Source organism: Protopterus annectens, chromosome 6.part0 (genome assembly GCF_019279795.1).
Source record: "Protopterus annectens isolate FY-2018-M chromosome 6.part0, PAN1.0, whole genome shotgun sequence".
NCBI classification, from domain to species: Eukaryota; Metazoa; Chordata; order Ceratodontiformes; family Protopteridae; genus Protopterus; species Protopterus annectens.
The window spans coordinates 1,252,792,365-1,252,936,543 of NC_056737.1; positions in this window are offsets into that span (position 1 = coordinate 1,252,792,365).

Consider the following 144,179-nt stretch of genomic DNA (forward strand, 5'->3'; position numbering starts at 1 on the left):
ATTACCAAGGTTAAAAACTTTATAAAAGGTCATTAGTTGTAGTAATTTTGCAAATTAAAGTATATCAAACATTGACTATAAATTAGTATTTTAGGTAAAATAGTAGTAGACCAGTAGAGTTTAACAGGGATAAAAAATGACCAATCAACTCTGACTGGTTAAGTTTCCAATATTAAAAAGGTTTGAGTTTCACATTAGTTAATGCAGATTTTAATAAATGGACCTTCCAATTAAGATGCTCAGTTTGTGATTTCAGGATTTCACGATATTTGAAACTCAGCAGTCAAAACTTAGAAATATAAGGATCTCAAAATTTGTACTAAATGAATATCTACAGTTAAGATTCATACTAATATCAAAATCCTTGAGACTGCAACTGAATGCACTGCACAAAACTGTTTATTATAAAGAATGCAGATATCAGCTGTGTTTACAAAAAAATTTGAAAGGAACACAGATTTGTCCATAACAACAGGAAAATATGCTGAAAATGTAAAACGAATAGTCTACTGACAGAGTAACACATGGTTAAGGATACTTTGGATTATGAAACTGTTTTTGGAGAATAAACTAGTAACAAGTGAGCATATGATTTTGTTAGACCATCAGAAGAATTATCTTATTGTATCTAATTTTAGTGCACTATACAAGAAAATAAAATTAGACCATAAGCATGCTCTGTTTGCATTGCAGTGTTTACCTTTCGGTTCTGTTTTGAGTGTGTTGCACCATCTTCATGCCCTCATTATTCATAATAGCTATGAAATGGTTTATTTATGAACTGTATTATGTTAATAGATTCCTGCTTTTATTTTGTCTACAAGTATCAATGAGACATGATACTCATTATTTTATTGCAAGTACATAAATCCTTGATTACCTTTGACGATAGCATGGACTATAAAAATAGAACCACACTAAAGTAATTACATAATCAGCATGCATCTAGCAGACAGATTGTGAAAGGACAATAAAGCTCTGACTATGGCCCAGATGACATGGATTTGACAAGTGGCCTCAGTGTTAGTGTAGCTGGAAAGGGGGAGCAGTGAGGTAATATTTGCTCACATCATTCTGTAGGAGGGACAGGCATACATGTACAGGATGCCTTTTCCTTGATAAAATCTCTGATGGAGACTGGAAGCCTCACAGGACAGCAGTTCTAGGAAATCATAGACTTCTGATGTATTATATAATTCAAAGAAATTGATGATGTGACGACATTGCTAAGACCCATTGTTAATTGACCTCTGAGTACGTCATTGGGCATGCACACTCAGGACAGTTACATCTTATAAATAAAACTCCCATTTCTCCACAGAATGGGTGATGACACTGTCTCTACCACTTGGCCATCACTTCATGGAGGAATGAATGGGACAATGGGCTCTCACCTATCAGAGAATGAATGGGATGACTGAGCAGGGAGCAGAAAGGCTTGATGGCTGCTAGGGAACCAAAAACAGACACAGAGGCAACATAAAAATTAAGGATACAACAGTGATACCAAAGTGGAAGTATTGACTGCAGACTGAATTTTTGACTTTATTTCATTGACTCACAATCTGGTAGTTTACCAAAAGCTAAATGACTTGTAGTTGGTTGCATAGCTCTCAATATTCTTTCTGCAAGATTCTGGGCCAACGCAAACAATAATGGGAGGGAGGACAAAAGCCCAAAATCAGGGATAATATTTAACTATTACTTTAATTTACCAAGAAACAACAGGTTTTCCATTAGCATGCATTTTTTGAAGACTACATATGATACTCTGATGTTTGACATTATTGGCTGAGTATAATCCTCAGTGATTTACTAAAAAATCAAAAATATGATGAACATGGTAAAAAGATTAAGCAAAATCAGGGGTATTCTGCAATATTTAAGGATAACTAAGTTTGTTTCCCACAATGACTACTTTTGCAAGCTAAATCTTGGAAAATTCACTGTTAAGCTTGGTTATCTCTATTAAATTTTGCTGAAACAAAGTAAAACTATTAAACTGTCTTTCGGCTTTTCCAGGTGAGGGGTCGCCACAGTGGAACTCCGGTCCGCTAATGATTGGCAGTAGATTTTTATGTGCTGGCTTGCCGGGCCTAAAGCACAACCTTCAAAGAAGGAGGGCCCATTCATGCATGTCGACACACAGAAGACGCTCTAACTGAGAATCGAACGTGCAATGTCTAACTGTGAGGCGACAACGCTACCGCAGCACCACCACCGCAGTAACAAAGTAAAACTATTAATATTTCCTTATTCTAGGTACTACCCTATTTAGAATTGTTTTATAGGGAACTATTAATATGTTGGGGATGTGGCCTTGGACATCAAACATAATTTGACAGCATTGATTTGTTATGTTTAAGCATTTCTTTCCGTTAGGTAGGTGTTTATTAAGATTTGGTGGCTTTCAGTATTATGAAGGCTAATAACTTCTCTTACTATTAAGAAAATGGCATCTGTAAAAATGAAAAGGTGCAATGGCTGCAAACTTAATGTAACTACAGTGAACAGTTGCGTGGAAAGCAAACTCATAATTCCAGCCAAGGTTATTTGCAAATTCAAGCAAAAACACTACTAGTGACTTATGCACAGATTATGTATATTATATTTTCCTCACACTGGCTAGCTATGCAGACCTCTTCCTTGTTAAGGATATTCTCTTTGCTATTGTATATTAGCCCATGTTAGCTGCCCCAAAACCTGTATTTCTGGTAGAGTTACAGTTGGTCACCATAGGTTTGTTACAATGGCTGATGACTTAGATGTGTGGTGTTGTTTGAAGATGTTTCACCTTTTACCTAAATAATCTGTACTGTATGGAATTGGCTATTTCTTTTTATATTTTTTTTTTATAATTTGAAGATTCTATGCTCATCTTTGTTTTCCTTGCACATATGGATGTCAGTGGACTACAGCCCTCTTTCTCTGCCACATAGACTTATGCACATGTTCCCAAAACAATGGAGTGACGTGTACCTGTGCACTTGTTTGACAGGGTCTTATGCTTTAGGTGGTTCATTGAAGTCTGAAAATCTCATCAAAAGTATACTGTCTCTACTAGAGCAATTCCCAAAATATGTAAACTGAATGGCTAAAAACCGAACTTACATATATTAAGTCCAAGATGGCCATTTCTTCAATACTCCTTTTTCTACAAAGTATGATGATCTCAGAATTGGTATATATAAGTTTGCCCTCTGCAAAAAAATCTTTGAGATTCACTCTTCTACTAGGTTTTTGGTCTTTTATTTTTCAATGAGTGTCAACATTTCAATAGGGAGCCATATCCCACTCAGATATTATATTAAAGTCTATTAGCTCACTTAACTGTAATTTCACTAAAATGAGTAGTTAGTGGCAAAAGATGCCAACTTCTGTGAAATGAATGACAGGAATGGAAAGTAAAAAGGAAGACTTGACAGCTGAAGAGGACCCCTCATTCTGAGTATGTGTCAGATAATGTTAGACTACAGCATGCACTGAAAAATATTTTATATTAATGTTTAAAAAATTAAAAATTAGTCCACTTATAATCAATAAATGATAGTAGCAAATAAGTTACTATTTTTCTGTGCTATGCTGGTCAAATAAAAATATGCTTTTTGTAAAGAAGGGAGGATGGAATATATTTACATAATCATATACTCTATATGATAGATAATTCTGGAACAGGAACTAGCCTAAACATGAATATATGTGAAAAAAATGGTATTACTTCAATTCCTTGAATTGTTAAATCACACAATTTTCTCTTAGACATAACTGAAAAGTAACATGGCTATTTTAAATATTAAATTCAATTTCTTTTTACATCACTGATTTAGTGAACAATGATATCCTGCCATAGGAATCTCATTTAAGGCACTTTAAGGGTCTATTGGTATAAACTCCGTCACTAGCTGAATAACATACAACAGGAGATGTAAAATGTATGTTCCGTCATGCAACATAAGAAAACATTTAAATAGAAAGGAATAAAATGGAGTCTTATAGAAATTCCACACACATATATATATATATATATATATATATATATATATATATATATATATGGATTCCATACATATATGGATTCCATACATTTGGTCGAATTACACTTAGTCGAAAATGATCCAGGCAGCTCACTTCACTGAAAGCTCACTTGACTGAAAGCTCACTTGGTCGAAGTTCATTTGGTCGAAAATGGAATATAGCCCCTGCCCCACTGCAGTGCAACCCTGGAATGAGAATATTAAATAAGGAGGGGTGTTGGGATGCACAGCCCCCCACATTGGGGGGTGTGGGAGGCGTAGCCCCCCACATATTGCCAATAGTTTTTACTAAAGATATATATATTAATGCATTTCTAATGGATATACCTTCTTATAACAGTGCCCCTCACACCCCCCCCTTATTTAATATTCTCATTCCAGGGTGGCACTGCAGTGGGGCAGAGGCTATATTCCATTTTCGACAAAATGAACTTCGGCCAAGTGAGCTTTCAGTCAAGTGAGCTTTCAGTGAAGTGCAATGCCTGGTATCATTTTCGACTACGTGTAATTCGACCAAATGTATGGAATCCATATATATATATATATATATATATATATATATATATATATAGAGTGACTTTATTTGTCTTTATTTAATTTTATTTGGCTTTGTTTAGCTTTATTTACCTTTATTAACTAGATGAGTGGGTTGGTCCAGGGATCCTTTTCAGACAAGGCTGAAGACATAAGGCAAGACTCATTGACACAGCAACGTTTATATTTGAGTTTGCAGACATTTTAAATAAGGAGAATAAAGAATCTTACACTGCACATAATATTTATAACAAAGATAAAAAAGTGTACATTTGCAGACAGGTTTCTGCACATAAAGAGTAATCACCAGTGTTGTTTCAACACATAAACAAGATATAATCGCATACTAATAGTCATAGCAGCATAAATATAAGTTCAGGCATATGTAGGCTTTACATTTTGCAATATAATTCTGGTTTGTAAAAGCACCATCCTTTGAAGACAGAAAGACCAGCATGGAGTTTCCTTTCAAATGCCATAAAAAGTCTTTTTGGAGCCACAGTATCAAAAGCCTGTGTTAAACTTAACCATATTGCTAGTGGAAAATATCCCTTATCACATTGCCGTGTGATACCTTCCAAAACAGTTTTAATATCAGTCTCTAGCCCTGACATGTCATACAGACACATGGATGGGGGTGGGGTAAAAGTGAATTAGATAAAAATAATCTATACATTTGACTGCAAGGAGGTATAGCAAAATATATAATTCAAGTAAAAGTACAAGTGGTCTGCAATTATATTGCAAAGTTATATAAACTTCTATTCCCTACAGGCAATTATACTGCTTGTTTCCACTGGCTAGGGCAATGTTTCCAGGTGATTTCACTAGGAATACAGTACTAAGTCTTAAATAAAGTAAAGTAAAAATCATTAAAGCCAGTTTTAAGCTTTAGAGAATATGACAGCAATATATTATAAACAGCAAGTAGGTTAAAGAGCAGAAACTCAAACAACCACTTCTCATTAAATCAGACACGTCTGAAAAGCCATTTGAATAAACAAACAACTCATTAAATGCTGTGATGTTACCCATGCCCAGTCATACCATGTCCATCTTAGATTTCAGTATGCTCTGGACAAAATTTCATGACTTAGTTTGTTTAAATTACAAGAAAATCATAGCTTCATTACTGGTCACATATGTAAAACGGGGTTGTCAGTGGCATTCTTTTTCTTTACAAATGATCTTTTGTTTTACAATATTTCATTATATTTGGCAAGTAATTAAATTATCAAATAGGCCATACTTCATGTGTTGCTGATATAAATTATGTTCAAATTTTAATTAATTTTACATGTATATTAAACAAGACCTTGGTGCAGTGGTTAGCATTGCCGCCTCACAGCAAGAGGTTCTTCGGTTCGATTCTCAGCTGGGGTGCTTTCTGTGCGGAGACTGCATGTCTTCCCTGTGGTCGCATGGGTTTCCTCCGGGTGCTCTGGTTTCCTCCCACATCCCAAAGACATGCTGTAGATGGATTGGACACTATAAATTGGCCCTAGGTGTGAGTGTGTGCATGTGTGTGCCTTCTGTGGAAGGTTGGGCACCAGGTTGGCACCTCGACACTGTAAAACTCCACTGCCAATCATGAGCGGACAGTGATCCGCTGTGGTGACCCCTAACCGGGAAAAGCCAGAAGAAGATTAAACAAGACTTTGGTATTTTGATTTTCCTTTTCTTTATGATATAAACGCTCTTTGCGACAGAAATATAAAGAGAACTTACTGAGTAAACAAACTTTATCAAGTATAAAGTAAACAATGTTCAAGTTTCAACTAAATAACAAACTAGGTAAAGAAATGCAGTTATAGGTATTGATTACTACAGATATTAAATACAGTGGTATACCTTTACAAAGTAAATGTCTGAGATTCTCAGACATGTTCTTTATGACTGTATGACACAAAATATCAAGGATCCTGAACCGTGATGCAAATTGTATCAGCTTAAGTATAAATCAGGACTCGGACACTGCTGTTAGGAGGTGAAAACGGGGTCTATAATTAATTAGTAGGCCAGGGTCACCGGATCCCAGCTAAGCAGTAGGCAATCAGTCTGCAGAACATTACAAGATTAGCCAAACACCCAAGTTCTCTCCAGCATCAAAAAACACAAGAAAATTAAGATAGGGGAGGATTTGAATCTGTCCATCTAATTGTCTGTGTTTACTTTGAAAGTAACAAGGGTGCTACTCTGTTTGATATGAAGTGAAAGTTTTTTACAGACGTGAAGGGTGTATTGGGACTTGAATAAATCATAACAATTACTTATTTATTTGTTGAAGGTTAAGTTCCTTTAACTGGGTATTTGAGGTACCATTTGTTCTACAAAAGAATATGAGGTCAAAGAGCATTGGATCTTTCATGGATAAAAGGAATAGACACAGATCTGGATGGGAGAGTGTATAAGAGACAGTAAAGAGAGAGGCCTGCCAGTCTATCCTGATAACTTATGTTTCAAGGTCACTCATCATTTTTTGTTATAAATTTCTGAGGACTGCCAGTCTGACTGATATGTTAATGTGGATTTTTATCAGAAGATTGACTTTTCAGAAAGTTGAACTTCATATGACTGAGACCATATGATTGACTTTCCAAAAGTCAAAGTAATTGTACTCAGATTGCAGTACAGTGGGGATCAGGGAATGTTTCCCTCTTCCTGACTGTAGCTTAATTTTGGAGTTGAAATACACATAATTTGCAGGAGGTATGGAGAAAGAGGGAGCTTACCCCCTGTAAAAAATATAGACGTTTATTTTTTGTACTATTTCACTTTTCTAAAGTTGATCATATGATTTCACCCATATGAAGTTCTATTAGGTCAATCTTCTCATAACCCATTAAGACAAATATGTGTCAAAAGGTGCATTATATTCAAAATTGGTCTGATAAGATATATACAAAGGAGAATTAAGAATTCTTTGGAGCTAGTGAAGATGCCTTTGGAAATTAGATGAGCCAGACAAAGTTATTGAACAGAAGTGATAATAAGCAGTTATCAACCAAAGTGCCTAGATCCGGGTCTATATTATAAGCACAAAATACCTTTTCAGCAAATACGAAAACAGCGATACATATTGCGTGAACTGCGAAAACACCGAATGCCCTAAACATTGAAATTCGAAATCTCGAATCATCATAGTTGGCCAACCCCGCCGCCCGCTACATACTACCTACCCAAACAAAATAAATAAACCACATACATGCACTAAACAAAACCCTACTTCTAACCCTACACTAAACCTTGCATACATTACTATTTATGCACTTACCTTAACCCTCACCCTAACCCTAAGGCCCGTAACTATCGCACACTTACCTTAAGAAGCTATACCGCAGAAGGGCCAACTATGATGATTCGACATTTCGAATTTCGTGCTTCAGGACAATCAGTGTTTTCGCTGTTCACTGAATACATGTTGAGATTTTCATATTCACGTAAGTGGACCTTCGCGGTTCTAACAGGGAACCCCTATATCCTTTACAACAGTGGCTAGTTGGATAGATATGTCTCCCTCATCGTATGTGAAAATGCTTTGTTTACCAAATGAACTATTCTACATTTTTTTCACATTTAACTTCAAACCATTGTTGTTGCATCAGTTGTCAACCTGGTCTAACCCATACTAGAGTAATTGCAATTGCCGTGGCAAGGCCTCCTCTAAGGTGCTGATGGGATGTCTCAGGCAGGGGTGGATCCAGGTTTCTTATCATCGTAATCATCATCATCACTGTCTTCTTTGGATGATTCAGGCTGCAGCCTCACATACATTGTGCTGTTGTCTTCAGACTGGTGAATGTCCTCAGATACCAAGCTTTGTAAAGATTAATTGCAAAACACAACAGAAAAGGAAACAAAATGTCGATCACATAGAACACTCCCATAAAAATCAGAGCACAACATGATTTTGTTATGATGACAATGTACATAGGGACTGAGACGTACATTATACGTTGTACTCCTAAAAAGGACAACGATATTCTTTCCTACACAATTCTATATTCTTAGCACACACACACACACACACACACACACACACACACACACACACACACACACACATGCCATTAGCTTTGTAAAATGTTCAACAAACATATTTTACTGTCTGCATTCAATGATGTGTATGAGCGGACACAACATGCCATTGTATAAATGAAGAGAAAGTGATCAGACACCACTGTGGACAATAAGGCACACCATAAGACAACCTTCTGAGCCAGGTGGTATAATATTTGGCTGAGCACACATCACTATAATGAGTGCAACACTAAAAGCAATATGACATGTTCAACCAAAGCAACTGTAGACACATCAGATTCTAATATATCTGTTAATAATAGTACGGCATGTGTACAACTGCATGCATTCTCTTCAGAAACAATATGGGATCATAAGGTTTAGAAAATAAATATTTTGAAACATGCTTGCTGATTATGAACTGCTGCTATAATATGGGTACCCGCTCAAGTGACAGTCAACTCAGTCTATAACAAACAACCAAGAGGCTGATGACAGAAACAAAACTAATGTTAACCTGTAAGGTGTACAGTTATGAACTGCTAGTATCAAATAGGTGCCTGGTCAAGTTTCAGTCAAACTAGACTATAACAGTGTTTTTACAAACACACCCATGGTGTGTGCAGCAAGTGCAACACCAGTGTTGAACTGAGGGCCATGCCACACAGTCTGCAAACAGCAGTGCTAACACTGTCACACCAGACTCCCATTCATACCTCTCAACTGTCCAAATTTTTGCAGAATGTCCAGATTTTTGTGTCATATTTTTGGTCGTTTCTCATACAATTTGTAGTTTTCTGGCAAATCACTGTAGAATAAAATCACCAAATGATGTCATACATTTGCGTTTCAGACAGCAAATCCTTTAGAAAATGCAAAACACAAATCCTGTTATTCTAGCAACTTTCTAACTTTGTAAGAGCAATATTTAGACTCTGTCCCTATTTTGGGACTGCACCCCCCCCCCATTATTTTAAGCTTTGTCAAGATTTCTTGATCTAAGAGATTGAGTGATATGTTCCCATTCATATACACAGATACACAAAGCAAACTGTTATTTAAGTTGTGGATGTACTGCTAAAATAATGTGTGCTGACAAAATGGATCAAAAATACAAAATATATTAACCAACACTGTAAGTTTCATACACAGTTGTAATGCCAGCAACTGTTTGCTGATTTCATTTATCTTACTGATACATGATGGTCATTTCTGCATGCAAGTTTGAAAAATACAGGCCTGAAACAGTGGAATATGTACCTCAGTTCATGATATATGTACAATAATCATAGGTTCATAGGTTTGTACTAGGCTATCGGCCCTAGGGCCTATAAAAGCCTGGCCATAACACTTCCCTAGCTATTTCTTCCCACAGTATTTACTTCCCTGGACCCCTGTCTGGCAGCCAGGGCAACTGATACGATCCCTGGGGTGAATTTTCTATCTCCCATCCAATCATCAAGGTTCCTTTTGAAGAGGGCCAAAGAGGCACTCTGCTTGACATGTATGGGCAGTCTATTCCAGAGTCTGGGAGTCTCTGGATCAGGAACCTATCCCTCCAGCATGTTTTGTTCATTGTGATGACAAGATTTAGATCCCTGGAGCGTGTGTCTCTGAGGGATTGGGATTTCTTTAAGTGTAGCATGTCCAATAGCTCTGGGTTTGACATGGCCTTGTATGTTAAGCAGAGATTGCCTCGGTCTATATTATATATTTGAAATTTCAAAACTTCGAACCTCATATGTTCGACAACATTTGAGTGAAGTTTGAAACATCAAAAATATAATAAAAAAAAAAAAAAAAAAGACTTACCTCAACGCTCTGCACAATACTCAGTTGGCAGTGCAACATTCAGAAACATTTTTGAGCACAGACTGAAGAACATAAGATTCAAACCTGCAGATGTAACCTACATCCAACTTTGAGACCTATCTGCCTACTTAATCCATGTTAATGCTAAAGGAATGTTTTTCAGGCAGTGAAAAGTGTTAATGTTATGACACCATCCTGATGGGGGATGGTCTTCTAAGAATGATCCTGGCTTAAGACTGAAAACAATAAACGTGGTTCTCGTGTAGCTAAATTGCTATTAAATTACTTTCATCTCATTACAGTTTTCTGAAAAATTAACAGTAATTGAGATAATCCATTCCTCAGACAGGGTAACGGTGTCATGTAACACCCAGCTTCTAGGAAAAGAACCATATCTATTGCTGTACATCATGGATACAGAAAGGTATGTGTGAGGACCATTATTCCTTGTGAAATTGCTTGTCACTAGTTAAATACATACATCTTCTCTGCCCTTCATTGCAACTGTTAGTCTGCTCATCACAGTCCCTCAAAACTTAGAGGGTGATTCTGTTCTACTATTGACTTCAGTATTTCATGACAAAACAGTCCTTCATAGCATTTTAAAAAGTATCAAATATTAACCTAAAAATTGCTCAGACATGTAACAGGATTTATCAAGATGTACTGGCCCCATTGTTAAATGACTGATGTTAATGGAATTTTACAGATTACAGACATAACAGTAGGAATTGGGTCTATATCGAATGCTTGAACATTCAAAATTCTGAATCTCATATGGTCGACACCATATGATCGGATTTTTGAATGTTCGAACGGTGTAACGGAGATCTGTGTAAAGGAAGATTTCCTTTTTCTGCACCGTAGTGTAGTCTCAGAGTTGGTATATTTAATGAGCGGGGAGTGTTCGGGGTGCAGCCCCCACATGGGGGGGTGAAAGGGGGGCTTGCCCCCCTGCTTAAAAGCTTAAGGTAGGTGTTTTGTGTAGTTTATTTATTTTTATTAGATATTCAGACTTTTGAAAGTTCGATTATATGGTGTTGACCATATGAGAGTCGAACTTTTAAATGTTCAAATATCTAATATAGACCGTAGGAATTCGATGAATAATCAAGTTATTCACAACAATGCTCAAAATATGCATTAATATAAATAAGTGTAAAATGCTTTGGTGAAAAAATGCTATGGGTATATGAAATCAGTAAAATACTTTAAGATACATGTGCCCCCTTTAAAGACTTGAACACAAAGCACACATGCTGGCCTAAATCCGTACAAGCTGAGCTAACATTCAGCACATGTAACTCATAAACAAACAGGTAATACTCTTCAAACAATTGTTCAACAACTGATGTCCTCAGGCCATTAGGAATCATTGGCATTATTCATAAAAGGGTAGATCAGTGAGTTGTCACCATGCACAACATAAACCTTAATATAAACTAGTGCAATTTGGATTTTAAAAAATTATATGGGTGAAAATAACCAATGTAACAGGTTTCCCTGTGTGGTTTGGAACCAACAACGCTCCAAAATGTACACTTTCTGGCCAGGTGCTTTACAGGTCGAGCTAACATTCAACTAGGCTGTCATTGTCAACAGCAAGTACTGCAGGTGTTTCTTAGAAATCCGGCGATGAATGGCAGAGTGCAGGAAATACATACAATTTTAATACCTCTCACAGTGAAGACATAACAGCTATCAACACATACATAACATAATATATTTAACCAATGGTAAGGGCATTTATTTTTACATTAAATAAATAAGTCTGTGTACTTGTATAGGAAGACTGATGTGAGTAAGTTATATACGTGTTTGCCTTCCACCTTGTAATGGTTCAATAGGTGATATAGTTGGAACATAATGGAAAACTATGAAATTCGCAGTCATCGGTGGCCTACGTGTTATAGGCATTGTGACAGACAAGGACAGTGGCTATGTGCAATTATGTAGTTAGATGTTGAAAAACATATGTACATCTTCAAAGGTTATAGTTATCTTTAGTATTCAATTATTAAATAAAATAACAACATGGGTATTGAGCCAATAGTCAAGAGGGCAGTAAGTAAAAAGTCCACTGAATTATGCCCATGAACTAATTCCCACAGCATCTACAATATGCTTATAAAAACATTTATATGATATAAGTGGATCAAATAGTGGGACTATAATAGAAAACTATAAAATCTATAGTAATTTGCGGCCTAGTGGCTATAGGAGTCAGTAATGCACGAGGACAGTGGCTATGTGAAATTATGTAATAAGATGCTGTAAAACATATGTATATCTTCGAAGGACACAGTTAAGGTTATTATTCAATTATTAAATAAAATAACAACATGAGTATAGAACCCATAGTCAAGAGGACAATCAGTGCAAAGTTCACTGAGTTATCCCCACAAGCTAATTCTCACAGCAGTTAAAACATAATTATAAAAATGTATATGATATATATGGGTCACATAAATACCTGTAAAATCTGTAGGAATACTAAAGAATACGTAGAATATCGGTACTTACTGTAAGGATCGACAGGTTGTCTCTGTACCTCATCAAGCCTCCTTTGAATATTGTCTGCATCCTTCAGATCCAGGTAATTAAGGCAATGAGGAACCTGCACCACAGTGTGGTAGATCCCTGAACTTCTATTTTTATTAGAAATATAATTTATGTGCTCATGCATTTGTTTGTTTGTGTCTTTCGGCTTTTCCCGGTTAGGGGTTGCCACAGCGGAACTCCGGTCTGCTAATGATTGGTAGTTGATTTTTACATGCCGAGTTACCAGCCCTGATGCACAACCTTCAATGAAGGTACGCCCATTCATGCATGTCTCCACGCAGAAGACGCTCTAGCTGAGAATTGAACCGGACAGCGTCTTACTGTGAGGCGACAACGCTACTGCAGCACCACCATGTATACCTTCCTTTAATTGTAGATTTGTTTTTCTTCAGTAAAATGAAGTACACCATTAGCCAGATATCTAACATGTCTTTTTCTGTAATCTGCGTAAAACATACAGTTATAGTATTAGTTTGTTTTCAGATGTTTAAAATTTTACTACCATACTGGACTTTATTTGTCATTCCATTTTCACTTTGGATATTAGTTATCCCCCCTTCCCACCCTGGCAAGCCTCTATTATTCCCAAAAATCTGACCTTCAGTTTCTGTCATTGGCAACAGATAGTCTTAAGCAATTGAATTCTGAGAGTGATTCATTGGGGGATACATATGGCAATGGGATACTCTCCCTCCTTTTCAGGGGATTCCTCCACATTAGCCAGATCAAATTTCTTTTCTTCCCATCCTCTCATTCAACATCTACTAACTCAAGAGGTAATAGAGGCTACCCCTTCTTCTCAGAAAGGAGAACATTTTTATTCAAGAATGTTTTTGGTACCAGAAAAAGAACCTTCAATGAGACCAGTCCTAGATCTTTCTTTAATTAACCTGTTCGTGAAACTCCCAAAGTTGAGAATGTTTTTCCTTTATGACCTATTACCTCTCATTCCTTATTATTTAAGCTTTTTGTTATCTTAGATTTAAAAGATGCTTATTGCTATAGCACAAGATTTCAAATGTTTATTAAGGTTTTCTGTGTTTGGATTACACTTTCATTTCTATGCATTACAATATCGGTCATCCTCTGTGCCAAGGTTATTCACAAAGCATCTATCTCCAGTAATGGCTTACTGCAGACTGCAAAGTATTCAGATGTTTTCCTTATTTAGATAATGTCATTATCTTTGCAGAATATTTTTCCAAAGTGCCAGGAATCTTTCGACTGGGTGAGAGATCTCTTACACAAGATGGGGTTTAGGAGAGCATCCAAACATCTTCCTTGACTCCTCACAAGATTGTTTTCCTAGGGTGTCCCCTAGATACTTCTGTTAAAGAGTTTTTCCTCCACAAGAAAAACAGATCTATATCTATATGCATTCCAGAGTTTCTCCAATCAAACCAAGGCCAAGGGAATTTCTCAGGATACTAGGATTCACGGCATCCATAATGGTCTTGATTCCTTTAGGTAGATTTTGCATGAGAAAAATCAGTATGATCCTACCATCATTCCTGCTTTGGGGATTGTAAAAATGGAAAATCTTTAGAAACAACAGTTTTTATCAGAATAAGTACGATGAAAAACATCCAGATTCACATAAACCGTTTAACAAATTAGCTTCTAATTTGAACACTTTCATGCCAAAGATAAGGACATCTTCAGAAATACATCACAGAAAAAGACACAAGTAAATAGTAAGTGCCCCTCAAATAACAGTGGAGATAAAAAGCTAATGAGACAGCTTATTGCCTTTTATCCTTAAAATAGAAGCTACACTAATTTGATCATTAAGACCTGGTGAAGTATCACTACTTAAAGTGAACAATTTCCTGCATGGCAGAAGAGTCACTCAGTCAACATCCCAAAATCGCTCACAGTCCTTTCTAAAATAAAAAAGTCCATTGCTTAAATTGTGCAACATATGGAATGCTTAAATAATGCATTTTCATGTGCCTCTTATGCATCCTTGAATAATGTTCATAAATTCTTTTCCAGAGGGGACATTCAGGTTTTCCTACATAATAGGAGAGGCAGGTATTGCAGATGGCAAAATAAACAACACCAGATGTTTTACAGTTGTACTTCCCAGAACTTGAAATAACCTTCATTTAATTATTCGGAACAAGGTTTGGACCATCAAACTGGTCATCATCTCAGGCATCCTGATAATTTGTCCCTTCACTGTACCCCTTTCTGTTTCAAAGCATGGGCACTGTCAAAATGTAAAAACTAATATGAGAATGTAGGCTTCCAGTAAATGTTTGAACAAAAATTGGCCATAACATAATATACCAAAATGTCCAAATACAAAATATTCTGAGTACACCTGAGAGGGAGAAAAATATCATTAAGGGTACCCTGATCCCCCTTCCATATGAAAAAATGGCATGCAAACATTAGGCGTAAATTTTGAGATTATGCTAATAAGGAAAAAAAAACATGGAAACTTTCTTCTCCCAGTAGCACAGGTTGATGTTGAAGATAGTGGAACACTTTTCCTTCATAGCCTCACTGGACACGTGCCTAAAATATTCATACTCAAAGTCAAAGTCAAAGGAAACTTTTTTGTTGTTCAGAAATCAGACAAGTGCAAAAACTGAACGAAATTCCATGCCTCCAGACTCAACATGCAGACAACATATAGACTACATTCACAGACATTTACACATATAACTTACATCATGGACATGCAGGTAGACAGACTAATACTACGCATACTTAGAAACACATTTTAATACTTTTCACAGTGAACACTTACTTGCATGAGACTTTGGCATTGAACAGGTACTTGATTAAGACATTACACTGATCATTGTACAGAAAGAGACATTTGAGTATTGCACTGTGAACATTAGAGTTTTGCACTATGGACCTTAGAATATTGCACTATGGTTAATTTACGAATTCACAACATGTATTGCACTGAAGGAAGAGATATTTTACTGCATTAATACTGCCCTAGATGGACTATAAGTTAACAGCACTAAGTATTAGATGAGACTGGTAACCAGATTAATGCACAATTTGAGACAAGCTACTACAGTTTCTACTGACCCATATGTCCACCATGGAAAGTAGTTGTTACTAGACTTCAACAGTCTGATGACATTAGGGAAGAAGCTGTTCCTGATTTTTACAGATCATCAACGTTTGATTCAGAAGCACTTTCTGGATGATAGATGCAAGAACAGTCTGTAAGCAGGGTGACTGCAGTCTTTATTCCTCTGGCCCTGCCAAGTCATCTAGATAAGTACAAGTCATGGGTAGGTGGTATGGTGGTCTTCATGATCCTCTCGGCTGTCTTCACCACTCTCTGGAAGGATTTTGGCTCAGAGGTAGAGTAGCTTCCATACCATACTACGAGGTTGTCAGGATTCTTTCTATAGTACCTCTGTAGAAGGTAGTGAGAAGTATCGATGCAAGATTCGCTCTCCTCAGCCTTCTCAAAAACTGCAATCTCTGGTGCACTTTCTTGACTATGGCATTTGTATTGGTGTTCCAAGACAAGTCCTCATCAATGTGCCCTCTCAGAAACTTCATGCTTCTCACTCTTTCCACTGTTTCCTGATTGATGGTGAGGGGAGAATGGTCCTTGTGATTTTTTCTGTAGTTGACAATTATCTGTCTTGTCTTGCTTATGTTTAGTGCTAAGTTGTTATTTCCACACCAAGTAATCAGTTGTTCCACCTCATCTCTATACGCTGTTTCATCATCATTACTGATGGGGCCCACCACCATTGTGTCATCAGCAAACTTGATGATGTGGTTTGCATTGTGCCTGGCTGTACAATCATGTGTTAATTGGGTGAATAGCAAGAGACTTAGTACACATCCTTCTGGGACTCCAGTGCTAGGAGTAATGCTATCTGAGGAGTTATTTCCTGTGTACACTTTCTGAGGTCTACCTGTGAGAAAGTCAAACATCCAGTTACAAAGTGAAGTGTTGACACCTATTTGGAGTAACTTCATTACTGGATGACTAGGAATGACCATGTTAAAAGCAGGGCTGAAGTTGATGAATAGTACCCTTGCATAGGAGTTTTTATTCTCAAGGTGTTCTAGCAATAGATGGAGTGCTAAAGAGATGGCATCTGTCATAGAACAGTTTGCTCAGTAAGCAAACTGCAAGGATCAAGATCAACAGGTAGCCCAGTTGTTATGGCATCCTGGACCAGCCTTTCAAAGCACTTCATCACTGTGGAGGTGAGAGCTACAGGGCAGTAGTCATTTAGGCAAGATAGTGGAGACATCTTTGGTAATGGAATGATTGTTGTGTCCTTGAAGCATTTCAGAGTTATTTGCTGGCTCAGACAGTTACTGAAGATATCCATGAAGACATTTGTTAGTTGGACTGCACAGTCTCTGAGCACTCGCCTTAGGATGTTGTCAAGCTTAAGTGCTTTTCTCGGGTTAATTCTGTGCAGTGTCCTCTAGACATCAGCTGAATTAAGGGTAAGCATCTTCTCATTATGACCAATGGCCATTTAGTTCTCTGTCGTTCTGTTCCCTTCCTCCAATCTGCTGAAGTAGGCATTCAGCTTATTTAGGAATTCCTTGTTGTCGTCACGTTACGAAGATAGGGGTCTGTATTCAGTTATGGACTGGATATCATGCCATAGGCACCTGGGGTCTTTTTGATCAGAGAAATAGCTCTGGGATTTTTCTGCCATAGGTACATTTTGCTTCCCTCACTCCCTTGTTCAGATTTGCTCTGGCTGTTCTGAGGGCTTCACTATCTCCAGACCTGAAAGCTGTGTTCCTTGCTTTCAGTAGCTCGTACATCTCTCTCATCAACTTTCATTCACCATCAACAGTGAAAAAATGGATTTTAGAGCAATTCCCATAAGTCAATGTTCATAGTAGATAAAAGCTGTGGATGCGACAAGCATATCTCTAAACCAATCCATGCCAAGTTCTTAAGGGAAGACAGTAAAAAATGTGCTTCACTTCCCCAGTGACATACAAGTCATTTGAATCATAACTCACACATCTCATAAATCTCAGTTTATTCAGGAAGTCCCATAATAAGAATCTTGTCACTCAGCATATTCCCCTTTTGGACATTTGGTATGTAAGGATATAGACCATTATTGCTCAAATATTTACAGGAAGCCAACATACTCAAATCGTTTTTTGCATTTTGACAGTGGCCATAATTTGAAACAGAAAAGGGACACTGTCAAGGGACAGTTTATCAGGATGAGAAATATCTCAGAAGACAACCTCTTTATACAACAATTTTTTGTTCTACAATCTATATTTGTTGGTAGCAACTACCCTGATCCTTTGACTGATGACATCTTGAATTTCATGAACCTAATACAACATTCAAACTATGTACCTATTTTAGTTAAAATACTTGTTAAGACCCCCAGAGTAACTGTTCAATGTTTTATGTTTTGAATGACTTTGCATTACTCGTTTTAAACATGTGATCTATAAGACATCATAATCAAGAACTGGAAATCTATGCAGGAGATCCCACCTGAATTTCAAAAATGTGGTCCTTTAACCCAGTTTGTTTTAAAATCCATCAATAGCATTGTGGGTAATTTTGAAGAGTCATGGGGTGTTGTAAATGGATCTATGCAGTGGTAGCCCCACTTGTCATTTTATTTCTGAAGGTCTGAATATTGTTTTAAATAATCATCTAATGGTCATTCCCTGTACCTGGAAGTATAACCACAAAACTACAGCTGTTGTTTATGCTGCCATTTGCAGCACCTGCCCATCATTTTATGAAGAAAAAAATGAACATCCGTACACAAAAAAGAAACTGCAAACATTATTCATACACTCATGGGAGGGGGGGCATGAAAATGCATTATTTAAACTTCTATATGTTTCATCAATTTTTAGAAATTCACTTTTCTAATTATAGAAAAGGTAATGAAAAATGTTTAGGGATGGTGACTTTGTAACTGTGCAAGGAATTGTTTTGGCAGAGCATTAATAATATCGTGTCTGTATCTAAAGGTAACATGTACCTAAGAAATTACATCTGCTCTCTAGCATGAAACATAATTGTAAATTGTTCTTCTTTTCTATATTGTATTGGTATCTAAACTTTGTAACATGGAGCTTTTCTCCCCGGACCTCCACTGAAAATGGGCTCCCTGAGCCCAGTGGACATCCCCGGTCATCAAACTGGAAATAAATAAATGTCTTTAAATAATGATACCCCAAGTCTTAATGACCAAATATGCATAGCTATTATTTTAAGGATGAGAGCCAATAAGCTAGCTCATTAGCTTTTTGCCTCCACCCTAATTAAGTTACACTTACTGTTTATTAGTGTATTTTTCCTGATAGATATTACTGAAGAACTTGTTATCTTTGGAGCAGAGTGCTCAAATAGAAAGGTACTTTGTGACACAATTGATGAGAATTTGTCTGCTCTATTTTGCTTGTAATTATTTTTTCGAATACCTGCTTTTGCCGTTTTCTACAATTTACTTTTACTCAGTTTTATCTGAATCTAAGTCTCCTATTTTCCCTCACAGCTCTGGCATACTATGTAACTACAAATGCCTTATACTTTGATTGGGAAGTAATGTCTATGGGAGTAAAACTGCAGGGTATTGAAACAAAAAAGGCAGACCAAAATATGGAAACATAAAGGAGACATAGACAGTGAAAAAGTATCTCAACTGTTTCTATCATCTATGGGTCCCAGAACAATTTCAAGTGGTTATAGATAACATCACAGTAATGTATACATAAAAAATTGGGGGATCCAAATCTTACCATCTGTACAAACTAGCCATGGTAGGCTGAAATATAGCTTTTCAGCACAATATCACTCTGCAAGCATCTTACAACCCTTCAGAGCAAAATTTTCTGGCAGACAAGCTGAGCAGGGCAAAGACAGACCCTCACAAACCCTCACAAATCGAAATTAATTAAGGGGGTTTTCCAGAAATTGATCCTACTCTGGTGAACACATCAGATAGATCAATTTGCCTTGATTCACAACAATCTGTTGGCAAAATTTTACTCCAAGACTGCATGCAAGAAGGCGTGGACAACAGATGCATTCTGTTTCCCTTGGACAGGAATGCTCCTCTATGATGTTTCAACCTTTCGGCTGATATCAGATATCCTTCTGAAGATTCAGAAGGCCTGTCCAAAAATTACGGTAGTGACACCTTTCTTGCACAGGTAACAATGACTCTCCTGTCATTTGGAAATGGCCAAGGGCATTTATTACAATCTTTCTTACAGACTAGACCTGCTCACACAGGAGAGAGAGAGTGCTTAATATATTTACAAGTCAAAACAACTTCAACTAACTGTTTGATACAGTCTTAATACTGTTTATGCACCAATTTTCTGAGTACAAGCAGCAGTCATTAAAGAAGGCAAGAAAACCTGCCACAAAGAAATCATATTTTTATTTTTATTTATTTATTTTACATTTGTTGACCGGGCTAGTCTAACTGGATATATGTCCATTTTCAGTAGAGGCCCGGGGAGAAAAGCTCCAGGACAATAACAAATAAAAAGTAAAATAGTGTAGAATAAAATAAAGTTTACATAGAAAAAAAATACTGATATACATTTAGGTACACACTGGTTAGTAATTATTTACAAAAATATCAAACACACTGGTAAGTAAGTAATTACAATACATCAAAGACAATGGTTTAAAAAAAAAAAAAGAGTACTATTTACAGAATTATAGGATACGACATTTATAAAGAGTCAATCATAGTAGCTTACAAGTAAACAGTTCTACTTACAAATGAAATAAGAACAAAAGTGTCAAGAGGGAAAGTAGAGGGAAAATTAGTAGAGTTAATCAGCTAGTCAGGGTTGTTGCAAGGGCATAGCCATTTTGTTCTGAGGAATATTTTCAGTTTTTGTTTGAAGAGGGGTAGAGAAGGAAGAGAAGTTAGGACAGTAGGTAGAAGATTACAGTTTTTCCCAGTAGTGTTTGAGAACAGAGTCACCTGCCAAGTTGTTTGACTTACTAATGTTAACTAACAATTTATTTGATGAACGTAAATTAGTAAGATTTTTATAGGGGGTAATGATGTTTGAAAGTATTGGAGTATTATTTGGGTGGTAGAGGATCTTATGTGCAATGATAAGTTGACTATATTGAAGCTGATTTTGTAGCTCAAGCCATCCTAGTTGTTTTAGATTCTGACAGTGATGGGTTCTATAGGGATTACCAGTGGCAAATCTTGCAATATTGTTATAGGATGTAGCTAGTTTGAAACAATTATGTTTTGACAGATTAGTATAGATTGGAGAGGCATAAAGTAGTGTTGAGATTAGATGGGAGTGGGCAATAGTAGATCCTGCTATAGGAGTGAAGAAGGATTTGACTCTATATAGGGAGCCCATTTTTCTGTTGACTGTTTTTATAGTGTTATTAATATGGGAGTCGAAGTTGAGGTTGTTGTCTATAGTAATTCCTAGGAGCTTGGTGGTAGCATCAGGGGTTATGACGGTACCATTGTTAGAAGTAACAGAGAAATCTAAAGGTATATGCTTCCGGGTAGGGGTAAAAAGTAGGAGCTTAGTTTTTTTTGGATTCAGGAGGAGGCATCGTTTTAAGAACCATGATTCTACTGTGTTAAACATTTCCTGAGTTAAGGACTGTAGTTCTGATGAAGATTTGGCTGTGCAGATTATTGTTGAATCATCTGCATATTGTATATAGGTTGCATGAGGAGTAGCTTTACAGAGATCATTAATAAAAATGGAGAATAATAGAGGACCAAGAATAGAGCCCTGGGGAACACCTAGTGTAACTGGCAGGTGGGATGATAGATTATTTTCCCACATAACAGCTTGCTGTCGGTTGCTTAGGTAGGAGCTGAACCATTGTACAGCTAGAGTATCGAGTGAAAGTGATTTAAGAATGTTTATAAGCAATGTGTGGTTAACCATATCAAAAGCTTTTGATAGATCAATAAATAGAGCTGAAGAGAACATTATTATTGCGATTTCTGTTAATGGTGTCAGTGAAGGATAAGAGGGCTGTAGTGGTACTATGGTATGGTCTGAAGCCATGTTGGCTTTGTGCTAGTAAGTTGTGTTGTAGTAGGTGGTCCAGAAGCTGATGATGAATACATTTTTCCATTATTTTTGCTAAAGGGGATAGTAGGGCTATAGGTCGATAGTTGGAATATTCATTGGAGTTACCACCTTTATGTAGGGGGATAATGTGTGAGATTTTCCAGATGATTGGGATGGTTCCCTCATTAATGGTTCTGTTTATTAGGATTGATATTGGATAAGCTACTGCTTTAGCTGCTTTTGCAGATATTGTGCTGGAATCTGGTCAGCAGAAGGTGTACAAGGCTTAAGTTTTAGAATTAGTTTGTAGATAAAATGAGTAGAGATGGGTTGAAATATGAAGGTAGGAAGAGAGCTAGAAATGGGGTTAGGGAGGCTAGAGCTGTCAGGGTTTAGCTGGCTGGCTAGAGATTGGATGGCTTCAGTAAAAAAGTTATTAAAGGCATTAGCAGTTTGGTTGGGAGTTTCTTGATTAGCACCAGTTGGGGATGGTGTGCTGCAGTGACCTGGGTGTAACAGACTATTGATACTTGCCCAGAATTTCTGAGGATTGTTTAGGTGTGTTTGTTGCATTTTACAGTAAAAGTTTTTTTTGTCTGAAAGTATAGCTTTTTTGTCATATTTCTCATTTGTTTAAATATTTGTTGATCTGTTAAGTTTTTTGTAGTCCTCCACCTAGTCCAGGCTTTATTTCTAAGTAACATTTTTTGCCTGGTGTCTTTAGTGAGCCATGGGGCTGGTTTTGACCTAGTTCTGATAGTACGCTTTGGTGCATATTGGTCAAGGGTATTTAAGAAGGTAGAGTTAAAGTGTTTAACAGCCTCTTGAAGAGGGAGGGTTTTTAGTGGATACCAATCACAGGAGCTAAGTTCAGTTTGGAATAACCTTTGGTTAAACTGTTTGTTTGACCGTATTGTCCTATATGATGCTTGGTGTGGGATATCATTCTTTTGCCTGATTATGTAGGTCAAAGAGTGGTCACTTACATCATCAGGGAAGACACCTACTTTGTAGGGTTGGTGGTAGTGATTAATAAGGATCCAGTCCAAGGTGCTCTCTTTATTGGTAGGGTTATTAATTCTAGTTGAGGAGGTGATGGTCTGTGAGAAACCATGAAGGTTAATGTGAGAAATAGGATGGTCAGTACCAATGCATCTCCAGTCAATATTGAAATCACCAAGGATTATAGTTTCTTGTGGGAAGGTTGATGATACCCCATTAAGTATATCTTCAAGTTTAGATACATTGTTTCCAGGAGGTAGGTAGATGCAACAGATGTACAAGGATTTATTAGAATTAAGTTGTACTTTAGAAATAAGAACTTCAGCATTACTGTCTTTTGGTGGGTTATAAGGTAGAGAAGTGACTTGTAATCCATCCTTGAAAAGAATTGCTACTCCCCCTCCCTTTCTCTTTGAACGGTCTAGTAGTAGTATATTATATCCTGATGAGAGGATTTGATTATCTTGGGTTGCTGGTTTTAGCCAAGTCTCTGTTAAACATAGAATGTCAAAGGAGTGTACATCCAAGAGAGCATGGAGATGGGCAACTTTGTTATTAACACTCTGTATATTGAGGTGTGCTATAAGGAGTGAATTTGGGTGTTTGTTTTGGGTGTGTGGGATAGAGGGTTTAATGGTTATAGATTCAGTAGAAAGGATATTGGCTGGGCCTGGATTGGGATGGATGTCTCCATCTTGTAAGGAATTCTTTTTTAGTTTAAGCAAAATATAATGTAAGTTATTAGGTTGATACTGAGCTTTCTTAGGTAAAAGGCTATTATATTTAATGTGTGCCAGTCTGTGGTACTTTACTGGTAAGTATGTAGGTGTGGATAAGATATTTAAATTATAATGGTTGAAAGTGTGGCTATGTGTAGCTGTTTGTTTGGTGGGATAATGATATTGAAAATAAGTTTGGTGTTCAAAAGAGGTTAAGACATAGGCTGAGGTTAAAACAGATAAGAATATGGTGGTAAGTAGTAGCTTAGTTGGTGTGGAGCTAGAAGTGGTAGACATGAGTGTATAAGTAAGGGAATTTTAAGCAAGGTGAGAAAAGGTTAGAGTATAAGAGAGGTTAAAGTGGAAGGAGTGGGCTAGTGATATGATGTGGGCTGTGTGGGTGTGGTGTAGTTATAAGGGCGGAGAGAGTATTCTATTTGTTGGATTGTGGAGGAGGGTGTGGTCTGGTATTATAAGTCTAGGACACCTGGGGGTGGGATTTGGGGGTAGGGTAGGGGAGCGGAGTGAGCCCGCAGGGCGAACGGAGCGGGAAGAGACAAGAGAAGGAGGACAAGTTCAGATCAAAACAATCAGCAGAGCACTGACTATTGAAGGTAGGTATAGTTGAGGGATAGAGTAGAGATGAGGGAAGTAGAGATAGAGAAATACTTTGTAACAAAGGGGTACAACTAGGAATCTAAAGCAGGTAATATTGTTAGCAAGATTGCCACCTCAGCAGTAAGATAAGCTAGACTGTAAGTCAGAGAGATAGACCTATGGAGGTAGGATTGGGTATGGGTGCCACCTGGTGGACAAATTATGTACTACAACAGATGTTTAGTAAGTGTAAAGTCTGGTCTAGCATATGGTAGGAAATAGGTTATGTGATAGGGAAGGGATAAGGCTGCTGGCTATCCTGGCTTGGAAGCGTACTGTAAAACCACCTGAAAAACTAGATACAGACAGACTAATTGTCAGGTGTAAGCAAGCACATACTTTCTTGCTTCCTCTTAGAGAAGGTATCTGGTTGGGAGGCAGTGAGAAGATGCAGCTGGAAACCTGGAAATGAAAAGGAATTTCTAATTGGTGCCAAGCCAGGAACAAGGACCCTTTTAAAGCTAGTATTTCACTAGTTCTAAATATTCACATGAGCTATTATCCACTGAACTTTCCTGCTCCCCTATCAAGGTTCATTTTTGGCCATTTCAACACGTCTACCCATGAAACCTCCTCTTTTAATGTATTTCCATGTGAAAATGTTTTTGCAAGGAGCTTTACATACGAAGCCTGCTAAAAAACAGGTGCCCCCTCCTTGGGATGTTAACTCTGTGTTAGAGAAATTTACTTATCCTTGATATGAACCAGCTCATGAGCTGATTTGAGGTTTTTAACATGAAAAACAGTTTTGTTGATTGTTCTGACTTCTGGAAGAAAGGTATCTGAGTAGCAAGCTCTTATAGTGGGTTAAACATCTCATCTTCCATAAGGAAACTGTTTTTTAGGAGCTAACCCTTCCATTATGCCTGAACGGGTATCCAGGTGTACTTTGAGCTAAGCTATCCATCTCCCTGTCTTCGTTCCAAAGCCTAAAATGAAAGAGAAAAGAGCCTCCATACTCTGGATATCCACAGATTATAACAGAACTAAAACTTACAGAATCTCTGATCAGTTATTCATTTTTAAAAAGGTAAGAAAAAGGAACAACCTGTGTCAAAGCTGACTCTTTCCAGATGGTTAGCTCATGTCAGTAATTTTTGTTATACTCAACACAAGGTAATTCCAGATAGGGTCAATTCTTACTCTAGCAGGGCCTTGATTTCATATATGGCATTTCAGAAAGAGTTGGATTCAAGAAGTCATCTAGAAGCAGCAACTTGGCCCTCTGTATCCTTGTTTATAAAGCATTTAAAACTAGATTTATTTTCCAGGCCTAGGCCAGACTTTGCTAGGACCGTTCTTCAGGAGTTCCTAAATCCTCATCTTTCCTCCTCCCAGTCAGTTTAAGCTATGTTAATCTACCCATATAGCTAAGGTTACGGCAGTGATCAAATGATGAACGTAGTATGGCTGCATAAATAAATATGCCATAACAGCAAATGTTCAAACGTTGGCTGCTGCATTAGCCACTCATTCCCTCCATCACCTTCTTTTTGTATGTTTTTGTTGCCATGGTGAGCACTTTCATTTTTAGTTTCCAAGAATTTACCTTTTTAGGATCCTAGCCTCCTTCTCTCAGTTGAAATGAATGTTCTGAAGGGCTTAGCACCCAAACCACCTTTTTCTTTCCACTCTTCTCAAGCTGGGTAATGGTTTGGGCTATTGGAAAGTGCCCTTAAGTTTACAAAACTGTATGGCTTTTGCAATCTTTACTGTATGTAACCCGAAGAAGAAGAAGACGACTGTATGTAACCCATACATCTAAGGCTACTGCAATGATCATTCAAAGAATGGTAAGTTCACTTACACAAATGTACATTCCTTGAAAATATTCAGTTAGGCATTATAGCTGATGAACTGTACTCTGATTGCAAGGCAGTATGCATTACTTGAGGAAAACATAATGATGGCTACAGCACAGGATACGTAACATGAATTACCACCTGTTATACCATGTATCTGCTACTGCAGATTATGCAAATGCATTAACCTACGAAAGTGTTTGTGAAGGAAGAGCTTTGGTCTTTTGAGTCTGACTTAGTGCTACAGCCAGCCCAGTGTAGCTGCGGGCCTCAGTTTATGGTCCTGATAACAAACGTTATTGCTTTCAGACATACTAATAGTGTTTGCGTTCACCAAAGAATTCCAGAGAACTGAGCAATATTATGTTATACAGCACATTTATTCTGCTTCTTAGAAAACTAATTTTGAAATAAGGATTCTTGCTCATACAAAATTGTTTTTGATTAAATATGACAACTAGTCAGTTTCTGCGTGTATCATTATTGTTATGATATTTTAGAAAAAAACAACAAGACATACACAAGAGGAAAGTGCAAGCTTTATCTTAACAGAATAAGCTTTTCTTACATTTAGCAGACACAATCAACAGATGGAGCAAGGTAATCCTTTAAAATGTCATAAGAACAGGTTAGTTTATTATCAGATGTGTACAAGTTAAATTGTCAATGTGCTTGACAGTTTTTTCTGCTATTACAAAATGCAAGTTATTTAAAAATGACTTTTCTTTAACTGCTTTCATTTGTGATGTCGACAAATACCTCAAATTCTAAATTCTGTGCAGAATAATGTGTTAAAATTTGGACCTATTTGGTTTTGTTTCAGTGTATCAAAGTATAATTAGATGCTTTGACTTAGATTGTTTCCATTTTACAGGCCTGTGCTATAGTAAACTCATGGTGCAATGCAGCGACTAAATGGCAGTAATATAATTTTCCTATAAGTCTTATGAGATGGAATCCAGGGGTTCCCATTCAGTGCTTCAACAGCCCATCTTTCTCTATCACTCATTGTAGCTGAAGTAGCTTAGAACGGGAAATTTTATTATTATAATATTACAAATATAAATATTGTGTAGAAAAATATATAGACATTACAGAATTGTAAATAAATGTAAACCAATTATAACATGCTAAATCTGTCAGAAAGTGTAAAAGGAAACCTTGGTTATATAATAACAGCAACTTTAACTTATAACACTCAAAATAAAATAATAATAAAGTAAGATATGTCATTGTATTGTCATCTTCACAGAATACTGTTCTATGAGATTTGACATTAAATTGTGTTGCGGGGTCAATAATATGAAGGAAAGGTTTACTTAAAATAGGTTTTAAAGATTATTCAGCTGTGGTATATTTTTTCCAGAATTTTCCACACAGATATCTGTATATCAATAAAGATTAAAATAGTGAATTGAAGGAAAGAGAAAATCAAAAACCAATGCTAAAACCCCCAAACTATTCAAAACTCAGTGGGGTGCTGTCTTTGATGGATCCTTTGGGAAAATCACCAAGCAGGTGGTTATATCTTTAGTGTTGATATGTGCTTTTTTCAGCTGAGGCTTGTGCATTACATACCAATGACAACAACAGTGGGAGGTCTGCTGTCATTTGTCAAGCCTTTTGAGGACTTAAGACTCATAGCCTTTTCCCAGTCATTGTAGTTTTCTAGCGAAATACATATATGACTAAACAACATAACAGAAGAAGTCTCAATATAGTAAAAAGAAAGAAACATATTTATTTTAGCAGTTAAGGAAATATTAACTATGAGAATAATTTTCAAAACATTGAAAAATGTTATATGCCTACACAAGATGCACATAAATAAAACAATACCTTGTAAAATGCATGCAGTGTTAACCTCTGTTGCAAACAGCAACTAATCTGTGATATTTAATGTTGTTTATACAAGAACCCCTAGAGATGTTTGCTTTAACAGTGTTCAAAAGCAGTTTCATTTCTTTTACTTATTGTCAGATTTTTAGTACACAATTTTCTAAGCGGCACCTCACTGAAAATATTGCTGGGTGTCTATAAAACCTGTTTCTCACCTGATTGCATTGTAATAAAGAGTGCATCATGCTTTATACGCTGAAATCTAGTGATCTCTTGCATCTGTCTTATGCAGTATATAATTTAATGTCTATACAAACCCATTTGTATTTCTGGCCTTATTCATTATGACAGTTGTATTCTACTTATATGGTGATCATGTAGGCCTGCCACTGGTATGCTATACAGACAATTTAATGAACAGATGATATAGTATACTTCTCAGCACCATATGCTATACAGACAATGTAATGAACAGATGATATAGTATACTTCTCAGCACCATATGCTATACAGACAATGTAATGAACAGATGATATAGTATACTTCTCAGCACCTTATGCTATACAGACAATGTAATGAACAGATGATATAGTATACTTCTCAGCATCATATGCTATACAGACAATGTAATGAACAGATGATATAGTATACTTCTCAGCACCCTATGCTATACAGACAGTTTAATGAACAGATGATATAGTATACTTCTCAGCACCATATGCTATACAGACAATGTAATGAACAGATGATATAGTATACTTCTCAGCACCATATGCTATACAGACAATGTAATGAACAGATGATATAGTATACTTCTCAGCACCATATGCTATACAGACAATGTAATGAACAGATGGTATAATATACTTCTCAGCACCGTATGCTATACAGACAATGTAATGAACAGATGATATAGTATACTTCTCAGCACCATATGCTATACAGACAATGTAATGAACAGATAATATAGTATACTTCTCAGCACCATATGCTATACAGACAATGTAATGAACAGATGATATAGTATACTTCTCAGTACCGTATACTATACAGACAATGTAATGAACAGATGATATAGTATACTTCTCAGCACCATATGCTATACAGACAATGTAATGAACAGATGATATAGTATACTTCTCAGCATCATATGCTATACAGACAATGTAATGAACAGATGATATAGTATACTTCTCAGCACCATATGCTATACATACAATGTAATGAACAGATGATATAGTATACTTCTCAGCACCATATGCTATACAGACAATGTAATGAACAGATGATATAGTATACTTCTCAGCACCATGCAGAGCAATAAGTAATTCATTTGCTTACCATGGAAAGAGCCTTGATCACAAAGGACCATTTTCAGGCTCAGCTAGAGAATGAGTGCTTTATAAGCACATATGGCCTAGAATATACACGGTGCGATAGACGCCTTCAGTAAGAAACTGAGCATAAAGCATACAGTATGCTGTTCAATACTTAGCACTTCTAATCATGTGTGTGAATAACTTGACAGTCATTGACTCGGTTGATATTATAGAATATGTTAATGTTACTCACTTATTCTGCCGGGTATCTCATATATTCTCATTACAGGCATCTAAACAATGGCAATTTATTTGATACAAAGGAATACTGTGCTATAGTTTTAATAAGCAAGAATCCTGAGGGTCACTACATCTACTTTTTGAGGAAAAGTTTAACCTACCATTTGACACAGTAAGAAATGTAGTCTAAGAGGAAGGCATTAAAATGGGACTGTGATTTTTTTATACATTCCGATACATATGAGTCAGTTCCTAAAGGCCATTTACCAGACGCACAAAATACTGTAGTAGATTTAGCTGCAAAACAGCTGAACATCAATTTAAATGAAGTATGTATTTTAAACAGAATATTTAAATGAAAATGGACTTCTCTAAACAGAAAAATAATTAAAATATTAGTTTTGTACAGCAGACCTGGACATCCCCTGCATCTGTTGCACCCCTCCCCCAAAATATTACAGCAACTCTGAGGTTACTACACATTACAGAGGACACATCTCCTCTGTTCCAGCAACCACCCTTATATCATCAAATATTAACTAATATTGCTAGCAGCAAGACACTGTTTGTTTATTAATGTGCACTTTGCTGACCAGATTACCCCCAATAGGCCAATGGCCTCTTTTTCTGTGAAGACCCCAGATGTCATTCATACTGACTTGGGGAAATTTGCCCAGGTACCAGGGAATTTCCCCTGCCTAAACAAAGAACAGTAAAAATTGTAGTATTTACTCAAAATGTAGTCTACATAGTTTTATGAATAAAATATACTGCAATAAAGTGCAACACAAAGTAAAGTTTTGCCTCTGGTGTGGCTTATCTTGATTTGCTTGAGACTGCCTTATTCATTTTGCCTTTTATTAAGCATGATTTTCTAGCATTACATGATAGGGTTGGCATGGTCTTTCATGACAGTATGTGCTCTTTGTTTGTACTCTCTGCAATACTTCATGTTGATCAAATAGGTTAGGCTGGAATACACTGTAACTCACCAGAGTAGGGATACCTACCCCCCCCCCATACAACCATGTGAGTTATTCTGGAAGAAGTGGACCTGAGAGTTACTATTATTGCTCTCAATGGCTGAATTGGGTTAGGCCCTACAACTTGCATGCTGGCATCAACTTACTAAGGCTGAGACAGTAATGAATCATGGCTTCTGGAGTCCAACAGTGGACAAATCTGTATTCTCATCCAGTTTACTATCAAATGATTGAAAATCAAAAGATTGAATCCCAAAAAGATTGAAAATTCAAAATACTGAATGATGGAATTTGCCCCTTCTACACTGTTGTGCAATCTTGGAGTTGGTATATAAATTTAGCAGAGGGTGTGGGGGCGAAGCCTCCCACATGAGGGGAGCAGGAGAGCTTGCCCTTGCATTAAAAATGTAGTCAATGTTTTGAATTTTCAGTCTTTTTGGGATTCAGCCTTTTGATTTCTAGTCATTTGATAGTAAACCTTCCCATCCACCTAATAAATGCATCAGCCATTTCTCCGCTCAGTGCCCTGATCTGCACTGGAGATGAATGAACAGGCCACCAACGTGTGATCTACTTCCCTTCCCCACCTGGAAAAAGTGGGCAGGCAATGCATCATCATACCTTTCCCATGCCCTGCCAGCTCTGGTAGGTACTAGAACAGCTATTTAAACTTAAGTCACCTGGGTCATAGTTATGGCTTTATCTATCTATACCTCATGTTACAATTTGGTCCTGTCAGTCCTATTCAGTACTTCTTGTAACAATGTATTTTGGCTTGCAATGTAACTCTGGAATCACAGGCTGCCTGAGAAGAGCAGTCATTTTCTTTACATTCATAGATTTTTTAACACATGTTTAAGAATGATAATTCTTTATCCAAGTTGGAGTGAACTGGCAAAAAGAATATATAAGTATGAGGTGAATCCCCCATGTCAGGAGTACATGATGGTATGCCCTCACTGAAAAAAAATGTTTCAAAACTATTTTAATGTTTTCATTATTTGCATAAATACCTATGTTCCTTGACTACATATATTGTAGAGCTTTTTTATACTCAAAGTTATGTTTTTTCAATTGAGATCCAACCACTACCTTTCTTTCCACTCCAATAACTACCTTGATTATAGCAAGCTCAGATGTTCATAAGCCTAGTACTTATTATACAGCAGGAACTCCTCATTGTAACATTTGTTAATGTCTCTTATGTACTTCACAGATAAAGATTCTAGTTATCTACTGATGTACTATGTTCTTCATCTGCAAATATGTTGTGAGTAATTGCTATGTTAAATTGTTAATTGCTATGTAATCCAATGTAACTACTGTCTGTTTATTTTAACTGTGGAGCTTTTCTCCCCGGGCCTCCACTGAAAATGGACCTATGTCCAGTCGGACACTCCCGGTCAACAAATTTAAATAAATAAATAAATAAATAAATAAATATTTAGAGTTATCCACGGTAGAAAAAATCCAAATGAATATGGCTAAAGTGTTAGTTACAATATTAGTAAACCAGTAACCAAGAAGAAAAAACAAACAATTATAGACAAAAAATTGCCCAAACAGAGTGTTACTGAATCCACACGAAAATAAAACCACGTAATATTGGTTGATTTCCTTTTATTCATAAAGCGCTTTTCATCCTGCTTAATTGCGGAACTTCTTCAGGTAAAACCCATTCAGAAAATAAGAACATATATATTACAACATACTTAGTCAGCTGCTCACATCCACCAATGCTAAAACCAAATCAATAAATAACCACACCCATCAGCTAATTCACGGACTATGTGTAAATATAAACAATATTTAGCACTGTATCTAAATGTTGTTACACATATATGTGCATTTAACAGGAAATATTACTATAATTTAAAAATATTTCTATTCCTGTAAATGAGATACCTGCACGTAACCATATATGTATGTTAAATAAATGTGCATGCAGTTACAGGAATTATCTGTAGTTACTCGTAGTTTTACTTAAATGATAGGTTGAAATTGAAACAACTACCCAATGTTTGTGAATATAGTTTCCCTTACATACACTGCATTAAGTGAAACCATTCAAATATAAAAATATTGAAGGAAAAAAAAAAAAAAAAAAAAAATATATATATATATATATATATATATATATATATATATAAAAAACCACAAATAACAATAGATATAAAAATGCAAAAATGTACAAGCATATAAAAGGATATATAACAAATATCGCAAATAGCACCTACACATTTATAAATTATCTCATTAAACTTTTTAACTTTAAAATACAAATTATAGAGTAAACTTAATTTAAACCAGGGAACTGACAAGCTTTCATCCGTAACTGCCATAACAGTTCCAGTCTTTCTAGTAATAGTGATTCAGAGCCCCCTCTCCCATCAGGGACAACAGTGTCAATTGCCCTGAATTGAAAATGTGGTCTGTACAATCTGGAATATGCCTAGCCAAAGCATTCTCTAGTTTTGATCTCCTTATCTGATATAGCTGTTCATAAACTCATTCTCTTAACTTCCTGTCAGTTTTATCTATATAGAATGCCAGGCATTGTTGGCATTGAGCCACATACACAGCAGACTTAGATTGGCAATCTAATATATATATATATATATATATATATATATATATATATATATATATATATATCACTGTATCTAAATGTTGTTACACATATATGTACATTTAACAGGAAATTCTACTATAATTTAAAAATATTTCTATTCCTGTAAATGAGATACCTGCACATAACCATATATGTATGTGAAATAAATGTGCATGTAGTTACAGGAATTACCTGTAGTTACTCGTAGTTTTACTTAAATGATATTTAGATAAAGTGATAAATATTGTTTATATCTGAAAATAGTTCGTGAATTAGTTGATGGGTGTGGTTATTAATTGATTTGGTTTTAGCATTGGTGGATGCGAGTAGTTGACTGAGTGTGTTGTACTATATATTTTCTAATTTTCTGAATGGGTTTTACCTGAAGAAGTTCCATAATTAAGTGGGACAAAAAGCGCTTTGTGAATAAAAGGAAATCAACCAATGTTATGTGGTTTTATTTTTGTGTGGATCCAGTAACTCTCTATTTGGGCAATGTTTTGTTTATAATCGTTTAGTTACAATATTACTTAGAATTTTTACTAATCCAATTTCTGCCAAGCTGGGATACAGACCTTGGAGGTAGAGCTGTTAAGAGGTGATAAGTCCTACATGGCATTCATTTCTTCATGTGTCATGAATCATGTCTGCACTGCAGCTTGTGACAGACATACTTGTGACATACTTGTGATACTTGCAGAATCACTTTGAATTTGGTGCATTGTTTTTGGCACTGCAAGTTGTGATACACTTGTGACATTGTGATACTTGCAGAATCACTTTGAATTTGGTGCATGGTCTAAAGCACTCTAAGCTATGGATCTGATTCTCAGACACCCTAACCTAGTATCACATTAAATGTGTTATCTCTTTCATATCAGCAATCATATTTTTAATGATATTGAAATGAATTTGAGATCCACGCCCTCACACCCTTTCAATTGACTATGGACAAATTCTAAGGCTGTGTAACACTTAAAATTCTATTGCCTTAAACTTCTTTGCTTAAAATTCTGGACAAATCCAAAAATAATGGTGTGGGCATTTTTTAAATATTACTATAATTTGCTTAAAAAGTTAATAGAACAATGGGTCTTGCGTTATCACACATTTGCTGATCAATAAGAAGCATGAAACTCCAAGGCCTGGAATTATTGACTGACTGTAATCCTCAGTGACTCACCAGAAAGTCAAAAGTTTTAGAAGAGACAAGGCAAAGAATTGAATCAAAATCAGGGACATTCTGCAAATCAAGGACAGTTGAGAAATATGCACTGGATACATCTTTTGAAGATACATTGTTTTCTATGCTATATTCTGATTTTATGCATTGTTTATTTTCCCTATTAATATCAGCAGTTCGGTCCTCACAGGAAGCACTGTGCTATAGTGTAATGAAAACCAAGTTTCTCTCATATAGTTTTCTCTAAGAATCAAGTTAGTCTTCACACCTGAATAGTTGTACTCCTCTACTCATGGTTGAGATTTATTTATTTATTTCCAGTTTGATTACCAGGGAAGTCCACTGGGTCCAAAGGACCCGTTTTCAGTGGAGGCCCAGGGAGAAAAGCTCCAAGATACATAAACAGTACAGCTGCAGACGTATAAAATATACATTATATAGAACATATATATATATATATAGAAGATAAAATTGCTCAAGCAACAGTAGCTTGAATGGCATAAAGCTGAGTGCTATTTCTCACAGGAAATCATCATTGCCTGTATGGATTCTTAACTTGCACTGGCAATGTGTCACTTATTTTGGGAGACTGATCCCCTCTTTAAGTTAGTGCAACCGTGTAGTTGGTATATATAAGTTTATGTGGTATGGTGGGCTTGTACCCACATTGGGGGGGGGGCAAGGTGGGTTCATCCTCTTGCAAAAAACAAGTAAAAATGACATTTCCACCAATTTTGGGCATTTTGTTTGTCCTTTTGGCACATTGACTTTCAAGAAGTCAATGTATCATAGCAGAAGTAAATAGTTGACCAATTCTTCTAGGCTTCAATCTTTGCATCCCAATTTTTCTCTTGATATGGAAGTTGACAGCTTAGAATTGCTGGTTATATACCACTACCATTCACAAAAAGGTGCAAACCTACTGCTTTGCCATTCATTTCTAGCTTCTTTCTTATCAGCATACAGCAACTGTTTTGCATGAACAGAGCTCTCTAAAACTTAGAGTTGACACATTATGGAATATGTACTGCAGTGTGCTATTATTTATTATTTATTTTTTTGCATTTGTTTACTGGAGAGGTCCACTGGACTGTAGTGAGCCCATTTTAAGTGGAGGCCTGGGGAGAAAAGCTCCACACTACGATGCACAATACATACAGTATACAACATAATACATTCAATACAATAGGTCAACATGCTCGGTACATAATACATTCAATATGATAGGTCAGCATTATCAGTACATAATACATTAAATTCGATAGGTCAGCATGATCAGTACATAATACATTCAATTCGATAGGGCAACATGATCAGTACATAATACATTCAATACAATAGGTCAACATGATCAGTACATAATACATTCAATACGATAGGTCAACATGATCAGTACATAATACATTCAATATGATAGGTTAGCATGATCAGTAGATAATACATTCAATACAATTGGTCAACATGATCAGTACATAATACATTCAATACGATAGATCAACATAATCAGTACATAATACATTCAATTCGATAGGTCAACATGTTCAGTACATAATACATTCAATATGATAGGTCAACATGATCAGTACATAATACATTCAATTCGATAGGTTAACATGATCAGTACATAATACATTCAATACGATAGGTCACCATGATCAGTACATAATACATTCAATATGATAGGTCAACATGATCAGTACATAATACATTCAATACAATAGGTCAACAGGATCAGTACATAATACATTCAATACGATAGGTCAACATGATCAGTACATAATACATTCAATACGATAGGTCAACATGATCAGGACATAATACATTCAATATGATAGGTCAACATGATCAGTACATACAATGCTTATGCCAAAGTTGATAATAGAATGACTATGGTGAAATCTGAGTACAAGGATAGATTACAATATCGAGGATAAACTGGTTTATACAATTGGAGTATCGCAAGTTAGGAATAACAAGTTAGGAAAATTAAGTTACCCCTGTGAGTAGCTTGGGTTCTTGCTACACAGTCTGAATAATTAACACTGTAGGTGAGCAAATATAGGAAATAGTACCAGCACTGTAGTAAAGTAAGTGTTTTGAGATACAGAGTTTGAGAAAGTCGTTTATGGATGAAAACACTTACTGGTTTCTTTATTAAATTTGTTTTTGGTTTGCTCTTTTTTACACCTTTTATTTTGTACTTTTTAGTCTGTAGTGTGTTTTTTACCTTTGAGTATTGTGATATAAAGAGTAATAACAGAGTGGCAGTTAGATAAGGTATAGGGAAGTAGTAGAAGGGAGTCAAGTTACAGGAATTGCAGTTTTGGCACATGTACACTGACATAGAAAGGAAAGGTGCTCACTCGGGATCTCTTAAAGAGAGCTGCATTGCTGGTAGACTTGATTGATGGTGGATGAGTGTTCCACAGTTCTGCAATAGTAAAGGAGTACAGCATCTGACCGGCTGAAAGGTTTCTTTTTTCTATGCTCAGGAGTAGTTAATAATTGGATCAGAGAGGTCTATTTGGATGATACTTACTAAGTAGAGAAGAAAGGCAGGGCAGTTTGATGGCTTAAATATAAACTTGTGTGCACTGGTTAATTGTATATATGTAAGATAATGTGGGAGTTCCAACCAATTTAGTAGGCATACTACCCCTACCCCAACACTACTTTCTTCCTTATCTCTCTCCTTTACTCTTCCCTACCCCCTCCTTTTATTCAAATTTAAATTCAAGTAGCCCCAACATGACTTTTACTTTTTCTTTCTTCCTTTCCCTACTGTTACCTGTTATCCTCTCTCTCTCTCTCTCTGTCCCTTTCTTCTTATTTTTAATAACAAGGAATATTTTTACTAATACTTTTGTAGTATTCTGTAGTCTGCCAAATGCTTGTCATGTACATTACTTTTTCATGTTACTCTTCTTCTTCTTCTAATGTGGAGCTTTTCTCCATGGGCCTCCAAAGAAAAAAGACCTTTGCCTAGTTGGACCATCCCAGTCAACAAATGTCAAATAAATAAATAAATAAATAAATAATGAGGAAAAATGGTAAGATGAATATTCAGCATTGGTTACAAATTTAGCAATTTTGTCGCACAAGTCAAGTTTTAATTTCATAGACGACTGAATATTAGTAAGGAGAGGGGCACCATAATGAAGAGATGGAAGAAGAAAGGAAGAGGCTAGGGATGGTTTCACAGAGTGGTTGAGGAAGTATTTGTGTCTATAGAGGATGCCCAGTTTTTTATGTGTTTTTTTGATATTGGTATGAATATGCACTATGCAGGTCAAATGTCAGGTTTTCATCCATGATAGCATCTAGTAGTTTTCTATTTGGTACAACCTCAATGATAGTGTTGTTTTGAGCATGAATAGTGAATTCTTCCTTGTATAAGGAAGTGTTTTTTTTGGGGGGGGGCAAAAAGCACAAGTTTAGTTTTATTGGGGTTTAGGGTGAGATGATTAATTGTCATCCATATTTCGGTAAAAGTGAGGACACTTTGGGTGAGTTGTAGTTCAGAAGAGGAATTGGTAGCACAGATGATGGTTGAGTCATCTGCATATTGGATGATAGTAACTTCACTAAGAGTGGTGTGGAAGTTGTTGATAAAAATGGCAAACAAAAGCAGCCCTAGTATGCATCATTAGGGAACACCTGTAATTGTGTTAAGGAATGGAGAGAAAGAATGTTGCCACTTGGTTGATTGTTGGCTATTTGTGAGGTAGTTTGTGAACCAGTCAAGGGTTTGAAATGGGATGTCTATGTTAGAGAGTTTAGTGAGAAGAAGAGAGTGGGAGACTGTATTAAAAGCCTTAGAAAGGTCAAGAAAAAGAGAAGAAACAAATTTTCCAACATCTTGGGCATGGTTAACTGTGTCCATGAAGGATATAAGAGCTGTAGTAGTGTTGTGACCTGGCCTAAAACTATGTTGAGTGGCAGAAAGGATTTGGTAGTGAAGCAGATAATGAAGACGTTGAGTGTGAATGCATTTCTCCAGAAGCTTTGAGATGGGAGAGAGGATAGCAATAGATTGAAGGTTGGAAATATCTGTGTTGTTGCCTCCTTTATGAAGACACAGATATATATGTTTTTTTTCCAAACTGCGGGTACATGGGACTCCTGAATAGATCTGTTAAGAAGTATGCTGATGGGATAGAAATTCAGGAGATAGGTTTTCAGGTGCATTGGTGCCAGGTTTGACTTTAAGAAGCAGTTTTTTTATAGTGGCAATAGATATAAGTTGCCAGTAAGATTGGCTATAGTATTGATGAACTATGAGTTACAGAGTGAAGCTATTTTAGTGGGTGTGTTGTCTGGATTTGGACAAGGATTATTATTTGACCCTGGGTTTAGTAAAGAATTGATGCAGCACCAGAATTATTTGGGGTTTTGCTTATGGTGGTTTTGTAGACTAATGCAGTGTTCCTTTTTATTTTTAATGATTAGGCACTTTACTTTATTACAAAGTTGTTTATATTGTGTCAGGTCAGAGGGATTTTTCTTTTCTTGCCATAATTTCCATGCTTTGCCCCTGGCAGTCAAGAATTGCTTAGAGGGTCTAGTAAGCCAACTGGCATGATTAGTTTTTACTCTCTTTTTAGCGGGACTAGTAAGGCAACTGGCATGATTAGTTTTTACTCTCTTTTGTCAGAGTAGAACTAGATTGCTTAGGACCTAGAGAAATGTTGAGTTGAAGAATTCATCAGCCTCATCTAGGGAAAGGAATTTTAATGAATTCCAGTTGATACTTTGTGAAGTTTCATTAAGTTTGGTTGGGCAGAAATGGGATAAGTCTCTAGTTTGCTTATACTGGTGCTTACTGAGAGTTTGGTTAGTTTTCCGTAGTATGAAGACAGGTAGGTGGTCACTTATACTATAAGAGACACTGTGGAGGCAATTTTATTTGGGTTGGAAAACATAGTTCTGTCCAAGATTGAGCCACTATCATTGTTTTTGTTGCATCTAGTTATATTGTGAATTAGCTGGGTGAAGTTATAAAGGTTGATATTAGAGGCAGAATGATGGTGGGAGATATCTATCCAGTTAATATTTACATCGCCCAGAATGATAATTTCATTTTTATATTGTTTGATGTCCAGGCAAGGATTTCTTCTAATATAGGAATGTTGTTGCCTGGAGAGATATATAGGACTATAATACAGAGACTCTTGAAATTATTCATTTTTAGGAAGGAAATTAATATTTTAGCTGTGTAAAAATGTGGGATAGACTTAGTATATGAGACTATAGTTAAGGTATTAGGGTATATCAGGGCGACACCTCAACTTTTTTATGGTGTCTATCTGATCTAAGACAAGCAAAGCCTGGGGGTATGAATTTGGCATCTTTAATGTGGGGTTTTAACCATGTCTCAGTAGTGGCTATAATATTAAGTTTGTTGTGAGCTATCCAGGCATGTAATTCTGGGATTTTGTTTCTGATACTTTGAAGGTTAATGATTGTAAACTTTTGTGATTTATAGGAGTTAGGGGGGTTAAGAGGGGAGGGGATAGGATGTGGGTTGGAATGTATGTCTCTGCATTGGGGTAGGTTAGAATATGTATGTGGGACAGTATTGGTTTGCTGTTTCCTTTTTGCTTTGCATTGATCATTTAAAGCAAAGTTAGTTTTGTTGTTGTCCTGTAGGGGAAGGATTTTTACTTTGATGCATAACATTACGTCTGTTGCATATAGGCTAGAGGATATTTCAGAGAAGCTGTTAAAAGATTGTGAGTCTGCAGATATATAGATGTGGGTTTGTATTAAATATAGGTTTTTTGGAGTGAAGTTAGGTGTAGTAGGAGGTAAAAGGAAAGTGAGAGGGTTAGGAGTATTATATTAGAGATAAGTGACATAATAGAAAAAGAGGGGAATGATTGTGCTAAGGAATTTGAAGTTGGCATTGTAAAATATGAGTAGTGTTTGATAGAAAACTCCTGGAGTAAAATGGGTGAGTTTAAAGAGGAGATAGGTTGGCTAATTACTATGCAGTTAGTGGGTCTAAAGTGATGTTGATGAATGAGTTAAATTGGGAGTGGTTTGTAGATGAATATGATTGGATGAGTTGCATTGATTGGAGGAGCTATGGTGAGAATAAATGTAATTGAAATGGGGTGAGTGTGAATGGGGCTATGGTAGGGGAGCATAGTGAGCCCGAGCACAGTGAGGGCAAATAGAGAGAGCTGGCCTCTGGTCTAGTGCAGAGCTAAAAAAAAACAATCTGGTAGATTTCAATAAAGGTTGTTAGGAAAATACTGCAGGGAAAGGTCTAATAGTAATTGAAGGCTAGGTAGCAGTATCTGTTGTAGGATGTGGTGTTTAGGATATACAGGGAGAAAACTGAGTAAGGCTAGGGTAGGAAAAGAAGAAAAATAAGTAACAGATAGGTCTACACTACAAGGACTGTATGGAGATGGGGGTCTATATGAAGGGCACAGAAGTTAAAGAGGATTCAGAAAAGAAAAGCCTGTTTCATAAGCAGAATAGTTAGAGGCAGAAATGTCCATAGTAAAAGGAAAGGAGAAGAGGGATTAGAGCTCGAAGTGGTGATGTATGCAGTGTTAGACTTAAACAGAAATGTAAATATTACATCTAGCTATAAGCTATACATGCATTAACAGTAAGGACAGTTTTCCATAAGGCAAATCAGGAATCCAGTGTCTGAAGTGTATTCTTATTGCATGCACCAGGACAGATGCCCACAGCTCAATGCAGGTTGGATGGTCAGAAAAGGGTTCAAAGAGGAGTTACAAAACCTAATAAAAAGTGGAGAAGGGCGAAGTTAACCAAGGGTAGGACTGAAGGTATTATGAAGAAGCAATGAAGGTAGAACAGTGATGTCTGAGTTGTCCAACAAATCAGGCCAAAAAATATTCAAAGCTTCCAAAGAGAAACATGAAATATGTAAGACTGACAGGCATACACAGTTTATTAAACGGCTGGGGCAACGCTGAGATCAAACTAAAATACTGGGCTAGATTCCAAATGAAAGTTGTAGAGAGTGCAGAACTCCAAAGGAAGATGTCAGCCCATCAGTGGCAGATGTGATTGCATTACATGCACTAAAACAAGACCAAGTAATTATCTGTTCCGAACATGGTAATTATTTGTTTTTTTTTTAGATATGAAGTTATTAGGTCTTAGTAATGGGAAGATTCAAACTACTATTCATAGAAAGCTTATCAATGTTTGTTGATGGGGACAATATTTACATGGTGGGAGCTGTCATCCATCCCACCTTATTTTCTCTTTACCCTATGGAGAATTTTTTTCATATTGGCAAGCCTTGCAATGATGAGCCTATTTTTTTTTCAAGGAAAAAAAACTGCTGATATATTTATAACTAGAGGATATGATAAGGAGGTTGTTGTGGAATCCCTTCGGACAGTGGTAGAAAAATGTAATAAAACTGATGTTAATTGTATTTATAATATCACAGAAAATATCCTGCATGTGAGGGTATTGAATAAATAGAAGAAACTGAGAGTAATAAAAGAAATATTTATTTTGTTACTACTTATAATGTTCCTATTGAACAGTTCATTAGTTTATTGAACTATTATTGGCCATTCTTGATGAAAAATTGGGACCTTTCTAGATTACTGTATCAGATTCCGCATGGCTGACATGTTTTTACATAATAATTTTGTTCCCTCTTTTTCTCACATTCTTACAAATATTTCTTTGAGAATGAGTACTTTTCAATGTGGAAAATGTTCTGTTTCTAATACAATTGTTAATTGTTTTTCTAAAAATAACAATATTAAATTTGATGTAATTAATAGGTTTACATGTACCAGAGTTATCTATGTTTTGAAATGCAACTGTAATTTATTTTATGTGGGTGAAAGCCAGAGGGATTTCAAACTAAGATTTCAAGAATACATTAGGATTTTAGAAAAGAACATTTAAAAAGTCCAGTAGCAATGCATTTCAAACAATAGCATCAAATGGACTTTACTTTATTGTGGGGTTGCATTTTAGATCAAGTGTCTGTAAAATTGGAGGTAAATATTACACTTAAAGACAAGTTAAAGAAGCTACGTATATTTTAATGTATAACACTTTAGTACCTGGGGGCTAAATAGTGAGTGTAATTGGAGATATTTAATTAATTGATTGGCTTTCTAACTGATCAGTTATTCAATGAGATGTTTTATATTTTGTTTATATACTGCTCTTATTTTGGAAGCCGCGGTGGTGCAGCGGTAGCGCTGTCTCCTCACAGCAATAGGTTCTCCTGTTCGATTCTCGGCTGGAGCACCTTCTGTGTGGAGTCTGCATGTCCTCCCCGTGGTCGAGTGGCATTCAAAAACATCCGTGAATGGGCATGCCTTCATTGAAGGTTGGGCATCGAGCTGGCACTTTGGCACCATAAAAATCTACTGCCAATCATTAGTTGACCGGAGTTCTGCTGTGGCAACCTCTAACTGGGAAAAGCCGAAAGAAGAACAACAAGTGTTCTTATTTTGATTAGTATATTACTTCTTGAAGGCATTAATCTGACACAAAGAGGTGAATATGTGTTTTCATCCAGTGGCCTGCAGTTTTCTTTTAAGATAATTATGGACTCTGCACATGCCCACCAGGTTCTGAAACACAATGGGTGCTTCCAACACAAATAATTGTACAAAGAACTTCAACAACAACTTTCTGAAAGCACTTGGAGGAGGCCTTATGTGCTTTATCTTACCACCACTATATTCCAAATGTTCTTAAGGAATCTTGTGGAGTCCGCAAACAAAACTTAAAAAAAAATGCAACCAGCATTTAATGCACTACAGTAGGCTGCAGTGCTGCAAGCCATACTAGTGATGATCTGCAAATGTATCTCAGAAAGCAGCCAGCTAGGCGCTGACCAAACTACAGTTAAGCCAGGTCTCTGACCATGAAATAATAGATAGACACAGTGTGTGGCATAACTCACTGCCAATAAAACCAAAAGTGTTCCTGAGTCAAGGTCTACTTACCTCTGGGACATTTCAGATGAATATGGGAGATGCTGTACAGGTGTCCCAGGCAGTCATCAGTTGCATTCTCTCACATTTCCTGACATCAGTATGCACCAAGGTTGATAAATATATCCATTTCCCAGCAACACTCATGGAGTGCACAACAGCCATGCAACAATTCTATGCCATATCCAACAATCCCATGTCCTCAGTGAACTAGATTTCACCTACATCCTGTTTAAATGACTGGTACATTAATGCAAAGGGGTGGCCATTCCTTAATTGTCACATGGTGTGGTCAGCAGATGGCCTCATTATTAATAGCATAGCAACATATCCCAGTAGTCTAGTCAAAGTCAAAGTAAACTTTATTGTTGTTATTTAGCTGACACAAGTGCAGTCTAAATGAAATTGCATGCATCAGCCTTGAATTGTGAAGACATATACATGCATACAATAACATATACGATGGACATATGTTCATCATTTCACATTACATATGTTATTCTACTACATATTACCACAGTTTACTTTATCTACAATTTCAGCAGTTTAATGATTTCTTATTGCACAAGTTCCTATTGCACTGTGTGATTCTCACATGCATAAGAGGATTTAGTTAATATAATATTGCAACATTCATTGCCATCTATGTATTGTTTATGTTTAGAATCCAAACTCTCTCCCATTTATTTGCGCCAAAAGAGTTGGCAGTCCCATATCTTGTCAGTGTCCAGCTTCCCTGAGATTATTGCCAGAGTTCAAAAGTCTCACCACCTGAGGGAAGAAGTTGTTTCTGAACCTGGATGTTTTACAGTGCATGCTGCGGTATCTTCTGCCAGACAACAAGCATGTGAACAGTTCATTAGCAGGGTGTGAAGGATCCTTGATTATTTTCTTAGCTCTGTTGTGAAATTGAGCTGTGAATAACTCCTATAGTGCTGGATATTTGGAGCCTGTTATCTTCTCTGACACTTTCACTACCCTTTGTAGGTTTTTTGGTCTGCAACTGAGCAGCTCCCGTACCACACTGAAGTTACATGTTAGGATACTTTCTATGATATCCCTATAGAAGGTGGAGAGGATTGGGGGTGGTAGACTCACTTTCCTCAGTTTCCTCAGGAAATGCAGACATTGATGAGCCTTCTTTACTATATGACTGGTGTTTATTGACTAATATAGATCCTCTGCAATGTTGACCCCCAGGAATGTTGTGCTCTTTACTCTTTCCACCATCTCAATATAGATCCTCTGCAATGTTGAATAGATCCTCTGCAATGAATGTTGTGCTCTTTACTCTTTCCACCATCTCAATATAGATCCTCTGCAATGTTTTCCACCATCTCAATATAGATAATGTTGTGCTCTTTACTCTTTCCACCATCTCAATATAGATCCTCTGCAATGTTGACCCCCAGGAATGTTGTGCTCTTTACTCTTTCCACCATCTCACCATTCATCATGAGAGGACAATGAGCTGCTTGTGTTTTCCTGAAGGCCATTATGATCTCCTTTGTTTTGTTGACATTAAGGTCATGGTTGTACTTGGCACACCAGCCAATCAGTGAGCTCAATTCCTCCCTATAGTCTTTTTCATCTTCTTTACTGATGAGGCACATGACTGCAATGTCATCTGAAAACTTGATGATGTGGTTGGTGTTGAATGTAGCTTTACAATCATGGGTTAGTACAGTAAACAACAGTGGACACAACTCATAGCCTTGAGGTACTCCTGTGTTGATTGTGATGCTTTTTGAAGAGTTATTCCCCACACATACACTTTGAGGTCTTTCAGTCAAAAAGTCCAGGATCCACTTGCACATATGGGTGTTGATACCTACATGAACAAGTTTATGGATAGTTGTTGTGGGATGACAGTATTGAATGCTGAATTGAAATCAATAAACAGCATTCTAACATAGCTGTCCTTGTTCTCAAAGTGTGCCAATGAGAGATGCAGTGCAACTGAAATGGCATCCATCATAGAGTGATTGGCACAATATGCAAACTGGAGAGTTTCTAGTGCCACTGGATGGCTTCTGTCAGGTGGTTTTTAACTAGCCTTTTGAAGCTCTTCATAACAGTGGACATAAGGGCTACTGGTCTGTAGTCACTGAGGCTTGAGGGAGATGATTTCTTTGGCAGTGGAATACTATTTGTATTTTTGGATACAGTCGCTTGACTGAGGGAGATGTCAAATATATCTGTGAGTACAGTGTCTAGTTTTTCAGCAAAGTCCTTTAACACCTTTCTCATGATGATGTTGTCTGGTCCTGCAGCCTTCCTAGGGTTCACCTGTGGTAGGGTCCTTTTCACCTCTATTGAGTTTAAGCTGAGTACTTTGTCTCCTGGGTCTGTATCGAAATGCACTGCCTTGGAGCTGTTCCTGTCCTCAAACTTGCAGAAAAAGGTGTTCAGCCTATCCAGGAGTCCTGTGTTGTCCTCACATTTGGCTGACAGAGGTTTGTATTCAGTTATGGATTTTATGCCCTGCCACATGCGGCTGGGGTCTGTCACATCAGTGAAGTGGTTCTGGACTTTCTTTACATAGGCCCTTTTGGCTTCATTTATCCCTCTCTTCAGGTTTGCCCTTGCCACATTGAGAGCTTCCTTGTCTTTTGATTTGAATGCTAATGACGTTCCTTCAAGCTTCATAGAAGCTTGTATACTTTGCTGGTAAGGCAAGATTTTTGGTTGGCTCTTATGATGATGTTTCTGTTGATGGTCATGTCATCTATGCAATTAGATATATATGCCATCACAGTTTCTGTGTATTCATTCACATTAACATGTAGATCAGCTGCTGCAGCCTTTTAGAATATGCTCCAGTTTGTATTGTCGAAGCAATCTTGGAGTGCTGTGCTTGATCTATTTGGCTAAACCCTGATTTGCTTCACAGTGGGTTTTCCCTGATCAATGCAGGTTTTTATGCTGGCATTAGCATGATGGTGAGGTATTCTGAGCTGCCCAGGTGTGAGTATTGCACTGCTTTATATGCCATCTTGATATTTGTGTATACCTTGTCTAAGGTGTTGCTACCCCTTGTTGCAAATTCCACATGCTGGTAGTAGTTGGGTAATTCTGACCTCAGATCTGCCTGGTTGAAATCCCCTCCAATAACGTATGCAAAATTTGGGTAGTAGTGTGCATGATGCTGCATTATGGAAGGAGAGCAGTCTGAGGGCTGCATTCCAACCGGGTGAAATTACTGAGGGACTACTGCTCAGTAAGTAAAGGACCACAGCTATGATGCAATCAGAATCCAGACCTGTCAATACTAAGCAGGAGGACTAAATATTTTTTATCTCTTTCCTATAAATAGGTGATGGAGGATTCAGCTGTATGGTCTTACTTAAGCAGTATGGCTGCATCTGACCTACACCTTTAAATCATGTCAGCCCACACATACAAATGTACACAGACTAAACAGTGATGTTCAAGTGTTGCCCCACAACAGCAGCTGCACAGAGCAGAACGAATGAAAAGTAACCAGTAGTTGTCCCCACTTGATATCATGCATGACAGAAGCATAAGGTATACGAGTAAGAATATATACATTACATGACAAGGTATACATCAGCATGTATACAGAGCAAACATCAACACATGATTGTCTGCAAGGTATGTCACCAGAGGAACACACAACCAAATATATGGGATGCAAGAGATGCGTACAACACAAGGTGTCATTGGACAGGTAAGATATCATCAGTCAGATAACTATCAAAGGAAGATAGCCATAAAATAGCCAGTACCACAAGAAATTTTGGCCCATGCCATGTATGAGAATGTATCAGCACAAACATAACCAAAAAGTAGGGATGGTATACTAACACTGAGGCATTACACCTAGCATTGTATGATGTATAACAGTGTTACAATATTGTAAATAGCATACAACCACATGAGTAATTGCAAACATCCCAAGGACCAGCCAAAAATAAATAAACATAAACAAGTCTCACATCCCATACCTTTCATGGAATGTCACACAAAAGGAAATGCTTCAAAGTGCAGATTATTGCTGTAAGATGAGTCAGAATACAAAATACATTCAAACAAACAAAGCATCACCGACAGAGACTACAGACATGAAACATGCATCAATGTTGGGAATACTGCAACACAGGTAAATACGTGTGTGTGTGTGTGTGTGTGTGTGTGTGTGTGTGTGTGTGTGTGTGTAATCAATGAGATATACAAAAGCAGACATAGGAGCTACATGTCAGCATGGGGATGCAAAATAGAAACAGGTCCACAGAAGTGCAGTGAATGCTGAGAGTGAGGGTGTGCAGCACTATATTAAAATGCCATAAGTAGCACAGGTATGCATGCAGAGGCATACTTGTGCATGCAGGAATGGCAGACAACAAGGAAATGTGCAATGTAGCAATCAATGCTGGATGAGAAAGATAACATGTTGTTAACAATGTAAATACATGCTATATATGTTAACTAGCAAGAGATGCAAACATACAAGTATGAAGTCACATACAGCAGTATTGTTATCAGTATCTGTACTAACAGATACATTGATGTCTGACGGCTATGTATGGGTCCAATGAGAGGGGCCTGCCTCTTCCCACTGGAGGTAATTTGCTTAGTACAGTTACGGCACATAATAGCTGATTTGTACTATGGCACTGCTGTAACAAGGCGTTTAACAGAGTGTGCAACAGACAACAAATTATAGTGCTGCACAGCTAATGCTGCTATGACCAATCCATGGTGGGCACTCTTGACCTACATGTAACACATGCAGCTTGTGTGCTATACAATCAGTGGCATGGACAAGTCTAAGCAGGTCAGAGCCATGATGCCGCTATGATTGTTCATGTGCCTGTAATAGTAAGTAGACACCCTCTAACACATGTCCATGCACATCAGCTGCATTGTCATGTGTAGTCTAGGCAGTACTCCTCTATCATGATGAAGAGTTACCATCATTACCAAACTGTACATGGGACAGTGGGTCATGGTCTTCATCATGCCCATCATCTGATGCCCCCACATCATCAGAATGGCCAGCCACATTATCCTCCCTATAGGAGGCTACTCCATGAACCACATGGCTGTTCCATTCTGGGCCTGTCAATGAACCCAGTGCAGTGGTCTGTGTGCCATGGACCACACTATCACAGTCAGGTACATCATATCCCACCTCAGGATCAGTGAACAGACTACTGGAGGAGGCAGGTAGTGAACATGCTATAAAAAGAGACACATAACACTTGTCACATAACATTCACAGAACTCATATAATGCAGCATAGTACTGAGATAGCTCTGGAACAACTATATAACTACAGTGCTAATGATGACATGGTCTTACCAGGTTGTCATTGCTGAGGGTGGTTCAGGGACACTATATAACAGAGATATGACATGTCAGTTACATATGAAACAGATATGGAAGATAATGTCAACACAACTACTAAAACCTTCTTGACATGTCCTTGTTTGGCTCCACTGCTGGTTGCGAGGTTTGAAATGCCACAGTTATGTGAAAAGACAGACAAACATAAATCATTACTAAGCACATACTGGACATTGTGCAGCATGCACCTGAGGTATAAGAAAATAAGGGAGACAGATACCTGATAGGTGAGGATGATGTGCAGACTGCAGGTGTCCTAGGCAGGTGAACAAGACCACTGTAGTCATTAAGGGCACAGATATTATTATCAATAGTGAAATATAGAAAACAGATACACTGCCTTACCAGGCACATCCTCCTTGATTGTTGAGTGTATAATTTGTTGTAATGCACATCCTGTAGTATAACAAGGTACACAACAACAACAGGTGAGTATGCACCACATTCATGACTGGAAGCAGAGGCACAGAACAAAGATGGACTACACTAACAGGATATGGAGAAACTTATGGGACAAATGGTGCACATGTCAGCCAGATGGACTTGTGTAGGGAACATGGCAACAGTAACATCCTAGATTACAAGTGTGCTAAACAGTGTTGCACAATATGAAATATATGAGCTACCTTACCAGGTCTGTCTGTACATGCAGTTTCCTGACCCATGTCTTGTGATGATGTATCTGTAGATTAAAATGGCACACAAATAACAACATGTGAGTATACTCCATAGTCATAATAGGTGATAGAGGCAAACAACAGCTATGGATCACACTAAAAGGATATGGAGACACTTATGTGACAAGTGCTGCTGCTGTCAGATATTGAGGGACCTATGCAACTGAAAAACACAGCATCACACATGTTTCTAAGAGTATATACTGTGTTGGTAAGTTAACAGGCTATAACACTTACATTGTACAGCCACTGTGCTTTCATGTCCATGGCATAGTTCTGCTGATGTAATACAAATATAACATAACAGTAAGAAATGTGAATTAATGTCGTTCAGTGAGAATTGGTGTATGCTGCAATATTTGTGAATGTCAGACATACCTGCATATCCTGGAGCACCTGCCTCAATACTTCCCCTGGGTATCCAACAATCCTGGCTCGTGGTATGATGTGAGGCCAGGAACACTGTTATCTCATCCAAGGGGAGGCAATGGTGGCCCGCCTCCAGTGACATTCCTTGTCCTCTCATAGCAGCACAGTCTGTCAGCTGCATGAAGGATCATGTCTGAGCAACATTGCTGTCAGGCCTCCCTGGATCTATTATGACCACCCACAGCATTGATCTTGTGTGTCATATCCATCCACACTTGATTCATCCACCCAGTATTACCATCCATCCAAGAAGGTTGTGGCCATGCTGAAGCAGAGCCTCAATTATTATTTTATTTTCTCTTGGTAAAAAATTGTCTCTCCTATTTCTGTTCAACGTCTGGAAGACAGGGTGATATGCACATCTTACAGTTTATATAGGAGCTCACATATTAACTTGACAATGTTAAAAGCATACGTCAAAAGAATGGCTTGCCTCTCATTAACAGTGCATAGCTATGCAAAACAATCTGTGTCACATATACCGCTGTTGTGTACAGATGATCTGAATGAACATGAAAAACATACCTGACTAACAATGTTGGCACATCTATCGATCCATTTAGCAAGTCTGCACAAGTGAGATGTGAAGCCATGTCAGTGAAGGCACATAACCAATATGCCACAACTGCAGTACTATGCAAATGGTGCTACCGCAGTTACATGTGCATCTGAAGTGAAGTATAAATTCTACCTCATGAATGTAGGATACATCACAGATATTATCACAGTCAGTGACAGACACCATAAGAAATGTGAATGTCACTATATGGTATGCAACACACCTACTGAAATTTATACAGAAACAGGGCAGTAAAACATCACCATACTAAAATGACCTATTATGCAGTTATGGCTCCATATCACAAAAAACAACATAAATGCTAAACCATCCTAATGTGGCCTGTATCGCACTGAATATATTCACAAACACTAGTATATGAGTAATCATTAGAGAGTATCAGTAAATCGCCACTGAACATACGACTTGCAGAAATTCCAATAAGTTGTTGGTCTCTGTAAATATATGCCAGACATTACAGATTATTCTGCAATAAGTATGGATATATTTTAATTCTTTCTGTATCAGCAGTTCCCTGGGGCTGGTTTCATTTTATCTATACAACTGCATATGGGGAAAAGCTCTGTGTCACTGATGAACATGTACCCATATATAAGCATATTGTTGAAGTCTACCATCCTCTTTCATGTGACAGACAGATTCTAATACAGTGAATTTTAAATAACATATGCATGAAAACATGCTTCAGTTGATTTCTACACCAGAATAATAACACAGGTGTGTGATAACAGTAATGCTTTGTACCAAGCCAGCAGGTGACAGCTTACTTTTGGAAGCTAGCTGTTAAGTCAGCTATACACCAAAATGAAGTTAACGATGTGAACACATCTTTTAAGTACAATTTGCACCATAGATAATTAATTAAGTTCATTAGCATTCAAAGTTTTGGAATCCCATTAGCAAACATCTGTGCAATATCTTGACTCTTGCATATTAACCAATAGCTCAGTGTAAGTGTACAGTGGTCAACGCAACTGCCCAACACATACATAGGAATATCTGTAACACATGCCTGATGCCCTCAGAAAGTCTATTCCCATCCTATATGGGCCACCTTGTAATACTGACACATTTACCTGTCATATCTTTGCTACCTATGAAGTGAGTGGGACCTCAGCAATTTTTGAAGGATGTTTTCCTATAACTTTCAAGTGCAGTAGTGAGGATGTCAATTGAGATGAAGTGCAGTAGTGAGGATGTCAATTGAGATGAAGTGCAGTAGTGAGGATGTCAATTGAGATGAAGTGCAGTAGTGAGGATGTCAATTGAGATGAAGTGCAGTAGTGAGGATGTCAATTGAGATGACGTGCAGTAGTGAGGATGTCAATTGAGATGAGGCTTCAGCATCTCCAGACACCAAACTAGATAGAGGAAATGACCACCCACATGCTCACTGTCTATGCTGGACATGAGCAGAGGATGCAAGCACACCCCAAGAACTTCATTATAATCGACAACTGGTACTGGATTGTAAGGTAGCAACATAGATGGATTAGGATTTACCTGACTGGTGTGCAGGTCTGAAACTGCTATGGTGATTTACATCAGAGGGATGCAGGGAATGTTTGTTGGAGGGTTGCAGAGGTCCAATGCCAGCCAGCAGATGCCTACAGTAAGTCAGATGGCCAACACCTTAACACCTACATTATCATATCTGTGAGTCAGTGTTTCAGGTGTATTCCACAGATATCTGTGTTGATAATAGTAATTATATGGAGGAAATTTGGTTCTACCCATTAAAGTTAACATTCATATAACAATTCTTTCTGAGGTTATCTGCAAGTTTACTGCACTAGTGTATACATTATGCAGGACTGTTGATTATGACTGCATATGAATATGGACTTCATACACATAAATATTATTGTTTTTTTGTAATATCTGCTGTTATAACATCAAATGAGCTGTGAAGTCCCTTAACTCACTCAAGCCTAAAATACCTTTTTTATGGATTTGTATACGTCCAGCTCACATCCACACCAACTTATGGCATCCAGAACATTTTGGGCTCTGGATTCATTAACTAAGGGACTTACTAGATAATAATAGGTAGTATTAGAAAGGGCAAGGAATTATTAACACAATTACACTGAGATTGTTAGTCTAGGATGTCCTGCAGTAGAGAAATTAATTGTCTCTTTGCAACTTGTTATTCATGCTTTCATAGTTATGTTTTCATACCTGAGACCTGCATCTTACTGAGGTATATGGTGTGAAACACCAATAGGAGAGAAAGGACAATTAGCTGTGAGTCCTGGATCATACGAACCTATACTGGAAATATTGCAGGTTGTTTGCTAATAGTTATGAAAATAAGCAATATTTCCATATGCACAAACTGCTGCATGCCATCAAGTAAAACCTTAGATGTTGAAGAAAACTATTGAATATTTGCACATCTTGAGAAATAACCAGTATTATTTGCTTTACTAATTATAGAATTACTCATATGTTTTCATGTTTCTAAAGGTTGTATCTGGTTAACAAAAATGTTCTAACAATATATGTTTAGGTTGTACAGTTTTCAAAAGAAATGCACCATTATCCCTGTATAGAATACTTCTTACTCATAAATATTGTATACAGTTTTAATAGCTTTTGTTGTTCACAAACTACTTATTTAAATACTTTTTAAATTTATTTTTCAGAAAATGTTCTGGAATGCAAGATGTGTGTAGGCTGCTAGAGATGTGACATTCCATATCACATAGGTGTTAATGAGTTAACTCAAATGGTTAAGCAATATGGCAAAGCAGCTGTTCTTCTTTGTGTGGGTTCAAATCTCAGTGTAGCCTCTTTCAATAATAATATTGGCAATGATCATGTAATATTGCAAATGACATATGGAAGAACTATATTTGTTTGGTAGCATATACAGTACAGATTTTTACACATATAACATGGCCATGGTGCATTAATACCTATAACATTTAGGCCTTGGATGACTACATGTTTCATATGTATCCAGAAAACTTCTAGAAACATCTTACAGTATAATTCTGTATGTGTGAATACTAAGTAATGCATGCATTAGTAAGCCCTAAATTATAAAATTTACAACAGTCTTTTATAATCCATGTCTGCTTCCATCAGTTGAATGACTGTAAGATAAACACAGTTCCTTACGGACAAACTATGTGTGAGTGTTTTAGACACAATGCAAGTACAAGATGTGTGGATCGGTAATCCTTATTTTGTTTTATGGCTGTAGGGTTAGCACTGTATGTGGAGACCTGTGGTACTGAATCACATGGCTGTGTACTGATGCCTTTAATGGCTATTTATCTTTTAAAAGTACATTCTAACTTTTTTTTCCAAACTATGGTAGTCAAATTCAGTATGCTGACACGTAATGATTTTATAAGGCAGACAGATGCACATTCCATTGTTATTAAATAGACTTCAAGACCAGTTGTGAAAGTGTGGTGTCTATTAGCTCAAATGGATAAGCTATAGGCCACTTTAAAATTTTTTCTCCTATACGTGGGTTCAAATCTCAGTGTAGCCTATGTTGGATATCTTGACAGCTATGCCTTTCCTATTCAGCAACATATATGGGTGATCTATAGCTGTTTGGTAAGTTATACATTAAAGATTTTACACACCCAACATGGCTGTCATGCATTAAAGCCTATAGCGCTTATGCTGAGGATGACTATGCACATTTCCATTATCTGCAATATTTCTAGATTCTTCATAATCCTGTTAATAATGATGCATGTGTTAATGCTGGGTAATACACACATATGCAATCCCTGCAGTTTAAATTACACAACAGTCTGTTATAATCCATTTATTCTTCTCATTTACTGCCCTCCTACCTAAATTACATGTGTATGTTTAAATCCAGCAGTTGAACAATATTTCCTTTAATGGGTATTTATGTGTTTCAAGAGCAGATAAATGTTTTCTTGCAAACTACGGCAGCTGGAAATCTGAACTGTTTCAGTTGTGGATATTGCTGTGAATAATGAGATGACCCTCCATTAGGCAATAAGAACCCACCAGGCAGCTAAGGACCCATCCTAACCTACCAACTGTAACATCACCCTATAAGTGTACCCCTGTGCTCTTCCAAGAAAAGAAAGAAGAGAGTATGTGTTGTCCTCATACTGACTTTAAAACTAATTTGTAGGTTGCTTATTCCTTGTTGTTGTTAATTGCAAGCTTCTCTGTCTGGTCAGCCAGCAGCCAGCAGCCATACCCCCCGTATCCTGTAGTCAAAGTATAGTCCCTTTCTTGCATTAACATTACCTCCCCTAGCCAAATAGATCGTCTTTCTAGCCCTAGTTTAGCCTTCCCCAGAAACTATCTCTGCTGTAATTCAGTTGACTGTCCACAAAGTGGCACCTTTTCCCTATCTTTTTTTATATCCCTCCATCCCAGAAAATTCTCATTCTACTGTATGCTGTCTATACCCTTCCTACTATCGTCCTTTCACACAACCCTGTTCTGCTTTAATTACCCACTTTCCACCTTTATATTCTCCCATTCTACTTCTTATTCACTCTATACCAATCTCAAATTAACTTACCTCTAACAGTCAGCATTCCACTGATTGTTCACCTTGGCTGTTTCACTCACTTGTCTCTACCCACTCCATTCACCCTGTGGGCTCACTCTGCTCCCCTCCCTGCCCCCAATTCCCACCCACCCCCACTGGTCCTACATTTATTCCTATTAACCACACCCCCATCACATCTGCTCCAATCTATAAACATACCTTATTAGCACTTCCGACCCTTCTTGACAAATTACCTCACCTGGCCATATTACATTACCTCCCTGCCATTCATGTAACAACTTCCTAACTGTTAAAACTACCTACCCCCTTTTTATTCCATATCTTATACTAAGATAATGGCTAAATTATCCATTCCATATCAAACAAAATTTTTAATCCTGGCCTTTCTTTTACCTCCTCTAACTATTACCTATCTATTAACCTCCTATGAACAACCATTATACCCCAACCTTCTCTTCCCCTCCAAATTCACTTCCACACCACTACTAACTATCTCCCAAACCTGCATCAACATCACAACTAGACCCTGCTACTTACAAGCCAAATATCATAGATTGGCCCATATAAAGTACATCAATCTACATATTAGAAAATCACTTTACTATTTCTGTAAATTTCACAACACTATATATAGAATATACCTCCATGCCCTGCTAGATGGGGACATTTATCCTAACCCCAGCCCAAACAATACTCCAGCCACTGAACAAGGCAACTTTAACATTACTAGTACACAAGCCCCAATTAAACATTCTAACTCACTTTATATAGCGCATCTTAACATACGTAGCATTAATAACAAAATTGCCCACCTCCACGCCCTCTTAGATATCCACCTATTTGACATCCTATGTTTATCTGAAACATGGCTAAAACCTACAATTAATGACAATGAAGTCACCCCACCTGGTTGCAATATCCTCAGATTAGACCGTACAAACAAAAAGGGGGGGGGTAGCAATCCTTTATAAAACAGAGCTACAAGTTACCACTGCAAACCTTAGTCCACCTGTGTACAATAATGCTGAAATCCTCATTTCCAAATTTCAGGTCAACACATGTAAATCCATATACATTGCTTGTATCTACCTTCCCCCTGGAAATAGCATTAATACCCTTGAAAATATTCTAAACTGGCTGTCTATTAATCTTCCACAAGAAACTGTAGTCCTTGGAGATTTTAATATCGACTGGAAGTCCTGTAGTACTATACATCCTACCACCCATATTAACCTATATGGCTTCTCACAAGCTATTACCTCCCCAACCAGGATCAATAAAACCAATAACAAAGAAAGCACCTTAGATTGGATTCTTACTAATTCTCCTCTTCAAACATACAAAGTAGGAACCCTCCCTGATGAACTAAGTGACCACTCAATAACATATATCATCAGACACAAAACCAACATAACTTACCCAAATACCTTTAGGACAATACGGACCAAAAACATTTTAATCCAGACCTATTCCTATTAGAACTTAAACACTGTAATTGGTTACTGCTAAAATCCCTCCCATTAGATGAAGCAGTGGAATACTTTAATTCCACATTCTTAGCCATCCTTGACCATCATGCCCCATCACACTCCATTAGAAATAAGGCTAAACCTTCCCCATGGCTCACAATAGCTACTAGGCAAAACATCCTCCTTAGAAACAAATTGTGGGCTAAATGGCACACTACTAAGAATTCTACAGACCACCAAAACTTTAGACAACTTAGAAATATAACAAAACAGTTATCCTCTTAGATAAAAAAAACTTTTACTTCCAGCTACTACAAACTCACCAAAAGAATGCACAAAAGTTTTGGCCTAGCATTAACAAGCTACTACACCCAGGTCAGTCTATCACACCTAACCCCCAAGGCTCCAACCTTGAGAATCCAACACAAACTGCCAACACCTTCAATTCTTTTTTCACAGATGACATCCAAACTCTTGCTAGTCAATTATCTCCAGGTACCTCTAATCTAGCAACCTCACCTACTTGCCCACTTCCATCATTTCAGTTACAATCTGTTTCTACTTCCTTTATTTGCTCTCTTCTCCAAAAACTAAAACCTACCACCCCCTCTGCTGACCAACTACCAGCAGAATATCTGCAAAAAAGAGCCAAAGCCATAGCCTTCCCCATTTCCATACTGATAAACAGAACCATAAGAGAAGGAACTATCCCGTCTATCTGGAAAATCTCTCACATCATCCGCCTACATAAAGGTGGGAACTAAGGAACTATCCCATCTATCTGGGAAATCTCGCACATCATCCCCCTACATAAAGGTGGTAACTCCAATGACTTTTCAAACTATCGTCCAATAGCTTTACTCTCCCCACTGGCAAAAATAATGGAAAAATGCATCCATAAGCAACTACTTAACCATCTTATCCAAAATAACTTACTCGCCAATTGTCAACATGGATTTAGACCATTCCACAGTACCACCACTGCATTGCTATCCTTTACAGACTGCATAAACAAAAACCGTAACAACAATATTCTCTCCTCTTCAGTCTTTATAGATTTATCTAAAGCTTTTGATATGGTTAATCACCAGCTCCTTTTAGATATACTTAAATCCCTTTCTCTTGAACCCTTAGCCTCAAATTGGTTCAAATCTTACTTAGACAACAGACAACAGGCTGTACTATGGGACAACAATCTATCTAAACACCTCCCCATTTCCCCTTGGTGTTCCTCAGGGCTCCATATTAGGCCCAGTGCTATTTTCCATTTTTATTAATGACCTCCACTTAGCAATTCCTCATGCAACCTGTATTCAATACGCAGACAACTCCACTATAATTTGTTCAGCTAATTCTCCTTCTGAGCTACAGTCCCTTACCCAAAAAGCATTTAATACAGTAGAACAATGTTTTTTAAACTGCTGCCTCCTACTGAACCCCCAAAAAACTAAACTTCTACTTTTTACTCCAACCTGAAAGTCAACCCCAGCTTACTTCACACTCATATCTAAGAACGGCATTCTCATATCTCCTAACCCAACCATCAAACTTTTAGGAATAACTATAGATAGCAACCTGAACTTTGATACTCACATTAACAGTACAATAAAAACAGTCAACAAGAAATTGGGATCCCTCTATAAAATCAAACCCTTTCTTATTCCATTAGCCAGGACCGCTATAGCCAGAACTCATTAATCTCCACTCTACTCTATGCTTCACCCATATACACTAACCTTTCAAAAAACAACCTCAACAAACTGGCAATTTCCTATAATAATATTGCTAGATTTGCCACTGGCTCTCCTTTTAGAACTCATCATTGTAGCAACCTAAAACAATTAGGATGGCTAGAGTTCCAAAATCAGCTTCTATTTCACCAGCTTGCTATTACCCATAAGAGCCTGTATCACCCCACCAATACTCCTATTCTCTCTACTCTCATTACCCCCTACAACAATCTTAAGAATCTACACTCCTCTAATAAACTACTTATTAGTACTAGCAAATCAAACAACTTAGCAGAAAACTCTTTGTTCTCTAATTCTGTAGGAAAACACTGGAACCTACTTCCCACTGAACTCCTATCTCTGTTCTCAATAACACTTTTTAAACAGAAACTAAAACTATTTCTTAGTACACATTGGTTATGCCCTTGTACTAACCCTGACTAACTTTTTTACTTTATACCTATGTATACTTTTCACCTAATACTATACTGTACTAACTACTGACTTCTCCTTTATGATCCATATAAACCATGTTTTTGCAATTTAATTCTATGTATATATGTATAAACAACTTTTTGTATATTACCTTTACTATTTGTATTATGCTCACCATTAGTTTTGTACTTTTTTAATAACAGCTGCATCAAGCTTGTACTGTTACAACATTATTGGACTTTTTTTTTAATAACAGCTGCGTCAAGCTTGAACTGTTGCAACATTTATTAGTATAATGTGTATATGTGTTGGAGCTTTTCTCCTCGGGCCTCTACTGAAAATGGACATGTATCCAGTTAGACTAGCCCGGTCAACAAATGTAAAATAAAATAAATAAATGACATGCAGTCACGACTGCATAGTTTTATTGTTCAAATCCCACTGTAGACATTACATACATTATTGTCAAGCTTGAATGTTATTACTCAGGCCTGTCTGACTTTCATGATATGTGTTATGAATGGTGGTACTGTTGTATACTCTATTAGTCACATGTGTTACAGATTTCACCATCTCACGGAGCACAATGCATTTTTGATTTATTACGTACAATGTGATGTTAAATGTGTGCACCAGCTTAAGTAGGGTAAATGGCAGGACTTGTACTTTTCATTTACTTCTCGGGTGATACATACACAGCTTCACATTAGGCTAGTACATGTATGTACATGTACATACAAAATGACAAGCACATAACACCTACAACTAAAGGTCTATCAATCAGTATTTATAATCTTATGGACACATAGGTATGTATTAAATTGCATTTATGCTTATATACTGACAAGAATATTGCAACATTGAGGTATTGTACATCATATACACATGTACACAGATGCAATGTTTGCTCTGAGAGTGTTACTGGAGAAATACAGAGAAGGTCAGAAGGAGTTGCATTGCATCTTTGTAGACTTGGAGAAAGCATGTGACAGGGTGCCTAGAGAAAAGTTGTGGTATTGTATGAGGAAGTCAGGAGTAGCAGAGAAGTATGTAAGAGTGGTACAGGATATGTACGAGGGTAGTGTGACAGTGGTGAGGACTGCAGTGGGAGTGACAGATCTATTTAAGGTGGAGGTGGGATTACATCAAGGATCAGCTCTGAGTCCTTTCTTATTTGCAGTGGTGATGGACAGGTTGACAGATGAAATATAACCACTTTGAATTACTTAGAAATAAAAAAACAACTAAAAATGTGACCAGTGAAAAACAGCTCTACTTTCCAGAAAAAACACTTTTAATTAAAGAACACAAATTCTCTAGCGCCTCGGCCGTAGCCTTTACAGAGTAAAAACCTTCTTGTTAAAAGACCAACCTTATATATACAATTCCAACATTTTTCAATTAGTCAATTATCCATTAGATTCTAACAATCATTCAATTTCATTCTTAAAGTTAAAAAACTATATAAAACTTTGCCAGTTACATTCTTTATTCAAACCATTTGGTAAAAGTGTATTATATTTCATTATTAAAATAGACTCCTTTCGTCTTAATACATATTTTAATAACTCCATGTTTCCATATTGTGATATTACTTGTTCTAGCACTGTCACTTTCATAGTGTTTATTTCACCTTTATGTTCTTTATTAAAATGCTCCACTACAGGACTTATAACTTTATTATTTTTTATATCCCTCATATGTTCTTTTATTCGTTCTGCCAGAGACCTTTTTGTTTCCCCTATATAATATTTATTACATGAACACATTATAACATAAATCACACCTTTACTTAAACAAGAATACGTTCCCATAGTATCACATTTCTTTCCCCCTATTCTCTCTATTTTTGTTGTTATGTATTGACATATAGAACATTTACCACAAGGAAATGTTCCTTTCATTTCCACATTTTTCAGCATTTTCTGTATTGGTCTTACATATTTTCCATGCACCAGGAAATCCTTTAAATTTCTCCCCCTTTGGTAAGAAATTCCTAATTCTATTTGTGACAATGACTGGACATCCCCTCTAATTTGTTTCCAATATTCTTTGATCACCTTTATCATTCTTTGTGAGAATATAGTATATTTGGTGACAAAGAACATAGTCTCATTTTCCAATGTTTTCTTTACAACTCCTGTTTTTCTACCCTTTGGTCTATCTACTCAACTTCCATCATTCTTTGCTCATTATTAAATATTTTCTGTAAACTTCCATACACATTCTCTAACTTATAACCCCTGGATATAAACATCGTAGCCACCCCTTGAGACTCTTTATACGCTTCTTTGATGTCACTGCTCAATCTTTTGATCCTAAGTATTTCCCCATACGGAATAGACTCTATTGTATGGTTTGGGTGGCAACTAGTGGCACTTAACATCAAATTCAATTGATTAAATTTTCTGTATATGTTAGTATGAATTTTCCTATTATTGTCACCCCTTAATGTTATATCCAAGAAATTTATCCTGAATGCCATCAAATTTAATCCCATATTTGTTAACATTTAAATATTCTATAAAACTAGATGATATATTTTCTCCCCCCTTACAAATAAAAATCAAGTCATCTATGAATCGAAAATACTTCACTACATATTTCCTAAAAAAATTCACTTCTGTAAATATAAGTATTTTCTACCAACCCCATAAACAAATTAGCATATGCTGGGGCAAATGCCACCCCATTGCTGTACCCACATTCTGTTTATATAAGTTACCATCAAATTCAAACATATTATTTTTAAGGAAAGAATAAAGCAGTTCTTTAATATACTGTGTCCTGGGACTATCCCCTAAGAAATATTGTATAGCTTCAAGGCCAAGGGTATGTGATATATTAGTGTACAAACTTACCACATCTACTGATATAAAATACATATCCTCAGCCCATATCACATCTTCAATTTTATTCAAAAAATCAAATGAATCCTTTATGTAAAATGTCAACTTCATGACTTCTTTTACTAAGATTTCATGCAGCAAACAACTCAAATTGTATGTAAAATAACCTATAGCTGACACAATAGGACGTCCTGGTGGTTTCAATAAATCTTTATGAATTTTAGGAACACAAAAGAATTTTGCAACTGTACTTCTCCTTACATTAAGTTTATGTGTTACATCATATGTTGTAAAATAATGTAATCTTACACCCTTATTCAATAACTTTTGAAATTCATTTTGTGCTTGTACTAAAGTTGATGTATCTATCCTACTATATACCATCTGATCATTCAAATGTTGCATGCACATCCTATGATAATCCCTAGAATTCATTACCACCAATTTGCCTCCTTTATCTGATGGTTTAAAGACTATTTCATCATTCTTACTCATGTGTTGTAATTTTATCCACTCATTTTTTGTTAAATTATATTCCTTTTCCAGACCTTTGAATTTATTAAATTCTCTATCAATTATTAAATTTACAGCATTACTAAAACTTTGAATGAATAAATTTTTACTTGGCGGCATAAAAGTACTGTTAGACTTGATTTTACTTGTATCCAGTAAACTATAGGCATTTATTTCCGATTCCAATTCACAAGAAAAATAATATTCATCATTACTATCAGAATCTGAAACTTCATTACTCATATTTCCTTCCTTATTTTGTGTATGGAAGAAATATTCTTTTAAACACATTTTGCATACTAAGCTATACATTTCACCCTTAACTTAATACATTCTAGATAAAACTGTCAGTATAAACTTAATACCTCTATTTAAAACTGACATTTCAATCTCATCAAACATATAATCGGACAAATTAACAACATATTCCCCTACAATGGTATTTTCTACCTGATTACATGGTCCATTTACTTCTTTTGAAGTGTCCCTCTCCCGGGTCTCTAATTGCGGTCTGGTCCCTGCCAACCTCGCTTCCTGGTAGTGTAATTTTGTTCACTGGATCCTCTAAAGGTTTTCCAAAAGGATTCTGGATCTGCTGCTCCCTGTAAATCTGGAAATTGTTCATTTATTCTCTCTTCTTCGTCGTATGAAGACGCTCCACTTTCCCCTGAAATAACACTCCTACTCCTCTGTGGACCAGAAGTGATGTCCTCTTTTTGAAATGTTATGCTCCTCCTCTTGGGTCGCTGATTAGCTAAGAGAATAAAGGCTTTCTTGTGCTTGTTGACAGATGAGATCAGACAGGAGGCCCCGTGGACTATGATGCTTGCAGATGACATTGTGATCTGTAGTGAGAGTAGGAATCAGATTGAGGAGACTCTGGAGAGGTGGAGATATGCTCTAGAGAGCAGAGGAATGAAGGTCAGCAGGGCTAAGACAGAATATATGTGTGTAAATGAGAAGGAGGGTAGAGGAATGGTGAGGATGCAGGGAGTAGAGTTGGTAAAGGTGGATGAGTTTAAGTACTTGGGATCAACAGTTCAGAGTAATGGGGAATGTGGAAGAGAGGTGAAGAAGAGAGTACAGGCAGGGTGGAATGGGTGGAGAAGAGTGTCAGGAGTGATTTGTGACAGACGGGTATCAGTAAGAGTGAAAAGGAAGGTCTACAAGAGGGTAGTGAGACCAGCTATGTTATATGGGTTGGAGACAGTGGCATTGACAAAAAGGCAGGAGTCAGAGCTGGATGTGGCAGAGTTAAAGATGTTAAGATTTTCACTCAGTGTAACTAGGATGGATAGGATTAGGAATCAGTATATTAGAGGGTCAGCTCATGTTGGACAGTCTGGAGACAAAGCAAGAGAGACGAGATTGCATTGGTTTGGACATGTGCTGAGGAGGGATGATGGGTATATTGGGAAAAAGATGCTAAGGATGGAGCTGCCAGGTAAGAGGAAAAGAGGATGGCCTAAGATAAAGTTTATGGACGTGGTGAGAGAGGACATGCAAGTGGTTGGTGTGATAGAGCAAAATGCAGAGGATAGGAAGAAATGGAAAAAGATGATCCGCTGTGGCGACCCCTAACGGGAAAAGCCAAAAGATGATGATGATGATACATATGTGCACAATTTTATTGATTATGATGTAACAAAACAATACATTCAGCATAGAATAACTGTGTACATTTATAGGTCTTTGTCCACATGGTTAGCTATATCAGCATGTTTACACAATGTTATCGCAGATTGGTACACCTGTTAGTGTGTGTAATGCTTCTCTGCATATTTATAGATGCAACTTTTTAATTACAAATGAAGGCAGTGACAGCAACACATTTGTTGAGAGACAGTGATCTATATGTGTGTTATACATATAATTTCTAACTATTACATGCTGTCACTGTGCTTGTAGTTGTGCAGTTGTTTGAAGCATTCAAAATCCATTCTGATTATATGATGTAATGCCACCCATTAAACATGGCACATTGCTCATCTCATTTGCATATACATTTTATATGTATAATTGCTTGTTAATCTTACAATATATTTTAAACACACATATGTTAATCATGGGCTTTAAACATGAGACACTATTTGCAAATAATGATGCATTATAATGGAAATTTAAATGTCATAATGACACCTCAATATAACTGTGTGAGGCAAAAACTGGGCAATAAATAGAGGGCCATATTCCTAAGGTATTGCTCTTAGAGTCTGTGATTGATAGTGGTGTAAGGTCTATGTGATATCATGGTGATACTGATACCAGGGGCTGTATTCTCAAATGTCTCGTGGCAGTGTAAACTTACCCTGCATTTTTTTGTTTTGTTTTTGTGAAGGGACCTCCATATCACTGTTGTATGGTTTAGCATATTTGTCTTGAGCCTTACTGATGTGCATGTCTGTATAGATGTGAATGTTTTGCATGCAAACTAAAGGCTGTTACATCAGTAAATATACAAGTTATAACAGATGCTTGTCTAATAAACTGACTATTACATGCCACGTAATCTATTGGAGTAACATAATGGTAATATATTCCTTTTATTCGTATCATTAATATATTAGTATTATGACATTTAGAATGTTGTATAATCATGATATTACACTTATTATTACACCTCTGTGCCTCTTGATCCTTATGGGCCATATCTGATGACAATCACGGTGTCATGACAAATGAACCGTAGAGTGATATAACTTGAACAAACATTTCACATGTCATGTCTCATATGTTTTGATTATGTTAATTGCAAATCATATACTCTCTTTACAATTATGTTGGTGCACATCTGATTATGTTTTATTACAGACATGTTTGGCATATGAGTGTGATGAACATTGCACACCATTTAGTACATTAGTATAGATTGGATGCTTGCCCTACTTCACATATGGTGTTAAAGTTGGCTAAGGTCATACAGTAATATGACATCACATATTTAATAGTTACAACATGTAGATTGTGAATGATCGTATGATGTTTTATTTATTCACTGATTTTAGGTTAATATTTACTATGTATGTATACATATGCCAGCCAAGTCAAATTCCAAAGATTAGGATGATGACCATGATCAGGACAATGATGATGATGACAGACTGGGACCAGTGTGTGCCATTGTTGCTGCTACTCAATATGCAAAACATCCACCACCATGCCAGGCCATGATTGTTGTGACCAGATTGGGGACATAGTGACAGACGTAATTCACAGGCAGATAAGGGACCCCAATGGGCAACTTCTTTCAGGACATGGCACATGCCATACTTGACTCTGCTACAGAGATCCTTCATGATGTTCGACTCCATCAGGGTGGTCCATCAGGACCACAAGGTTTGCCTATGTAATCGACTTTTGTAATGGTTCCACCATGGTGTTTTCCATAGTCAAATATATATGGACTCGGCATACTTGTGCAGACAAAACCCAGATTGCTGTCATGCTTTTCTGAGACATGTCATAACATACATTGTACATATGATGTCATATGTGGCTTTATCTTGTTGCTGTAGTATGACACACATTAACAAATGAAATGTGGTAACCATTATTACTGACATGATAATGTTGTCATCATTGCATACATCACTCCATATGAGCAAGGGTGCTACTTCTTCAATCTATGTGCATGCATGTGTGTGTGTGTATGTGTGTATTGTTACGTCCATTGCAGCATAATATTGTTATGTCTGATAGACTCCGGCTCTGTATGTGACATATATACTGTATATATGATTACTGCAGTTGGCATCAGAATTTGCTACATAATTTCTCTTCTACTCAGCTGTAACCTTAAGCTACTAGTCTTTTTTATAATCTGTTGAATGATCCACCAACTGTAGCATGTTTTCCCTTACAAAATAAGTTAGTTTTAATATTGTTTTTCTTACATTATTTATGTAAAATGTTAAACTTCACAAATTCTTTTTTGTAAAATTGTAAAATTAAACTTTTCTAAGTCTTTGTATGTCTTGAAGCTTTTCTCCCTGGACCTCCGCTGAAAACGGACAAGTTGTCCAGTCGGATTTCCCACTGAACAAATGTAAAATAAATAAATAAAATCATGAGACTGGTACACAATTATTCTACTTGAGTTGTTCCTGTACATACTTAGGATGGATGACAGCAATTCACATAGTCCATGTGTATGTGTGTGTGTGTGTGTGTGTGTGTGTGTGTGTGTGTGTGTGTGTGTGTGTGTGTGTGTGTGTGTGTGTGAATGACCTGAGATGTATCTCCCTAGACTATATGAAGACAGATATCAAGAACCTAACCCTGGAATATTCAGGAACTAGTCTAATGCTAACTTCCTACTATTAAGTGATAACCTGGCAAAATGTCAAGCCCCCATTAACCTTGAGAACACTCCTGTCTACTCGGAACTGTTCACAGAAACCCTATACAAGCATATTAATAGCTGCATAGAGGCAGAGCATAGAGGAAAAATACAGAACTAACTCAAAAAACATGCCACCTTGTTGGAATCACAACATCAATAGGCTATATAACAGAAGGAAGAAAATCATGGCAAAGATTAGGAGGTTCAGTTCCCAGCAGGACAAAAGCACTCTCATCAAACTAAACAAACAACTCAGAGAACAAATAAAGTCTACCAAAGCCAAAGTTGAGGTAAGTTTGACCCCTCAGACCAAGGACAACCAGAAGATATTCTTTAGCTATGCCTGCAACATCAACAGCAATACACAGCTGTGTGCAGAGCTTATTGTTAATGGAGCCCCCTATACTGAGCCAGAAAATATAGTTATCCTACTGGCCAGCGAATTCAACTGCAACTTTATACCTCTCTCCCTTTCATCCTTCCTGCAGAAAGTTGAAGGAAGTCCCATCAAATATAACTCCTCCTGCTATCACTAAGGAATAGGTCCTTAATACTCTCTCTAAGGCCAAGAACACTGCATCAATATCCCAGGATGCCTTTTAATTACATGAAACATGACATATGAGGCCCTCTGAATTTGCTATTTAATTGTAGCCTTCAAACAGGCTTTGTACCTCATGAATGAAGAACAGCAATAATCATCCCACTGCCCAAAGATGGGCGATCTACAGATAATGGAAACTATAGACACATAAGTCTCACTAGTTTCATATGCAAAGCCATGGAAAGAATTATCATAGAATTGATCAATAATGGCATAGGAAATATCTGGACACTGGACCCAACCCAATATGATTTCATTAAGGGCAGGTCATGCCTGCTCAACCTGGTGGACTTCTTTGACAATGCCACCAAAGCAATGGAAGAGGGCAAAATGTTTCACACTGCATAACTTGACTTGGCCAAGGCATTTGACACAATACCCCGCTCAAGCATTGTTGACAAACTCAAGAAGTTATGTACAAACCCATATGTCATCCAGTGGCTAACCAGCTGGATTACAGACAGGACCAGAGAAGTTAGAATTGGGGAGTCCATCTCTACATAGAGGGCAGTCACAAGCAGAGTCCTTCAGGGATCAGTCCTGTGACCGCTGCTTTTTGACATTTACGTTCCTGAAGTCAAGGGCAATGTCAGAGGCCTCTGGCTGACTAAATTTACAGATGATTGCAAATTAGGAGCTGCCTTTGATTCCCTCACTGACACAAATGTTCCTCAGAAAAGGCTGACACAGACAAACATCTAGTGTCTGAGCCATGGACTAAAACTAAGTGCCAAGAAAAGCATAATAGTATCCCTTGGGAAGTAATCCATTCCTGGTAACTATCATATTGACGACAAACACCTAAAAGTTGACCCACACACATGGACAGTAATTTGGCATTTGACCATCATGTGTCTACAGTAGTGAGGAAATAATTCTGTGTTGTGCAATGTATAAACAAAGGTGTGGCATCTAGGTCCAAGGAAGTCATTGTTCCACTGTATTTGGCATTCATCAAACCTATCATTGAGTACAGTGCCCCCTTTGGTGTGTACCTAACCAGGCACATCCAACAACTGGAACATCCACAGAATTTCCTCACTAAAAGAATACAGGTCTTAAGTAAAATGTCCTATGCAGACTACCTCAAGCCCCTACCCCTGTTTTCTGTCTCCCACAGGCTTTTGAGGGGAGATTTATGCCTGACATACAGGGCATTGTCAGACCCAACTCTGATGGATCTCCTGCATTTCTGCAAAACAAACAGCACTAGAATTTCCCATTCTAAATATTTAGCCCTTGCCTGTGATATAAATAGTACTTGCAAGAGAGACAGGTATGTATCCCTGAGACTACCCCTTCTTTGGAAGAGGCTCCCCATCCATGTGAAGTAGAGTCCCTCCCTAACGTAATTCAAGTGTAACTTGAACAATTGGATGGGGAACAGGAATTTTGTCCCTGGTTTGGCACCTATGCCTCTAACAGTCACAGTCAGCCTGTAAATGATTTATCTCCCAAGGCCCTGCTTACACTTGTCAAGAGTACCAGAACTTGTCAGAGATCTGGAATGCATGGCTAGGCTTAAAAAGGCCTTTGTGGTCTTTAGCCTAGTAAACACATATGAACCTATGCACATTATTCCCATTCTTCTCACACATCACAGTGATGTGGATCTAGCATGTTTATTTGAACATGTTATCCATGTGCATGAATTGCATCCATTTATGTATTGTTTTTTGCTGTTTTATGTGTGCTCAACAACTTGACATGTCATTGATTTTGTAACTTATGCAACATTCTTGGGTCATGCTGTCCCACTGGCACAATGACCTTGTGTGCAGCATGTACTGGCAAATATTGTGCCATGTTGTATTACAGTATGGTAACTTGTACATATGAACATGTATCCTTTACATGCTGCTTTGACATTCACGAGTCTCTTAGTGAATATACAAAGGTGATGCTTAGTTTAGCATCATTCATGACTCTCTCGTTTATCCTTATCTTTCTTATGACAATAGCTGGTCTTTTTTATAATAGCTTATATTAGGCATATATACATGCATTTGCATACGTGTCAGTGTGTATGCATTTGTAGTACACATGCACTGATTTGCATGGATGTACAGCTGTATAGCATTGATATAATCAACACTCAATGGCCCTTGAAATGTGTGACTGGTTATATACACTTAGTTAATTTTTCTTTGGTGTAATTATGTACACAGGATTTCTTTTGATCAGTCCTACACATGTGCAGTGATATTTATATCATAGTAATGAATGTGCCACCTGTTATATTATGTTTGCATGGAAGTATATATGTGTATGTGATACTCAGACCTACTCTTGTTGTGTACCTATGCTATTGGCTATTGATCTGTTGCACATTACTTTGTTGTTTGTCTCATTTATACACGAACATGTTTAAATCCATCCCCAATCCACTGAGTGTGTGTGTGTGTGTGTGTGTGTGTGTGTGTGTGTGTGTGTGTGTGTGTGTGTGTGTGTGTGTGTGTGTGTGTGTACCTGATGTTGGCCAGCTTCAATGTACCATGTAAGGACTTGCAGTCTATCTTGTGTTGTGGACATGTGCATGTGCACTCCTTAGAGGTTCATAGGTTCTTACTAAGCTAACTGCCCTTGCAAGCCATTTTAAGCCTAGCCAATTATCCCTTGTGAGACTCAAATCCTGCACCTTGTGTTTGTAAGGCAAACACCTTAACCATTAGGCCACCCTCCCAACCCTTAGCTAGGATTGTCCTGCTTTATCTGTGCCTCCTTTCTCTTTATGGTATTTCCTCATTAATGTGTGCCTGTGTTGTCCATCTCCCTTCTCCTTTATAGCTTTTACCTACATGTTTCACACACACATATAGCTTATGTTTTGTGTATGTTTACCTTCCTATCATCCTCGTAATGTAGGTGTCCTGGTACAATGTGACCTTGTGCCGCCATGTCGGGTATCATACATATACAATGCGCATGCACACAAGGTGGTGGCAGTTGAGTAGATTCCATCATTGTTCATGTTGTTCTAGTGTGCTGTGCATTACCCAAGTGTTTATATGTTTCCTGCCAATGCACAAGTTTGCATTCTTTAACTGTCTTTATTCAAATATGTTTCTCTGTTTACTTCATATTCCATGTCATCAGTGTGGGTATGTGTGATGAACTTTCTTTCTGTTAGGATTATATTATGTCATTGCATGTTACACATGTACATTGTATACCCTGCAACTTATGTGTGTTGTCTCTGACAAAGAATATGCCTTTGACATATGGGTCCCATTTCTCCCGTATTTGTGGTGTGTATTCTTATTTGTTTATTTTGAAGCCACAGTAATATTTTCAAGGGTACTGCTGTTTGCACTCTGCTTGGTTGTTTGCCTTTGCCATGCAGGGTTGGAGGTGCCTGTCTGCTCCTCATTTCAGTTGTTTGACTTACACTTGCACTGATGACAACCTCGTGGATAACTGTATTCAATAGCCATTGTGTGCTGCAGTGATGGTGCTCCCCATTTAATGCTGTCCAACATACACCTACAATCAGTCATACTCAATTTGGTATGACTGTCACACAGTTTGCAAAATGTCAGCAATTATCTGTGCATTGGTACATAGGTATTTTTGCATTGCACTGTGGTAGGTATGTATCCCTAACCTGTTTGCCAGTTTTCCTTCACCTATGTTTTATAGTCTGTATTTGTGCTGTCAGTGTACCTTACCTCTCCTTTATGTATATTTCCAACCTGTCTTATCATGTTCATTGTATGTTTATACCTGCTCTTTTGCCATCCTCCACTTTTCATGTATTTTCTGTTCCTCGAAAAATAAAAAAATGGGGCCTATTCCCACCAAAATCTGCTCATGCCCCTCATGCCTCTCCTCCATTATACTTCTTATGTATCCATCTTCATCATCCTCATCCCACATCAAATTTTCTAGCACCCTACTTCCTTGGGTGTGCTTTACTTGTGTTCCCCACATGTGTTCTGTACCTATTATTACCTAATGTTAACAATGGGAATATAGCCATTATTGTCCTTCACCACACTTAATTAATTTTTTATTAGAACTTCTGCAGATTACATTGGATTCCACAAACTGTGATGAGAGTATTTATATATGTCCTTCTAAGTATTATGATGATATCTGTAATTGTTTGTGGATATTTCTCACTTTTTAGAGATAATGACAGATGTGCATTTGCCTTCCTTCAGTCCTTTCCACCTATTACTGAAAGTTCCATTGAGCTTGTATACATTCCAGACATATGAACTGGTAATGCACATATATAGCTCACTTTATGAACAAGTTTTCCTGGTATACAGCTTTGACATGACTGATTGTGGTTGTGCTGACATCGTTGTTTATGTCTGCTTTGCTCTGATGTATTCTCCTGACACTAAGACATATTTGCATATTAACTGGTTAGCTGCAATTCTTGTGCGGAACATAGTCCAACCAGCAGGATTCTATGAACTTTATGGAATCTGACCCATAATAATCAGGAAAGAATAATTTAAACTGATAAGTGATCCATATTCTGTCAGAAAGACATTTAAAGATGTGCACTGTGCAAATTTTACAGCCTCTGTAGCAGTGTTTTAAAGCAAAAACCTAAAGGATAAGGACATCCAACTTCCTATTTTGCAGTAAAACCAGTTAAATATAAAGCAAATTTTTAACTGCATTTTTGAAATGGGATGCATTTTTTTTTCATGTTAAAATATTTTCTTTTGATATCTGCCTGTTAAGGTATTGTTTATCTCTCTCAATACAAGTATTATAGTAAACCGTCATTACAGCTTTACGCAGAAAGAAGAAGAAGGAAAATAGGGGATTAAACTCTGTCCTTGCCAAAGAACAGTGCCTTGGCCTTTAAAATGTGACTGGTATTGCCAATGCTGTCTACCCTGGTGTGTTTTATTGAAACTAGAAAATGGAAATTTACTTTTTGTAGTTATCATAATATATGCATTTTACATGTCTGCTAAAATAATATCTTCACAAAATGTAGAATAAAAATCATGAAGGAGAGATGCTCCTAAGCAGCTATAAAGAGATTGGCAAATCATATGAAATTATATCGATGAATTGTTAACCTATTGCACAAGAAAAGCTTGAGAATGATTTGCTGCTGAAATAATTTAAGTGAATGCTTTTGCTCTGAATTAGATGCAGGATTGCAAAATGTTTTACTGGGCTTACAATGTATTAGAGACAGAGTAAACCACTGTATCTTGCTTTTGTTGTGTTGTGTTGTGTTGTATTGTGTTGTGCAGAAACAGAGTATCATCAGGAGCAACAGAAAGGAGGCATCTCCACCCCAACAGACATATGTTGCCTCATCTTCAGCATCGACTTTATGAAAGTGCCTGCAATCAAATACTGTACAAAAATAATGCAAAAACACAATATAGTACAAAATAACACTTACGATAAAAGCAAATATAAAATAGCGACATTGAGGGATTAACTCATTCAAGCCTAGAGTGCCTTTTTGTATTCTTACAATTCACATCTATATGTCCTTATGGTGTCCAGAGCATTTTTGGGGTCTGGCTTCATTTTCTAAGTCACTTTCCAGGTAAGAATAGGCATTATTGGAAAGTGCAAGGATTTATTAAAAATATAAATCTGGGATGTCCTGTAATAAAGTAATCACTGTTCATCACTTACTATTCATATGTTCATATTTATGTTCATATTTTCTTAATTGAGATCCCTACATGTTATCGAATGATATGGTGAGATATGCCATGGTGAGAGTAAAATTTATTGTCAATGTCCATTTATATCACACTATATCTGATATATTGGTTGTTGTTTATTAGTAATTATGAAAATAAGCAATATTTCCATATGTACTTAATACTTAAAAAACAAGTGACTTACAAACGGTTGCATGTCGCGAGCGTAACCCTTAGATGTTGTTTAAGAAAACTGTCTTTCAAATCTGCACTATAAGCTACACATCTTCGATCCACTGTTAGTTACATTGCTAATTATACCATTATTATGTTTTCTTATTTCTGTAAATATCTCAATAAACATGCACTCATAGCAGAATTTCTTGTTGTCATATGAAACATGTGTCTGGTTATCAAAAATGTTTTAACATTATATGTCTAGGTTATACAAATTCCTAGATATGACATATTTTTTGTAAAAGTTTAGCAAAAATATAATTTGGGGGTTGTGTGCATTGTAAATACATTATAGTATTTATGGAAAGACTATGAATGCACTGACTACTATCACTGCAAAAAATGCTTCTTACTGATAACATTGCAATTTGTACACTTTTAATTAATATTCTTGTTGCTCACAAAAATATTTACTTTTATCTATCTTATCCTTTTCAATTTATTTTTCAGAAAATGCTTTGGAATGCAAGATGTGTGTAGGCTTCTAGAAGATGTGACATTCCACACCACACAGGTGCTAATGAGTTAACAGAAAATAGAATGAAATAATGCATATATCAAATAATCTTGAAAGAAGTAACTATAAGGAACCATATAAAACTTGATGGTGGAACCCTCAGAGGTGCTAGTTGGGTCACCATGTTAATGCACTGATACAGAACAGCGCCCGATGTGCACTTTATTTTCTGTTATCCAGTAGCATAAGCCATACATTTACAGCGGACTAGAGAGATCCAGATCTTCTATTGTCTAGGATCTTTAACAAACTAACCCTTCAAGAACTGCTATCAACAAAGTGGTTTTAATATCACAAAGGAAATATATTCTCCCTTTTTGGCTTATTTGTCTGAAAAGAACTACCATAACCTTTACTTCTAAAGCTAGTGCCTTCCTATCAAAAGACAGAACAAACCCTAATTATTCTAATTTCAAATGGGTCTTCCTTGAATTCCAGCCAAGATTCCTGATCCAGGCATCCCAGCTGTCTCAAGCTTGTTGAACGTTATATGGTTGTGGGTTACATTGGCAGTAAGCATTTAAAAAATCAATACCTTTGCAGGACAAATGCACCTACCATTGCGGGAATTCCCACATTCTGTATTCTCTGTCTCTCTGTCTATATGCAGTTGCACTAGTGATCACTTTTCTCTAAGATGGGTGGCATAGATGTAGTATATTTAGAAATTGTGGGTGCACAGTAAGAACCAATGACATCAGATTGTAATGGTTTATTAAGTAAACTAGACACCACAAGAACCTCATTTTTCATATTTTTTCATTTAAAATTAAGTATACTCAACCCTCCCGGCAAAATAATTTTACACTAGTCATTTCCCTTAATCATCACAATGGTCAAATGTGGCATCAGGTCACTGAGACTAAGGTATTGGACTGTGACAACATTGCCACCTAGATATAGACAGATATATTTCAAATGTTTGTTCCTTTTGCACTGTCATATGGCTGCCTGCCAAAGCCTATCCATCATGGCAGGGCAAAGAGTATGGATCCAGGGCCCTCTGGAGGATGCTCCTAGTAAGTATGATCTGAACATATAAAAGAAATCCGGTTTGTAATACTTTGTAAAAAAATGTACAAAGGACTGTATAGCTGCCTCTAGAATGCTTCTAGTGTCTACCCCTTTCCGTTATGCAATTGTAAAAGACAAGACTCTATTAGAATGTGGCTTGATACTGCCTGAATGGATACGCCATGATGAGAATAGCAAAAAGCAATCGCTGGAAACTAGTACCTGGAAACTGTCTGCTTAGACACAGGGTAGCCCTTCTTTGACCCTTGATAAGAAACAAATAGCTGATTAGCTTTTCTAAATGCCATAATTCTGACAAGATAATACCTGAGAGTATATTAAATCCTTTCTCTCTTTTTTTGTGTGTTCTAGGTAGAAAGCTGGGAGACTGATACCTTAATTCAAAGTAAATACTGAATCCACTTTGCGCATGAATGAAGTTTATTCTTAAATAACCCATCCCTTTGAAAAATTAGAGAGGGCTCAACCTCCATGGCAGTTTAAAATTCAGATAAGCTCTTGCAGATATCAGAGCAATGAGGAGCACAGTTTTCCAAGTGCAGAACCTTAAATCAGATTGATAGACAAGTTGAAAGGTTGACATAGTCAACCTCTCCAGCACAAAGTGGAGATCCCAAGAAAAAGAAATCTGTTTACAAGCAGGTCTCAGGTGTAAAACTCCTTTCAGAAGCTTGTGGAAAAAACAATGTGAATGATGTGAAGTAGAAACAAAACCAGTGAACAGGAAAAAAAATTAACACTGTGTGTACTGAACAGAAAATGGCAGTAAAAATACCTTTGTAGTCCAACAAGGGTTCTCTTCATACAATGTATACCAAAGCTGTAAATATAAAAAATAAATTTAATAAAACACACAGAACATAAAGGTTCAGTAAAATCCAAAAAGAAATCCAAGTACAAATGGTTAAGACATTATAACACTAACAACTTTTAAATATGCATACAACCCTTCAATTCAAAAAGTCATATGACTCACAACAATTAAAGCAGCAACTAGTGTAATGTGCAGCATTGTTGCTTGAAACCCTTTCATTTAACATTAAAGGACTAAGTTGTGTTAAAAAAAGCAACTAGCATTATTAACATTTCCTGTGTTAGTAATTACAAAAATATCTAAAACAATAGTGTTTAAAACTTGAAAAAAATACAATATATTGGCGGGTCTATATCACTTCGCTGAAATGGCAGAAGTTCAAACACCATATGTTCAAACTTCTAACCTCGAAGTGCAAAGCCATTGAAAGCTTTGAACAGTGATTTTTTTCCCAGGGAAAAAAATTGCTGTTCCAAGAAACACACACACAACACAAGCACACCAAAAAAACAGCAATCCACAAACATACACTTAAAGTCCTACATCTAACCCTACACTAAACTGTACATACACTACTATCTATCCACTTACCTTAACCCAAACCCTAACCTTAAGGTATGTCACTATCGCACACTCACCTGACCCGCGCCCTAACCCTAACTCACCTCTCCCGCCCTAACCCTAAAGTCTGTTACTATCGCACACCCATGTCACCCGCGCCCTAACCTTAACTCACCTAACCCGTGCCCTAACCCTAACATCCACACAATCGCACACTTACCTGAACCCAACCCGTAACTTTCCACCACAGTGCTGAGAATTGCAAAGCCACAGAAACGGCCCACCAAATTCTTTCCTTGAGAAAGATTTTGGTGTTCCGCGGCTTCGCGATAATCAGTTTTCGAACTTCACAGTTCGAACATATGGTGTTCAAACTGCTGAAGTTTCAACGAACTGATAGGAACCCTATATTGGAATGTATAGTGTCATACAACAGCATTGCATAAAGCCTTTTCTTGTAACTTTTAGAGGACTAAGTTGTGTCACAGAAAGGCAACTAACATTATAAGGAATTTCCTGTGGTACTAGTTACAAAGTGTTCTAAAGCAGTGGTGTTGAAGTTTGTAAAAATACAATATATTTAAGTGTAAAGTAACTTTTACAAACAATGTTTATTTTAAAACAACAAAAACTGGATAAAAATTAGATAAAATAGCAACCTCAAAACATTTTGGTATAAACCCCCCACCCTTCCAGAACGAAAAAAACATGATACAGAGTTTTAAAATGTAAGAATAATCAGACTGTCATAAACACATAAAATGATAATTCCCTAAAATCACCCACATGGAAAACTTCTACTTAATTACGTGTCTAAGCTGCATCCAGATGTCCTATAACTCATAGCTTTAAGTTTGGACTACAGAGGTATTTTACTGCCATTTTTGGCTCAGTACACACAGTGTGAAGTTTTTTTTCCTGCTCACTCATTTCAGAAACTGTTTTAACATAAGCAGAGAAGAAAGAGGAAGATACATGGACAGACATGTTGAAATGGCTGAAAGGTGAAGCTTTATAGAGGAATAAAAGAGGCCACAGGAAAGTAACTCTCACAAATATTTGACCATAGCGGTACAAAAATTGCTTCCACTAACAAATATAGAATTTTCTAGTAGCAGTCTTTCTTGCTGGCCCAGTAATCAAGGAGCCTCAATCCTCACCACTAACACCAGTGAGGGACGTGCACATTGGGAGGATGACATGTACACAGTAAAGTACAATTTCCCTGAAGAGCACACAGAGAACACAGTCAGTCTGGGGCTGGTTTCTCCCTCTCTCTCCTGATCCCCAGTATGACTCCCCACTGGCACAGCTATAGGGTTAAGATCTCAGCTGAATGGTCAAGCCAAAACCTCCAACACCCACTCTGGCCAACCAGTGCTTCATGTCCCTGCCCAAGTAGCTGACACGCAGGCACACACTTTGAGATTTAATTTATATACAAACACACAGACACTCCTGAGAAAGGCTGACACAGATTCACTAGCTATGCCCCCTTTTGCCCAGACTGTAAGGTAGTGTCAGCTGCCACCAACCACCCTTTATCAGCTACTATAAGGCCCTTACAAAGGGTGACCAATTCCACTGTGTAATGTTACTGTTATCCAAATGGTAAGTGTGACCAGAACTTTTAAGGGTATTTAGGAGTGGCCTATAAAGTATCAACAAATACATGCAAGTATCCCAAGAGCTTAAATATCTCTACGCAAACCAGCAACAATAAAAAGGTTTAATTATATTTAATTATAAATAATAAAAGCACAAGACAATACTTAATAACTCAACTCAGTGACAACCGAGTTCAGAATCACAGGAATACTTTAAAACAATATTGCAGGACAGTCTCACATAAATACAGAAAACATCTGAACTAATCTTGCTATATTCCTATATATCTCTTAGAGAAATACGATCATCTAAGTCTTACTTACAGAGCCAGGTAAATACAGATGAGAAGTGCTGAAGATGGATGTGTTCAGATCCAAGACAAGATACAAAATACACAGACTCACTGTCTGAGATAGTTATTAAATTACTATCAAACATTTCTGCTGGGTTATCTCAGATTGCATCATTCTTGTCACCTCTGCCTTTAGTTCCCAGGCTAACAGGAACTTAAAATATAACACCTCTGTATTAAAATTACTTATCTCTTAGAAATTTTGCTAAAAAATGGAAGTCGTAAAACTGTTAAACGCTTTTACAGTGGAAACCTGTAATTATTTCTGTTTCCAGACAAAAGAAAGAATTTCTAGCTGCAGACATTCTGTCTCCTACCTGAGGTACACAATCATAAACTCTTCGCTTATTTTTCTCAGAGTTTGCAAGTTAACTCTGTATGTTCCAACTTCTACTATGAAAACACAAATTTGTACAGGCACATAGTCCATATACATTTCTGTTCTTTTCCAGTAGGCTACAATGTGGTTACATTCTTGAAACTCAGCACATAGCATACAGTTTAACAAAACATAACATATAGTTTTCTTGCATTACAAGCATATGCAACCATATTACTATTCACAAATAACATAGAATTATTTACAAAATTTCAGCTAGCTGGGCTAGCAGCTGTCACAATTCTCCCCCAATGAGAAATCAAACTAGTTTTTTAAGTGATCCTTGAGAAACATTGTTTGAGAGGGTTGAGACTATCTGGGAATGCCTTACTCCATTCCCTGTCTTGACAGCTCATCTGCGTTGGCATTGCTAATCCCACTGTGGTGCTGCACCATCATATCATATGCTTGCAATCCTAGGCTCTACCTTAGTAACTTGGAATTTTGCTGGCTGGCCCGACATAACCATGTTAGGGGATTGTGGTCTGTAACTACAGTGAATTTTCATCCATACAGATAAAGCTGAAGTTTCTGCAGTGCCCACACTATGCCTAGACATTCTTTTTCTACAGCTGCATACCATCCCTCCCAGGGTTGGAGTCTATGACTGAAATAAACCACTGGGTGCTCTTCTCGCTCTGAAGAAATCTGGCTAAGTACAGCCCCCACCCCATGGTTTGAAGCATCCACCTGCACAAAAATGTATTTTCTGTAATCTGGACTGGCTAACACAGGGGGTCCTCCCAAAGCTCCTTCAAGCTTGTGGAATGCCTGCTCCCATGCTGGCTCCACACTACCTTATGTGGCCTGTTTTTCTTTGTCAGATCTTTGAGGGGAACAGCTATGGTACTATAACTGGAGACAAACTTTTTGTAGTGTCTTGCTGTCCCTAAGAATGCCCTCACCTGCTTTTTGGTAACAGGTGCAGGCCATGCCTGAATGGCTTCCACTTTGGCAGGTTCTGGCCTGATTTTACCACTCCCCACTGTATGTCCTAGGTAGGAGACCTCTGCCATACCCACCTGACATTTGCTGGGCTTAATGGTCAACCCTACACTCTGTAGTCTACCCAGCACTTCCCTGACATACTGAAGGTGCTCTTTCCAGGAATGGCTGTAGATGGCAATATCATCTAGGTAAGGAAGGGCAAAATCTTCTGCTTCTGCTAGGATATGATCTACCAGCCTCTGGAAAGTCATTGGGTCATTTTTCATCCCAATGGGCATCTTTGTGAACTCATACAAGCTAAAAGGAGTCACAAAGGTTGACCTCTCTCTAGCACTGGGAGTCAAGGGAAACCTGCCAGTAACCCTTGATAAAATCAATGCTGGTAAGATACTTAGCCCCACCCAGCTGCTCTAGGGCTTCATCTGTACTAGGCATGAGGTAATCATCTGACTCTGTGTGACTATTTAGTTTCATGTAGTCCATATAGAACCTGGTGCTGCCATCCTTCTTTAGTACCAGCACCACTGAGGAGGTCTTATGGACTCCTGAATTACTCTTAGGTCCAACATTTCCTGTATCTCCTCCCTCAGAGTCTGACTCTTCCAGGCACCCTATAATGGGCCTGCCTAATTGGGCTTTGGGGTTCTCTATCCACACAGTGCTGCACCAGGTGAGTGCACCCTGGTTTCCCAGTGAACATGTCCCCAAACTCCTGTAACACTGCTCAGATTTCTCGAACCTGGGTAGGGGATAGCTGCTGGGACATTGCTACCCCTTCCACTGAGGTATCAACCTGAGCCTCACTGAGGCGATCAGTCACCAGATCTCCCTGCAACTCCTGCAATCCACTGAAAATACTCAGCACAAGGGCCTGGTAATGGTAATCATGGTAAGGTTTCATCATGTTAACATGGTACAATTTGTTCCCCTGCCTCCTGCCTAGCAGTTCTACCATGTAGTTTTTACATCACTGACCTTCCTTAGCACATTGTAGGGTCCCTACCAAGCTGCCTGCAGCTTGTTGTGTCTGACGGGAATGAGAACCATTACCTGCTGTCCTACAGCATACTATCTAGCTCGAGCATTCTTGTCATACCAGACCTTTTTCTGCTGTTGAGTTTCTGCCATGTTCCCCTGGCCCAAGCCCATGAGGTCCCTAAGCCTTGTCCTGAGGTTTAGGACATATGCCACAACAGACTCCTTTTTTAAATCTAGAGGTCCCGTCACCCTATGCCCATACAACAACTCAAAGGGTGAAAAACCTGTGGATTCCTGGGGCACCTCTCTGTAAGCAAACAGCAGATGGGGTTGATATTTGTCCCACTCTCTCCTAAACTGGTCTGCAAATGCCCATATTATGGCCTTGAGTGTAGAGCTTAACCTCTCAACTAGACCATTAGTCTGTGGATGGTAGGGGGTAGTCTTTAGGTTCTTCACCCCACAGTACTTCCACAGACAAGCCAGCAGGTCTGACATGAAATTGGCACCTCTGTCAGTCAGTATTTCTTTTGAGAAACCTTTCCCTGCTAAAGATCTCTAACAAAGCATTTTCCACCTTTTTTGCCTCAATGGAGGACAGAGCCACTGCCTCAGGGTATCTGGTAGCATAATCTATTACCACTAGGATATACTTTTTCCCTGCAGAACTTGGGGTAGTCAGAGGACCCACAATATCCATAGCTACCCTCTGAAATGGCTCCTCAATCACAGGCAAAGGTATCAAAAGAGCTTTCCCCTCATCTCCTGCCTTGCCTACCTTTTGGCACTGCTCACAGGTCTTGCAGTACGCTGTTACATCTCTGGAAATCCCAGGCCAATAAAAGTTCTGCATAATACATCTCTTTGTATGTTTTATGCCCATATGACCTGCAAAGGAAATATCCTGGGCTATGGCTAGAAGTGCCTGACAGTAGGTTCTGGGCACTACCAACTGGTGTATTCTCTCACCCTCTAGCCCTCCCTCAGGGGTCCACTCTCTATACAGTAACCTTTTGTCCCAGTATACAGATTCCACCTTCCCTTGAGAATCAGGTGCCTCACTAGCTACTCCCCTCAGGCCTTCTAATGTAGAGTGTGAGAGCTAATCCTGTGTCAACTCACTCTTTGTAACCCTTCCCAGCTCCCCTTCCACAGGAAGTCTGGTATCCTCTGTCAGTGGTGCCTCACTGTCAGCCTGGGTACTACTACTCACATCTGCCCTTGCAGTCATTCTGTCCAAGGGAACATTAGTACTCACAAGCAGCTATGGCTCACCTTCAGTCTCACTGCTACATGGAAGTCCCTACCTGAAGTAACCACATCACCAATCCTGGCTGCAAGTGTGTGGTCTGTGTGGGTCTCTCCCAGGCTACCATTCCCACATACTTGTCTCCAAGCCTGACTGCGTGTAACAGCATGAACACATGGTACTGCATTACCAAAATCATTCTCTATCAGGCATCTGCAGGGTGGGAGTTTGGTACCCTTGTTGTCTCAAGACAGCCTACTGTTGGCATTTTGTCATTCCTGCATACTGGCTCTCCCGCCTTGTGTTCCCTACCTTGCCTCCGTGGACATCTATATGCTACAGGGTCCCACTGGCTGCATTTAAAACATTTAACCCTAGGTCCTGGATGTGTACCTGGACTAGTGGCTTCCTCTGCTACTGACAGACTCTGTTGGGGCAGTATGGGCTGCCCACCATGGGTTCCGTAGTTAAAGCTACCATGTCAAAGCTAACTAACAACAAAAAGAAAAAGATAGCGAGGGATGTGCAACAGTACAAGAGTTGTAAAGCTTATCCTCCACCCCCCTTAGTTTTTACCGGCGTTGTCCATGATATCGATGTCAGCAAGGAAGGAGACAATTCTAATTTGCCCTTTAATGTCAATACCCCCTTGGGACCAGAAACCGAACCTGGTAGAAGTGATCGCATTAGGAATAATAACAGCAGAGATGGTTCCAATATTGCTAAAGGGGCAACTCACCAAAGTGACAACAGTAATAACATCAATCCACCATATAACAATTTCCAACAGGGTTTTCAGGTTCACCAGTCGAACCAGATGAATCAACCAAGGACTGCCTCGAACTCGAATCAGAATCGTTCGAGGAACAGGAAAAACCAGAGAAGGAACTAATGAATGATGAAACTCTCAGCCCACAAATATGTCCTAACTCTGGAGATGATTTGTTTGTTTACAACTATACTGACTTAAGTATCCCACAGGACATTATTGATTTTGTTCCGGACTCTCATATGAATTTGGTCAACATTATAGTTGACCTTAAGTTATTTGCTAGGAAGATCAACCTTAATGCCCTATTGGGGCCAGGTTCTACTGTGAGTAATCCATTAAGAGTCTCTAGTCTTTTTAACCCTCCCCTTCATCCAAACATACTCGCCTTTGAAAAAATGTGTGAATTAGACTTTAGAGCTGTAAGCACACTTAGGTCTCACCATCAAAAGAGGGGCCATAACACCAACAAAAGCGAACTGGATTTCATTAAGCTTTTGAAAGACTGTAAAATAAGGGCTATGAAACCAGATAAAGGTGGAGGGTTGGTTTTTATGCACCATAGTACTTATATTAATAATATGATGAAACAGTTGGACACTTTAGTTTACCAAACAGTCAGTATCAATGAAGTCAATATGGCGCACAAAAAAATCAGAGGAATTTTGGATGACTTGTTCCTTGAAAGTTCTATTGACATTGAAGTATATAACTATTTAACAATGTCTGCTCCTAGATTGCCGTCACTCTTTGGTGCACCAAAAATTCATAAAAGAATTAAAGACCCCCCGTTTAGACCTATAGTTGACGGGAGAGGGTCTATTACATATAGTTGTGCCAAATATGTGGACGGCATCTTGAAGCCATTAATAGAGAAGGAGCACCAAATATGTAGAGACTCTTGGAGCTTCCTTAAAGAACTAGGGAACATTCCATTTCATCGAGAACATCAATTTTTAACAATTGATGTTCGAGATTTATATACAGTCATCCCACAAACATTAGGATTAGAATGGACTAGGGATTTCTTGAGTTCCAGGAATGTACAAGAAAGTGTAATATATGTTGCTGAAACTCTGTTGGACATTGTTCTTTCTAACAACTTTATGTGGTTTGATGGAAATATTTTTCTCCAAAAATCAGGGGTTGCCATGGGGTCCCCCTGTGGCGGAAGTTTCGCCAATTGCGTCATGGCGCATTGGGAGACTACCTTGCTGTTTCCTAACCCTATGTTTAAAAACTATGTCGCTTGGTACACTCATTACCAGGACGACATGTTTTTAATTTGGAAAGGTCCTCCTAGTTTGATACCAGAATTTATGGCTTCTATAACTACCCTAACTAATTTTTTAGACTTTACCTATGTTTTGCATCCAGACTTTACCAACTTCCTGGATATCTCTATTTATAAAGATTATCATAATAGTAGGTTTAGAACTACCATATATAGGAAGCCGACCTATTCAAACTCATTCCTCCACTTTTCTAGTTCACATCCTTACCATCAGAAAAGAGCGGTAGTTAAGGGACAGTTAGTTAGAGCCGCTAGAATGGTGTCGGAGGAGATTGACTTCATGAGTGAATGTCAGCTCTTGGAGAACATGTTTGTCAACAGGGGTTACCCTCTGTCATTAATTTCTAATATCTCTGCGGAGGTTATTACTAAAAGGCAGATGGGGTATTTTCAACCGCTATTATTTGCCAAGACAATTGCTGAGAACAACCTAGAAGCTAACCAGAGAACCCAGTTACGGACAGAGTCTCATGAGTTTACTATGGGTTTTCTCTGTACATACAATCTTGATCATGCATTTATAAGAAACATCCTTAATAAAAACTGGGCCCTTATAATGGAGGATAGTAGGTTGAACAACATTTTAGGTGATGTACCTAGGGTAGTTTTTAGACGAGGCCATAGTTTGAAATCACTTTTGGAACATTCTGGGAGGCCTTTGACAAATAAACATATGGGTATGTTTAAATGTGGGGCATGTCACCAATGTAGATATATCAACACTACATATCAATTTAAGATACGTGACAAATGGTATAAAGTTCAAGGTAATTTTTCTTGCGATTCTAAAGGGGTGGTCTACTCTGCATGTTGCTTAAACTGTCCCTCTTTCTATATTGGAAAGACGGAAAGAAAGTTTAGGCAAAGGATTTATGAACATCAATATGCTATTAAAAGAAAAGACACGAATAATGCTTTAGTTAGGCACATAGAAGAATTTCCCGACCATAGTTTTAGGTTTAATGTACTAAATCAAGTACAGCCTGATGACAAAGGGGGACCATGGCAAATTAAACTGGAGTTAGAGGAATTATTATGGCAAATTAGAACAGTAGCGTATTTGCCTCCAGGCCTTAATGAAACAGTATCTATTAAATGTTTATTAAAATTAGCAGCTTTGAAGAGATGATTTCCTTTATGCATAATGAATTATATTATGTTATGCCCTGTTGGTGGCCACTATCAAATGACATGAAAAATATGTGTTTTATATTTACACTTGGCTTTGTTTTATTTTATTTTATTTTATTTTATTTATTTGTATAATGATATGCATTTTTTAGAGAAGAAGGGCTCAATATTGTATGAAATTAATGATGCTAACTTAAGTAATGGAGCTGACTAAGAGGTATTTTGTATTAATTTTTTAATTAATTTTGTATTAATTATTTGGTTTAATAATATTAATTGTAGTAACATAATAATTTTACGTAGTTTAAATACTTGACAAGTTCCCATTTTAGCTATTGGGTTGCTTTAAATAGGAGTGTGCGAAGTATTGATTGTTTAATTAGTCATTTAGCATGGTATATATTTACGCCCTCAATTTGTTTGACTGTTTGTCTGAAGAAGGAAACGTATTGGCGTTTCCGAAAGCGCTTACGATATTAAATATTTTCTGCTTTTAGCTTTTGCCTATTTTGCCATTTTTTGTGGTTTAACATATTCACACACACTTCCATTTGCCTGGCGTCTATGCTCACGTAACTTTTTTCTATAAGCTTCAGGTGTTAACTTAAAAAATTCTTGCAAACAATTCTTTACAACATTATAATTTAAGCAGTCATTATCAGGCAGTTTGGACATTACAGTTACAGATTTACTATGGAGTAAGGGGGTCAGGAACTGTACCCAAAGCCCTTGGTCAACATCATACTGTTTATATACACTATCAAACATATAAATGAAACTATCAAAATTATTCCTCTCTGTAAATTGTGGAAGAGATTTACTGACCTTTGTTGCTTTTGGGGTTCAGTTACTCCCTACCCCATTACCTCCATGACTCATGCGAAGAGTCAGCATCTCCTTTTCATGTTGTCTCAGCCTATCCTTCTTCTCAGCATCCAGCCATCACAGTTTCTCATTTTCCTCAGTCTCAAGACAACTCAATCTGTCTGCTGCTTCTATTTTCAAATACTTGACTTCCAACTCAAGTATCTTAACTCCAGACAGATTTTTAAGTCCTCTGTGGAAAGGTTGAGCTGCCCATTTTCTGAGTGCTGTACATCTCCACGACCAGTCTGATTGTCCTCCTGGTTGCTATTCTCTGAAGCAGCAGTGACTTAAGCTGCAATCATGTCTGCTTTAGTAAGGTTGACTTGCACCAGTCCTTTAGCCTGACACCTTTCAGCCAACTGTCTCCTTCTCAGCTTGTCATACTCCTCTGCTGCTATGCTTGCCTGCTCTCCCTAACTAAGCTAACAAAAAAAAAACAAGTGTGATATGAACTCTAAATGTTCAATGCATGGCTGATTTAGAGTACAAAAACACCTTCAGTGATCACTGTACACAAGCTACAGGAATTCAGTATCAACACCACTACAAGCCAATTAATATGTGATGTGGCTAACTCACCAGTACCAATTAACATGTGATGTAGATATCCCACCACTGTCAAACAATTAATATGTGATGCTCTTGCACTGGCCCAGTTATCAAGGAGCCTCAATCCTCACCACTAACACCAGTGAGGGACGTGCACATTGGGAGGATGACAAGTACACACACAGTAAAATACAATTTCCCTTCAGAGCACACAGAGATCACAGTCAGTCTGGGGCTGGTTTCTCTCTCTCTCCAGAACCCCAATAAGACTGCCCACTGGCACAGCTATAGGGTTAAGATCTCAGCTCAGTGGTCAAGCCAAAACCTATAGCACCCTCTCTGTCCAACCAGTGGTTTGTGTCCCTGCCCAAGTAGCTAATATTTTGAGATTTAATTCATATACAAACACACAGACAGTCCTGGGGAAGGCTGGCACAGGTTCACTAGCTATGCCCCCTTCTGCCTAGACTATAAGGTAGTACCAGCTGCCACCAACCACCCTTTATCAACTACTATAAGGCCCTTACAAAGGGTGGCCAATTCCACTGTGTAATGTTACTGTTATCCAAATGGTAAGTGCGACCAGAACTTTTAAGGCTATTTAGGAATGGCCTATGCAGTTTCACCAAATACATGCAAGTACTCTAAAACTTAAATCTCTACACAAACCAGCCACAATTGAAAGGTTTAAATATATTTAATAATAAATAATAAAAGCACAAAAAGGCCACAAAAATACCTCACTAAAAGAATCACAGACCTAAAACAGATGCCCTATGCTAACCGTCTAAAAAAACCCCAGCTATACTCTGTGTCATATTGTCTACTCCGAGGTGATCTCTGATTAACATACAAGGCCATGTCAATCCCTGAGCTGTTGGACATGCCCCACTTAAAGAAATCCCAATCCCTCAGAACCACATGCTCCAGGGATCTGAACCTTGTCATCACAATGAACAAAACATGCTGGAGGGATATGTTCCTGACCCACAGACACCCCATACTCTAGAACAGACTGCCCATACATGTCAAGCAGACCACCTCCTTGGCCCTCTTCAAAAGGAACATTGATGATTCAATGAGAGATAGGAAATTCACCCCAGAGATCACGTTAGTCACCCTGTTAGTCAGGGGTCCAGGGAAGTAAATATTGTGGGAAGAAATATCCAGAAATTGTTATGGCTAGGCTTGTATTAGGCCCTAGGGCTGATAGCCTAGTACCAACCTATGAACCTATAAGACAATACTCAATGACTCAACACAGTGACAACAGAGTTCAGAATCACAGGAAATACTTTAAAACAACATTGCAGGACAGTCTCACATAAATACAGATAACATCTGAACTAATCTTGCTATATTCCTATCTATCTCTAAGAGAGATACGATGATCTAAGTCTTACGTACAGAGCCAGGCAAATACAGATGAAAAGTGCAGAATCTGGATGTGTTCAGATCCAAGACAAGATACAAAATGTACAGACTTTTTCTTTGAGATAGTTCTTAAATTACTATCAAACATTTCTGCTGGGTTATCTCAAATTACACCATTCTTGTTACCTCTGCCTTTAGTTCCCAGACTAACAGGAACTTAAAATATAACACCTCTGTGTTAAAATTACTTATCTGTTAGAAATTCTGTCCAAAACTGGAAGTCCTAAAACTGTTAAGCACTTTTACCTTGTAAACCTGTAAGTATTTCTGTTTCCAGACAATAGAATTTCTAGCTGCAGACATCTTGTTTCCTAGCTGTGGTACACAATTGTAAATGCTTCACTTATTTTCTTAGAGATTGCAGTTAACTCTGTATGTTCCATCTTCTACTATGAACACAAACATTTACACAGGCATATAGTTCGTATACATTTTTGTTCTTTTGCAGTAGGGTACATTGTGGTTACATTCTTGAAGCTCAGCACATAACATACAGTTTAACATAACATATAGCTTTCTTACATTTGTAAGACAAGCATACAAACCATATTACTCTTCACAAATAACAGAATCATTTACAAAATTCCAGCTAGCTGGGCTGGCAACCTTCACACCTGCTGCAAGTCCTCATGAAGTAAGTGTCTAAAATAATTATAACTTAAACATCCAGGCAGTCAGGGGAAGTAGATTGAGACTGGGGTGTTTCAACCTCCTCCCATCTTGTGTGAGTAGATCCAGTGTGTGAGGAAGCTTGTGATAACTGCCCTTGACCAATTCCATAATAAGGGAGAACCTATATTCCCATGGCCAAAAAAAGACTCATCACAGTGATGTTTGGGGTATCCTTTTGAAGTTTCAGAATTACCCTGGATATCAGTGGAAAGGGTGAAAATGCATGAAGGAGCATTCCCTTTCAAGTAATGAAAATGCAACTGTTTTCCTATCGTGCTTGCAAGGAGCTCTGTAGAAAAATTTGTTTGCTTGCCTGTTTTGAAAGGAGGTGAACAGATCTCTTTGAGATGTTCTCCACAAGTGGATCACTTACCTTCATTCAATTTCTATTCACACTGGTCTGTCTGGGTCCTGCTCAGCTTTTCTGCCACTATATTTTGTTCTGACAGAATGTAAGATGCTTAGGTGGTTAAGAAACACTGAAGAACTAATTCCCAAATCATCATATCCAGCCTGCATAGGGGGTACAACCTTGAACCTCCCAGCTTGTTTATGTACTACATAACAGTAGTATTGTCTGTAACTACTTGAAGTGGTCCTGAGGGACAATTGGTGATGGAGATACTTCAAGCCATGGATAACAGCCAACAATTCTTCTACGTTGATGTGCTTTGGGTCTATCTGAAAGACTCCACAAGCCGTGAACCTTTACCCTCATAGGAAACTACTACCCAAGCAATATTTGACATGTCTGTGGTAGGAGATTGGGAGACCAAGGTTTAGTTAAATTTGTTGTTTTCATCAATGCAGTTCCCTTTTTATAAAGCACAGAACTGGAATTTGAAATTACAGAAAATGTATTTATTTAACATTTGTTTACCAGGAAAGTGTGACTTGGAACAAAACCAATTTTCAGCTGAGGCCTGGGGAGAAATACTCTAGACACGTCTTTGTAATGTGTGGGAAACTGGAGCACCCGGAGGAAACCCACACAGATGCATGGAGGACATGCAGACTCCACACAGAAGGCACCCCAGCTGAGAATCGAGCAGGAGAACCTCTTGCTGTGAGGCGACATTGCAACTACTGCACAAATGCTGGGTCAATGCATTTTTTTTTTTTTTTAGAAACCATTGCATCTTTCTCATGTATAACCTGGCAAAGGAAACCACAAGAATCACAGAAGCTATGAATCCTAGGATTCTGAGGAATTCTCTTGCAGAAGTCTGAGACTGATTGGAGACATTCAGCAAAGATTCCAGATTTAAAAAAAAATCAGCTTTTCTTGCATCAAAAAGGCCTTTTGAAGAGGAATATCTAAAGGGCAGCCAATAAACACAATCAAGTTTCTTGTTAAAAGTGTAAATTGGTCTTAAAGTTATATTTTTGACTATATATAATATTAATTTCAGTTACGGTGATAGTGGTGTTTATGCATGTGTATAATGTACTGTACTCTGTTGGTATCAAAGTATATTCTAAATACAGACTGGGATACCAGACAGTCTAGCATCCACAGGTGCAATATGTTTTAGGTAGAAGTACCATCAATTTCCTCCTTCCTTCCTTCCACTGTCCCTTTTCCTCCTCCCTCCTAGGTAATATGCAAATTAATAGAAGTGGCATTCTCTAAGCTGTGTACCAAAAGAGAAAAAAAAAGATAGTTTTCTCAGAGTCGCACTATTAGGTTATCTCTTTTATGTACTTACCTGATTTTGTCACATGTCATTAGCACATCTAATTACAGTATTCCTTTCTTTAAACCACATTACACATACATCTCAACTGTCAAAAGTTTCACAGAATGCCTAGATTTTTACCATGTTTTTGGTCTGTCCCTCATAAAATTTGTATTCTGGCAAATTGTTGAGGATCACTGTCACTAAATAATGACAAATATTTGATTTCAAACTTCCTAGTCTTCAGAAAATGCATTTTTTTAAGTTTATAGGAGCAATATTTAAAACATTTCAGTTTATCATAACAGTAGTTAAAATTTGTCCTTATTTTGAGCCTTTGCCACCCCCCCCCCCCATTAGTTCTGAAAAATAACATGTCATCCAAATAGGCTAATTCAAAAGAATGGTAGGTCTCTTTGGAGTTTATTGATGCACACTCAGATTAGCAAGGTGATAGAATCAATCCAGATTAGACCCTTTTGGAAATTGAGGAAAGAAGTGAAGATGTCTTGCATAGTTGTATCTTAAAGACTCTGTGGTTAGGAAGTTTAGTTAGGAAGTTTTTGAAGTAGGGCAGCGAGTTTTTGCTTATATCTTCTTTTCTTATATATCCTTTTTTTAAGGAATTTAGCTACAGTTCTCAGTTGACAAGGTCAAAGGCCTTTGTAAGGTCAGTACATACTACATCACTTCGAAGTCCTTTATCCATTGAGCAAAACGTGCAGTCATGATGCTATGCCCAGAATCCATGTTGGTGGGGTGATAGAATGTTATTTTTCTTGGTGTAATTTATTAAATGCATAAATAGCAGGCTTTCATACATTTTTCATGGAATTGATAATATCAAGATAGGTCTGAAGTCCTTTATCATTTTCTAGTTGTGCCAGTTTAGGATTTGGTTTGACTGTTTCATTTCCAGTCTGCTGGTGTCATGTGTGTGATAAGGCAGAGACTGTAGAGGAGGTTTAGGGGCAGAAAATATATTATTTGCATAATACAATACAATAAACTAAAACAAAATTTATAAAGTACTGTGTTATGAACACTAATATAAAACTCACTTTGGAAACAAATTGCTGTATTTATACAGAGTTTAATATGAGCAGTAATACAAAACTTGCCAAACATAATCAGCATAGTTCATTTCTAACAAACTAAGCTCCAGTGATTAACAAACATGAAGCCTGAAACCAGTTTTGAAAACAAGGCCTCTCAAACATTTATTTAATTATGTTATTTAAGTGTAAGCCAATCAGTGCCATAGAAAATCACATTTAATTGATTTAGCCATTCTTGTGAAATATTTTTCATTAAAGCTAATGCCTGCATAAACTAACATTGAATGTTGTATATTTCAAAAAGTAAACATGCAACAACATCATTTATGAAACCATTTTTGCTGCCGCTGCACCACAAAAATGACAGCATTATACTTGTGTCACGTTACTACTTTTATTTTTGGTCACCATAGAAGACAAACCCTTTAATTGTAATGACCCCTCCGTGTTACAAAGTGACCATGTTTGTTGGGATAGTTCCTTGAGAAGACCACTTTCTGGTGCTGTTTCCCCTTTGTGGATAATGTGCCACATAACCTTTATGACTGATCAACTTTGTTTGGGTGTCTAAAGCTAGGTCACCTTTTAAGGATTAGATTTTTCTGTTTAGTTTTAGGGCAAAATTTATTTAATGCAGGGAGGAGTTTACAACTGGTATATATTAGGGTGAGTATAATGTGGTAGTTATCACTAAGTGAGGGTGCTAGAAGTTTTGCTTAACCTCCGAAGGATCATGATGCAAGGTCACTTTTATATTGCATTCACTGTCATTTACTAGGTCAGTCTCACTAGTCCAATGTTCTATATTTAGTAGATACATGAGATGATATTTATTTAGATGGAGAATTTGGCTGTGACATAATGCTAATCACTCTACTCATTTCAGTATGTGCCGGGGGGGGGTCTTTAAGACACAAGTCAACTGCAACAGCTCAGGAGTATGGGACCTTAGAGAAGTGTTTGTGAGTGAAACATTTGTTTGTATTGCACTGCAATGTCAGCTTATTTCACACATGAATCAAAGCTGCTGGTGTGGGTATAGAATACAAGGCATTTTACTTGTGTAAAAGGCAAGTGTGCTACCTCCTGAGTAACTTGAAATGTTAATGTTGACTTTACTTTCTAAGCTGTTTATGGTTCCCAGTATGTTTTAATTGCTATTCATGAATGAATTTTAAGGCTGTATACATACCTTTAAAGGGAAGGTTGGAGGCATATTCAAAATAATAATTGCAGCACAATCTGTTAGGCACTTCATGTATGGTATAACAACTGTTTAACAGTGTGATAGTAATACGTAATGCAAACTAAACTGTTGTCCAGTATAAGATTAACTTGTATTCACTTATCAGCTGATAACTAATCAGAGCATAGATGAACAGGGAACTTGACTAATGGAGAGACAGAGCACATGCTTTCCATGTATTAAATCCTGAGTTGAGTCTCTAACACCTCAATGCAAATTATGTTAAGCTACAGTGAGATCATATTGATAAATAAATATCATATGTGCTGTTAATTCTTTAATGCTATGAAGCATTAAAAAATTATGTGAGTGCCAGGCAGACATCTGATTAGGTATTTACAGAGCATATAACACTTTGCTAACCTCCACAATTCTGCCTTTTCATATATATTTTTATAGTTTCTTTTCTCCTTAGTTTATATTTCAAGCAATTTGTGTGTGTGTGTGTGTGTGTGTGTGTGTGTGTGTGTGTGTGTGTGTGTGTGTGTGTGTGTGTGTGTGTGTATGTCTGCATAGAACTGTGTTCATGTTCATGTGTATGGGTGAGTTCACACTTTTATATTTATTTTCTACAGAATGTGTTTCTTATGTAAAAACTGAACTAGTTATGTAGAGTTAACCTAGTTATTCATTGTTTTTATATTTTTATTTTCTTACAACAACTGTCTGTGTTAATTAATGTGTATCTAATGTAATATTGGAGCTTTTCTCCATGGGTCTCTGCTGAAAAAGGGCTTTTGCCCAGTAAGACCAACCTAGTTAACAGATGTCAAATAAATAAATAAATATAAATCTAGGACTATTAATTTAATGCCCTGTGTGATAGAATTTGCTCTTATAAAAGCCTTAATTTTACTGCTGTACTTTCCTAAATACTTTTTTTATATGTTGGGACTTCAACATTTAAATAGCAATATGGCATTCAGCATTTTTCATATATTTATTACTATGACTAGTGATTATGACAACTGACGCTGTTAAATGCATTTATATTTCTCTGGTAATGATTTAAAAGAACAAAAAGTAATAGCATTAAAAGAAAATCATAAATACAAATAAGATATTTATAAACATTTCTATCAAAAATATTAAGCTAGCTAAAAATGAGGCAATTAATATGCAATTCAGCCTTGTTTCAGTGTTTGAGTTTATTTTAGGGCATGTCATTGGTATGTCTACTACATTGTTTAATCTATTAGCATTCATTTTGGATCCCTATGGCAGTTGTAAAAAGGTTATTGACATGTTTGTCATACTTGTGGTACTGAACAGCAGAAACTGGAAAGATAAACATGTGAAAGCAGGCTTGCTGCACCCTGTACATCCCCCTACTTAACATAACCAATTCTGAAGTCACTTTACCTCTGGATAAATGGGCTTATCCCTTCACAGTGGCCCTCAACAAGGTATAGTTTTGCCTGTTTCAGAGGTTTCTTAATAACTGCATTTAGAGAAACATATGGCACTTGGTTTCAGGTTTATTACTAGCTATGCAATTAACACACAAACTGTAGCCTGTGTCACAAAACAACAATATGTCTCTTTATTTTGTCTCATTTAATTAATATAGTTTCATTTAAAATTACCTTCATGATGTTAAGGTCCAATAGAACTATTAAAATTATTTCATTCTGAAAAGCATTGCGCTTTCATTAAAAAGTGACCATTAATGCATCTAAATGAATAGTATTAGCACTTAACAATTTTACTCTGGAAATGGAATGATGCTTTTTCTTAAAAGGATTGCTGTATTGTTTTTCTTTGCCTCTCAGATTACAGACTGTGATTGCAGTCAGACACTGTAGGGTTAAAACATGCAGTAAATATATTTTTCTTTATAACCTCTTGTCATCTATTAAACTTTGTGTTTATAATATATACATTGTAACTGTGATGTCTCTATAACTACTGTCTGTTCTATAGATGTGCTTTACAATAGGCTCATTTGATTGCAAACCAGGGATCAAAGGTCTTTAACTTTTTAACCAAATTTCAGTGTCTGCCAAATTCAATAGCTGTCATTCCTTTAGAAAAAGACTGTATAGTATGTGTGTTTTGATTTAATTCTTTTGGGGAAAGACACAATTTACATACTGTTTATTTAGTTAAAGAAGTAAAATCAATACCTTTGTCTGTAGCTCTTTTGTTTAAAATACATCATGACGTTGCAAACTACAATATAAATGAATTTGGTAAAACCACACGTGTTGTTAATGCTTTCCTATTGCATGTCTTTGAAACCTGAATTACTACATTTTGAAAATTGTCTTTAATGTTTTATAATATTAGATTAGTAAAGAATGCTAAGTTTTATAACCCTAAAATTCTGTATCCTGTTTCAAAAGGTCAAGTCATTTAATTTGGACAAATTTTACCAAAACAAGAGCATATTTCAAAATAAATAGTTTAAGCACAAGCAAGACACAAATATTCATTTAGGAAATATATGTCTCTATCTTCTATTTTCTGTTTAGATTTACCTTTTGAAACCATCAAGAAATGTCAGACAACATAGACACAAAAATAATTTTGGTGTGTCATATTTATGGCACTGTTTTAAAGCACAGAAATAAGTTTCCCTTAGATGTAACGTGTTTTCATCTTACTTATTGGAGTAAAGGGTTTCATACAGGTTAGTGTCTCAATGAAAAATGAAAAAATAGTATTAGTTAATAAGTTTTCACAATGAAATAAACAACTTTTGTTACAAATTAAATGTTCAGCATTATATGAAGTGCATTGCATTTTTAGACCAGCTTGTAACTTGTGACAAGAGATCAAAAACAGTCTATGTTAATATCTTACAGGAAAAATAAAATGCCTAGACAGACTACACCTTTGATTTCTCCTTCTTTTTCTGCAAATTACAGACTAAACTTTAATGTTATGATGTATTATCAGCCAGCCACATTTTTAGTACTATATTTTAGATAAATTGGTAAGCAAAGACATATTTAATACAAAACCGTCTTTGTTTTATTTTATATTTTATACCTCTGTTTTTAGTCCTAATTTACATTATATATAAGAAGCTTCTTTAAAACCAATTTAACATGCAGAGTATATTTCTGAGGCTGGGAACAGAAAAAATGTCTTCAAGGCCTGCTGAAGATGTACTACCTGCCTTCTTGTGTTCATTGTGAAAAGTTCTGGTTTGAAGGATTTAAAGCAAACAGGAATGTAGAGCCTGTATTGTAATGGTGTTTATTCTTAGCATGTGTACAAGGGTTCTGTGTTCATATAAGTAAAGCTCTTGTTGTAGAATATAAATAAGAAATAAAGAACTATAACAACATAAAATTACATCACAAGCATTCACTGTACTGGAGTTACATCTTAACATTTTAAAATAAGATTAGCAGTCATCTGTGAAGGATTGATACATTTTTGTTAAACCATCTGGAATAGATAGAATGTTGTCAGATACATTTATACAAAGATAAAGCATTCAGTTTTTTTTCATTTGAAAGTCTGGACTATATGAAAAAAATGTTACAAAGGGTACAGTTGGAGTATCTTAACAAGTCAGTATGACAAACAAGGTAAGACAATCATAATCAGCAACACCATGAAGAGTAACTGACGGCAAGTCCAAAATGATTAGGAAGGTGTAATTAGCAACAGTAAAGCTACTATTAAAGAGAAAAGTGCACACACAGACACTCACGCACACACTCACACACACGCACACACGCACACACGCACACACATACACACACACACACACACACACACACACACACACACACACACACACACACACACACACACACACACACACACACACACACACACACACACACAAACTCCCACACACTCATGCTTGTACATACACACTCACACAAACACACAAAAAAAAAGCAGGAAAGCAGCAAAAAGGTAAATGTTTTATAAAAGGCAAAAATAAAACTGCAGAGGAGATAACAGTGACATAATATGTGGAAGCATCAAAAAGTTACCACCAGACAGTAAGATATTAACATTATATTGTATAAGGAAACAGGTTTTCAGACATATCAGGTATTTACAACAAGCTGTGTGAAAATGAAAGCACAGATAAGGGTGGAGCAAGCTTTTTGGATGAAAATAATGTAATGACGATGGTTATTAATTTGAGAACAGAATGTGTGATTCAGACAAAATGCAAAAATCTGAGAGTCACTCAGCTAAATGAGATGAAAGAAGTTTCCAAAGAGGGATATGTTGACTGGAGTGCACAGGGTCTTGGGCTTAAAGCTTGCCACAGATGTGTATTTAACCTCAATCAACAGAACATGCTGTAGGGATAGGTTCTTAACCCAGAGACTGCCCATACTCTGGAATAGACTTCCATTACACATCAAACAAAGCACCTCACTAGCCCTATTCAAGAGAAACCTTGATGATGGGAAACAGAAAATTCACCCCGGGAATCACTTCAGTGGCTCTGCTAGATAGAGGCACTGGATACTAACCAGGGCAATCCTATGGGCTAGGCTTGTAAAGGCTGTAGGGCCATTAGCCTAGTACTTGCCTATGAACCTATAAGACTTGCATACAGAGATAAAAGAGTACATTAAGTACAACAATTAATGAATATATGTCAGATAAAGTGAAGTGAAATAACACTAAAATGTGTCTAACCTAGAAGAGTCATATCAAAGTGACTGATAACTTTTTATAAAGGTTGACTAGTGTGTAAAGTAAAAAGCATAGTGCTACACAATACTACATAGCAGGTCAGAAATGCAAGACAAGAGTAAAAGCACCACTTCAGCAAATGTGTTTTATTAGTCTTCTATCAAGTGCAAATAAATCCATCCAGAGAATGTCTGTTATCTAGGCATACACACATATACACACATACACATACACACACACACAAACACACACACACACACACACACACACACACACACACACACACACACACACACACACACACACACATTCACACACATTTGCAAATACACACAGACATGCACACATGCATTTTAGCATCCACATACACACACGCACACACACACACACCCACACACACACACACACACACACACACACACACACACACACACACACACACACACACACACACACATAGTGTTAATACTACGTATCTTCTATTTCTTTTTATTTGTTAACCATACTCATGTTATATACTTTGTTCTAGAGGCATCATGGCCAGCTGTATGTAAACAAGTAATTATATTGCGCAAATATAGTTCTATGGTCTAGAAATAAAATCATACAAAGTCATAGGCCTGGATTTCATAAGGTTCACTGAATCCAGTGCATTTAAATTAGTTCAGAGTAAAAGTTACAGATAAACAAATCATATATTAATATGGCTCGGTGTACACATATCCAGCAAGGTTGGTGCACTCAAAAGCATGCGTGGCAAATCTGTATATGTCCAGAGAAGTGCTTCATAAACTGGGTTGTGCATTATTAATGTCCATTAAATGAAATTATACAACCTCAATGCAAATAACATGAAATCAATAAAGGATGACATATCTTCAGCAATCCATGCATCTGTTGAAAAATATTTACACCTACAGATGTCATGTAACAACAGTCAAGTGAAATGAACAATATCTGCAAACAATTAAGGATTTCATCATAGAGCATTTAAATATATATATATATATATATATATATATATATATATATATAGATCTACTTTAAAATGCTGAATAACCACAACATCGAACTACAAAACATCGAGACCACAAAAGCAAAAACTCTATTACTCGAAAGGTTACATGATCGACTGCCATAATACCGAACTCAATACAGACCCTGTATGTAGAAAACTAATTTAAGAGGTGTTAATTCAATTATTTGGGCTGTGATTACGTGAATTTTCGATGTTATGGATTTTCAGCTTTACAGCCTCGGGATACTGAAATTCGATATTTCAGTATCTCGAGCTTGTAAAATGAATCTATATATATATATATATATATATATATATATATATATATATATATATATATATATATATATATATATATATATATATATATATATATATATATATATATATATATATATATATATATATATATATATATAGATACATACATATGTGTGTGTGTGTGTGGGTGGGTGTGTTTGTGCATATTTGCAAAACCCTTCACTGTTATGTGTTAATATGGCAGACAGATTTTAATAGCCCTCACCACTTGTATTTGATCAGAATATTGCAGTGAATTGGAGAATATTTGATCAAGGGTATGATATTCTTATACAAGCAGCTTATTCTGACAAAGATGCATGCACCAGTGCATTCATTTTGTTAAGCCTAGCTGGGTCAGAGGCCACTGAAAGAGAGTGTTCATTTGTGTATGCACCAGTAGCATATGAGGGAAAAGGTGAAAACTGCCATTTTGTTGTACAGGCTGAATCAAGGGAAAACCCCTAGTGTCCATACCTCTTAACCTGAAAATATCAAAAATCTGGACAAGGCCCATGAAAAATATGTACAAATCTGTACGCTGATTAACATCTAATTTGCATACATAATTATGTAACCCCACCCACTCCAGTGGAATTGTGGAATACCAACTTTCGAACGCAAATTGAACAGACAACCAAAACATGGCACCAGACAAGAGTCCCCCTGCAGCCATTCCAGTGTCCTGTTACCTGGCTATTTTGCCCCATTTACCATAAACACTAATGTATGCACACTGCTTTACTTCTATAATGATTTGAATTTTATTTTTACATTTTACAGCACAACAATGCAGAAACACTAAAATACATCATCTGGTAAACAAAGCAATACTGTCTCACAATGAAAATAGGCTTGACATTAAACTTTGCCCTTGAAACTCACATTCATTGAAACAGCATTGAAACCCACACCACATCCAAAGAAAATGCACAGTGGTGGATAAAGATTACCTTTGGGCTGTTTTCAAATCATTGGCCCCTTGCACACAAAACAAGAAACATACATGTGTTCTTTTCTTTATACACCTTCCTGACTTTAAATTATATTCCTTGTATAATACAACACACATGTTAGAGTGCATTTTAAATTTATTGTTTGAACATTTTACCAGTAATCTGTACTGTAGGCAAGGAAACAAAACACATGAACCAATAATGACAAAACTGCCCAATTCAGAACTTTTCCATCATAAAAGTCTTCTTCCACACCCACACTATAAATAGAATGACAGTAGTGTAAGCCATAGGCATCTTGAACAGCGTTTCGCACTTACTTTCAATTTCATTTTTTGGGGGGGGGACAAAAGGTCAAAAACCAGGGACACATTTTAAACATTGCTTGTATAATTTTGTAAAGTTGCTAGAATAAAATGTTGCGCTACCATCATGCATTTCACTGGCAGGTTTTGAACCCAGGACTCTATGCATTACATTCAGAACAACATACCACTATCCCACATCAGCAGCTGCCTGAAAAATAGGAAGACTGAAACTTAATAGCCATCATTTATTTAGTGAATTCATTTCTCACTTCTCAACATAGCTCTTAACCTCAACACAAAAAACATGGACAAACAACAAAGCCAATAATGGGGGAATACAAATTCAGTTCTCACTTCTCACTCACCATATCTCTGAACTATTAGCACAAAAACAATAGTAGGGGAATACAAATTGTGTGCTCACTTCTTATCATAGCTCTAAACTCTTAGCACAAAAAAGTGTTCTTACTTCTCATCATAGCTCTCAACTCAGTCATCTTCTTATCATAGCTCTAAACTCTTAGCAAAAAAAAAGTGTTCTTACTTCTCATCATAGCTCTCAACTCAGTCATCTTCTTATCATAGCTCTAAACTCTCAGCAAAAAAAAATGGTGGTGGCTAGGGATAGTAGGCTCTTTTTACCCTGTACTAAAGGTACAGGGTTTGAGCCTGAATTTCACACACACACACACACACACACACACCAATAAATGTACATAAAATGTCAAATTGCTGATTGCAAAGACTGTTTCAACATAAAATAACTATAAATCTGAATGCCATTTGTGCTCTTATATTTAACCTTAGTGCCATATGTTTCAGGTTACTTGTATGTAGCCCATATTTTTGAGATGAGGTTTATTACAACTAATTTCTATTACAGGAACTATGTAAGATGTAGAAAACCACAGGATCATATGCTTTATAATTGGAATGCACCCAGAAAGTAATGCATGCAGTCTATTTTTAATATATAAAAAACAGGTTATATATTTATTTCATACATTCTCTAGTTCAAATAGCAGTCAATCTGCACCCAGAAAGTAATGCATGCAGTCTATTTTTAATATATAAAAAACAGGTTATATATTTATTTCATACATTCTCTAGTTCAAATAGCAGTCGATCTGCACATTCTAATACACATATTTTAGAGTTTTATGGCATCTTCATATAATTCAAGCCATCTTTTAATAACTAGAAAGCCAGTTAACATGTATGTTCTATGAATTTCTTGCTTTAGGTAATAAAGAAATGATATCCTCAATGTTTAGCCAACTATTTATTTTATACAGAAAAGGTTGTTTAGCATATCTCTCAACTTCTTAGAACAAGGAATCTGAACAAATTCATGAATAATGGGGGGATAAAGTGCCAAAAATAGGGATAATTTTTAAATATTGCTCTTACAAACTTAGAAAATTGACAGACTAACAGGTTTTGCATTAGCATGAATTTTATGAAGGGTATGAAGTCTGAAACCCGAATGTCTGTCATTATATTTCTGACTTCAACCCTCAATGTTTTGCCAATGATTTGCCATAAAACCACAACTGTATGAGAAACAGACCAAAAATATGAGGCAAAAATCTGTACAATTGCAAGTCACATTCTTTAGCAATTATTAAGGATGCTCTATCTCAACAGGAAAAAAATGAACACAATTCTCCACTTGCTTCAGTTAAATTAACTTATAAATAATGCCCTATAAAAATATTAATGATTTACAATCCACATCTATAAATGAAAATTATGACATTTCATACTGCAGTGAAGAAACCTCCACAGACTGAACTCAGAAGATATTATACACACACACACACACACACACACACACACACACACACACACACACACACACTCTCTCTCTCTCTCTCTTACCCTGAGTAGTACTCGGCCTCTTCTGCTGCCGCCATTAATCCCAGCTGTATCCCGCTGCCGCCATTCATTAATCCCGGCTCTGTTTCAGGGCTCCGCTCTGTTCCCCATGCTGCTGCCATCCATTTCAGGGCTGCCGCCATTAATCCCGGCTCCAAATCTCTCCCTGGCCCTCTGTTCCCATGCTGCTGCCATCCATTTAAGGGCTCGCTGTATCCACATCCCCATGTTGCTGTATCAGCTTCTCAGTTAATTCCCGCCGTTAACGTAACCGCCAGCCAGCCGGAAATGATGATGCGAGCTCCTTGAGCTCAATTCCGACTGGCTGGTAGCCTGACGGTGCTGACGTCATTGCGCACATGATGATGTCAGCTCCGACAGCGCGGAAATTTTAAAAAAGAAAAGAAAAATCGGAAATGAAGGGGTGCCACTCGGGAATCGTGGCACCCCTTCATTTGGACCCCAAAACTCAGTAAAAAATTATTAATTCGGAATGGTTGGGAGGTCTGCTCCCTGGCCCTCTGTTCCCATGCTGCTGCCATCCATTTAAGGGCTCGCTGTATCCACGTCCCCATGTTGCTGTATCAGCTTTGCGGTTAATTCCCGCCGTTAACTTAACCGCCAGCCAGCTGGAAATGATGATGCGAGCTCCTTGAGATCAATTCCAACTGGCTGGTAGCCTGACGGCGCTGACGTCATTGCGCACGTGATGATGTCAGCTCCGACAGCGCAGAAATTTTAAAAAAGAAAAGAAAAATCGGAAATGAAGGGGTGCCACTCGGGAATCGTGGCACCCCTTCATTTGGACCCCAAAACTCGGTAAAAACCGAGTAATTCGGAATGGTTGGGAGGTCTGCTAGTGTCTGAAGGGCAAATTTAGAGAAATTTGTAACCCCCAGGCAAATATTACATTAGAGAGGCATTTGTTTTACACAAGAGATTAGAAACCAGGAGAAACGTTTGCAGCTTATATTACTGACCTGAGGAACAAAGCTAAAATGTGTCAGTTTGGTGACTTAAAAGATGCATTGATAAAAGACAGGCTTGTGTGAGGTATTAATAGTGCTGCTGTGAGAAAGATTTTGCTTCATGACAATGATTTAATGTTAAGCAAAGCTATTGAGATTTGTCAAATCCATGAAGTTGCAGGAAGGCAAACAAGTATGCTTGCAAGTGATAAGAACATGTTTTTGCAGGCTGCAGGGCAAATGTAGACAGCATGCAACATGTGGCAGGCAGAAGCGGGCCTAGTTACATGGCAGCCACAGCCCCTGTGGGTTCTCCGGAGAAAACACATACCACCGGATTTACTAATCTTCCATGCAGGACTAGCTTAGTCCTGCATGGAAGCAACCGTTTAGGAGCAGGAAGGCAACACTCTATGCATATTAATGAGGCATGCTGCTGAGCTCTTAATCTTACATGGAGTGTGTAAGAGTGCATGGGGCGTGTCTGAGAGCAGAGATCTCAGAATATACATGTCCCTGCAATGCAAAACAGCAGAAAGGGGTATGCAATGAGCGAGACTGCTCACAGCTGACCGTATATCCCCACCAACAGTCCCCCTTGTGTACATCAACATTATATATGAATAAAATGAAGAAACCTTTTTTTTTTTTTTAAATCCGATTTAAGCAAACCATAGGTACACAGGTGTGCCCATCACTTAGCTACAGTTAATGCAGCATAAATAGCTGAAGAGGATAACAAGGAAGATATAAGCAAACGTGGCAGCATAGCAATAGTGTAGTGGGCAGAGCATTCACATTATGAGCAAGCATTCCCGGTTCGAGTCCCCCAGCAGCAAATTTTATTTTCCATGGTAAAGAATGTTATGAGTAATATTTATGTTGCATAACCCACTAAATAACATATATTTATGAACTGGAGTACTGCAGTAAATGCAAATGTGAGGTGTCAGTGTCGTAATGAATAAGGCACTAGTAAGCAGGTTTAAGCACAAATAAGCAGTAGTAAGCATATTTAAGCACTAGTAAGTGGGCTTAAGCATGTTTGTGCAGCAGTAAGCAATGCCTACACTGGCTAAGCAATTCTGAAGTTAACTCTCTGTAAGCAGATGTAACAGCAGGTTAGCAGTGCTTACCATCACGCAAACCCACTTATAACTGCTCAAAAGTGCCTTAATCACTCTGTAGCCATTGGCCCTTGTTCTGCCCATCAACAAAATAAACAGCCATGCAGGTCTCAAACCCAGAGCTCTATACACCATAGTCACAGTAGCTAACCACCAAGCCATCACAGAAGTACAGAAGAATGAGGTAGCAGCAAACAAGTCCTCACCATAGTATAACCAAACTGAACCTGTGAAAGGAATCAGTATACAGTCATATGTTCCATAACCCACTACATAACATAAATATGTGAACTGGAGTACAGCAGTAAGCCCAGAAGTGAGGTGTAATTGTAATAGAGTGTTGAAGTCCCCAGTAAAACACAAGGACCCCACAGAGTGTACGTACACATTAATCATGGATACCAGGCATACATATAAGGTGTAATGATTAATAACTCAATGCCAAAAAGGCATTATAATGCAAAGTCTAATGTAAGCAACACTAAGCATTGCACAGGCCAGCTTAGGAGGTATGAGCACTGTGTAGACTAGCTAACTCATTGTGCCCAGTGATATACCCCTTTAAACAATGCCAGCCCTAGGTAAGTAGGTTTGCCCATAGCTTAGCTTTTTTCAAAACTAGCCAATCATGGAAAAGTATGGGAAATTGGCCCTACTTAAACCCAAGAGGTGGGAATACATCTCTTAACTGGTTGTAGCTTCCCCTTGCAGGCACTATGGCAGTAAGGGGAGAAGGTACGTGCTTCTGGACACAGCGCTGGTACACCCAGGAGTCCAAGGTCATGGCAGGACTCCTAGTTAAAGACCATGCTCAGAGACTGCTGCAGGGCCAGTAGTACCAGGGCTCCCAATATAAGACAGAGGCCTGGGACTGTCTCGCCCATGACCTCACCAGTGCCACTGGCATACCCCAAACTGGTGAGCAGGTCAGGCACCACTATGCCAACCTGAAGCGGCATAAGGGGCACCTCTTGGAGAAGTGGCTTCAAGAGGCTAGAGTGTTAGGGGATGTTCCAGCCGTGTGTAAGTATCACCCCAGTATGTGTGTAATAATTGCCAGCTCAGGTATATCATGGATAGGCATGGCTAAATATTCCTCTTATGTCCCCCACAGCTGCAATGGAATGGGCTGCGAACCAGAAGGCCCACATCAGTCGCCTGGCAAGGTTGCAATGCAAGGCAGGTCAGTAATACTCATGCATTTACTGTCATAGGAAATAAAAATAAAAGTAGTAGTAAATTAATTACTTGTATAAAACCTGTATTGTTCAAGGCAAGTACTGCATACACTAAAGAATATGGCAGAAAGAGTCTCATATTGTTTGTAAGTCAATAAAAGTGTAATAGCCTGACAAAACAGGTTTAATTGCTGGACTGCATGTGTATATCCTGGTATCATATAGTAATATGCAATCATGTAATAGTACTGTAGTATTAAGTACTGTTACCCACATCATGCACCATATATTGAATGTGTAGGAATGCCTGTATATGACAAGTGTAATCCCCAAAGGCCATTTATGACAACTGAGAGACACATGAACAGTAAACAGGGAAAATTCGAACAACAAAAAACAAATAGCACATGCAACTGAGATGTGAACTGTTTCTTTTTTAGCACACACAGCCACTGTTTGAATCCTGCCAGTGGTAGTAGTCTGCATATAGAATTATTCCCCACAACTGTACAGATATGTCCAGAATGTCAATTAAAGTGGCCCGTATCTGTTGCCAATCAACGTGCCTCCCTGGGAAATCAGTGGTATGATCCCAGATATATAGGCAGAAAACAGGAAATACAACTGATTGACACACAGCTATGAGAATAAAGCTGGCAAACAAGCAACTCTCCAATACCTTATGTGACTAACAAGCCACGTATGTCCCATTTACACCCCAACTTGTCAAGCTGTGGTCAGAGTGTGTTCAGTAACAGAGTGAGATGTATGTGCATAATAGTAATTTGTGATCTGGTACTGTGTGTGGGAACATTCAGGTAGTGCTAATAAACATTCCTCCCACAATTCTGTCAGATACCAACACTGTGGCCAGAAATACAAGAATAATATGCAGTTGCTCTGAATAATGAGGTATTACACATCACTTACATCTACACTGTCCTACAACATATAATGGCCTAGAAAATCTGTATATGAGTGCTGTAATACAACATCAGAATGCAAAAGCGCAGGGGATTAATAAGACAGAAAGCAAATTGGATATATACAGCAATATCTATATAGCAGACACAACTGTGAGGGACAGTGTTTAAGTTGTAGCAGACAAAGCCATGGTCTGAATCCTGGGACTGGAATTAGACTGCATACAGATTCATACCCAACAACTGTACAGATGAGGTGCATGTCCAGTATATGTGCCCATATCTGCTGCCTGTCCCCCTGTCCCCCTGCTAAGTCCATGGGATGATCCCAGATGATTAGCCAGCAAACAGGAAATACAAGTGATTGTCACACATCATGAGAACACACCTGTCACTGTAGCAACCCCCCCAAACTGTTAGGAGAGTAATATTTCAAGTATGTCTTATCTACACTTCCATATTGTCAGGCTGTGAACAGAGTGTGTACAGTAACAGAGTGAGATGTATGTGCATAATACTATTGTGTAATATGGAGATTTGTGTGGCAACAGTCAGGTAGTGCTAACAAACATTGCTCCCACAGGTACGTTGGATACGAACACTGTCCTGAGAAATACAGACCATTATAACCTGTACTGGTACTGTTCACTCTGGTATTGTAGGGAATTGTGAGTGTTGCAGTTTCTCTGAATAATAAAGTATCACTGGTCACTGTCACCCACACTGTGCTACATAATATAACTGTGTAGGAAAGCATATATATGTGTGTGCCAGGTCGCTAAAGGTGGAAGAGGGCAAAAGTCTAGATATGTCCCGGCACACCAGCATGTGGTCAATACATGGCCAGGATCTGTGCAGAAAGAGTTGGACAGCTATGTGCAAAACAACAACCCAGAATCGAGGAGTATGTGTAGAAACAGTTAGTTAGTGTTAACAAACATTGCCCCACAGGTATACCAGGTAAGAGGTGAATACTGCAGGTAAAACCAGTTCATGTATAACGATGATGACAGCCATATTACTGTCCAAACTAAGGCTATAGGGTAGTGTGGTAAGACTTGTAAGATACAGATAACAGCACTGACTAGGAAAGTAATGTGGACTGCAGGAATATACTAGTTGTTAATTGACATCTTCCCCCCACCACCATATCTCCAACAATAATTAACATACCCACCCTAAATGGTATCTAATGACTCTGATAATGTCCAATTGTTTGATAAATATTTTCTTGGTTCCCATGCATGTGCTATATTGAATAATTCCAACATTGGTGGCATGGTGCCATCAATGTACCTGCATGTTGTTCTTATTACCACTGTGGTCCCATATATGCATGTGTTCTGTTTGTTACGCAACTGTTCCGTATCTGGTGTCTGGGTTAATGGGAATATCTATGCATGCTGTTATACCTAACCCTGGAATGTGTTGACTATTACTAAACCACAAATGTTGATGAAATCTAAACACTTGCAAAGGCCGGTACCAGTGGACCCACCTGTCCCACCTCAGCTGGCCGTGGCACTGGGCACCAGCATGTCTGGGGCCCAATATGGGACCTCCCTGTCTGTTGGTCCTGTACTACCTTTGGGTGGATCTGCCTCAGGGGATGATGATCGTCCCCCCCGGGAGTGGGTGCAGACAGGTACCTGTCACCCATCGCCAGGTCAGGGTCATGGTACGTAGAGCAATCAATGAACAGTTTGGTGATGTTCTACGCCAGCTCAAGGGCCGCGTGTCGTGATTAGACAGTCAGCCTGGCTCTGAGACTCAGCCCCCAGCACAGCCACCTTCGGGGCTGTGACTGCCCATGGGTGGGGACCTCAGTCCCACTGTTACCACTAGGGGGCTTGTGGGCTTCCGATATCCCAACACCCCTCCCCATCAAGGCGTTTACCACCAACATGTGTCATATACCGCCCATGTATGCATCTTGTTTGTCTTGTCTGTTAACGTACCCACCTACCTCCCCAAATATACCTACTACCCCTCCCCAACATCCCACTCTCACCTTAAAAAGAAAGGGCAATCTGTTCCCACAAAAAAATCTTGCCCCATACATAGCTGTCCATTTCGCATACACATGTCCACTGGACACATGTAATCCAGTCTAATTGGCATCACAACTTATTATTGTTGTCTTCACACCTCTTCCAGCTGTTGTAGAAGAAATCGACAGCTATGGATCTTCTCTACACCCTTCCTGCACATCCTTGGCTATTTTCCCTACTGTCTTTCCCTCTTTGTGCCCCTTTTTTCACTACTTTCCTATCAACCCCTTTTTCTTTTCTTTTAAAGAAATTAGCATGGGGGTAAGCAGCAGTAAGTGGGTTTAAGCCTGTTTGCGCAGGGGTAAGCAATGCCTACACAGGTTAAGCAATTTAGAAGCTAACTGCATATAAGACACTGTAACCGGAAGTTAGCAGTGCTTATCTCTGCACAAACCTGCACAAACCCGCTTACATCTGTGTTTAAGTTCCTTAATCACTCTGTATCTAATGGCCCATGTTCTGCCCAGCAACAAAATTAACAGCCTCTGCAAGGCTCAAACCCAGGACCCTGCACACCATAGACAAAGTGATTTACCACTAAGCCATACCAGATATACATAACTCAGATGTTTTCAGAAGCATATCATCTAGCCCAGTCATGCAACAGTACAGAGAATGTATTCCAATATTTAGATGTATGTGTGTGTGCAAATATATTAATATCTAAACAGATACAACATATCTATATATGCAGATATATATATATATATATATATATATATATATATATATATATATATATATATATATATATATATATATATATATATATATATATATATTTAGAAATATATACATATATATAAATATATATGAACATATATACAAGCAAATTCCTACATCAACATATATATGTCTACACCTATATGTCCACATATACACAGAAAGTTGCATATATGTATGCAGATATATATCTATGTAGGTATGTATGGACATAGTTATATATATGTAAACAGATATCTATATCTATATAGGTATATATGGCCATACATCTGTAGATAGCAATGGTAGATTAAATAAAACATGTGTGTCCACATGCACAGTTAATGGGGTTGAGAGGCCCCAAACGATATACATCTTGTACGAATACGTATACCCCCCACAGTCAAACACGTCCACCCTTTTTTTTTTTTATTTATTTATTTATTTATCATTTGTTGACCGGGAAAGTCCGACTAGGTTCCACAGAGCCTGTTTTCAGCGGAGGCCCGGGGAGAAATGCTCCGCATGTCATGTCTTTGGAATGGAGGAACCGGAGTACCCGGAGGAAACCCACGCAAACACAGGGAACACATGCACTCCACACAAGAAGCACCCCAGCCGCCGAATCGAACCGAAGGGAACTGTGTGAGGCATAACCGAAATCGCTGCACCACTGTGCCTGCAGCCTGTTTTCAGCGGAGGCCCGGGGAAAATGCTCAGATGCATGTCTTTGAATGTGGGAAGAGGACCAGAGTACCGGAGGAAAAACACAGGGAACAGGAGAATATGCAACTCCACAGAACCCACCCAGCCGACGAGAAACAGGAACCTCTTGCTGTGTGCGACCTGGTGCTTCGATCACACACCACTGTGCCGCCCCAAAAATTCCACCCTGAAATACACTACCAAGTGTTGCAGATCCCATAACCAGGAGCTAACACGATATGGGCACAAGATGTTTACAGTACTACATCCCACCTGTATGATGTCAGGCTGGTATTGGTGACATATCATGCAGTACAGTCTGGCTCTCATAGGAAATGTAAAATGTGGGAGCTATCAACATCCCCAAGATACATATACACAGACACATATATGCAGATACAGATATATATATATATATATATATATATATATATATAGATAGATATAGATAGATATACATGTGACTACACATACACGTGCACATCTAGTGACTATAGTGTCTTGCGTACAGAGAGACCCAAAGTCATAAAATACCTCGATCAGCAGGCAGAAATGAGAGCCATGTGGAAGAAAGATACCCATATAGTTCCAATAGTAGTAGGAGCAACTGGTCTTATAAAAAAGAATTTACAGTCGTATTTAGATATGTTACCAATTCATGTAGCACCATACGAATTACAGAAGGAGTCATTACTGGGCACATTGCAGGTGCTGCGAAGAGCACTTTTGGCTAACATCAAAGAGTGAGACAATACTAATTTCATGAACTCTAATCATACGTTGACTTAGCAATAGGGTCCATTCCCGTCATGGTATTGGAAACCCAAAGTACAGTAAGATACATATGTAGAAGGTACACACAATATGGAACAGCCACTGTGCCTACAGTTAACACCCTCACAAATGGACACTGTATGGTCCACCCATACAAATGACAATCATTGCCTGCAACATATACCCACAGAGAGGTCATAGGAAAAACACCACACACAGGTTTGCAGGAATGGAAAACCTTTATTTGTGTACTATTACAGTTCTATATGCCATGTCATATAGCTGTTCAGACACTGACATCCATATAAACAGAGTAATGCAGCTGTGAAACAGTTATACTAATACAGTAGTCTGGAAAGGTTCATAACTGTTGCTGTCCAGGCCAAGCCCTTCAAACTGTGCAATAGTAAAGGCAGACTGGGCCACAGGATACCAAACAATCAACAGTAAGTAATGCAGGTGTATAGTTTAGCAGCCTCTATCTACACTCTCTACAGAATCACTAGGTGGTAAAGACTTCAGTTGACCAAATGGGATGTAATTGTTACATAAAAAGGCATACCTGACACCATCACAAGCACACCGACAAACAGAACAGTCTGTATGGCAGGAGGCAGTAGGCCTGCATTAACCCAATTTATGTAAGTAATGTAAATATAGGTGAAGTGTATGGTACTGTACATCCAGATACCTTAAGTCAGCTCACCCCTGATACCCCCATATTTTGTAACAGCCTAGGTTATTTATGGTGCATTCCCCCCTAGACTCAATAATACAGGGCCATATTCCACTGTTGCATACACTGGCCTCTGGAGTGCATAAGGGCACACAGGTATTGTGTGGGTGAAGCCCACACATATATGGCCCCAGCCCCACTGTATGTGTGGGGGATACAACAGCAGTGGACTGATGACAGCAATGGCAGTGTGATATACTCACAGCCCACTACAAGACAACCCCTGACAGCATGTCATATGTGCAAAGCTTGGTATGTAGGTGGAGGACAGGACTGGAACACAGGCCCATATGTGGAAAACTGTTGCCATACACTAAGCAAGTTGCTGGTGTTACAGGATAGTCTGTAACATACCCTTAGGGAATTGAAGATAGAAACATAAATGGATGTAACCATGTACTGATAGCACTCAACACACACACTGCCTGTGAAATATCTGACACAGGATCTGTGTGGTGGACAGACAAAACATGATAGGCACACCTCTGGCCACCAAGAGGATAGGCCCACAGTTGAGAGCTATACAGACAGACTGTATTCTAAGGTAACCTAGTATGTATACACACCAGTACTATACAAAGCATAACATAACTCTACTCACACTCTGTCTGTAGTTCTGTAACCTCCTACACATATGTAGCTGGGCTGAGTGTGCTGGTTCTCCTGTAAGAGGTATTGCTACCTGCTGTCTGTAACAATGATACTCACACACAGGAAGGATGTCCATCACACAGGAAAGGTAAAGGGACCACGCCCACATGATGTAGGGATTTATAGTAGGTGGTTGCCATGACAGTGGTGATTGGGAGTACTACACAGTAAGCTGCATGCATTTAGCAAGTGGAGGGCACTGATTGGTGCAGAGGCCATCACCTGATCATGTGCATCTGCAATCTATTCAAAGCAGCGTAATCCATTTACTGGAGAGAGAGAGAGAGAGAGAGAGAGAGAGAGAGGGAGAGAAGGAAAAAAGAAAAGAAAAAAAAAGGCAAAACTCTTCAAACTAAAAGCTGAAGTCACAGGCATTTAGCCAGTTGCCATTCAACAGACATCATTCCCACAACAGGTATGTGAAGTATGTATACATGTAATAGAATGTAGTACCTGGTCCATCATAATGGGATAGATGATGTGGAATGAGTTATATGTGCCATCAGGTGTTGTTGTGATGATGTTTAACTGAACAACTGCTATGGACAATAGTGTCTGTCCCTGTGGGTAGTGGGCCATAGCCATTAACTGTGCAGGTCAGCACTGACAGACAAGATGTAAGCCATCATAGTGTGTGTTGTGTAATGGGAAGTATGTATATTACATGGACAACAGCTGGTGGTGGAAGTAATGCCATTATGATGGACATGTGGGAGCCATGGCCCACAACTGGCAGGATACTCAGGTGAATCTGTAATGTAGCATGCTGAAATGCCATAGGTGTGTAATAGGATTACCTTCAACTGGGTCCTACATATACCCCCCTAATGTCAGGCCGTGTCCATATGTGGCACCTGTCTGTGTTGTAGCAAGGCACAAGAGTGCAGCTGTGCAGGAAAGTGTTGTGAGATTGTGGAGCTGATGTCTGAATGTACTCCACATATAGGTATGCATATGTGTACATATGTCACATATGTAATATATAAAGATATATATGTATATCAGGATGTATATCCAGAAATATACATATACTCATGTGTAGACATATATATGTGCATGGTTTACCATTAAATAGTCGCACGATGTATGTGCGAGCATCATATGTTCGAAAACACTGTAACAATGAAAATATCAACTTACGAATCAGCGAACTGATAGTATCGAACTGACCTTAATAACACAACCATTACTGATGTGGACCGAAAGTACTTACCGCTCTGGACCCAGGAACAAGTGCTACCATGGGTCCCAAGGGGGGGGTGCAGGTCCAGTATTTTGGTTTATCAGGTCTGCTATATTGTTGTCAGTGATGATGAACACAAGTATACAAACCTGCAATATAGATATGGAAAGGTGGGGTTGCATTGGAGTATGTTATTTCAACTCTCGACATTTTGGAAAGCCGACATTTCAGCCAGCGACATTATTTTCAAAAAGTTTTAACATATGACATTTTCATGTTCATTATTTTAATGGTAAACCTATGTGCACATATATACATCACATATATCTACACATATATAGATATATACCTATATGCACATGTCTACATATATACAAACACACACACAAACATATATGTATGTAAAGACATGTCCTCGATATTACTACCACAGTGATGCGTGCTATGTGTGAGGCAGCAGCACATATAACAATACACACAGATATCTACAGCTGGCAGCATGTGCACCATGGGTAGGTATGTCACATGTTAGTCCCTTGTTGGCACCACATTGCCCCCATCTGTGAAGTATGCAATGGGAATATGGGGAAGTATGGCAGATACACATGTGGAGGTGGTCAGGAATTGTAGATATAGAGGACAGTTTACAGGGGTGGTATGTGACACATGTGGTGAGTAAACACCATGGATGATGTGTGTGGTCTGTGATGTGGATGCCCCATGGGCCCGATTATGGGCACAATGGAAACAAACCTCACACTCACTGCAACTTACAACAGCAGTCCACATCCTGAAGGTGCCTGGTCTGGAAGTGGAGCAGGAGGAGAGTGTTGGCCCTGTGAATATGTACTGGGTGCCTCAGACTGATGTAGCACATCCCTCATGTGTCTGTGGAGCCCAGTATGGAACAGACCCTAGACCTGAGCTCAGGGGACAGGAACATGTCTGTGTGTACCCTGGGGGGGCAACATCCCCTGGGTGGTTCCACCTGATGGTATTGCTGTAACAGTACATGAGGAGGCCCCAGGTTGGGACACATACGTGATGTGGCCAGGTATCATGGGAAGATGGGTGTGGATAGGTGTATCGGCTGGCCAATAGAACATATACATGTTATTGTGTCACTGTTATAGAACATATGTTGGTAGTAATAGTCTACACAATCCTGGTACATGTCCAACAGCATGCATAAATATCTCCAATAACACAAACTGTCAGATGTGCAGCAATCTCAGAGCAGCCATACCACTGGCATATATGTAACCATAGTGGCCCTGAAAATGGCATGCAGGTGAATAGTCTGTAACAGGCCAGCAATGATAGTGTCCATACAGGGAACATGGCTACAATCACATAGCAGAAGGTGTGGTACAATACAATACCTGTCCAACCAGTAGTTAAGCTGTAGCCATACTTATTAAGTTGTGTGTACAGTCTGTTGAAGCTGATATGGTGGGGGTGACAGAGATGTGTATTACAAACTGTGGTAACTTTGCCGTATGAGTGGCTCAGACCTGTTCCTATCTTTATGTCTTTCAGCCAAGATGGCACATGCACAGTTGCCCACCTATTCCAATGCTGAGAATGAAGTGTTGATAGCACATTTGATCCAGCACTATCCACTGCTATTTGGCAGGCATGCACATGAGCAGCAGGAGTGGACTACCCTATGAAACAACCTAGTCTGCAGGGTCAATGATGTCGGACTGCACAACTGCAGTTATGAGCAGGTCCGGCATCATTGTACTGACCTGCTTCACAATGCCTGTCGGGGTGCTGCCGCAGTCCAGGGTGATCAACTCACCACAGGTGGGGCCATGCCATCCATTCCCCCTGACACATGTGGAGGAGCTCCTGGCACATAGTCAGGTTCAGGACCTGTGGCAGCCATAACCCTACCCACACAGCAATAGTGATGGCAGTGTGTGGACACCATGGGATGTGCACATGACTAGACCTTGCAATCATGCAGAATAGGGGACAAGTGTAGGGCAGACTGAACACACACTGGCAAATGCAGATGGCCCACTCTGGTATACCCCTGCCAGGAGCAGTGACTACTGTAGTACACACAACAAGAGGTGTGATAAACCGTCATGATAAGGGTGTGCACACATATGCCCACATGGTGTATATGCATTGCGGTCAGCAGCTGCACACCTAACACAATCTGTAGACACTGCATGTGAAAGTACAGGACATACATCACATACCAGGCTCATGTACTGTTAAGATATGCGGTGATGTGGTCCCATGGCAGATCAAGGATGTGTGTGTAAAATCAATTAAAGTGTGTACACCCTCCATAGCCATGGTATGCTTGATGGTTGTCAGTGTAAGAGCATTGCAGTGGTCATACATGCTCTGTTGATGATGACAGCTGTAAATCAGGTATCAGGCATTCACCAATGACAACTGTCTACATATCATCCCAGGTATGTGTTGCTGAAAAACATAGGGGCTGTGAGAAGTAAAGCTGACATAACTGACACAGTACTACACATTCCACAATGGGTTGTACACTTGGGAGTTGTGGTGCACAGTACATGGCAGGGTGCAAAACAGGTGCACAGCAATACTGTGTACATGGGTGCAGTGGTATCCAGGAGGAGGAACATCACCTGGTGACACAGCACATGCATCACATACATGTATACTGTTGCTAGCATGGATTGACTATAGCTGAACTGAATGCTGTTCTGTACCATATGTTCTGCATGTTGGCAGATGGGTAATAGGAGGGTTGTGTGCACTATCATTGTGTAACCTCACTTGAATGTGTGTGTTTGTGTGTGGCCATGTATGCACTTGTGTCATTGTGGGGTGTTCATACAGCTGTACCTCCTTTTGGGACTGTGCAGTACATGGACATGGACTGCACATTACACACCAGGAATACCTGTCATGTGTGTAATCACAGGACAGCAAATAGTATAATATGGTCTGTAGCATGGAACAGGCATCCAGAGGGAAGGTAGACTCCAGGTACACACTTAATATTGCAGTCAGCAGACAGGTCACCTACAACCCACATATGCAGCTCTGCAGATGCATTGGGGAAGTACTACTCAACACCAGGGAGTGTATCCAAATATTACAGTTGTCACATGATGGGCTGACAGAGCAGCATGTCTGGCATGTACTGAGCATTACATACACATGACACACCAGTGGGAGATATTATGGATACAACATAGTAGCTCACACATATAGGGGCCATGCACATAATTTTGGGCATGCAGAGGGTGTATACCGAATGACAGCAGTGAGGCCATGTAAATCCACTACACACAGATCAGGCAGGTAAAGTAGCAACAGGCCTTGTGTTGTGGCCATTTGTGTGGGCATTTAGAGGACTGTGATGTTAATGGGTGGTATCAATGTGTGTATGTTAACAAGTGTGATGCAGGATGGGGTAACACATGGACATATACGTGGGACTGTCTGTAAAGCCATGGATAGGAAGGTATTATGGAGGTGTGTGTGTGTGTGTGTGTGTGTGTGTGTGTGTGTGTATGTGTGTGTGTGTGTGTGTGTGTGTGTGTGTGTGTGTGTGTACTGTTAGGCACTTTTGTACAGGTTTTAAAGTGCGCTTATTGTTTTCCCCACAAGTGACGAGGTGGGTCAGGGTCCTTCTTGCATGCAATCTGATGTAGGTGTCCATACAGACACCGATGAAGATGATGATAATAATGTTGAGACACAGGTGGGGTTGTCAGGGGCTGACACTGCACCAGCATTTGACATCCCCCTTTTAGCCACCCTACCCCCGCACACAGTTTCAGTGCCTATACACACCCCATCACTAGTGGCCATAACGGAGGGACAGCTGGCGTTCAGTGGCAGTGCACAGGAAAGTGTGGTAAACATTTTGCAGCAGGCATAGCTGGATGTCTGGCAGGCCACCACATAGGAAGATGTCCCAGGGTGCTTGTGGTAGGGCCGCTGGACATCAAGCCAGTGGCAGAGGTGACATAGCTGCTACCACCAGAAGCATGTTTCAGGCTGCCATGGCGGTGCAGGCACGTATAGAATGTTACCACAGACAGGGCCTGAGGTTTCAGAGTGCTGCTCTCACATCTTCTAATGACAATGCCCATGAACTGGCTGGTACCATCCATGGATTAATTGAGTTCATGGATAGATGGTCTGGTGAGATGATGGCCCTCATCAACCATGGCTTGTCCGTGCTTGAACGTGTGGTGGGAATGCGGCGATGTCCGTGTGGACGTAGACCAGCAATGCCAACAGCTGGTAGTCAATGTGGATGTGCCAGGACATCAAGGGGCTCCTGCAGAGGCAGTAGCAGCCCTGGCAGTGCGGGGGGGGTGTGCTTTCCACACCACACCACAGCAAGCCACATGCACATGGTCATGGCCAGTCCCAGGAGGGACCTGGTACCAGTGGACAAATCTCATCAGTAGGTGAGAGTAGCACATCAAGGCCTGCACCTGGATGTGCCCGTGGAACCTCTGGCAGGCACTATCTACATGTCCATGGCCAGAGGCAGTGAACTGCACACCCTGCCAGGTATGGTCTGCAGCTGTCCATAAACACCTGTGTAGGGCAGCCACATGGCAGAACTGTGTGCATGCATACCCACACACTATGCAAACACACCTAGGGCAACCCCATGCCTACACACACCACATCACCTTGGCCAGCTCCCCAGAGTACACCCCTCACCCACACACATGGTGTCAAATGTATGGCCCATCCTCAGCCTCTGGCAAACCAACACCACACCCTGTGCATATGATGATACCTGTGCTCCATCCCTGTCATCCATACCATCGATGCAGGTACAGGCTGATATGGTTTTGATGCACACAGTGACTGTACAACAGTGTACCACAGTACTGCAGTGTAACATGTTGTAGGGAGTAGAGTGTGAGGCATATTTGGTAGGTAGTGTAGCTATCCAGCAATGATGCCTTATAGCAGTTAGTAACACTGGTTGGTTGTGGTCTCTTTAATGTTTTCCAATTGTGTTGGAGATGTACATGTGTCAGCACTAGGATACCCTGTGCATATGATGATACCTGTGCCCCATCCCTGTCATCCATACCATCAATGCAGGGACAGACTGATATGGTTCTGATGCACACGGTGACTGTACAACAGTGTACCACAGCACTGCAGTGTAACATGTTGTAGGGAGTAGAGTGTGAGGTATATGGCAGGTAGTGCAGCCATCCAGCAATGATGCATTGTAGCTGTTAGTAACACTAGTTGATTGCAGTCCCTATACTGTTATCCATTTGTGTTGTAGGTGTATATGTGTCAGCACGAGGATGGTCTGCAGTCATATTCCACAATGGGGTATGTCACTGTGCTGACACCATGGCTGTGATATATCTGGAGGTACAGTTGAACACATTTCACAGGTTACTAAACCGATTATTGCCTGTGCCACATAGACAGGTAGCTCGCTGAGGTGTGTCTACCCTGCAACCTGATGTAGACCCACCCACATACATGCACACTGTTATTTGCCAACACTGGGACTAGACCCCCTACTTTGCTATGTCATGATACTGTTGTGTGTGGCTTACATTGCACACACCACACAGCTTTTAGGGGGAGGTGTGTCCCAGGTTACATGGTACATGCAGAACATCCACCGACATGTACAGTATGCTAATGGGGGATATAATGGGTGTATTTGGACGATACATAGTGTGACATATTGTCATATACACATTTACAGACACATAACAGCCAGACACCCATCTAAGATACCAGGGCCTGTCACTGCTAACTAACTTTACCATGTCTCCAATGTGTTACAGGTAGGCTGCACACATCACATGCATAACTGGCTTGGATTGTGTTAACAGTTACCTGTATGATTGATGGTGACAGTGGTAACCATAATGTGGTACATGGGATATATACCTGGTGTACCTTGGTGAAATAACAGTGTACACAGCACCCACATCCCCCACTGGATATTGTACTCCCTGAAACCCATGATGACACTCTGCCATACCCACCATCATATATTGGCTGCAACTGTGATACAACCCATAGTATACCCCAACATTGCTATTACAGGGATATGCATCTCATGCACATGCCACATTCATAGTAGGGCATCAATCAAGCGTAGGTTGCCTGTACATATCTGAGCTGGATACCTGCCATCTGCACATCTGTACAGGGACTGACAGTCATCAGCTTGGCAGGTAGCTATGCAGTAGCATGAGTGCGTTTTCAGACCAGTAAGGGGTATATACTGTGACACAGCTCACACACCAGGGATACAACAGGGAGGCCTCCATGTCCAGCAATGCTTGCAGGTGGGCCTGTTATTAGTACTACATTAAGCCTTCTGCTCTTGCCTGGGTTAGCACTGTCAACAGTAGTACTGCCATGATACACTACATGCTAGTTTGACAGCACGTAACCTGAGCTACTACACCTGTATGTAACACATTCACATGGATAACAGTGCTGTATAGGCCTCATATATGTCTGTCTCCCACACATGACACTCACACCCTTTGCTACTGTAATGACAGCACATAGGTGCATGTATTGTACATGGCATTATATACACTTATTACAGGTTATCAGACTGGGTTGTGTGTCCTGGTTACCAGGGCTAAGCTATGTTTATCAAGTATCAACATTGGTGCAATATAACAGCTAAGCTGATTTGTGCACTGTTAAGCGCTGCCTGTGCTGTGTAAGTGCTTGTATGTTTCCCATAGCTTAGTACCACTTAGCTTCATGTAAACCTGTTCAAACTCACTTAAAGCTGTTCAAAACTGCCTTAACCACTCTGTATCTGACAGCCCTTGTTCTGCCCAGCAACAAAATGAACAGCCCTTGAACCCAGGACCCTTTACACTGAAGTCACAGCACTTTACCAGTATGCCATGGACACTGTGAAGACTGCTGTTGTTTTACCAATATAGCTGTCAATACACATATTGAGTAGTATTGAACATTTTCCTGTAGTTCTTAACTTGTGTAGTCCTTGTTATTAATATGACTGTTGCAGCACGTATGTTGTTTTATCATAATGTGCACATTGCAGATACATACTGTGAGATACATGTGGGAGGGTATACACAACTGTGACGTTTACTCATGACAGAAATATGGCTGTATACATATAATGGTCTATATATGTCTACATGTACATACACATGTATACTCATACATATGTCTGTATACACATCTGTATAGTGCTACATATATATGGCCATGTGTACCTCTCTTTGTATGTACATATGTATATATATATATATATATATATATATATATATATATATATATATATATATATATATATATACATGTATATATACATAAATAATTGCACTTTATACATTTGCTTTTACTGTATTTGTGTTTCCTCCTACTTTATTTTGCTTCTGCCTCTTCTTAAAAGTACTCAATTTTATTTATTCTGCTGTATTTATTACTGCTTGGTAGTAGCCTGATTAAATTGTAACTGTTATTCTAAGCCTTTTGGTTTAAGCACTTGGGCTTCATGCCAGTTGTTTTACATTAAGAAGGTTTGTGGTCTGCACTGTTGTGGCAGGACAGCTAGCTTACATCCTTTTAAGCTGGGAATTGCTGATTGAAGGCTCAGTGTCTGCTATTCTAAAAGTGCATTAGTTCTGGTTTAAGCACTTGGGCTACAGGCCAGTTATTCTACATTAAAAATGGTTTGTGGTCTGCACTCTTGTGGGAAGAGAGGCTGGATTCTTCCCTTCTGAGCTGGGAATTTCTGGTCACAGACTTATTGTGCCTGTTTATTTGAACTGTTTCTTTCTGAAATTGGTTTGCCTTATTGCTGTGGCATAGACCAGATTCTGGCCTGCTGAATCTAGCTTTGTTTGTATAACTTGAGCACTGATCCAGGCCATCTTTTTTTGGAGAATGTTCCCTTGCACCCTAGTGGCAGGAGTGTGCAGTTAGAACTTGTCTGATTGAAGACTGCTGGAACAGGGCTCAGTTTTGAGCTTTTTTCTGGTTAATTGGGTAACTTGTTTAAATCAGTTTGTTTGTTTTCTATTGTTTTATATATATATATATATATATATATATATATATATATATATATATATATAGCATTTTATTTATCTGCTTTTACTGTATTTGTGTTTCTTCCTACTTTATTACTAGGGGCCTTGACTACAACTCTGATCTGAGATATATAACAATAAGTATCATTTTCTGTGCATTTAAAGTGTTTTAATGATTGTATCTACTTTATTTTCTGAAAAAAATATATATATATATATATATATATATATATATATATATATACTTGTTTCCCACCTTTCTAAGCTAGTATAGTCCAGTTTTCAGGTTAGTGCTGAATTAAGGGCTGTGTTACAAGTCTCTGAGTTTGCCCATACCTTACTTGGATAGAAGGAAGTTTCTTTGTTTACCTGTGAGAGAGGGGGAGCTTTGAGCAGCCTATCTGTCCCTGGAGGAGTGGTTTCAGCCCAGAAATTACTAATTTATTGGCCATTTGGGCTAATTTCTATTGCTTTCATTTCCCTGCTATGAAAAATGCATTTGCCCAGTTTTGTCAACCGGGCAGCGCCGGTTAGCTAGGGTATAAGGCAGCGCTGGTTAGCTAGGGTATAACTATTCCCGGCTCCACAAAGTCTCCCCTTCAATTTTCCCTTGGAACTCGACAAACATTTAACTTAAGCACTCAAACCATGCATTTCTCAGCCCAGCACTTGCTCAAAACTCATAGCAAGCACTAATAAACCCTAGCATTAGACCCCCCTCTACTGTACAGAAGGACAAGGCTCTCTATTTGACCTTACCAGCCAATCAGTAAAACAGTTCACTGTACCTATCCAGGCATGTCCAAAGGGCAGTTTTAGGTGTGCTCTCCAGTCCAACTGGTGAATCTGGGCATTTTGAAGCAATGTTACAACTGCCTCATGTACACAGACACCCTTCTCCTCCTACCACCAAACACTAATACATGCGAGAGATGCAATTATACAGCCAAACTGGAGGCTAAGCTCTCTCAACCCAAGACTGGATCAGACAGTCAAGAGGAGAAGGGAAATACTTGCATCACACCACCAGTCTCACATAGACCCATTAAACCAGCTCCGGCAAAAAACACACATAAATACAAGAAAACATACTTGGAGGCTCTAAATAGAAATCTGCAAAAGCAATTGAGACCTCCAAAGAAGACATCCAAGCAACCTCCACCCCCTAACACAAACCATGAAACATATATTTCACAAAACCAGTGTGCCATGCAATCGCAGACCTAAAGGCAAAATAACATACCCAGCACACTAGTAATAGGTGACTCTATAGTCAGACACACTGACATCCCACTCACTAGGCTGAACAAGGAGAAGGTTACTGTTAGCTGCCTGTTTGGTGCCAGGATCCGCCACATAACACAAGCACTCAGGTCACTCCAGAACAAGTACAAATATGACTCTGTCATTGTCCATGTTGGTGTGAATGACCTGAGCCGTACCTCCCTGGACTACATGAAAAGAGACATGGAAGACCTCTCTGATCACGTAGCCCAGGCTGTATGACCATGACCCTGAGTAGCATCCTGCCCTCACCAAGAATTATACCACAGTATAAAGAAAAAATATATCAACAATTGGCTAAGTTTCTGGTGTCATTCAAAGGAGATCCAGTGTCTATCTGCCTGGGATGACATGCTCGACAAGCCACGCTGCTTTGCTAGAGACGGATTGCACCTGTCACCCTTAGGCTTTCGAATACTGGCCAAAGCTCTTGCCACCCCCATAGTGCCTTTTTTAGGCAAGGCTCAAAAGACAAACCCACCACCATAAATAGCACAAGTAACAAAAAACTGAGGGTAACACTACTCAATGCCAGAAGTCTAAACCTCAAAATGCATGCACTTGAGGCAATCCTCAGTATGGAGAAAATTGATATATGTGCAGTAACAGAAACCTGGTCTAAGGCTCCAGAGAGCACCCCAGTACTTTCAGGCTACAACTCATACCATACATTTTGGCCACAGAACCCAGACCAAAATACAAAAGGCGGGGGTATATCCATAATCGTCAAGGATACCCACAACTCCGGGTTAGTGGCACAGCACAATGCTTCAGAGATCATCCACGTGCAACTAACAATGGGCAAAACTGCAATTCAAATTGTATCTTGCTACAGATCACCCACCATGTCCCAGGACCCCCATTCCACATTTCTGGAAACACTGGGAAACATAAAGGTCCTACCAAACACCCTAATATTGGGTGATTTCAATTACCCAATCATTAACTGGGAGAACTACTCAAGTACTAACTCCCTTTCCCAACATTTCCTAGAATTTATAAACTCAAATGCCCTGGATCAACTGGTCAACACTCCCACCAGAGGTGACAACATATTGGACCTGGTCATTCCCAACATGGGCGACTGGTGTTCCACACCAGAGGTCAACCCCTTGCTGGTTAGATCTGAACATAAACTAATCACTCTGGATAACCACATTCCGCCCCAACCATGGTCAAGGAAACCACCACGAAAAACTTTTCAAAAGCAAACTTCACGTTACTTAAGATCAACGTGAAAAGTTTCAAAGCCCCCATGCTAAAGGATAATGCTGTCCAAGCTGCAAAATCCTTTACTAATGCATTCTATGGGCACCTACATGCATGGATTGTGCTATCCCAAGCAAAACCAAGATTCACTCCTCCAAGAAAAGGAAACCAGTCTGGTGGACCCCTGCCATAAACAAGCTATACAATAGAAGGAGGAAACTAGTAAAGAAAAGAGTAAAATCCCAAGAAGGGAAGACATCCCTGATCAGTATCAGCAAGAAACTAAGATCCCTCATAAAAATCATCCAAGGCTAACTTCGAAAGACAGATTGCCAAGGACTCCAAAGATAACCACAAGACATTGTTTAGCTATGTCAAGAATATAAGTGGCAATGCTCAGATCTGCTCAGAGTTAGTGCAGAAGGGCACAAAATACACTGCACTGACTGATATCACTAACATTCTGGTAGACAGATTCAGTGCAAACTTCACCCCCCTCTCACCCCCAAAAAGGGTCCATAACCATACCAGAAGAATGTAGAGCCCCTGAAATCACAGACAGGTTAAAACAGCCCTCTCCAAAGCCAAAAACACATCATCAATGGGACTGGATGGTGTCCCAGGCTGCGTCCTACATGAGCTCAAAGACTAACTAACCCCTCACCTAAACACACGGTTCAAACTCGGCCTCTCCACAGGCTATGTACCCATAGAGTGGCACACAGCAATGGTTATTCCACTCCACAAAGGAGGAGCCACAACAGACCCCAGGAACTAAGCCTGACTAGCTTGGTCTGCAAGGCTATGGAAAGCATCATCATGGAACTCATTAACAGCAAAATTGGGAACCTCCAAAAACTGGACCCTACCCATTTCAGCTTGGTTAAGGGTAGACATGCCTCCTAAACCTGGCGGACTTCTTTGAGACAGTTACCAAGGCTATAGACGAGGGAAAGGTGGTACATACAGCCTACCTAGACCTCACAAAGGCCTTCAACACCATTTCCCATTCTGGTATTATAGACAAGCTCACCAGCCTGAACATAAACCCCTATGTCACAAGATGGGGTGCCATCTGGCTCATGGACACAACCCACATGGTGAGAGTTGCAGGAGCTAGGTCCAACTCTAAACCGGTTACAAGTGGCATTCCCCAGAGCTTAGTCCTAGGACCCCTCCTGTTCGGCAAATAATTCTCAGAGGTACAGGCAAGCACAGGAGGACTATGGCTGACCAAGTTTGCAAAAAACTGCATACTAGGGGTTATAATTGACTCTCTGGCTGACACACACATCCTCCAAGAAGGTCTCACTGAGACGGATATCTGGTGTCAAAATCATGACCTCAAGCTAAATGCCAAAAAGTGCATAGTCATCCCCTTTGGAATAAACAAAGTACCCACAAAGTAAAACATAGGTGGCAGTCCCCTAAATATGGAAGATGTAATAAGGGATCTGGGACCCAAGTAGATAGTAATCTCTCCTTTGATAATCACATTGCCAAAGTGGTTAAATAAATCATTCTATGTGGCCCACCTAATCACAAAAGGGTTTGCATCCAGCACAAAAGAGGTCATTGTGCACCTCTACTCATCACTCATCAGACCCATCATAGAGTACAACACCCCATTTGGGATGTACCTTACAAGACACCTTCAACAGCTGGAAAGACCACAGAAGTACCTCACCAAGAGGATCACTGGCTTCAAACATATGCCCTATGCAGCTTGACTGAAGAAACTCCAGCTGTACTTGGTTGCATACCACCTACTTAGAGGTGATCTCTGCCTGACATACAAGGCCATGTCCAACCCAGAATTGATGGACATGCCCCACCTAAAGAAAACCATATCCCCTCGAGCCACATGCTCTAGGGATCTAAACCTCACCACAAAAATAAATAGGATGTGCTGGAGGGATAGATTCCAGTCCCAGAGATTTCCCATGCTCTGGAACAAAATTCCAATCTACGTTAGGTAGACCTTCTCACTACCACTCTTCAAGAGAAACCTTGATGCGTGGATGGGAAACAGAAAGTTTACCCCAGGGATCACTTCAGTGGCTCTGCTGAACAGAGGCACAAGGAACTAATCTAAGGGGGCGGCGAAAGCCAACACATTTTGGCTAGGCTTATAAATGCCTTTGGGCAGATAGCCTAGTACCTACCTATGAACCTATGAACCTATATGTGTATATATAGGTATACGTATATGTATATATATAGGTATATGTGTATACAGCTATATATGTATGCACATCCTATGTGTACAGATATGCCTAGTTATGATGGCATATATATATATATATATATATATATATATATATATATATATATATGTAGATATCTATAACTATATGTGCATACATATATATTCTGATATACCTACTACTGTCAATATATATGTAGATATCCATATGTATATGTGCATATGTATCATTATCTGTATATGTGTAGACATATATTGCTCTGTATATGTATATATCTGGGTGTGTACATGTATATGCATATCTATGTACAGATACATACCCATCTATATATGTCGATATGTATATGTGTAATTATATATATAGATATATGGATAATTATATGTACATACATTTTCACCATATGTCCAGAACATGGAGTGTAGCCCTAACTCAGCCCCTATAGTCCCAACTTCATAGTGCAAGCGGATGTCAGGTATGTATAGCAGGTATATTAGTGGTGTGTGTGGGAGGTCACATTTGCTTTTCACATGTGCACCATTGGCTACTGACAGACATCCTAAGGACATCATAGTACAGTACCGTTGCTATCACATAATGCTCCTGTGGACTACAGCAGAGATATTGGCCAATATATGTGGACATTCTGACACACTCTGTACAGTCCAGAGGTATACACAGGACCCCTTTGTGCAAAACATGTGGACCAAGCCTGACAATATGGATTTTTAACAGCCATGTAGATGGGTATAACACATAACAACTGGTATAAATCTGCCCCCATAGGTTATGCATTCACACACTCCTGTCTGTCCTGACACATAATAACTGCTGGTACAGGGGTGCCATGGCCACATACTACCCACTAGATATTGACATACATCTGTACAGCATCCCACTGCTCTGTCTGACATACATGACTGTTAAGGGAGGCCCGGCAGCAGTACATCTGGCAAGTATCTGGACAGGACATCTCACTGGGTAAGTACACTAAGCTGGTAGGCATGTAACAAAGCACTGTGCAGGCTACAGGCAGACTGGCTCAACACTGGCCTACATCTCCTATGGGACAATGCACATGTACCTGCATATATAGCAGGCTTTACAGGCATGTCACAGCACAGGGTACGATACACCTGTGTGAATGTGCATAAACACAACCAATGTGAACACAGCCACAGCCACATATGGTAAGCTAGCATAATATTACAGTATATGGACTATCTGTTCCACACCATCCTCATATGTGCCACGTGGTATGGGACATGTGTGTGTATGGCCCTACAAACATGTAAGCCAATACGGTAACATACAGTGGAGCAGCATGTAACATCAGATAGGATGGGACCTAGAACAATGACATCTACCACAGTCTGTACACAGGCCAAAGTACATATTAACAATACACATACTGTCGACATTCACCATAAGTACACAGACCTCAGTACTGTACAAGCAACCACAGAATGTCCAGGTTATGTCATCAAATATAACCCCTACTGTACATAACATGTGTAGCAGTCTGATATCTCACTGGCTTGTTATCAGATATGATGACACTAATTATGGTGTACAGCACATATGCACCTCTTAATGCATGACATATGTACAAAGGTTGACAGAGTTGTGGCTGGAAGCACATACACAGGGCCAATTTTGACATGTTGCTGTGATAACCTCATACATTTACTGTTGTAACAGGGTTTGTTGCAACATATGTCCTATGAGGGATATGAAGTCAGTAAGATTGCAATCCTCACACTACCTTCTGCAGTTCACAGATAGATCCTCTGTGGGTAACACATGAAACCAAAGGCACCACACACTGCCGAGTCTGCAGATGACCCTACACATGGGGATTCCTCATAAACATAGAACTGACATGGCAGGTATTAAAACATGTAGGACAGCCATATCCACACACACACTGTTAAACCAACATTACTCCAAATGCACTATAGCAGCACTTATAGTCTGTGGTCAGGTCAGGCACTTCCCCCTCCTGTGTGTTGCCCTGTTTCCACAGTGTATATTGTTAAAGGTAAATTCCCAATCCATCTGAGATGCTGTTTGCCAAACAACAGATTCAGTTACTGCTCACAGTGAATGAAAAGGCCCAACACCAACATGATGTTCCTAGTCTCCACATCCACCAGACAGGGAGTTGGAGAGGCAGACAGAGGCAAAGACAAGTCAGGGAGGGGTGAGGGAGTAAAACTTAAGCTGTTTGTGTCACACACCTACCAGCATAGGGTGTCAAACCCTGATGACCGTGTAGTGCTATCACATTTCTATGCAGTTACTGGATGCGCCACATAGGTTACATGTTGTGGACCCCTAAGAATGTATATGTGATGGTGAGTGACATCTGCAACAGGGACATGGTAGCTATATGGTAGGTGTAGTACATGTGCCTGTCTGCAAGAACAAGTGCCAGCATCAACACAGCCTCATTCTCACAGGGACACACGCACATTGACACACTTGGCAGGGCTAGGAATACAACCCATCACTAGTGAGACTGCCACAACACATTACTCTACAGGTATCACATGCACCACAGGGGTCATACGGAGGATATATGGGCAAAGGATATGGGAAGGTGTCTGACATCAGACAGCATGCTTCTGTATGCCAATGGGGGTTGTAGTGAGTGTGAATGTGAACATATGCATCACACAACACACACACACACACACACACACACACACACACACACACACACACACACACACACACACACACACACACGGTGCCAGTACTGACATGCATGGGTGCATTCATTCACGGGTGTGTAGTGGTCAACTGTGCCAGATGGGTATACAAGGCTAGGTGATGGGTACACCTAGGCATCGGCCCCCATGACAACAGTCTGCATTGTGGCTCAGGGGTGTAGTTTCTGGATTTGCCCACACAGGTGGGTATTGTATTCACCAGACAGTCACCTGGGTGACTATTGCATGTGGCCAATGCTGTGCATTGCTTGCTATGTATGTTTTCCTTAGTCTATGAAATGTACGGTGTCTGTGATGTGCACACCTCCCCCATGAATGTACAGTGACATGTGGAACTTTACCTGGGATGTCTGGCCTATGTTGCGTACACAGATTATAATCCAAGGTGCCAGTCCTGGCCTCATGTGGCGGGACCTGGTAATGGACAGCAGGTTTATCCTGCACCTATATTGATAGCATGCTAATGGCATTCCCTGGTGTCAGTGGCATCTGTCCATACAGGGCATATTTTCAAGCATGGTATGTCCTTTGTGGGTCACATTTGATGGCACCACAGGTGTTGCAGGTGTCCAGTGGGGAACATGGGTAAGGCGCACTGTCTGCATGTACATGCCTATTGGACAGATGGACAGGGTGCCATGCCCTCTGTAGGTCACTTCAATCACTCCATAATTACTATCAGTGGGCAATATGCAGTGTACTACCAACATAGCGGTTGTTGCCTAGGCAAATGTGTGTGTGTGTGTGTGTGTGTGTGTGTGTGTGTGTGTGTGTGTGTGTGTGTGTGTGTGTGTGTGTGTGTGTGTGTGTGTGTGTGTGTGTATGAGACATAGGTTGAGAGTGTTCTCTGGGTAATACTAGGGTTGCTAACTTTGTTTGCCTGGCCTTAATGTCACATGTATGGGTATGGATATGCACCCCAGCCTCTTGGGTATTTCACATCTGTTAACCCTGTACAGTGATCATTGTGATATATACGAGGGCCACCATATAAGAAATTTGCAAAACCCACTCTACATTGGGTCCAGTTGGTACACACTCAGAACCACCTCCACACAGGATGTGAGTTATAAACACAGACAAACATGTCATGTCTGGGATTAGAACTCCTACCTAACTAGCTTATTACACTACAGCAGTATGCAGTTATAGTACACGCCACAAAGATTACTGGAGTACTCCTTCCCCAAAGGTGTATTTCACATTGGATGACATCAGCAGGATTGCCAAAGTTGGGCATTAGTGAGTGTGGCTAGGCTAGCATGCATTGCTCCCTGCACAGACATTGAAGCACACACAAAACATCCACAACCGACATGTATGGGTATAGAACCCCTAATAGAGGTCTATATCACATGACAGCATGAAGCTGTTATAGGATGCACCACAGGGATTACTGGAGTACTCCTTCCCCAAAGGTGCATTTCACATTGGATGACATCAGCAGGATTGCCAAAGTAGGGCATTTGAATTGTAGTGAGTGTGGCTAGGATAAATGCATTGCTCCCTACACAGACATTGAAACACACACAAAACAACCACAACCAACATGTGTGGGTATAGAACCCCTAACAGAGGTCTATATCACACTACACATGAAGCTGTTATAGGATGCACCACGTGACGGGGATTACTGGAGAACTTCTTCCCAGCTGGGGTATTTCACAGTGAATGACATCAGCAGGATTGCCAAAGTAGGGAATTTGAAATGTACTGAGTGTGACTAGCCACCCTACACAGATATTGAAACACACACATAATGTCCAGAACTGCTATGGGTGGGAATAGAACCCTACCAGAGTTCTATATCACACTACAGCAGTACACAGTTATGGCATGTGCTACAGAGATTACTGGGCTACATCCTTCCCAGAGGTGTATTTCTAGGTGGATGACATCAGCAGCCTTACCAAAGTAGAGCATTTGAATTGTATGTAATGTGACTACCCTAAAAAGCATTGCTGTCTACACAGACAGAGTCAGACACACACACACACACACACACACACACACACACACACACACACACACACACACACACACAAACACTTGCCATGTCTGGGATTTGAACTCCTACCTAACTAATTTATCATACTACCACAGTACACAGTTATAGGACATGCTACGGAAATTACTGGGCTACAACCTTCCCAGAGGTGTATTTCTAGGTGGATGAAATCAGCAGCCTTGCAAAAGTACAGCATTCAAATTGTATGGAGTGTGACTACCCTAAAAAGCATTGCTCTCTACATAGACAGAGTCAGACACACACACACAAACACACACTTGTCAAGTCTGGGAATAGAACTCCTACCTAACTAATGTATCACACTAGAGCAGTACACAGTTATGGCATGTGCTAAAGAGATTACTGGGTTACAGCCTTCCCAGAGATGTATTTCTAGGTGGATGACATCAGCAGCCTTACCAAAGTACAGCATTTCAATTGTAGGGAGTGTGACTACCCTAAAAAACATTACTCTCTACTTAGACAGAGACAGATTGACATACACAAACATACAATTGCCAAGTCTGGAATTAGAACTTCTATCTAATTTATCACACTACAGCAGTACACAGTTATGGCACACACTACAGAGATTACTGGAATACAACCTTCCCAGAGATGTATTTCTAGGTGGATGACATCAGCAGCCTTACCAAAGTACAGCATTTCAATTGTAGGGAGTGTGGCTACCCTAAAAAGCATTGCTCTCTACTCAGACAGAGACAGGCAGACACACACACAAACACAGTTGCCATGTCTGGGATTTGAACTCCTACCTAACTAGTTTATCACACTACAGCAGTACGCAGTTATGGGATGCGTCACAGAGATTACTGGGCTACACCTCTCCCAAAGGTGTATTTAACAGTGGATAACCTCAGCAGGCTTGTCATACTATGGCTATGGGGAGGATAGTGTGTATACATGGGCCATAACCCATTCATCTAGAGGTTGACACGTCACATGTGGGCACATACAGGGTCATATTTCACAGGTACGTGTATACAGCTGCTAGATGACTACTTCCTTATACAGTCATGTTGCACAGCTAGCACATGCACCACATAGTCTGTAATGCTGACAGATACTGGTGACTAGTATCTGCAGTGAGTGATATCTGAACCTCATGTGGTTGGGGCTCTTTGGCTGTGTGCTGGGTGGGACAGGCCTGGATGGCTCCTTGTCACAGTCACCCTCTTCCACACATCTATGTACATCTACCTTTGGCTTATTATAGTGTGTTGTCCTTACATATATTTCTGTATTCCTATCCACTGTGTGTGCAAGACATGAGTGGTGCATACTGATTAGTGTCTGCACTAACAACTGTGACTGCCAGATATTTCTGGTCCACTGGTGTTTGCAGACATGGCCTTCATGTGTTTAAGTGTGTGAGCATGCCCATTATGCCCATTTGTATTTAATGTGTGGATCGAGTCCAGGTAGTTTGTACTGCAGTGCTGACCTTTGTGCTGTACACCTACATGTAGCATGCTGTTTCTGCAGGGTTTCTGTCGAGAATTGGCATTGACTGTTACTTCAGTTCTGCATAGGATGGGGGGCTCACCTGACTATTTCTACATTTCTACACAGGCTTGGGGCACACCTGACTGTTACTACATTTCTATGTAGGATGGCAGGGCACACCTGTCTATTTCTACATTTCTACACAGGATTGGGGGGGGCACACCTGACTGTTATTACATTACTACTTAGGATGGGGGGCACACCTGGTAATTTCTACATTTCTACACAGGCTTAGGGGGGCACACCTGACTGTTATTACATTACTACGTAGGATGGGGGGGCATACCTGTCTATTTCTACATTTCTATGCAGGATTGGGTGGAACACATGTGACTGTTACTACATTACTATGTAGGATGGGGGGCACACTTGTCTATTTCTACATTTCTACACAGGCTTTGGGGGCACATCTGACTGTTATTACATTACTACGTAGGGTGAGAGGCACACCTGTCTATTTCTACATTTCTACACAGGATAGGGGGGCACACCTGACTGTTATTACATTACTATGTAGGATGGGGAGGCACACCTGTCTATTTCTACATTTCTACACAGGATTGGGGGGGCACACCAGACTGTTATTACATTACTATGTAGGGTGGAGGGCACACCTGTCTATTTCTGCATTTCTACACAGGATTGGGGGGGGGCACACCTGACTGTTATTACATTACAATATAGGATGGGGGGACACACCTTTCACTTGTACACATTTGCTATGACTGTGCTGGTATGTCAGGTACTCCATTTCTTTCTGTATTCTTACCTATCATGCTGACTAGAGACATATCAGTGTACTACAGATCTTAGCTTTGGTTGCCCTACATATTAGTGCCTGGCTTCCTATCCTTCAGAACTAACATCCCACTGCCTGACCTGCTGTAGTCTGTCTGTGTAGGCCTGGGGGGGGGGGGTAGCCATAGCGCTCATTCAGGGGCCATAGCACAGGCTCTGTTTGGGTTTGTCTACACCTGTCCTACTGGCTGAGACTGTTGTTGGGTATGGGAACTGCCCTGACTGGCATGTATGAGTCATATGGACACACATGTCACCCAGCACATTTTCTGCAGTGGGTTTTGTCACCCTGTGTAGTACTGGTTACTATGGTGACTCCAGTATGTGTTACAGGTGTCATGGTGCCACTATGGGTGTCTTTCTGCTGCCATAATATTCAGCCACCCAATTCCCTTGCATGCTCACATCCATAATAGTGTGATCCTTGCTGCAATGTTTTAAATACAGCTGCATTTGTTATATCTTTTCTTTTAAAACAAGGGAAAGGTTATATGCTTGTGCCTAGTTTCTGAAATTACTACACCTGCGGTTTAATACTTTTGATATTAGACTAGCTAATGTGTTTTGCAATGTTTTGTAGATTAGCTGCTTTGTTCAATAGTTTTCTTACAAAGAGGAGAAATATTCTAGTGCTTGTGCATAGTTTCGGAAGAATCTACACCTGATGTTGAGGCTTTGTTATTTGACTATTTTATGTGTTTTGCTCTTAGTTTTGCTAATTAACCTGCTTTCTCTCCTGTTAGATAACCAGTATTTATAATAACTTTCTTCTCCCTTTATTTTTGTTTTTCTCCAGTTGTGCAAACTACTTTTACCTAACTTTCCTACTTCCTGTTGGGCCCTGCTGGACTTCAAAGACCAACTATATTCTCCTATCACACCCTTACCTGAGTATCCAAAGTATCCCTTGGACAGACTCACCAAGACAAACTAAGATTGTATGTTAAATTAGCTTCTATCTCTACTTGTATGGGTTAGTGTTATGATACTTGCTAGGTGTCATGTTTAAACAGCCAGAACAATCAGCAGCCATATCCCCACTACTTGCTGTCTTGTACTCCATATCCCCCCTTTCCAAAATTTCCACAGCCTTTGTAGTATTTCCAACACCCTCAAACCCTTCCCTTCTGAATTCCCTTCCACTCTCAGCCTTCTACTGTGATCTCCAATCACTGTTATTACAGGTTATGACCACTAGAGGGCAGTCTTCACCCACCTCTGATTTACTTATTCTCATTTATTTCAACTTACTATAGACTAAACACCATAGCATTTCGCCCACCTCTTCTTCACCTCTAGCCCTATACTAGCCCTTATACTCCCTACAGCCTCTCATTCTTCCTTTCCTTATACCCACATCCATTGCCTTCCACACTCACCTTCTCCTGAACTTACCTTCCACTAAACTGATTGTTTTTCTCGTCTTCCTGCTGCATCCTTCCTTTGGGCCTGCCCCGCTCTGTTCGCCCTACAGGCTCACTCTGCTCCCCTACCCTACCCCCATATCCCACCCACACCCAGCAGTCCTACATTTATACTTACAACATCTCTCCTCCCCCTAACCCCCAACCAATCTCATCTCTACTCCCCCTCACCTCCAACCAATCCCATCCCAACTCCTCCCCTAAACCCTTTCAATTAAGTATTCCCTCCCTCTCTGTCCTATATATTCCTTTCTCTCAGTCTCTCCTCCCTCTTATCCTAAACACCACCACATATCCTGATACATCCCCTTATACCTAACTCTAACAATGATGATATATCCACTTCCACACATTTTCCTCATATATACTGTAACTACTCTTCTCCTACTAACTGCTTTCACTGCTACTTCCTATTCCTCTTACAAACTTCCTCTCCCCTCCTACTCCCCCACCTCCACTGTCCTCCACCAGCTCCACCCCTTCACATCCCACTTTCACACCATATCCCCCAGTCTAATTCAACCAAACTCACTTCACTATTTCAAACTCAAACTGCTCCCCTACTCAATTAAACTCCATACCCCCAAAACAAAATTGTTCTTTCCACAAACTACTATAAGTAATTCAAAGATCCCATTCCCTTCTTCCTCTAACCTGCTTTTCCTAGCAGGAGACATACACCCCAACCCTGGTCCTCAGATAACAACTTCCTTTTCTCGCCCTACTTTACCCAATACCTCCAACCACAAATTCCTTAAACTAGTTACAATCAATACCCAGAGTTTAAAAAATAAAATATCTCTCTTCCATGCCTGACTTAACTATACTCTTCCAGACATAGTAACAGTCTCAGAGGCATGGCTAAAGCCCCACATCACTGACTCTGAGATCCTTCCCCCTGGCTTTCAAGCACTCAGATGCGACCGCCAAAACAAAAAAGGAGGAGGAGTAGCATTAATCTATAACAGCCTACTTAACCTAACTCCTTACCAAAACCCCATTCCTCAATTTAGCAATGCTGAACTAGTCATAGGGATACTCAAAATGAATAACTATAAAAGTATTTGCATTATGAGCATCTACATTCCCCCTGGAAATAATATCCCTACTCTTGAAAATATTCGACTATGGTCCTCAACTAACATTAAACTGGAAACTTACATACTAGGCGATGTGAATATAGATTGGAACAAAATTAATAACAATAATCCCTCTTTATCTATTAATCTACTCAACTTTACCCAACTAACAATCGGCGTGACCAGACCTAATAGAATCAACCCCCCCAGGATCCACTCTGGACTGGATCTTAGCCTCTCACCCAAATAAGATATCACACTCTAGTATCCTACCAGATACCATGAGTGATCATCTCCCAGCTTTCATTCTCCGAGCTACCCACTCCTCCCCTCATCAACACCATTATACCTATACTCGTAATCTCAAAAACTTCAACCATTTTATATTCTCAGAAACAATTAAACAAACAAACTGGGACAATCTAAAATCTATTCCCCTACATAAAGCCATAGATTTCTTTAATACAACCTTCCTAGATATTCTAAATGCCCAAGCCCCTCCTAGAACAAACTGAATAAAACCTTACTCTGCCCCATGGTTAATTTAAGACACTAAATCACTTATGCAACAAAGAGACAAGACCTGGAAACTTTACAATCAGAAAAAAACTCCCTGAAACCCTCCTGAAATATAAGCAGCTTCGTAACCTAACCAAAAAGCTTATTACAAAAGACAAAAAAATCCTACTACATTAAACTTCAGTCTACCCATTCAAATAACCCAAAACAGTTCTGGAACTCCATCAACTCTCTTCTGCACCCAGGTACAAAAAACAATCCTTGTCCTGATAATAATATAACAGACACAGAAATTGCCACCCAATTCAACTCCTTCTTTACCAACTCCATAACTAAACTCACTAAGACCTTCCCCAATAACATCTCCTCCCCTCCACTCAACCCTACCTTCCCTTCCTCCACCCAGTCTTCCTCTCCCACCCCTCCCCCTATTTTCCATCTAAAACCCATCTCTATCTCTCACATCAAAAAGCTTCTCACCAAACTCAAGCCATGCTCCAATGCCCCTGACAATATCCCCTCACTCTTTCTAAAGCTTGCTGCAGATGCCATTGCCATCCCCATTAGCATTCTCATCAACCGATCCATTCATGAATCTTACGTCCCCAAATTGTGGCGTGCTGCCTATATCCTACCTCTTCACAAAGGAGGCAAAAACAATAACATCTCTAATTTCCGTCCAATAGCCATTCTCTCCCCAATATCAAAAATTCTAGAAAAATGCATCCACCAACAACTTTTGCCCTTCCTTATCAGTAACCATCTCCTTACCCCTACTCAACATGGCTTCCGCCCCGGCCATAATACAATAACTGCTCTCCTCTCATTTCTAGACATAGTAAACCATGCTCGTGATTCTGGAGAAATTGTATCCACTGTCCTTCTAGATCTATCCAAGGCATTCAACACTGTCTCTCATTCCCACCTTCTAACTCAACTGTCTAACCTCAATCTTGCTCAGCACTCACTTACCTGGTTTAAGAGTTATCTTTCTGACAGATCCCAGGCTGTGAAATGGAAAACAGGTACCTCAATCTTCCTTCCCACCCCAACCGGGGTTCCCCAGGGTTCAATACTCGGTCCAATGCTCTTCAATATATTTATCAATGAATTCCATGCAGCCATTCTCAACACTAAAATAGCGCAGTATGCAGATGACTCCACTTTAATCTGCTCTGCTCCTAATCTTCCTGCTCTCCAAGCAATTACCCAATCTGCCTTCACAGCCACTGAGAACTGGATGCTTCAAAACCACCTCTCTCTTAATGCTAATAAATCCAAAATCCTACTTTTCTCTCGCTCTAAAAATATGCTCCTTGACAAACAATCTTTCAATATTATCAGTAATACCAGCTCCCCAATAGAAGTTGTCCCCTTCACTAAACTTCTCGGTGTTACTATCGACGAACACCAAAAATTCAATATGCATGTCGAATCAAATATAAAAAAAAAAAAATCAAAAACTTGGTTTACTATACAGAAACTCACAATTCCTCTCTCCCTCTACCAGGCATACTCTTGCCACTACCTACTTACTACCTTCACTGTTATACGGTGCCCCTCTACTAACCAACCTTGCTTCCTCCATCTCCACAAAACTAGAAATCTGCTACAACAAAATCTCCAAATTCGCTACTAAATCTAAACACTCCTCCCACCATTGCTCTTCCCTTCACATGCTAAAGTGGTTAGAACTTCCCAACTATCTCAACTACCTCCAACTCACTACAGCCCACAAATTAATCAATAATCCTACTGCATGCCCTGCTCTAGCAAACCTCCTTCCTTCTTATACTCCTCATAGACCCCTAAGATCCGCACAACAAAATCAACTTTCTATTCACAAACCAAAACATCCCGCTGGCCAGTATCTGCTATCCTACTCCTTAGCAAAAAAATGGAACTCTCTTCCCCCCTCAATAAGAACCTCCAATAACTTTGAACTCTTCAAATCCCAGCTCCATTCTCATCTCTCCCTTAACTGGAAATGTAATTGCTCTCTGCCCCCCTAATTCTAATAAACTCACTCCTACCTGTTCTTTATTAATTACTTCTACACCTTGGCATTCTGCCCAACAGCTTGCCTTCAACATTTCTAACATAACTTATGAACCTTTAATGTATATAGTGTATATACTATACATAGTGTTCTTTCTCTACTCTCTCTCTCTCTCTTTATACTTCTTCCTTCTAAACCTATATAACATTTGACTAATAAATGACTCTATCTACTATTTGCATCAAACTCTCTTCAACTTACTTTACCCTCCTTCCCCCTTCTATAACTCCCTACCCCTTTTTTCACTTTTTTTCACATTTGTTCTTCTTCTAATTAACAATTGTCTCTTACTTCCCTACTCAACTGCCTCTCTCTCCTTTCTCTACTTTTACGTACTTATTCCTACTACTCTGTTTACTTTCCAATACCCTTCCTACTTACCATGCATGTTCTTCAGGAACTATCCTCAAGTCTTCTATACTCTTCTATTTGCACTGCATTTTTGCTACAACTCACCGTTTCATTTTATATTTTTGTTTAAAATACTATATAACACTATGTCTTATTCATAATTGCATTTTATGTTATTTTTTATTGTATTCTTTACTTTACTTTACTGTTTATTGTATTGTATTTTTTATTTATCTTTGTAATTTTGGAGCTTTTCTCCCCGGGCCTCCACTGAAAACGGGTTCCTTGAGCCCAGTGGACAACCCCAGTTATCAAACTGGAAATAAATAAAATAAAATAAATAAATAAATAAATAAAGAAAGAAAGAAATAAAGAAAGAAATACCATAGATACAAGTAATGACACATTCTACTCCATTTGGCAATTGGTAGGTTGATTGACTTACTTTGAGGGCGTGCCAGAAAAGCGGATGGTGCTGGAGGGCTGCCTATGTGGAATGCACATAGTACACTCCCTATACATGGTTGAGCACAGGTAGTGTCATGTTTGGCATCCCTTTTACTGTATGTGCATGTCAGAGAGAGGTGCCATTCCCTGGGTCCCAACTGTGGCAGTGTATGTGCTATGCGTTATCTCGTTGCCGCAGCCTCAGCATATTGGGCATGCCTCCATCTGCCAACTGGGGCAGGCTCAGGTTGTTCCTCCTCTGAGTCACTCTGCTTGTGCAGGCCTTGGCACTGGTGGGGGGCTGTGTGGCCCTGCCCCATGCTGTTCCTGCTGCAGCTGTTTCTACAGGATCATATTGTGTAGCATGGCACATACCATAACAATTTGGGTACATGTAGCTGATGAGTACTGCAAGGCTCCACCGGATGTGTCCAGACACCAGAACTGTGACCTGAACATCCCAAACACACACTCTATTATAAGTCTGGTCTGTGCGTGTGACTCATTATGGCATTCTTGTTCAGGTGTGTGTGCATTTCTAATGGGTGTCATCAGCATTGGCTCCAGTCTGTAATCAGCATCCCACACTAGGTGACTGTAGGGGATGTCCCCATTGGCAAATCTCTGGTACAGCTGCATCAGATGCCATATGTAGGAATTGTGGTAACTTCATTGGCAGCCAGCACACACATTCATTATAATGCCCTGGGCATCACAGATGACCTGGCAGTTGATGGAGGGGATGCCCCTGCGGTTGATGTAGGTCCTACCCTGATCACCAGGTGGTGCTTTGGTGTGTATGTGCATGCAGTCTATAGCACCCAGTACCTCAGGGTATTCTGCTATTTGGTGGAAGAGATGCATATTGCTGGCCAACACCGCACGGGTGTTGGGGAAATATACATGCTCACTGGCATGTGCTCATATGGCATCCAGGAACTGGTGGAATACTCTGGATGCTGATGCCTGTGAGATCCCCATGATATCCCCAGTTGAGCTTTGGGAGGTACCTGTGGCTAGTATTCCTAGGCCTACACATACCTTGGTATCCACTGGTATGGATTCTCCTCGGTCAGTTTGGTGTGTCAGGTGTGGCTGGCACAGCTCAGCAATTTGCTGTAGGAGGTCTCTGTCCACCCTATAGTGCTCCACCTCCTCACTGTGGGTTGATTGGCAGAATTCACATCCTCACTACCCTCAGGCTCTTGCCCATGTTGTTCTATGTTGCCTGCTGCAGCCCCTCTCATTTTGTAGTTTTGTTTGTTAAAAGTTCCCCGCTTGTATACACCGGTGGTGTAGAGTATGGGAAAACCCAGAGGGGAAGGTGTTTGCATAGTTTATAGTAATGTTCTGGGCTGGGCTGGTCTGCTGCCTGTGTAATTGGCTGATTCTGATGCATTTCACCTGACAGCTATGTTAGTTCTCCTTGATTACTTTCCTCCTGCTGTTTTCCCTTCCCATTGCCTTCCTGTTTAAGCCTGGGGGCACCCTGCACAAACAGAGTACTCAAATGTGCACAGTGCTGCTATTTCCTGGTTTAATTTTTTTTTCTTCCTTTAAAACCCGGTGCGTGGCATGCACACCCACTTAGGCAATTTAATGAGTGTTAGGCAGATTCAGACACCCCCCTAGCTAAGCTGTGCTATGCTAGGAGCAAACCCGAGCCACAGGGCTCCAATCCATTTACAGTATGCCTGACACACACACCCATGATGTCATCTAACTCCTAGGCTTGCACCAAGCTATTCCTACTCTTACACAGTTGGGACCTGGCTAGCATGCTGAGAAAAACTGGGATTCACTATCATTCCCCTCATTTGCATAGGATTGCCTGCTAATGCATAGTTACATGTCTCACACTGAGCCCCCCCTCCCTCCCTTCGCAACCACTACTCACTGGCCATGTTGTCTTCTGCCTGCCATTGACTTGCATGGCAGAATAGTGATTTTTAGTTAGAATGCTTAATTTAGGTTAATTTTGTTATTTTCCCCCCGATCCCGTTTGCGCGCCACTGCCCTATGCTTAAACAGCTGAGACTGGCTAAAAAAAATAAAAGTTGTTTTTTTTATTTTTTAGCATGTTTGCAATGCCAATGGCCTTATACTTGGCTATTGACATGCTTCCTACATGATATGCAGCCTTTATTTGGACCTGTCACAGCTCCATTTTGGATTTTGCAGAAATGTATTTGGTTACTAACCGAATATATTTCTGCAGATTGCACTAGCCCTGCGTGGCAGTTGCAAGCTTCCTGGATTGCAAATTCACCTCATTTGCATGGATTTCTCCTGCAAATGGGCTGATTTGCATACAGGGGCTTAGTCCGTGCAGGACTAGTGCAGGAGTGATCGTGCACGGCCCTGCAGGCTGTTCCTGGATCGCACAGCAGACAAATTGCCTGCTAGAGCTCCTGCACTGATCTTGCATGCCGTGCAAGGCATAGAGAAACCGGGGGAAAGTTTTCCAGCAAGTTCTAAGAAAGGAGCATACTCAGTGCAGTACAAGCGTGAATCAGCAAAACTCAAATCTACCTTTATATTTAACTGTCACAATTGTGCTGCCAATCATGAGTCTAAAAGAGAAAAATGCTTGGCAATTAGTCAGCAATGCCACAAGTGTAAAAATTGAACCATTTTCAAAAGTTTTTCAAATCAAGTAAACCTCACACAGTTATAAAGAAGGGTCACTCAAAAAATCAAGTTGATAATATAGAGAGCTGCAATTCTACTTTCTATGTAGATGGTGTATCAGTAATTGGTGAAAAAAGTTGATGCAGTGAATTTGTTGGCAAAGAATGAAATATTTTGTACTGCCCAGATCAATGGTTCATAGGATCATAAGTTGGTACTAGGCTATCGGCCCTAGGGCCTGTACAAGCCTAGTCATAACAATTCCCTGACTATTTCTTCCCACAATATTTAGATCCCTGGACCCCTGTCTAGCAGGGCAACAAACGTGATCCCTGCGGTAAATTTCCTATCTCCCATCTAGTCGTCAATGTTCCTTTTGAAGAGAGCCAAGGAGGCGCTCTGCTTGACATGTATGGGCAGTCTATTCCAGAGTATGGGGAGTCTCTGGGTCAGGAACCTATCCCTCCAGCATGTTTTGTTCATTGTGATGACAAGGTTTAGGTCCCTGGAGTGTGTGGCTCTGGTGGATTGGGATTTCTTTAAGTGTAACATGTCCAACAGCTCTGGGTTTGACATGGCCTTGTATGTTAAGGAGAGATCGCCTCTGAGTAGACGATATGTGACAGAGTATAGCTGGAGTTTTTTTAGTTGGTCAGCATAGGGCATCTGCTTTAGACCTGTGATTCTTTTAGTGAGGTGTTTCTGTGGCCTTTCCAGTTGTTGCAGATGTCTTGTGAGGTACATACCAAATGGGGCATTGTACTCTATGAGGGGTCTAATGAGGGATGAGTACAGTGGATGAAAACCCATAGTGATGATGTGTGTCACATAGAAGAATTTCCTGACTGTTGTGGCAATGTGGTTATCAAAGGTGAGACCACTGTCCACTTGTGTTCCTAAGTCTCTTATCACACTTTTGGTGTTTAGTGTACTGCCACCTATGTGGTAATTCTCTACTCCTTATACTCTATCACCTCACCTTCTATCACTCACAATTACCTACACCCTATTTACATCCCTCAAACACCACTCTTAACTCAAGTACTATACCACAATCCTATCTACTAATTTGTCCCTCCATCCTTTCCCCCATCACTCCCATTCCTATAAAAAGATCTCCCCCCTCCCCTTTAAAACAAAAAAAAATAAAGTCTACCTACTCAAATTAAAACCCCATTACAAACCTCTACTTCTATCAGGTGACATTCATCCTAACCCAGGCCCTACAGACACTACCCTGAACAATAACCCTTTTGTATCTAATCCTGCCAACCCTTCCATCCCACAAAAACAAGTACAACTCAGTTCTATCAACCTCAGGAGCCTTGTAAATAAAGTTCAAGTACTCCAAGCTAACTATACTCCTGACATAGTTACCCTAACAGAAACATGGTTAAAACCACACCATCTGGACAGTGAAATTATCCCTCTTGGCTATAATATCCTTAGATTAGATCGACCAAAAAGAAAAGGAGAAGGAATCTACATACTCTACTCCAATTGTCTCTCCCAAATCAGTCCCACACTAGACTTACCCTCCTTCTCACCAGCTGAACTCCTACTGACCAACTTCAAACTTAATAGTTTCAACACCATAACTGTCGCAGCAATCTATATTCCCCCTGGTGATAATATTAACATACTTGAGAACATCCTATCTCACCTCTCACAGACCATCCACAATTAAATAATTATACTGGGAGATGTAAATATTGATTGGCTTTCAATACAAGCTCTCAACACTATTTCCTGTATAAACCTATATGGGTTTGAGCAGCTAATCCCAACCCCAACCTATATTAATAAATCTCACCTACCTAGCTCTCTTCTTGACTGGATATTGGTCTCCCACCCTCAAAACTATCATAACTCCCAAACCCTTCCAAATGCCCTCAGTGACCACTGTCCAGTAACAGTTACCAGACATACTCCCCACCTTACCAAACCGTACAAATGTATTACCACCCGCTAACTTTCTCATTTCTGTACTAACTCCTTTATTCACCAACTCTCCAGAATTAACTGGTCTTACCTCACCACTCTTCCCTTAGATGAAGCTGTCCACTCCTTCAACACTACATTCCTAAACATTCTTAACTCCCTTGCTTCTCTTCGCACGATTAGAATCAAATCCAATACTGCTCCCTGGCTCACTAAATCTACCAGAACCCTCATGAAAGACCAGGATAGGATTTGGAAAATGTGGACTAAAACTAAGACCCCTTCTCTTCTTCAGAAATAAAAGGGGAAACTAAAGAACTCAGAAATAAAATAAAAAAAAATCATCCATTATGACAAAATAAACTTCTATGCCAATCCTTCCTCTACTCTTAAATCAAACCCAAAGAAATTCTGGAGCTCTATTAATCAGACTCTACATCCAGGAAACCCTTCCTCTCCGAACCCATGTCCCAACGCAATGCCTGAAGACATAGCCAACAAATTTAACAATCATTTTATAAACTCAATAATCTCCATAATAAATTCATTCCCCCCCAGAAACAATGCTAGTACCCCCACAAACTCTATACCTCTTCCAAACCCTTCTAATTCCTTCTCTCTAAAAGCAGTATCAACTAACTATATCACATCATTACTCTGTAAACTTAAACCTTGCTCCCCATCTGTTGACAAGCTACCCTCTTATTTCCTGCCGATTGCCTCTGAACCTCTTGCCTATCCTGTATCCATCTTGATCAACCATTTCTGAATCCTATGTCCCCACTGTATGGAAGAATTTCTTTACTCTACCCATTCACAAACGGGGTAACTCCACAGACATATCCAACTCCACACCAATTGCCATACTCTCTCCACTCTCAAAAATCCTATAGAAATGCATTCACAAGCAGGTAATGCATTACCTTCACCAGGAAAACCTTCTCACACCCACAGAACATGGTTTCCATCCCAAGCATAGTGCAACTACTGCACTAATATCATTCATCAACACAGTCTCCCTAGCTTGTGATAACAATAAACTTGTCTCATGCCTATTCCTTGACCTTTCTAAAGCCTTTGACACTGTCTCTCATCCACTCCTTCTTGACAAACTCACTAAGTACATTTCTCTCCCCCTACTATCTCCTGGTTCTCCAGCTATCTCTCTACCCAAAAGCAATCAGTTAAATGGCTCTCTGCACTATCATCCCCTCTCACTGTACAAATGGGAGTGCCCCAAGGGTCCATTCTTGGACCACCACTCTTTAATATTTTCACCAACTTGCTCTACTCCTGTTGTCCTCAGTCATCTCTTGTGCAATATGCTAATGACTCTACTGTTATAACCATTGCTGACAACCCAACTGACCTCCACTCAACTACCCAGGCATCCTTCCACAACACTGAGACTTGGCTTAGTGATAACAAACTAATACTTAATCCAGAAAAAACTAAGCTCCTACTCTTCCTCCCTAAAAACCTCACCACACTCAAAAGTACATTTACCATCTTATCCAGCAATAACACTACCATCTCAGCTGAATCTAGTACTAAATTGCTAAGTGTAACAATAGATGATCAGCTTAAGTTTGATCTACATATTACTAACTCTGTAAAAAGAACTCATCAGAAACTTGGACACCTTTTCCGTAGCAAGAAATACTTAACTAACACTGCCCGAATAACTCTCTCCCAGGCTTTACTACTCCCAACACTGCTGTACAGCTGCCACATATTCACAAACCTAAATTATACACTTATTTCCAAGCTTGAAACTACCTTCAATAAGATCACCAGATTTGCAGCTAAACAAACCTACAGGTCACACCACTGCTTAGCACTTCAGCAACTAGACTGGCTAGAATTCCCTCATCTACTCCAACTATACCAACTACAAATCATCCACTCTATTCTCTATCTACCCTCCTTCTGCCCCAGCCTCTCCACTATCCTATCCAAATATTCTCCTGCTAGGACTCTATGCAGCTCAAATCAAGAAT